Source organism: Melospiza melodia, chromosome 22 (assembly GCF_035770615.1).
Source record: "Melospiza melodia melodia isolate bMelMel2 chromosome 22, bMelMel2.pri, whole genome shotgun sequence".
In the NCBI taxonomy this organism is placed as follows: Eukaryota; Metazoa; Chordata; class Aves; order Passeriformes; family Passerellidae; genus Melospiza; species Melospiza melodia.
The window spans coordinates 10,158,369-10,298,868 of NC_086215.1; the positions used below are offsets into that span (position 1 = coordinate 10,158,369).

General features: G+C 48.1%; 4 protein-coding genes, 4 long non-coding RNA genes and 1 other non-coding gene across 9 annotated transcripts; 4 read left to right on the plus strand and 5 right to left on the minus strand.

Moving 5' to 3' along the window:
* Window positions 1-3,180: 3,180 nt before the first annotated feature.
* BRD3OS (BRD3 opposite strand) lies at window positions 3,181-6,638 on the plus strand. Its single transcript, XM_063174719.1, has 2 exons — window positions 3,181-3,248; window positions 3,441-6,638. The coding sequence occupies exon 2, from the start codon at window positions 3,985-3,987 to the stop codon at window positions 4,252-4,254; it is 270 nt and encodes an 89-aa protein (XP_063030789.1). The 5' UTR covers window positions 3,181-3,248; window positions 3,441-3,984; the 3' UTR covers window positions 4,255-6,638.
* Window positions 6,460-7,702, minus strand: LOC134428220 (uncharacterized). Its single transcript, XR_010030342.1, has 2 exons — window positions 7,325-7,702; window positions 6,460-6,824 (listed from the first exon to the last, which is right to left on the minus strand). It is a non-coding gene; the product is annotated as an uncharacterized LOC134428220 (long non-coding RNA).
* A 341-nt stretch (window positions 7,703-8,043) lies between these two features.
* BRD3 (bromodomain containing 3) lies at window positions 8,044-46,176 on the minus strand. Its single transcript, XM_063174718.1, has 12 exons — window positions 46,044-46,176; window positions 29,375-29,701; window positions 28,115-28,252; window positions 27,029-27,176; window positions 25,436-25,650; window positions 22,768-23,139; window positions 18,507-18,635; window positions 17,979-18,170; window positions 17,406-17,641; window positions 16,607-16,899; window positions 14,699-14,827; window positions 8,044-12,760 (listed from the first exon to the last, which is right to left on the minus strand). The coding sequence occupies exons 2-12, from the start codon at window positions 29,573-29,575 to the stop codon at window positions 12,645-12,647; spliced, it is 2,169 nt and encodes a 722-aa protein (XP_063030788.1). The 5' UTR covers window positions 29,576-29,701; window positions 46,044-46,176; the 3' UTR covers window positions 8,044-12,644.
* Window positions 25,586-27,311, plus strand: LOC134428219 (uncharacterized). The gene is made up of 2 exons (XR_010030341.1): window positions 25,586-25,677; window positions 26,936-27,311. It is a non-coding gene; the product is annotated as an uncharacterized LOC134428219 (long non-coding RNA).
* A 2,349-nt stretch (window positions 46,177-48,525) lies between the features above and the next one.
* Window positions 48,526-54,717, minus strand: LOC134428120 (uncharacterized). Its single transcript, XR_010030325.1, has 3 exons — window positions 54,631-54,717; window positions 51,935-52,076; window positions 48,526-48,601 (listed from the first exon to the last, which is right to left on the minus strand). It is a non-coding gene; the product is annotated as an uncharacterized LOC134428120 (long non-coding RNA).
* WDR5 (WD repeat domain 5) lies at window positions 54,602-65,879 on the plus strand. The gene is made up of 14 exons (XM_063174522.1): window positions 54,602-54,621; window positions 56,099-56,289; window positions 57,134-57,242; window positions 58,503-58,576; window positions 59,489-59,578; window positions 60,147-60,236; window positions 60,976-61,059; window positions 61,939-61,994; window positions 62,131-62,177; window positions 62,335-62,410; window positions 62,724-62,757; window positions 63,415-63,489; window positions 63,733-63,820; window positions 64,746-65,879. The coding sequence occupies exons 2-14, from the start codon at window positions 56,209-56,211 to the stop codon at window positions 64,844-64,846; spliced, it is 1,005 nt and encodes a 334-aa protein (XP_063030592.1). The 5' UTR covers window positions 54,602-54,621; window positions 56,099-56,208; the 3' UTR covers window positions 64,847-65,879.
* A 1,306-nt stretch (window positions 65,880-67,185) lies between these two features.
* LOC134428378 (U6atac minor spliceosomal RNA) lies at window positions 67,186-67,313 on the minus strand. The gene has a single exon (XR_010030380.1). It is a non-coding gene; the product is annotated as a U6atac minor spliceosomal RNA (small nuclear RNA).
* A 2,655-nt stretch (window positions 67,314-69,968) lies between these two features.
* Window positions 69,969-73,705, plus strand: LOC134428333 (urokinase plasminogen activator surface receptor-like). The gene is made up of 3 exons (XM_063175007.1): window positions 69,969-70,053; window positions 72,176-72,316; window positions 73,521-73,705. The coding sequence occupies exons 1-3, from the start codon at window positions 69,969-69,971 to the stop codon at window positions 73,703-73,705; spliced, it is 411 nt and encodes a 136-aa protein (XP_063031077.1).
* A 15,960-nt stretch (window positions 73,706-89,665) lies between these two features.
* On the minus strand, window positions 89,666-90,407 carry LOC134428270 (uncharacterized). The gene is made up of 3 exons (XR_010030360.1): window positions 90,342-90,407; window positions 89,812-89,873; window positions 89,666-89,692 (listed from the first exon to the last, which is right to left on the minus strand). It is a non-coding gene; the product is annotated as an uncharacterized LOC134428270 (long non-coding RNA).
* Window positions 90,408-140,500: the final 50,093 nt, after the last annotated feature.

Here is a 140,500-nt window from a genome sequence, read left to right on the forward strand (position 1 = left end):
GGAAAAGGAAATGCACTAACATGTATGAGGACACCATACCTTACAAATCAACCCCAAAATACCCGGGACGTGACTACATTTCCAAGAAAAGTGTATTTTCTGCAATGTTAGGTGTCACTCCAGAGTTCTCCACAGCAGCCACAGTGCAGCCCCTCCGAAAACACCCCTTAAACACCAAACCCACACCAGCAGGAAATGCTCTTTTCCCCGTTTTCCCAGGCAGGCAGCGTGTGTGGATTGCCATTGCCACCTCCTGGACGAGCCCGGGCGTGCAGCCGCGTGTCCCGGAGCCCAGCTGGCCGCCAGGGCCGTGTCCCCAGCCGGAGCCAGGGTCCCCCGAGCCGGGGCTGCTGGCAGGGCAGCTGTCACACAGCCTACGTGCCATTTGCTGCATGCCCTCCCGTTCTGCCGTCTCCTTTTCCCCCGGCTATTTTAGGGAAGCTGTGCAAGCCCCAGCTCGGCAAAGCCACTGCTGGATGATCACCAGCCAGGGGGGAAAACCACAGGGCCACCAAAGCGTTCAGCTGCTGGGCACAGACAGTGATCCTCTGTCTGCCTCACCACACACCCGATCGACCTGCCCAGACAAGGTGCACCCTGCAGTTTCCCTGCTGGAGCTGCCCCTGGAGGTGGCCGTGGAAAGGAGCAGGAAAATTCACCTGGCACAGCTCCATGCAAGGCAGGAGGGATGAACTGGATTCTCCTCTTGTACCTGAGCACTCAGCTCAGGAGCTCTTTGTTTAGCCTGAGTGCATCTCTAATGGTAAAGGGTTCTGGCACCAGGCAGGTGGAGCTGGCACTTCCCTGGGCTTTTCTCTGTGGAAAATGCTGATTTTGGGATGTCCCAGCTGGGCTGAATACCTTTTTTGCTCTTTGTTTAACCTGAGTGCATCTCTAATGGTAAAGGGTTCTGGCACCAGGCAGGTGGAGCTGGCACTTCCCTGGGCTTTTCTCTGTTCAAAAAGCTCATTTTGGGATGTCCCAGCTGGGCTGAATACCAGCTCAGGTGCTCTTTGTTTAGCCTAGTACAGCTCCACCAGTAAAAGGTTCTGAGCCCAGGCACCAAGCAGGTGGAGCTGGAACTTCCCTGGGCCTTTCTCTATGGAAAAATACTCATTTTGGGATGTCCCAGCTGGGCTGGATACCACCAGCTCATGAGCTCTTTGTTTAGCCTGGTACAACTCCAATGATAAAGGGTTCTGGCCCCAGGCAGCAAGCAGGTGGAGCTGGAACTTCCCTGGGCCTTTCCCTGTGGAAAATGCTGATTTTGGGATGTCCCAGTGGGATGAATGCCAGCAAGCACCAGTGAACAGCTCCCGGCACTGCTGGGATGCCCTCACTAATTAAGGATCCTCCATCCCAATAGGATTCCCATCAAAACCAGGGTCAGAGCAGTTGGTGGCAGGTTCCAACCCTCCTCCCTGCCCCTCTCACAGGTTCCAACCCTCCCCCTTGCCCCTCTCACACTGCACCCACCCCCTTACCAACCTCTGTCAGTTTGGTGACAACAGAGCCAGGAATTTCACAGACAACACCAAAAGAGCCTTTAAAAAAAACCCCTAAATCTTGCCCACTAAAGGATTTCCCACCTTTTTCTGCAGCTTCCACGAGGGCTGGCTTCCCTGCACTAGCAGGGAGCAGACTAAGCAGCAGAGTCAGGATATTTCTGATAATAAACATTTAAAGAGTGTGGTCATTCCTTTCGTTTGTTTGTTTTTTTCTTTGCTTGCCTCCTCTTTGTGTTTGGCCTGGATCTCCTGGGAGCAGGGAACTGCAGCATGCCTTCCCTGTGACGGCAGCAAACCACAGCCCCTTGTTTGTGTCCCTGAGGGCGCAGAGGAACAACCAGGAGTAGCTCTGGAGTAGCTCTGGAGTAGCTCTGGTGAATGCAGGAGATTAGATGGCGCTGCCTTCACAGCAGATAAGAAGATTGAGAGCTTAAATTTAGCATCATCAGGAAAAGAATAAGCCCTGCAGCTCTCTTCAAAACACATTTGGGGCTGTGCTGGCCAGGGGCAGGCGGGATAAGGAGAGGGGCTGGGGCAGAGGGAGGAGCTCAGGGTGACAGTGGCACGGGGCTGGCAGCACACAGGGGTGTCCCAGCCTGTCCTCACCCTCACTGGGGAGCCCCGAGGGTACAAAGGGGGCCTGCACCCGCCAGAAAGGAGAGTGGGCTGGAAATCCCACGGACAGCACTTGGGAGGAGTCCCCCAGTTCAGCGCCAGTGCTCCCAGTATGGGCTCAGCACAGCTGGACTGGGTGTCCCTGTGCATCCACGGCTGGGTGACAGCCCTGGGACTCTCACACCCACTGGGGGGGCTTCAGTGCCATCCCTGGACCCACAAATCCACCTTGGGGTACCCCACTGCCATTCCCAGCCCCACACATCCAAAGTGGGGAGCCCAATATCATATCCCAGATGCCCGCACCCACTCGGGTACCTCACTGCCATCCCCAGACCCACAAACCCATCTTGGGGTATCCCATTCCATCTCCGGACCCGCAAACCCACCTTGGGGTACCCCACCGCCATCCCCGGGCCCACACACCCCACTGGGATACCCCACTGTTATCTCCGGACCCACAAATCCACCTTGGGGTACCCCACTGCCATCCCCAGCCCCACACATCCAAAGTGGGGTTCCCAATATCACCCCCCATATCCCCGCACCCACTCGGGTACCCCACTGCCATCCGTGAACCCACAAATCCACCCTGGGGGGCCCCACTGCTATCCCGGACCCACACACCCCACTCGGGTACCCCACTGTTATCTCTGAACCCACACACCCCACTCGGGTACCCCACTGCTATCCCGGACCCACACACCCCACTCGGATACCCCACTGTTATCTCTGAACCCACAAACCCCACTGGGGTACCCCACTGCTATCCCTGGCCCCACTCACCCCACTGGGGTACCCCATTCCCTCTCCGGACCACAAGCCCACCTTGGGGAGCCCCACTGCCATCTCCAGACCCACACCCCGCACTCGGGTACCCCGCTGCCATCCCGGAGCCCCGTATCCAAACTGGGGCTCCCAACATCACCGCCCACATCCCCGCACCCACCTCGGGGTACCCTCTGCCTTCCCCCGCCCCCCTCGGGCTGTGCCGCCCCCCGCTCCCTCCCCGCTGCCCCCGCCCCGGCCGTGGCTCCTCCCGAGCGCATCACGGCGGGCGGAGCCTGCGCCGGCCGGGCCGAGCCGAGCCGAGCCGAGCCGGGCCGAGGCGGGCAGCGCAGCACGGTGGGGCCGGGGCAGGGCCGGGGGGCGCGGGGAGCCCTCGGGGGGCGGTGCGGGACCCCCGGCTGGGGGCGGGCAGGGCCGGGGGGTGCGGGACACCCGCGGGGGCGCTGGGAGATGGGGGGCACGGAACGGGAGGGTGGCAGGGCGGGGACCCCCGGGGCAGCCCCTTGGGTGACGCTCTGTGCCCCGCAGGTGCCGTCCGGAGGTGCCGGCACTGCCCCGCTCCTTCCCAGCTTGGGTACCGCAAGCGGGGCCGAGCATCTTCTCCTGCATCTCCTGCATCCCTGCATCTCGTGACGTGCGGGCTCCGTCCATCCGCGGGGAGAGGCCGAACACAGGCCTGGGAATCTCGGACCTCCGACAGCTCTGGGAGCCGTTCTCCAGGGAATTCAGCTCATCCGGGCCTGGCCGCTCGCACCTATGGAGGAGCTGCACGGACTGACAACAAACAGCACGTGTGGGCCCTGCCCAGCATGGAGCGCCCTGCCGTAGCAGCGCTGGGTGAGCTCTCAGAAGCCCTGGAGGGGTTTTTAAGCAAGGCCAGGCTGCCTGCTGGGATTTTAAGGCCTTGTTCTGTCTCCTGAGCGGTGCCAGCAGCTCGTGGGTCCCGAGAGCTGCGCCCTGGGATGTTCTGCCTTGAGAACACCTCCCTCCAAGCAGCAGCCATCGCCCTGGACCGACCCCGCGGGGATCGTTTCGGGAAGGAGCCCCTGCAGGTGGAGCTCTGCTGGGGCAGATGAGCGAGCCGGTGATGAACGGGAGGGTTCCCCTGCCCGAGAAAGCCCTGTCCGAGGGCTACGCCCGCCTCAGGTACAGGGACACGTCCCTGCTCATCTGGCAGCAGCAGCAGCAGAAGCTGGAGTCGGCTCCCCCCAACACGTACCTGAGCCGCAGCAGGAGCATGTGGTACTCGCAGTACGGCAACGAGGCCATCCTGGTGCGGGACAAAAACAAGCTGGATGTGCCCAGGGACACGGGCCAGTCCAAGTTCTGTGCTATTATGTAATTCCCCCCGGGAATCCACACGTGGAGAGGAAGCGGAGCTGGGGGAGGTGGGTGTGCACCACCCTCTCACGGCCCTGCGCAGGAAGCAGCGCTGCAGGAAGGCTGAATTTGATTGTTTGTGTTTGGTTTTGCTGTTTATGGACTCCCATTCTGCGTGTGTACAGCAAACTCGGCCTTGCTGGGGAGCTCTCAAGGCTGTTGCTGCCCAGCATCTTGGCAGGGGCTGTGCTGGACCATGTGTTGTTTCTAAGTGGCTCGTGTGCCCTGAGAAACACCCGCTGGCGCTTGGGCACCATCCCCAGCCACCCTTCCTGGCCAGTCCTGGGGCATTTCCAGAGTTCTGGGAATGCTGGTGGGACACAGGAGCACTGATCTGTTCCCATCAAGGCTGGGGTTTTAAGAAGTTGATCTCCAAAACCATCTGGCCATTACTTGTTCTGTTTGCCCTGTCTGTCTTTAATTGCTGCCCTGAAGTGGTCTCTCCCAGCCAGGGAATGGAGTGGTTCACTGTGGGAACAGAGAGGGAATGTGTTGAGAATTTAATTCAAGCCTTCAAAACACCTGGTAGGAAATGTGTGCTGGAGTTTTCATGCAAAGCCAAGGGCCCTCTCTGATTTCCCTCATGCAAATAACAGGAGCTGTGGAGTCAGGGGAGCTGACTCCTTTCAGACCCACCTGAAAGGGAGGGACAGGCCCAGGAAATCAACAGCAGGAAACCCCTGTAAATACACACATGTCCTAAGGGACGTGAGGAAACTCCTGCAGAGCCCAGAGCCACTCCTGGGATGGGCTGCAGGAGGAAAGAGGCCACTGGAGTTTGCTTTGCCTTCGAGTTTTAATGCATGCAGTAGCTTGGAAGGGTTTAACTTCTAGTTCAGGTTGGATTGTAGGTTTGGTGCATGTATTGTAGAAGTTGTGTCTGGGATTGTTACAATTAACTGGAGGATTTTAGGAGGGAGAAGCACTGCCCTGCTTGGGCACAGAGGCTGCTGCTTTCAGGTTTAAGTTTCTGCTGAATCCTGACTTGCTCAAGGCAAGATCACGCTGAGGAACTCAGCCCAGCAAGCACCTGAATCTTTGTTAAACACAGAACTACCACTTCCAGGGGTGTGAATTATGTACCCAGGGTTCAGCATGGAAATTCTTCAGGGTTCTGCCCTTTCTGTCCTGCCTAGGCCATGTGTGCAACCCAGCAGTGCCTGGGCACAGGCTTAGCTCCAGGCAAATCAGCATTTGATGTCAGCTTCAGGATGGATTATTTACCTGCCTATTATTAGGCACACTCATTAATTCTGTTCTATTTATCTAAAACCTCCTTTGTGTTGTTTTCAAGCACTTTATTTAATTTATTTTTTTTAATACAATGAAGAATCTCTTCCACCTCTCCCGTGTGGGTGAAATGCTACAAACAAACACACAGACACTCAACCTTGCTGAACTCAATGTCCTGAGCAGAACACACCTGTCCTAGAGTGAAATCATAGAGGTTTGGTGTACTCAGCCCTGCTCCATAGCACTGCAAACAATAGGCAGCTGGTTGTTTTTTTAAAGCACTATTTTGCATGTGTTGGTGTTTGATACCTTGTGTGTGTGTGCTCATAGATTTAAACCTCGCTGCTTTGCAGACCTGTGCATTGCTCTGCACACAAATAACCCTCTTGCTTTTATCAGGACTAGCTCTGCAGGAGAAACAACCCAGTGAATAAATGTTTTTTCAAGCGAGTGCAATGAGATCCACAAAGCCAGCGAGGCTTGGCAGGGTGCTGGGGGAGCAGTGCCAGGGATGTGTGACCCACCTGGGCCTCCAGCTCCTGGCTGAGTGAACAGGGAGATTATTCACTCCAGCAAGCCGGGAGCTGGGCCCTGAGCTCCCCTGGGAACTGCAGGTGGATTCACCTGGAGAGGGAGGTGGGTTCCAGGCCAGCCCTGGGGAGCACGTGAACTCTGGGAGTTTTAAGGAACAGCACATCCCCCAAACCAGCTGTTCATTTTTCTTTTCTTATAGAAAAAGAAATGCAACACTTTATTTTCTTTTTAATTTTAGTGAGGAAGATGCTTATTTTGGGTATAATCAGTCTCTTTTTGTTAACGTGGCTGGTAAACCAAAATTCAGTTATTTTACAGAACAAGACTAAACCCGTAAGAATGTGCATAAATTCTTCCAGGATGGAGGCTGGATGTGACAGTGCAGGAAGAAGAGGATGAGTTGTCCTTCCATCTCTGTGAATGTGACTGTAGTTTTCCATTTCTGTGTGTCACTGGTCACAGCAGGGCTGTGGATGGCTGCTGTGGCTGTTCTGTGAGCCAGCTGTGTGGTGGTGATGCACTTGTTTCAAACACTGTTGTAGCCTCTTTGATAAAGTGCATTAAAATGATTTGAATGCAGCTTTGGGAGTGGCTCTTTTCCCCCCCGGCACAGGTGACAGCTTTTGGCATTTTCTTTTTGGGAGGGAGGAATCCCCTCAGTCACTGGTGGGGTTCCCAAGCCACACCACTGGGCTGGGAGCTGTGGGAGGCTCCTCCAGCTCCCCAAGGCCAGCAGCACTGTCAGGATAAGCTCTGGATGTCACACTGAGTGAGGGAATTATGGAAAAGACCTCAGAGATTGTCACATCCAGCCTGTGCCCAATCCCCACCTTGTCCCTGAGTGCCACATCCAGCCCTTCCTTGGGCACCTCCAGGGATGGGGACCCCAAACCTCCCTGAGCACCCTTTCCTCAAAGGAATTGCTGCTGCTGTCCAACCTGAACCTGCCCTGATGCAGCTTGAGCTGTTCCCTCTTGTCCTGGCAGTGACCAAACCCCACGTCACAACCTTGGTTTAGGCAGCTGTGGAGAGCAAGGGGATCTCCCCTGAGCCCCCTTTTCCTCCAGGATCTCTCACCTGCTCCTCACAGGACACTTTCCAGAGCCTTCCCCTGCTCTGGACTCATTGCAGCCCCTCAATGTCCCTCTGGCAGCCCCAGGATTCAAGGCATGAGCAGTGAGAGTTGAACTTTGTGTCCTGTGTGTCCTCAGCCTCCTCCCAGCCTGAAGAAACAGCTCTGCTGGCTGCCCCCAGAAACAACTCACCTGCAAATGCCTCAGGAACATCCTCACCTGCCTCACAGGAGACTGTTTAGGGGACAGATGGACAAACAGCCCCTGGGAGTGTCCCTGCTACAGGAGCAGAGTGGAAGAGCTTTGCTGAAGCCTTGGAGGGGCAGTGAGCAGGAACAGGGTTAGACAAAGATTAACCTTGGGGCAGCCTGGCTGTGCTAACCCCACCTCACACACAAAAAGCAAACAGCAAAACCAACCCCAGCCCTCTGTGGTGACCAAAATAGCTCCTGGCCCCCACACAGCAATGCCAGGACTGTGCTGGCACTGGCACAGCTGCTCCAGGCCCCCCTTCCAGGTCACCCTGAGCTCACAAAGTCCCTCTGCTTCCTGCAGCTCCTGGAGCCTTCCAAGAAGTGAAATTTGATTTCTTTTCAGTCCAACTTACCTCAATCAGGAGCAATTCTCACAGAATTTAAGACCCTGTAGGCTGCAGGGAAGAGCTCAAGCCCTTCCTTGGCTGCTCTGGGACATGGGAGCAGCTGAGTTTCCCTCACCAAAAAAAGGGGATTTAAAGGAGTTTTATTGCAGGTACTGAGCTGTGATTCAGACACCGCAGAGCTGCCCCACTCTGACATTCCCCAAAACAACTCCCAAATTACTCCAGGACTCAACACCCTGGGGTTTGGCTCCTGGCACTGCCCAGTCCACACCTGGAAAAGATGAGGAGAGGGGAAAAGATGGGATCAAACTGCACACACCAAACAATTTTTCTTTTTATTATGAAAACAAAACGAATGCCCCAGGACCAGGGTCCGTGATTACCAATAACATCAAAGATTACTTTCTAACTCTTTTTTTTTTAATTCTGTTTTGTTTGAGGCCAGCAATTTGCAATAAACAAGCTAAACTACTTACATTGACTCATTTCTTTTCAATAACTGACATTTACAGGAATATACTAGAAATGGCACTAAAAAGTTTTAAGAAAAAGAGTTACGGTAAATTTGCATGCACATCATACAGAAAAGTAACAATTTCTTTTTTATTTTTAAATATTAAAAAAACCCCAAAATAACAAAACAAAAAAATACAACAACAAATCTTTCTGGATTGGTTATGCCAGTATCAGGGCTGTGTTCTAAGTGGCCTGTGTCAAATCCTAGCTGGTGGTTTAATTTATTTTTTAAAAATGACATTTTAGAAAGATATGCAAATACCATTTTCTTTACAAAATGCAGCTCAAAGCAAGATAACGCTGCTGTGTAAGGAATCCTAAATTTCTCTTTACTGATGCAGAGCCTGCCCACAGTTAGCCCTAGTGGTAACTGCTCAGGGTTGAGAAGAGACTGAGAATTTAAAATCCAGTACTAAAAAGGTTGTGGTTTGTCTTTGTCATGCCCCGATCCCTTCCCCTCAGCTCCAACCCCGGCTTTTAAAAAAAAAAATCATTCCTTTCAAAACAAGGAAAAAAACCAGAATTAAAAACTGCTCTAAAAGTCCCCAAAGCAGAGAAAGAACTAGATTAGGTAACTGCAGTCTGCTTCTACCACACAGAGAAGAGGGAAGAGAGCTCAGGGGGAACTCAGCTGTGGATTTCCACACACAGAAATGTCTGTGTGTGTTTGGGGGTCACCACCCTGCCAGCAGTGACACAGCCCTGAAACATCACTCCCACACTCACCAACCCTGGGGTAGGCAAGGTTCAAACCACACCAGTACAAGAACTGCAATGGTTTTGTTGTGTGGATGACACAATTGGTGTGCAGAGAGCCGAGACTCCTTCGCTCGCTGGGATGGGATCTCCCTCTGGTCCCACTGAGCCACGAGACAGGCTGAGTTTACAATCAGAGAAAAGGTTCACAAAGTTTTTTGTTTTTTTTTTTTTAAAGGTGCAGTAATGCTGGTTGATTGAGAAAGGTCTGGTCAGATATTTTGTCAAAACAGGAATTAGTCCGAAAAAAGCAGTTTCAATAAAACTCTGTGTGTATGCATACATATGAAATCATACTGATTTCAGTGAAGTTTCCCCTGGAAAACAAAGTTAAACTTTGTTCATTCAAGAAAAATTCTACCATAAAAATTTTAATTTTTTTTTTTCCTTTTTTTTTTTTTTCTTTTTTATTCTTAAGTTTAAAAATGTCCTTCAAACGTCGCGTGTTTGATGGTTTCCAAGTTATTTTGTGACATCTGGACTGAAGTGTCATGCAATAAAACCCAGTTAAATAAATGCTCTGGTGCTTCAGTTCCCAACTCATTGAGGACTGCTGCTACTTACTCTGGACTGGAAACATCTTTTCTTTCCTGGAGAAACTCAGGATGTACAAGAGGCACCCCCATGGACATGGTGGGGATAAAGAGCACTACAAACAAGCTGGGAATGGAAAAGTGTGAGGACAGCATTTGGAAGGGAGGAGTCACCAAATTCTTCCCTCAGTCATGCCAAAATGGATTTCTCCTTGCTCCATTTGGTTGGGAACACCTCATTTCCGTGCAAAGTTTCCCAAGAAGTGGAAGCCCAAGTTGCAGCTGGTGGAGCAGAGATGTGCAGCACATTGTTCCCATTCCGTGGTGGCCTTGGCAGATTTTCCAGGGATCCTCCTGCAGGATGGAGGATCCTCCACGCCTTCTCCCATCACATCCCACCTGGTTCTCAACCCTCAGGCTCCAGCTTTCCAAGGAATTCTGGTGGGGCAGCCCCCTGAGGGATGTCTGTGTGTCCCAGGGGCTGTTCCAGGTGAGATTCCAGAGCTGAAACTCCCAGGATTTTCTGTGTCGCCTCCAGTTTGTCCTCCCCACCACAGCTCAGGGTCAAGCAGGCAGGAAAAGGTCCCAGGAAGGGAAAATTGGGAGTTTGTTTATCCAAAAGCCATGGCAGTGAATTGGTTGCAATTATTCCTTAAAATATTCCTTGGTTTTGATCATTCAAGTTGCAGGCAACAGGAGAAACACAGGTGAAACCCAACCCCGGTGAAAAGAAACCCAAGCTCTTAATTAGGTGAATATTACATTTCCTCATAGTAAATTCTGAAAATATATTACCAGGGATCTGGCTGGGGGGAGGTTTTGTAAGGGCAGAACTTAAAAAAAATAAAATCAGAACTGAACTCCATTGTTAATGGAAAAGAAAAATCATTAATAAAAAGCAGAACTCCATTGTTAATGGAAAAGAAAAATAATGGATTTCAGTAAAAATCAGAACATTTTTCTTTCAATTGCTGTGAAAGGAAATCTGGGCTGGCCTTGAGGGGCCTCCAGGACCACTCACCTGCAGGGAAAGTAAAATCTGGAGCAATTTGCACCACTGGGAGAGCACATAAGGTGAATTTTAGGGCTACCCCACAGGGGAGAGGCAGTTTTAGGGGCTGGTGCTGGAGATGGAAAGGCAGAACTTTCTGTTAAATTCTGTGTATTTTTTTTTTCTTTACAATAAAAAGAATTTACAATAAAACTTCTGCCCCTCAGAGTACAAATTGGATGTAATTATAGAATTGGTGTTTTCCTAAAATTGAATTAGAAAAGGATAAAACCCCCATTGTTCTACCAAAACAAAGAGGGGAGGAAAAAAGACCACTGAGAAAATAAAATTGTATTGAAGTGTATGTCTCCAAAATCTGTACAAAACAGGAAAAAAGGGAGCTGGGGTGAGAAGAAGAGGAAAAAAATCTAAAAATAAACACATCAAACATGACAGAGCACCAGACACACGAGAGACTGGACTGTAGCACCTGTAGGTAGAAAGTCCAAGGTATATAAATAAAGTTGTGGATTTTTATTTGCTTTGTTGTTTGTTTGTTTGTTTTAATCTGGTTCAAACCTCATTAAAAAACTTCCTGTCTGCTGGCCTGCAAAACCTCAGCTTTGCTTTTGTTAGATTTTATTGTATTTTAAACGACCAATAGTGTTTAATAAATAAAATCATGGTATATACATGAAATTAGGGACACTGAAACCAGGGTGTATTTGCAGCAGTGCAGGTCAAAACGTTAGGCTGGGCTGAAAAAAAAATAGCAAGCTTTAAAAAAACAGCAAGCTTTAAAAAAATTAGCTTTTTTTTTTTCTCCTCCCTCCCCTCTTTCTCGTTTTCATTGAGGTAAAACATTTCAGTGCCTGGAACTTGAACCCTGCCTGACACAGGAGGAGCACTCCCCCTTTCTAGGAGCTCACACCTATGAGGAGAAGGGAGAAAAGCAAAGCAAACTCAAAAGCAAAAAGCCCAAGCACACACAGAATAATCCCTCTCCACTTCCCCTGCCAGCTCAGCCTCAGCTGGAGCTCAAGTGCTGCTTTATTTTAAGCCCAGCCTGAGGTGTTTGTCATGGAGAAAATGCCCAAGATGTGCCCAGCAATGGGCACATGACTCGTGCTGGGCACTGCAGGGATCACTCCAGGCTCCAGCTGACAACTCCCAGCCAAAAACACCTCCTGACAATTCCATGGAAACTTTCATAGAGAGCGCCCCATTTCCTGGAAATGATCTGTTTAATGGTAAAAATAACATTCCCAAGAAACTTGAGTGTGTCCCTTGCTCCCTTCTTCCCAATGAACCCCCAGGAAAAGTGAAGCTTTTGAGTGGAAAACCAAGAAATGCAACCAATTTCTATTGCTTGTGTGCTTATAAGTTAAATTCATGCTTCAAGACCTTCCTGAACAGGTGCCTATGCCTCTAGCAAGATTTAAAAAAAAAGCATGTTAGCAATCCACAGTACATGAGAATTTTTTTGAATTTTTTTTTGTTGTTTTTATGTAAAAAGATGATAGCATCTGACATTTTCATCACACTGTAGACTTGGAGATTAAGAATACTAGTGCTAATAACAAATACACCAACTAGTTCAAAAGCTAACATCTTTCAGATACAGTACCATTTTACAGAGATTTCTTTAAAAAAAGATGGTTTTTACCTTGTGTGAGCCAGGCAGGCTTATTAAAAGAGAATATTCTGGGGAGAGGGAAGGGCTGGGAGGGAAATGTACTACAAACCTTGCAGAATTTTCTATTTATCTCCTGCTAAGAGCTCAAAGTTCTTCCATTTTCGACCAATTTTCTCCAGATAAATGGAAATTTTAGAGACTTTATGCAAAGGGAACTATTTGTCATAAAGTCTAGTCACACACACACACTCAAAGATCTTTGACCTATTAAAAGAGAGCCCCCCCCCCCCCCAAAAAAAAAAAAAAAAGGAAAATACCTTTTGTAACACTGAGTTAAAAAATAAAATAAAAAACAAGTCAGAGAAAAGAGAGAGGGGATAAAACCTGACCACCGCGGCCCGAGAGCAGGGGTAAGGAGGGGAGGAGGGGACACTGCAGAGCAGGGGTGTCCGTTTGGGGGTGTGTCCGTGTGTCCCTGCTCATTCCGAGTCGCTGCTGTCCGAGCTGGAGCCGCTGGAGCTGCTGCTCCCGGACTCGGAGGAGGAGCTGCTGCTGAGCCGGGAGGGGCCTCCGGAGGGAGTGGAGCCGGATTTCTCTGCGGGGACAGGCACGGATGGGTTACTCACAGGGAGGGACAGGCACGGATGGGTTACTCACAGGGAGCTGGGGGACACGAGGGTTGTTCCCCTTTGAGCCCAGTCTGACCCACGGGGCGGCAGCGCTGCTGCCCAGTGTCACAGACATTTTATGGAAAATCCTTTCCTTAGGATTTTTCCTCCTGAGAAGCTGGGAGGCCTCAGGAACAAAATGTAAACAATGGTTATCTGCTGCTGTGGAATGCAACAGGGGCATCTGGGATTGGTCTCATGTGGTTGTCTGTAATTAATGGCCAGTCACAGTCAGCTGGCTCTGACTCTGAGAGTCACAAGCTTTTGTTATCATTCCTTCCTATTCCTTGCTAGCCTTCTGATGAAATACTTTCTTCTATCCTTTTAGTATAGTTTTAATATAATATATATATCATAAAATAATAAATCAGCCTTTATTTTAATAGAATATATATCATAAATCAGCCTTCTGAAACATGGATTCAGATCCTCGTCCCTTCCCTCATCCTCAGACCCCTGTGAACACCACCACAGCCCTGAGCTGGCTGAACAATGCTGGTAATCCCCAGTTGTTCTCTTCATGCTGTATAACAAGTTTTGCACCTTTAAGGCTGGTTCTGAGAGCAAAGTGGGAGAGAAATGCAGTGTGGAGTTTGTTTTCAGACACTGCACTCACTCCTCCACATTCCTGCTGCTGGACTGCGCTGTCTGCAGACAGACAGATGTCACAGACATATTTTATGGAAAATCCTTTCCTTAGGATTTTTCCTCCTGAGAAGCTGAGAGGCCTCAGGAACAAAATGTAAGCAATGGTTATCTGCTGCTGTGGAATGCAACAGGTGCATCTGGGATTGGTCCATGTTGTATGTTTCTAATTAATGGCCAATCACAGTGAGCTGGCTCAGACTCTTGGTCAGACATGATTTTATTATCATTCCATTCCTTTCCTAACTAGCCTTCTGATTAAATCCTTCATTCTATTCTTTTAGTACAGTTTTAGTATAATACATATCATAAAATAATAAATCAGCCTTCTGAAACATGGAGTCAGATCCTTGTCTCTTCCCTCTTCCTGGGACCCCTGTGAACACCACCACAGACAGACAGACAGCAAGACAGAGCTCTCCTTTGCTTTTAGTTAGTTTTTAGCTAGCTGAAGCAGAGAAGTTCCCTAAACTGTAGATTTTATTTTTCTTTAGACCTGTTTAAACCTACTCTAAACTGAACACCCAAAAGAGCACCTACAGCTCACACCTGTAGCCCACCAAGCCAAGCCTAAGCCACAGCATTTTCAACGCCAAAAAGATTGATAAGAGATTAAGTCCAGCTACAGCCCACAAAAGAGACTTTCTGAATTTATAATCTTTTTTAAAATAGCAAAAAGTTTTATTGCTTAATAATATTTTTTGTACTAGTAAATGCTTTGCTTATTAAATAAATAGGTTTTTTCCACTTTTCTCCAAATAAATATTCTCCTGAATCAGCTTAAAAAAAAAAAGCTGATTAAATTTACTTTTTAGAAGAACTCCTTCAAAAGTTTTCTCGCAAATTTACCCTAAACTGTGGAAGTTTGGGATGCACAGAGGAGCTCTGCTGTGGGGCAGTGTCACCTCTGAGCACTGGTGAAAGCTTTATTTGCACCAGGGGAACCTTTTGGAGCATCCTGAGCAATGTGGGGGTTTGGGATTGTTTTAACCCCATGTGTCAGAAGCTCTGTGGTGTGGGCTGCACACCAGGCTAACACAGGGAAGAGTTCCCTCTGGAGGAGGAATTGGCCCCCAGACCTGGCAGCCCCACACAGCAGCTCAGAGGGAACTCCCTGAGGGTTCCTGTCACAGGGACCAACCCAAGACAGAGGTTTTGACCCTGTGACAAAATCTGTTCACTTTTGGGGTGCTGTTTTCCCATAAAGCCAAAGCCATTACCTTTCTTTGCAGGCTTCTTGTTGTTGTTTAGCTGCCCACTGACGTCCTGTAACCGTTTTTCTAGTTCTTTCTTCTTTTCCTGAGCTAACTCTTCTTTTGACTTTGCTGCTTGCTTTTTGCCACTGGCAGCTGTGGGGGAGGAAGGCAGAGTTTCTGAAAGTGCAAGGGATGCAGGGGGAAAGAGTGGACATCACTATTTTACAGGGCATGTACATCTGTGTGCACACTCTGCAGTGACACTGCCAACATCCAGTGCTCACACAGCAACTACACATCCCAGAGAGAAGACAACACCTGAAGTTGCCTTGCTCATCAAATCACCACCATCCTGTTAACATGCAATTTTTTTTTTTTAAGAGAGATCTTCTGGAAAGTATTTTAGAAGATAGAAATATCCATTTAATAACCTTGTCATTACAGGTTACTTACCAGCCAGTTATATGGTCAATAATTACAGATTTGTAATTACAGAATTGTTACATGGGTTTTCTGCCCTGTAAAATAAAGTGTCCCATTAAAGGTTGTCAGGAGAAAAGCATCTGCCATTAAAACTTCCGATCCCCTCACGCAAGAATCTACTGTGGTTTATGTTGCTCTAAATAGAAAACAAAACAAACAAAGGCAAATTAAAAACCAACTGAGGCAAAGGCTGGCAGACAACAGGAATGTAACTGCATCAGGATGGAAAGGGTGAGAAGGACCAGCAACACTCACATTGGCAAGGAAAGGAAATATTCCTCCAAAGGAGGAGTAATTGAACACAGGTGTTGGCCAGGATTGGAAGCACAAGACAGGAGCCAGATATTTTGCCTGATCCAGCAAGGAAATACCTACATTTCTGTGAGCTGTTTAAAAAAAAAAAAAAAAAAAACACACCACAAAAAAAGAAAACTGGAAAGCACAGTCCTAAGAGGGAACACTCAGCACAGGAGTCCAGCCAGGCTCAGGCATGCCAGGCTCACAGAGTGGATATCTGAGGTTATCTGTGTTACTCTGTGCCCTGGTTCCAAAACTGAAAGATGCTTCCTGTTCTGAAAAATCCTTTCCTGAGCTAGGCCAACACTGAAGGATTCAGGGAGAAAAAATAAAGCAAAAAGAAAGGTCAAAGTCTGTGCTTTGCTTAGCCCTTCCTGAAAATCCTGAGGAAGGAATGGAGATGCTCTGCAAGAGCAAGGAGTAGCTTTTGTGTCATAATCTTAAAAGCAAAACTCCCTTAACCAAGAGGGTCAGGAGCACTTCAGGTAAGTGATCCTACTGCTGTCCAGCTGGAGCTAAACTCTCCAGGGGCTGCAGGAATTCCCTTTGTGGACAAATTAAAGTCTGTCCCACACTGAACCACACACTCAGCAGCAGATTGACATTCACCCTCTGGACTGACAGAGGGTGAGGCCAATGTGGTGATCAGGACACACAGCAAGAGCAGTTTTGGGGTGAATACACAACTCAGACACACCCAGAATCCAGAGGTAACCAGGTAACCTTGTGCAAATCATTTATTGCCTTGGTGGTTTGGATCCCAGCCACGTTTTTTGTTTCCTTCCTAATTAGATGCTAAACTATTCAGGATAAGAAACTGATCCTTCCAGATGTATGCATGTAACACCTGACACAATGAGACTGAAACCTTTACAGGGCCTTCCAGAGCCTGGGTAAGTAATAAAGGCATCCCACAGGTCTCGCAGAGGAACACATTGGCTCTCCAGGTCTCTGCAGCAGGACACCATGGGAAAAAAGAACAGAGAAAAACAGGAAGTTTCTGTACATTTCCTTGGGAGAAAAGAATCTCTAAAAATTCCTGCCACCACATACCCACCAGGTGGATAAGAGAATCTCAATACACATGCCCTGACTCCAGAGCTGAGCCCAAGAGCTGCTGGGGGGAACACGTGCCCCAGGAGGTTGACTTACAAAATGGTTTCCTTTGTTTTTTCTGTAAACAAGATTTCACGTATCTCTCCAGTTCTCGTAACGTTGTGGGCTTCAAGGTTTCAAAATCTATTTCAATCTCGTCGGGATTGGAGTCTCTGAGGGAGGGTTCTCTGGACTGGATGATGTGAACCACCCTGCCCAGCTTCTCCCCAGGCAGGCGGTTGATGTCCAGGCTGAGCTGTCGCTTCTCGTCGTAGGTCATGGGCAGCCCTTCCTCCTCCTCATCCGAGTCGTAGGTTGCAGATGCCTGTTTGCCTCCTTTCTTGGGCTGCCTGGGGAGGTTGTCAAGCATGAAAACATTCATGGGGACACAGCAATGAATTCTTTTTTTTTTTTTTTTTTTGCCCCCCGACTCCCTCGTAACAAACATCCCCATGCTCTTGGCTTTGAAGCTCTTGTCAGATGGCTGGAACAGCAGCACAAGTGCTGAAAAAGTTCAGCAGCCTGAGATCAGCTGTTGTGTTCCTATTATATTTTAGCCCTGTGAAGTGTGACAATGAGCCCAAGTAGCAGCAGGGGAGCAGCCATGAAATGGCAAGTTCTTGGTGGTTGCACAAAAGGCAACCCCCCCAAAACCTTATCTGAGAGCAATCAGGCAGGGATTCAAAGAGCTGGACAGTGAAAACACAGTGGTTCCACTGCCAGCTCCCAGTTAAAGACTCCCTGGAGTTGTCTGGGAATGGGAACAGTATTCAGCAGCAAATTAACAACTACTGAGCTTCCCCAGGAATTAGGGGCAGAGCTGGAAGCTCTTTGGCTCTCCCCTCAAGGCTCTCACCTGTTAGCTGTGGTTGTGCTGTTCGCTTTCTTAGCTGGGGCTTTCTTCTGTTGGGCTTGTTTTGGTGGTTGAGCCACCTTGGGTTTCTTCTCCTCCTCAGCTTTGACTTTGTGCTTTTCTTTTTCCTTCTCTTTATCTTTCTTTTTCTTCTCTTTCTCCTTCTTCTCTTTTTTTTTCTTTGGTTTGTTCACTGGCGCTTGGGACAGTGCAGCCAGCTGCTCATGGACGGCTTTCAGCTGGGGGGAAACATGGGAAAAACCATCAAGGCAAGGTAACTGCTGCCTCCACAAAGCCTTCCCTCTACATCCCAAGGTGTAAGTATAGCCTAAAGCCAAAAATCAAGCAGCTCATACTCTGGGATCCCAGAAGGAAGGAGAGCATCAGCACTGAGAAAAATCATCCTGAAGAAAATCACTGTTACATCCAACATGCACTGACTGCACAGCTGAATGCTTTTCCCCTTAGGCTGGGGATGCTTCCCTGCATGCCAGCCTAGGTGGGATTTTTCAGGACACAATTCCTGCTGCTGTGCTCTGTCTAATGCAAGGACACACAGCTGGGATGGTGCAGTACCTGCTCCTGGAGCTCGGCCAGCCGAGTCGCCCGCTCCTCCTCGGAGTCGGAGCTGTCGGAGTCTGAGGAGCTCTCCTCGCTGCTGTGGCTGCTCTCTGTGCTTTTGCTCACCACTGGGGCTGTTGGGGGAGGTGGAGGGGGGGCCTCTGCAGGCTCATCGGGCATTTTTGCAAACCTCATCTCAAAGACATCCTGCAAAAAGGAGGAAAATTGGTGACCAAAGGAGTCTCGGCCACAAACAGCTCACTGTGGTCTCAAACACATCGGGGCAGGTGTACTACAAGTAAATAATAATATACAAAATATGGTTGCCCATCTGAAAAGCCCAAGAAAATCCTCCAATTACTTTAAATGCAATATTTTAGGAGCTGAACATGGCACTGGGTCCATGCCATGTGAAGAGCACGAGGCTCTTTCCAAGGGCTGCAAGAATCTCCCTTGTTGGTACCAAGAGCAGATCCACACCTGGATCTCACCTTGTAGCTGAACTAAGAACACTCTGGAAGATGCATTTGGCAACACCTTTACCTGGAGCTTCCTGGCCATGGCCACCACCTCGTGGTCTGGAGGATTGTACTTGTAACAATTAGAGAACATTAACCGAATATCTGCTGCGAAACCTTGTGCATCCTGGTATTCCCGACTGTCCATCTTTTTCTGCAAACAAACAAGCCAAAGGGGAAAGAAAAAAGAAAAGCCATAAGCAAAAGGAATTTGTAGCAACTGCATGGAGGACACAAGAAGCTCAGAAGAGCCTCAAAAATCCCATCTAAGAGAATGGAAGTTTAATATGGGTTATTTGTTCCTAAATAACATTCAGAGTTTCTGCTTTATAAAACAAGCAAACACCAGGCAACTAAAGTTGTTGATATCTCATAGCAGTTTAAACACTAAGATTCTAAATTGGCCTTGTTTTCTAAGTAGTAGAATATAAATCTGTCAGGGTCCACATTCTACAAGAAAACATTTAGAAATTACTAGAAAAATAGTTTAGAAAAATGGATCAGGAACTAAGAGAAACAAGGATCATGGATGGAAAGGGCAAGAGTCAGCAAGCAAGTTCCAATTACAGGAGTACCTAAGTGTGTATTTCTACATATGCTTGGATATATTTGCCTTGTAAACCTGAAAGGGCAGAAAAGATCATGAAAATCTAACTGATTTCCTGCTAGCAGAGGGCAGGAGGTTTGCTCTGCAGTTCCTACAGCAAAATAGGCATTTACAGTGAAACTACAACTCCCACGCTTCATTTAAAGTCCAACTGATAGAAATGGATACAGGCTTCACCCTTTATGAACCTACTCATTATGTAATCTCCTAGAGTAGTGAGGATAAATGTCAAATATTTGTACCTTGTTCCTTTCTCTTATTTTTCAGCTCTCACTTCCAGCCATTTCTCTTGCTGTTTGGGACTCAATGACTTGGGTTTGGAGAGCAGTTTATAGCATTTCTAGCACTTAATTGATTTGATGCATATATTACTACTATGTATAAAACCTTAGCTCCAATTACTCCTGCTGAAAGGAACCAGAAGCTAACACTAGGTTTCATTTGCATTTAAAAGACCTGGGTTTAAAGAAATTCTCTATTTGCCAAGTGCCTACAGGCTTCCCTTTTGTATGTCTTGGGCACCTGTGTGCCCAGAGAAGGGAAGGGGTGACTGACAGACAGGCTGGGGACATGATGGGGACAGACATCCCCATCCCAACAGCAAGTAGGGGTGCTCAGGGTCTGTCACCCACTCTTAACTCAAACAAAATTCCCATTTTTCACACAACTACAGAAATTTCACAGCTGTGATAGACCTTCTAACTGTCTTAAAACACTGCAATGACTCCTGGAGCTGTTTTTGTTGTGAGAAGGGCAGAATTTCACCTCCAGGAGTTCAGCTTCTGAGGGACCTGGTGCAGGGTGGTGACATCCCTGCAGCCTTGCTCCCTGCTGTGCTGCAGCCAGACATCTGTCAAACTTTTGTCAGGAGACCTCATTTTCCTGGTGAATAAACCAGGAGACAGCCTGGAAGGCACAGCACAAAAAAGCAGAAAGGGAAATAGGTTTGTGGTGCTCCTGTCTGAAAAGGCTCTCAGACCAATTCCAAAGCAAAACATATGTTCAAACCAAAGGGCCCATTTATTTTAAAATACATCTTACTGCATGAAAGGCCTTTTTATATTTGTTTGGCATACTCAGGGCCTGATTATTGCCTATGAAATACATTCCAGTGTCTGAGGCTTTGCTTTTCATCCAAACTCAACAGTTTTCTAGCCCTACAGTTTTTAATCTGTGGATTTTTGTTTTGTTTTCTTATAAAGAATAATTAGCTTAACAAAAGAAAGGAAAGCACTTTAAATAGGTGGGTTGGAATATCTTGTTATAAATACACTTGGAGATGTCCAGCTGCTTACAAATAAAAAAAAGTGGTTATATGTACAACTGGAAATCAGGAGTCAGGCAGGGCAGCTCACCCACCCTCTGTGCCACAGACAATCTCATTTTTCCCCTCAATCGTTTTAATCATCTTTACTGTTCATAAATTTGTTTCCTTATGTCTCATGTGTCCCTTGCTCTAAGTTTTGTCCTGCCCACAGAGGACACAAAGAATGTCTCCTCACTTTTAAGACCTTGAACTCAGCTGCTCTGAAACTGCAGGAAAAAAAAGGGGTGAGCAGAGTTACATCGCAGGAGGAAGGGCTTTATTGCAAAAGTGGAATTTCCTTATGGAAATCCTGCACAGCAAGGCTTGCTGCTTGCTCACCACTGAGTAAAGCAAAGGCAGAGACATCCATGGCACTGCTGGGACCTGGCAGCCAGAGGATGGAGCACAAGAGGTGCTCCAGGTCCCCCAGCCCCACAGAGGGGGACAGGGATGTTCTGCAATGGTCCCTGCCTGCCTGGGGACAGGGCAGCAGCTGCAGCCTCAGTGCATCCCCCTCCTCACAGGGAATTACAGCTGCTGCCTCTCTCTCCTCACACTTCCACCCTTCCCTACTCCAAGCAGTTCTGCCCTTTCCTTCTCTGATAAAGAGAATTGAGGTGGAGATGAGCTCACAGATCCTGTCCCTGCAGCTGTTCCCATTACAGCACAAAATTCCAGCACATCACTCTGCCCCTGGCACAGTCACAACAGCCAACCTGCCTCCTGCACCACACACAGAGCAAGCAACCTCCAAATCCTCCTGGAGACACTTCTGCCAGGAAAAAAAAATGCTCCTGGACATGAAGGATGTTCTCTGAGGAAAATCAAACCTAACAGCCACAGAAATAAGAGACAAGATGTGTTACAGCTGCAGCAATGCTTGTGTTTTACTTTCTCTCATAATTCCTCCCAGGTTAGTTTGGAGGCCCTCAGATGTGCTCCTTTATCACAGCCACTGTCACTTGGGCAGAATTAAATCTAAAAACCTCTCAGAGCCACAGAAAGAGTCCCTGACACTGGAAAATGACAGTGCCTGCAAATGGCAGGTTTCTGTTCCACACAGTGAACAGATTATGAGCTGCATCTCTGAGAAGTCACACCATGATCTGCAGGCCAAGAGCAATGACAATAAAACACTCCATAAAAAACCAATACCAGACAGCACTTCAAACAACTTAATTAAGAAAAATACTACCATGTGGAATGAGAAACCCAGAGTGTTGAGGTGTAAAAGACTCCACTGGGTTTGCCATCAGCCTGTCTCCAATTTTCTACCCCACCCCAGTCAGGTGCAGAGGGAGGATATCACCTGCACTTGCCAGAGAGGGGCAGAGGTGTACAATTTTAAAAGAATGAAGTCAGGACCTTGAAGAGACTTAAGCATGAAGAAATCATCAAGCCAAGAAATCACAACTTTGCACTTTGATTTTTCACAACACAGCACAATAATCTCTTGCAGTAAGAAATCACCTAAGCACACATGGAAATATTTGAGAGGGTCAGGATTTCACTCTGTCCATCTCTAATCTTCCTGCAATCACCTGGGGCTTCAACTAGCAGGCTGCAGGTATGTGTGGAGACCCAGAGGACCCCTGGGATGGATGCATGGCACATCAGAGTGTGACAGGCTGCTCCTGGGTACCACACAGGATCTACCAAGGAATATGACAGGAATCACAACCACAGCTGCCCTTCTGTCACCTGGGCATTCAGACAATCCCAGGCTGTCTCAGTGGAAGTAAAACCCTTCTGGCAATGCCAGTAAAAGCCAGAAACATCTTCACCTCCTGCCACCATGGAAGTCTCCCCTCCATCAACACAAAATGCAGTGTCTGGCTGACAAGAAGATGGGAACTACAAAGACATGGCTTTGCTTCATGGAGGGATTCAGCAAACCTCCAAACCTAGTGGGAAAACAAGAATATTGGAGCATGAACCACAAAACCTGCACACATCTCCCTGAGTACCATCCCATCCCAGCTGGAATTGCTCAGTGTAAGCCTATCTGCCACCACCAAGTAGGCAGGCAGCAGCTTCTGGAAATGGGATACCATCAATTGAATCCTATGAAATAAAGCACCTCCTCTTCTCAGAGTGCAACACAATCCTAAGAACACCAGTTAAATGCCTGGACTATCCACAAAGAGGAGAGGGGATTTTGTGGACATCATTTGCTTTGCAGGGCAGAAAAAAAAAAGCTGTCCCAGGTTAGGGCAAAAAAGGGAGAAGGGAAGGAAACAAAATATAAAAATATCCAGCTGGTATCCAAACAGGTTCAGTTTCCACCCTTTCCCCTTCCCCCTCCCACAAAGGAGCCAGTCCTCTGCAAGCAGAGGGACCCCCTGCCAAAAGAGGTGGTAAATGAGGACGTACTTTCACAGTACTGAGATCCATGGGGTGTTTGATTATATCGTGATAGTCATGTAATTCCAAAGCCTCTGCATCCACGGGCTTGTAAAAGGGCCATGCATAGGCTGCATGCTTCTTGGAGAGCATCTCCTTGAGGATGCTGTCACAGTACTTGAGGTGCTCAGAGAGTTTGCCCTTCTTCCCTGCGTGCTGAGGGACCTCTCCATCCTCCAGGTCCTTCTTTGGTGGTTTGATGGGGCGGCCGCCGCTCTCCCTGCGCGCGATGATTTTGGCCTGTTTGGGGTCCGACAGCGGCGTGGGGGACTCGCTCCTGCTGGCAGTGATGGCAGACGTGGTGGGCGTGGTGGTGTCTGCTTTCCTCTTCACTCCCTTTTTCTGAAACGGCACAGGGACAGGCTCCATGAGGACATGGCCTGCAGAAACCCTAGCACAGCTCATCTACGGGAATGCGTCACTCTGGAGACAGAGTGACAAAAGTATCCTCTGTCCCCTTAAAAAGGAAATAAGCCCACAAGTTTCTCTCATCAGTTAGGTGAAAAGACATCTCATAGGACTTGGGGGGGCTTCACCTCAAAATTAAGGATAGCTAATAGGCAGGACTTTTTGCCTTCTGTCCAAAGCAATTTACTAGAAAAAGAATAGAACAAAGAAACTAATTGCTTTTGTGAGGTGTTTACCAGGGGCAAGGATCTCTTGCACTTGGCTCAGTTTTTCTCTGTAAAGAGTTTTGTTATTTTGCTTTTTAATAAAAGCTTTTTGTTTCCAACACTACCATTGAAGCCATCCTGCTCATTTTATTCCTTCTAAGGTAGCTGAGCTACCTTGGGTGTGAAAGAGATCTCCAAGAGATTATGAGACCTGGCTTGAGGAGACCCATATTTCACTCATCCTTAGTTTTGCCTGTCCTCTGACAGAAAAAAGCTCCAGTTATTTCATTGGGACAAATGGGATTTGTGACTAGAGGCTCCAACACTGCACATCACCTGAGCCACAGTAACCAACCATTTGCATGGCTCCAACCCAAGCCCAACCATGCTGTAAAATGTGTTATTTCCCTGAGAGGGAACCAGGACTCTTACCTGGTGTTTGCCAAGGGAAAGGAGGGCACCCAGTCAATTACTGCAGCTCAGCTGATGCATAGGGCCTGAGCAAGTGTCAGTAAGTTAAACACATGTCTCAGTCCCCAGTGGCAGGATCAGGCTGTAAGTTCTGAACCAAAGCATATTAATCACCAAAGACTCATGAATCCTCACTCCCCTGTATTTAGTGGCTGTGCTAAGGTAGATTTTGCCTTAAGCAAATAAACCCTCTCACATAAATTCAAGCTGGGACTGTCCATTCAGCTCTCTCGTGCTCCTATCAAGGATTTATTTCTCTGGAGAGGAAGATAGGGAGGAAGAAGTTCCTTAGAGAAATCTAAGGGAAATCTTAAGTAAATCCCAAGCAGAATTAATTTTGCAGTGTGTATTTGGCAAACTCACTTCTGGGTTCATCCTTGAGTTTTAAAATAAAATTGATTCTCAGAAGCAAGTTATTTGGACAGAAACTGAAATGTGAGACAGGAGGAGAGCCTAGCTGCAAGATCTGCCAATTTCTCTAGGAATTCCCAAACTATTGGGTTAAAAACCAAAAGAATTCTGTGCCTCTGCTGGTCCAAGCAACCTCACAACCAAAACTGTTGCAGTTAATTCCACAGTTTAGATAAAAAGATCCTCAGCTTTCTCTGAGCTATGCTTTCATCATTTTTAAAGCAATTCACAGCTTGCTAAGAGAATTTCAATTATTTAGGTAATGTCTTCATTTACCCATAAATTAACATAATAAATAGCAAAACACCAGTGACAACTCCCAAAAGATTACTCAGTAAGGAAGACAGAACTAATGCACCCAAAAGCTGCAGGCAACATCAGTCTCCTCCAACTGGAGTGACAGGCTTGTCTTGAACTGGCTGAAAGCAGAGAGGAACATTCCTAATGCTGGAGCCTGCAAACCTTAAAGGAACAGCCTCAGTAAAATCAGGAGCTCAGGCACAGAGGGAAGAGATGCTTTGGGCTGCAAATGTTAAAGGAGCAGCCCCAGTAAAATCAGGAGCTTTGTTACAGAGGGAAAAGGTGCTTTGAGATACAAGCCTTAAAGGAAGAGCCCCAGTAAAATCAGGTGCTCAGTTAGAGAGAGAAAAGATGCTTTGGGATACAAATCTTCAAGGAACAGCCCCAGTAAAATCAGGAGCTCAGTAAGTTTGAGATCCAAACCTTAAAGGAGCAGCCCCAGTAAAATCAGGAGCTCAGTCAAAGTGGGAAGAGATGCTTTGAGATACAAACCTTAAATGAACAGCCCCAGTAAAATCAGCTCAGTAGCAGAGGGAAGAGATGCTTTGGGCAGCAAACCTTAAAGAAGCAGCCCCAGTAAATTCAGGAGCTCAATTACAGAGGGAAGAGATGCTTTAGCTATTTGGTGTAAAATGGGGAGAATTCCAAGAGCCCTGGAGCAGCAGCACAGGGGAAGGCTGTGAAAGGAGAGGCTGGAACTGAGCGGGAGCACGCACGGGTGCCATCACCTCGCCTGGACTGTGTGAAAAGTGGCAGAACCGTTCTCACCCCTCTCCACCCCAACACCCAGCATGAAAGCAGGGCAGCAGTGACCCAGCAGCGAGGGCTGGCAGCGCATTTACCTTGACGACCGGGGGCGTGGGAGGCACCACGGGCATGATCGGAGCGGCGGGCGGGGGCGGGGCGGCGGCGGCAGGGGCGGCGACAGGCGGGACATTGGCGGTGATGGTTGGCACGGGGGTGGCAGCGATGACGGGCGTCTGAGACACGGCTGGAGGGACGCTCTGGAACGGCGCCGGCGGGGACACGGAGGACACGGCCACGGCTTGCTGCGCTCCTGTCGGACCAGAGGGGAAAGGCGCTGGTGGGTACAGATGGGAGGGTACTGGAGCAAACTGGACTCGGCAGAGAGATCCGGGAGAGCACAGAGGACACGGTGGGATTTGCTCGGTGCTGTTACACCGGTTGGCCACACGAAAAATAATCGCAGCTTTTCACATTGAGTGTTGCTCTGGGACAGCTTTCACCCCTTGGATGCTCCCAGAGCCGCACTGAGCTCAGGAGAACAGCAGGAGATGGAACAGTGGGAGGTGTTCACACCCTGCAAATGGCAACAACCACTGCCCTGAGCCACCTGAGCAGCCAGGAGTGCAAAGCACTTCAGATTTGCCACAGTGCACAGGGTGGGATTCTTGGGGCTGTGCAGGAACAGGAGATGGGCTCAGTGATTCCTGTGGGTACCTTCCAACTCTGTATTTTATGATTCTCAGTAGAGCTTAAGCATCCTGACATCCCTGATGCTGCACCTGCACTGCCAAAACCCTGCCTAGTGGTTTAACATAAAGGGGGACAAACCTACTATCAAATAACCAAAACAGCAATCCTCCTTCTATGTTTCAACATCCTTTGATAAAAAGATACATCATCATTAATTTCTCTGAGCTTGGATAGATTTATAGCTCCATTTAGCACCTGAAATGTGGGAAAACAGAGGAACAATTGACTTTCCCAGAGCAACAATTAGACCTTGTTTAGAGGAAAAAAAAAATTACTCTCATCATTTAACTCAGCCCACACAAGGTCCTTTATGAACTGTTTTACCACGCTTGGACATTTTAGTCCTAAATTCATTTAAAATCAATTTTAGGTAAGCTGAACTAAACTTAATTTCCACTGATATGCAATGGTGTATGTAGCCTTTTGCAATGGTTTAATAAATCCTTTAATTTTATGATGTTGCAACCATGTGTGCAAAAGGAAAACATACAGAGTTTAGGGAATTAGCAGAATTTGAGTCCAAGTCTCTGCTGTGCCAGAATTCTGCCAGGACCCACAGGGAGCTGTGTAAACCCAAGTCTCTAAAGACTTTCCATGCCATGCTCTGGCACTGCCAGCAAACTGGCATTTATGAACATCTTGGGTTGTTTTTTTGCATAGAGAAGCAACAGCAATGCCTTCCCTCCCTGAAGTGCTGCCTGGATGGGCAAATCACAGATGGCAAGATTGGTGTGACAAATGCAGGGTGGCCTTGACGAGCCCTGAAACCCTGAGTGAGCATCTCCAGACATCTCCCACCTTCCTCCCCACTGGTTTAACTGGGAGACCACGCTCTCCCTTCCCAGCCTCTCCACCATCTGCAGAGTCCAGCAGCTCAGGAAGTGTCCCAGGCCTCAGGAACAGCTCCCAACATCCCCTGTCCCTGCATGGATCCCTACCTGTGCTCTGTGTGCCCGCTGAGGGCTTGCGACCTTTGCCTTTGGGAACTGGGGGTAGCAACTCCACCTCCTCCTGAGGCATCTGGGCAACCTTCTGCAGAAATATCTTCTCCAGGGCTTGGGCCATGAGGACAATGTCATCTGTGGGCTGAACAAAGAAGAATATGAGCCTTTGTTGTATCATTCACATATCTGAGAAGACCGGGCTTAGAAAACACTGAGGCCCTTCAAATAAATTATGGTATTCAAACGCTGACAATAAACAGATTAGCTCTTCTCCCTCCTCCTGCCACTCTCCTGCTCTTCTATTCTGCTCTAGCATGCAATAATTACAGCCCCTAAGTGTGCTGCATCCAGAGAATGAGCAGGAGTTCAGAAGGAGCCTGATAAACCAGTATCCAGTGCAGCAGTGTGGAAGCAGCAAACTGGAACAGATGAGCTGTCCTTCCCTGCTTGCCAGCAGGTCCAAGGGAAGAGGCTAAATACACATTCTGTGGCTCAAACTAATTAATTTGTTTGTTTCAGCTGTTCTCCAGTCTGGGTCTATGATGACAAATGACTGGAGAAAACAGAACACAAAGAATTTTAACAACCTAACAAAACAGCAAATGAGCCAAACCCAAAATAATAATAATAATAATGCAATTTAAATCTGTGTAAGTATGAACATATTTATGGAGACAGTCAAAGAAGAGTTATGATTCTTGAACTCCTTTCTGCTGCTAACAGATAGTATTTAGTGTCAGTCTAACACACAGCATTAAAGCACCTCAAAACACCTGCAGAGCACTGCATTAAGTGCAGCTCATCCCAGAAAACTCCTAACTGACAATAAAAGGAATAAAAACTTGCTGCATAACCCCAAAACAGAAATCTACCTATAATTAAAAAGCATATTTGCCATTGTAACTAGTCTGGGGGAAGAAAGAGGCAGCACAAAGACAGCTTTGTGCATTTCAAGTAACATGGTTGCAATTAGTGGCATTTCAAATCCTTGCAAGGAGGGCCCAGAGCCGGCCCTGCTCAAAACCTGCACAATAATGGGGTAGGTGGGTGTTTTCTAAAGGCTTTTCTGGGTTTTTTTACCTTGTTATAAATGTAACAGTTTGTAAACATGGTGTTGAAATCCTGCATACATTCACTGGCACTCCAGTAATAGTTGTGTTCCAGGCGCTTCTTGATCGTCCCCATGTCCATGGGGTTTTTAATTATTTTGTGATAATCCTGTTGGAAAACCAGGGAAGATGTTACATCTTCTGATTCAGTTTTGCTCACATCTCCCTCTAACCCCTGATTTCTTCTCATCCCCCCTCCTAAAAAATACCCCATCAAATTTTGTGGAAATTGTAAATGTAAATATATATTAATTTATTTTCTAATTTGTATCTTTTTAGTCTTAGCATTATTATGAACCTGTCTCCAAAACACACAGCCTCCAGTCTGGGAATCAGCATTTCTGCCTCCCTTTTTAAAAGGCTGCCTCTGGCACTCACAGAAGTTTATCAGGGCTGCCTAAAACTATGCTCAAAGTTTCAGTCTCTAATTTTAAGAGCACTTTGGCCTTTAAAAGATTTCTACCTGTTAACCCAGTTTCTCCATGGGCTGGTCTGGAGCACCTGCAGAGGCTGTGATTAGGGGATGCTGCAGGGCTGTGCAGTGTCATTTTCTTGTTCTGGATTAGAGCACCAAAACCTCTCTTGCTGCTCATGAAGCCACTGGCTGAGCCCATCAGGCTGATATTTCCCCTCTAAGCAATCCCAAAACTGGTATTTCCCCTCTAAGCAACCCCAGGCACTGATATTTCTCCTCTAGCCAATCCCAGGCACTGATATTTCCCCTCTTAGCAATCCCAGCACTGATATTTCCCCTCTTAGCAATCCCAGCACTGATATTCCCCCTCTAAGCAATCCCAGGCACTGATATTCCCCCTCTAAGCAACCCCAGGGCACCGATATTTCACCTCTAAGCAATCCCAGCACTGATATTCCCCCTCTAAGCAACCCCAGGGCACTGATATTTCACCTCTAAGCAATCCCAACACTGATATTTCACCTCTAAGCAACCCCAGGGCACTGATATTTCCCCTCTAAGCAATCCCAGGGCACTGATATTTCACCTCTAAGCAACCCCAGGGCACTGATATTTCACCTCTAAGCAATCCCAGGGCACTGATAGTTCCCCTCTAAGCAACCCCAGGGCACTGATATTTCACCTCTAAGCAACCCCAGGGCACTGATAGTTCCCTTCTAAGCAACCCCAGGGCACTGACATTTCCCCTCTAAGCAATCCCAAAACCGACCTGACCACCACAAAGCTTTCTATGGTGAGAAGACAACAGAAACGTACCGGCAAATTGAGTTTAATTGCATCAACAGGCTGGTAGAAAGGCCAAGCAAACTGATGCTTCCACAAGGTCTTCACCACAACATTTTGCATATATTGCAGCTGGTTGGTTTTCCTGCCAGGTTTGTTGGGATTTGTCACCTCTGGAGGCGGGGGATTGACGGGGCCCTGAGGAGCCTGGATGGCTGAGGCGACTGCCGACATCTTCCTGCTCGGGCTCTCACTCGCTGTCACTGTGGCAGCAACGGGGAGATTTTCTTTCTTCCTTTATGCTCCCTGAATGGGACTGACATCCCATTTCCAGGGTGCAACCATACAACCTAGAGCAAACTACAGAGAGAAAGAGGGAAGGGTGTAAATAGAGGTTTTTGAAGCAGGCAGGTTGTGACATTTCTTCTGTGGATAGTATTTAAACTTAGGCTCTTCACCCTCTTTACCCCATTGGCTTTGTTCCTGTGGCACAGTTTATCTTGGAGATGGGAACAGTTCAAGATCCAAGAGACAGTGGAACTCCCAAATTCAAAGCCTGCAGACACAGCAAGCTCCATGGGACTAGTTCTTGCTTTAGCTGGCTCAGAGAGCATCTTCATGTCAAGAAAACACTTAGGGCAACCCAAGAATTCACTCAGGGAGCACAATTAGGATGCAATGCAGATTCCATGAATGCACTGATGCAAGGTGCTAAATCCATAGCCTCCCTCTCCATGTCAACTGAACTGCATTGTCTCTAAACCCATGCTGCCTGGCCCCCAGTCAGCTCACAGGGCTCTGCTGAAATCCCACAATGAAGCAGACAGCAGCTGCCAGAGGATCTCAGTCCAGGGAAATGAAAGAAGGGGCAAAGGGAGATGCTGTGAACTGCTGAGAGTGAAAGGTGTCACCAAAACCAACACAATTTGAAGTGATCTGCACTTTGAATCTCATAAATGTCTTATTATGCCTCTTCCTGCATGCACCTGACTGGTTTTGACCCCAGTTTTATATTAAAGTTTAGAGACCCAGGCTCAGATAATAACTGGTGTTACACTGATATCCCGTGACCTGGCTCAGACAGTGCTGTCATGTTCTCTCTCAAAGACACATTTGAAAAAGAGGAGAATACATAAATTGCATTATTGTATTCTGGTTTTCTCTCTGCAAACTGCAGAGGTAAAAATAGCCCAGTATCACTGAGCCTTGTGTAGCATATGGTAAACAGCTTTGCTATGTCATCTTCCATAAACATTGGATATTTCAGCTCACATCAGGACTGCAGCTACTCTTCTCATGGCAAACAGACCACAATCACTTTCCAGAGGCAAATTATTTTAAATATGCTTAGAAATCCATACAAATATACTTTTTGGTTGAACAGAGAAGCATGAGTAAGGACAGAAGGAATGTAAAAGCAGAGAGACATCCTAGGAAAAACCCAAAAACCTCTGCATTAATACAGCCCTAATCATCTCTACTGAATATCTGCACTAAATATAGAACATCAACTTACCCTGTGAGCTGCTGATTAGATGAAGGCAAAAAGTAAACACATACCTAACTTGGGGAAATTTTACCAAAATAGCTGTGTACAAACAAACAGATCTGCAGCAGAGAGGGAGGGAACTGCTGAAAACCTAAACCAAACCCCTGTGTGAATACATGTGATTATCTGTGCAGGAAACAGCCAAGTCCAGTTCTGATGCTGCCACCATTTGTTCAACACCCACTACATTCCAAGGATGGAGAAAAATGCCAGCAGGACTCTCTTGTATAGCTCCAGAATCATGGTCCCTGTTTTTTGATAACTCAGGAGCCCAGTTTAGCTCCAAAAGGATTGGTTTTTCATGTGCTCATGCTGCTGGTGATCAGCAAGCAGACAAAAGGGGTGCTGGCATCCCCTGGACATGCAATTTCATAACTAGAATGTTATTTGGGATTTCAGATTTGGGGAAGGATTTTCTCCCAGTGTTCCATCAAGTCAAAGCAGCAGCAGAAATATTGCAAAATTCAATCTTCAGATCGAGGGGGGTAAATAGAGAAAGAATTAAAAGCAACAAAAAAAGATAATTAGGAAGTTTCACTCAGTCTCCTCCTGGGGAGCTCCCTGCATGGATTCAGGTTTCTGAGCAACATCCATCATCCCAGAGAATGCAAGGCTGCCTGCAGGTCCCTGGTGACCACCACTGAAACATTTTGTTTGCTGTCTACTTGATTAACAAACTGAATCCAGTGCAAGGATTGAGGGGAAATAAAACACCCACAGAGAGCAATTCCTACTGCTAGAGAGCATTTGGGTCACAAGTTTCAAACTATGAAGTGTAACTTAAGTCTTCCCTTTAAATAACCTGAGGCTAAATATGAGTCTCTTTTCCTTTCAATTTCCTCATGTCCTACCTCTCAAACTCCAATTTGATAAGGATTTTTAATTAATTTGTATTAAATCCCAGAACTGTCATTCAACAAACCATAGATCCATAGCTCCTATCTCTCTCAGACTTTTTCTCCCTGACCTTAGCCAAGGCTTTCAATATCTTCACCCCACAGCTCCTCACCTGTGCCATGGAGATAGTGGCAGCTCCTTTCTGTCCCCACCCAGCAGAGAAAACTCCCTGGCACAGGCACTGCCTCCCCACAGAGCCATTTTGATCCTCAAGCTTAAACAAGGCTTGTACAGTCCACATAAAAGCATGGAACAGTCATCAGTGACACAACTCAGAAAGGATTTTAATTAAGAACATTACCAAAACAAGGAGGGGCAGAACCATGACAGCCAACTTGGTCGGTTCCCTGCTCCAACACACTGAATTTTACACCCAAAAGTGGCTCAAACCTCCCAGCAGCACTGGCACAGAACTGCTGGATCCTGCAGAAGACAGAAATAGCTACCTGGACTATCTGGCAGTGCTGGAAGTACTGTCCTGCCATAAATAAAGCTTTAATGTGTCTCACTGTACCTTTAACCCTTGGTCCAGCATCTTCCTCACTATTTGCTGGGGAAGCTGCTTTGATATTGGATCACTTTGTAAATTTTAAAACTAAGAATTTGCTTCTACAGCCATTCTTTTACCTTTAAAAACTCAAAATGGTATCATTTTTATGAATGCAAAAAGCAAGACTACAAGGAATCTGGAAGATGAGGGTAAAAATGCTTTGGAAATGTCTAAAAGGCACTGACTTTGAATTAAAGATAAATTAATGCCTGATAAATCTAGCCCATGTGAAACATCATTTATTAAGAGAGGGAAGTGAGAGCTCTGACCATCTGACATCCCAAATTAGCACACAAATCACCCAAGAGGACACTTTAGTAGAGCCACAGACAAAAATTAAGCAAGCTTCTACAAACTGTCCCATAATTACAGGTAGAATTGAACTACACAGCTCTTGTCTAAGCGCTCCAGCACCCTCTGAAACTGCACTAGTATCAATAAATATTTCAGCTATTAGGGACAGTGACTCAGGACATCACTGTACAAGCCTGGAGTGCAGACTGTCAAAACCAGACACAACGTGCACCTTTCAGTGAGGGGCTAATGTGAGATTTCTTTTATCCCTGCAGTAATATCTTCTTAAATTTTAATTTTTAAATCACTACTTATCCTGCTCCTCAGGCCTATAATGTTCAAGTAGCAGGAGTTATTCTTGATTTTTCTGTCTGCAGAAGTGGTTTTGATATTGCAAGTTTAGAATACACCCTGAAGTGCTGTCATACACAAGGAGTGAACACTGCTTTTCCTTCTTATTCAATTTGAGATAGTAATTAAAAACAAAACCTAAAACCTCAAAGAAGGGAGGTTTTAAGTCTTGGAGTTTATGCTCAGTGCAGCAAACCAGGCATCAAAAAACCCAGCTAGGTTGGATGGATTTTTTCTTTTAAAAAAAACTTTTCTTCCATTGAATCCCTCACACAGGGTCAGTCAGCAGAGAGACAGCAGGCATGGAGAAAACATGTCAATAATTCCCTGCACTAGCAGGAGAACATTTTCCTGTCTGCAGAGGTGGGGACTGTTTTAAAGCAGCTCTGAAGCCCACGAAGAGTGCAGTGTGCCAGCTCTCCTGCTGCTCCAGCCAAGGCTCTGCCACTTCCTTTGGCAGTGCCCAGCATTTAATGGATGCTTTGCTCCTGTGCAGGACCCGATGGGGTTTGTTTTGATTGCAAACTTACACAAGCTTTATGGCAGTCTGATAAATAAGTATGATTCGTGCTAATAAAAATTAAAACAGTAATCAATATTGATACAATAATTAATATTTAAAAATAATAAAACAGTTAAAGGTTGTAATACCAAAAAAAAAAAAAGAGAGAAGCTCCACACCCCCCTTCCCAGCAGATATTCTCAAAGACCACAAAAAAGAAGCTAAATATACAGTTGCTAAAAATGACCAAAAACCTAATTAAGTCCCAGAAAATACTAATTATAAGAAATTTATTACCTAATATGTAAATGCAGCAGTACGTTAGTTTTAACTTACATTATATTAGCTTAGTGCACATGTGCAACCCAGAAGTAAATCAAAAAACAAAAAAAAAGAGAAATCTTCATCCCAAACAAGCCCCAAAGACTTGTGCAACCACCAAACCAAGTAGTAACGCATGCATAATAAAAGTAATAATAAAAACAAAAATAAAAATATAACAAACCAAAAACGAGAAAAAATAACATTAACGTATAGCATATAAAAATAATCTTCACTTAATAAACTTGTATGTAAAGTAACAAAAATCCCAAAACTCTGCCCTCCATACCCCGCAGTATCTTTTGCTTATGTGCTATTATTAAAATCTAATTATCCCTTATTTATATATTTTCTAAACTATTCAATTCAAATTACTACTACCTTAAATATTATTTAATTTCTTTTGAATAAAATAATTAAACAAACATAACAGCAGCCTGGCAGTCCCACAACTCCTTGGTTTTCCCCTCTCCTTGGTATAGTATTTCTGCGTGGTTACTTGGACATTGATCAAAATCTGCCAGAACTCCAGCTCGGCAAAGAAGCAGCCACATAAATCTTCCCATCAGGGAAAATTATCGAGTTTGAGAGATGTTCCTTGACCTCGTTGTTATCTGCACATTTTTATTTACATTACAGTAGCACACAGAGGCTGGGCAGAGACCAAGGTCCCTCAGCAGCTCACACTCTGCACACACACAAAGACCCTGCTCAATCCTCACAGGGCTGCTGCTCACAACTCACACTTCACACCATGGTGAGGTGACTTGCTCACAGCGCCCCAGTCAGCAGCCAGACCCAAAATTTGCCAGCAGGGCAGCCAGAGCAGTGTCCTCCAAGCTGCTCCAAGCATTGCTCCTTGCAGCCTCCAAAGCAGAGTCTCAGTCTCTTTTTTCCCAAAAATTGGAAGTTTGTTCAGATTAGCCGCCATGTGAGAGAAGTAGCCCAGCCTTGGTCATCTTACTTTCTCTGCAGGAGAGGTTTAGCACTACTGAACCTCAATACAAAGTCAGGTAAGGTTATTAATAAGGGTTGTACCCATTTCATTCCATGGCTGTGGAAATCAAGGGTTACATCAATCTCCTCAGAAGGAAACAAAACTCATGGATGCCTTCTTTTCCTCCTCCTTTGCATTCCCTTCCCACCCCACAGAGGAACTGAATTTCAGGCAGCTTTCAGTACCTACTAACATGTCAGCAGGGATGGTGTCTTCAAACACAAGGGATGTGCAATTTGAGAGCAAGACTTGAGGACAGACGAGCTGCTTTATCAGCCAACCCTGCCCTGGCAGACAGACACACTACACACAACATGCCACCCCCTCAAGACACTGGGATTTACACTTTGCTTCCCTGCAGGAGTGGGAATTTGGCTTGCAGTGCTCCTATGGCACACTGCAGCACTCTGAAAGTCCACTCAGCCATCCTTGCTGTCTCCCAAATCATTAATTCCACACATCACAGATTTGCTTTTCATGCATATTATTTTGAGCACTGCCTTAATAACATCCTGAGACTGGGAGATGCAACTGTGTCCTGAGCTCACCTCTGCACAAGGGAGGGGAAAAGATCACAGCAGATTAAGTCAGTTCCTTGGCTTTTGACTTGGTTGGTTTAATGCTCATTAGATTATGCAGATGGCTTTCCTACCCTTGCTCTCTCCTTGGCTATTATAAGAGCAGGTGTTTCCTCAGTAAGGAGCCTAACCAGTAGGCAGAAATCAGCCAGGAGTAACTGGGAATTTATGGGGTCTTTAGTTTTGATGCCTACTCAGTGCTCCCTGCAATTCACGCTGCTGTAAAATCTCTGATGAGATGCCTTCAAACCCAGGGGTAGCCAAAAGTCACTCTAATAAAAGCATTAGAGACTTACAAACACTGTTAGGCACCTCAAAGAAAGTGACAGACTTTCTGATAATTTGAGGCCAGAGTATTTCTCTCCCCCAAGTCACTAATGCCACAGGAAGCACTTTCTGATCAGGTCTGAGCAGGAATTTAGCTGCATGTCACACATAAATCAAATGGGGCTCAACTGATTTCTAAAGGCTGCGGTTTCAAATGCAGGGAGTGATGCTTAACACTAAACCAAGTTCATTCTCATAGCTTTGAATTTGCCTTTGAGAACAGTTTTAAGTGACCAATGTCAGTAATGAATTAGGCATGGTTGACCCTCCTTTGCACTGGGGAGGACAGAATGACCTCTGGACAGCTCTTCCTGCCCTGCTTTTTGTGGAAAACACAGAGACAAATTTCAACTCAGACTATGTTGGTTTTGTGCAAGCTCCTGAGTTACAGGGGTTTGTTAAAAAGGCGGCAGGAGGAAGGAAAAGTGAGTGGTTACTCAGCTCACTCTGTGTTGGATTCCTGACTGAAGGAGCTCAGCCAGCCTTGAGACCTGACTGCAGTAAGGTCTGGACTCAGATAAGCTGAACTGCATTTGTAAAAAATCAGCCAGGAGGTATTTCAGCAAATTAACTGGGTGGCCTATCATGGAAAAGTTAACTTAATGCTCAGCTGTAATAAATGAGATCTATGAACAGGTTCCAGAGTACTTGGAGTAGCTGGTGGCTCACACATCCAAATCAGCAGGATGGGAATGGGGAGGTGCTTAACAGGAAAATGCTGGTGGTTGTGCCTCTCACAAGACACACAAATTACACCTTTATGGCAATGGAAAATAAAACTGTTGGGCTTTTACATAAGAGATTTGGCATAGCTAGTGAAGTGTTTGGGATAACCACATGTCTGGGCAGACTCTGCTCGTGCCATTTTTCCCCCAGAGGGGAAAGGTGGAGACGCAATGGAATTGAATTATCTTGTGTGACCCACAGGGCTGAACCCACAGCACCTAACGGGGGGCAGAGCCAGGGAGAAACCAGACAGCCAAAAGATCCTGCTTGGAGCAAATTTTCCCTCCTATCCAGTGCACTGCACACTTATTTGGCAACTCCTAGCATCTGTAGGGGTGACTGCAGCCCCCATGGAGCAGCAGCCCTGCAGCCTGGGACATCAGGCAAAAAGGAAGCACTGGGAAGGTGCTGGCACACAGCCACACACCATCCATGCTCTCAACGTGTCAGGAGCAGGACGAGGGGCAGGAGAGCTCAGGGAGGCAGGAATGTGGCTGAGGGCACACTGGAAGTGCAGTGCAAACCACAACACAGGCAGCAGCCCAGGCCTCTGGGATTCAGGAACCACTTCAAGCCTGATCCTGCAAAGTGCTCAGCAGCTTTCCCCTCTCACCCAGCTGCAAGGTCTCTGTGGCTCAGCACCTCACCACAGAGGGTTCTGCAGACTTATCCCCTGCAAGATACAACTAATTGGTCAATCAAGATAAATCTCTTTCTAAGGAAGATTTAAGCACAGGCAGGAACAAAGTTAAGCTCTGCACACTTTGTGGTTTCTCCACCTGAGTCAATTCCTTTTCCAGCTGTTAGAGAGAGGTAAAGTGATAAGGGAGGTTCAGTGCTGCACATCTGGAGCTGGAGACTCCTCTCAGGCTGATCAGAAGTGTGGGTGCTGGCACTGCCTCAGTCACAACAGCTGGGAGAGCTGAGGGTGTCAGTGCCACCCAGAGCTGCAGAAGAACAGGATCCCAGCAAGGGAAATCCCACTGCACAAGGAGATCCTGATCTCTGCCATCACATTTCCTATAAAAGCACAGAAAGAAACTGCAACCTGATCAAGAAGAGAGATCTCCATGTTTATATGAAAAATGCCCAAGGAGTGGAAAACTTCTGGTGACCCTCAAATTCAAGGCTTGCTGAAGGGCACAGCAAAAAGACTCCACAGACTCAGTCACAACTTCTGCAGGCTGGGCAGTTCTGCAAACTCAGAATTGGCACAAATTGCTGGATGCCTTCTTTGTTATTCCACCCCTCTCTGTTTCTGGAATTACTATCACTTTAAGCTTCACAGAGGGACAGAATCCACTCTTCCACTTCGACTCACCTCTGGTTTTGCATTCAAATCCACACTTCAAGGACAATCAGAAATACAAATCCATTTTCTCACCTGGGTTTGAACCACAATCACCCTTTCTAAGATCCTTCACATCAGCATCACCAACTGCTTTGAAAGTGGGAGACAAACTGTGTGACAAACTGATGTTCCTTCAGCTTGAACTTGCATGTAACAGGGAATCTCTGAATTCCTGCTTGCCCAGCCATCAGAAAATGCACATGGAGCAAAAGAAAAATCACTTGCTGAGAGCTGTTAAGAAGAAACCAGCCAGCTAAAAGTGCAGGAGCAACAGGTCCATCCTGGACACACCACCCCAGTGACAAGCAGCAGGCTGAGGCTGTTCATCATTTCAGAACTGGATGATAATGCTGAATAGTCTTAACCTGATACTCAGGGGCTCCAGCAGAAGTCAGCCTGGGGCTGCCTCTGCTTGTATTCCTTCAGGAAACAAAACTGGTGGATAGAAACAGATATAAACACTACCAAGCAGATAAACTGCAAGAGGAAGCAGGCAGCTAACCTACTCCCTCTGGGAGAAAACAAAACATAGAGAAAGGCAAGAGAAAGGAGGGATGAACAGAGTGAGGAGACAGAAGTGAAAGCTCCCTGTTTCATTCAGTTTTAAAATGTGATTGACCACAGGCTGCTGTTAAATGCTGGATCACACCCAGAATACTTGTCTGAACTACAGGCTAAAAGCATCACAACCCATCTCCTTCAGGGCTCTGCCTCCATATCTGATTTCCCACATTTCCCCTATTCCTTTACAGCCGCCCTTCTCCAACAGTGACACTCCTGAGCACTCATCCTGTGACTCCAGCAAACCATTCTGCCAATTTCAGGTCAGCACACTGTATTTCAGATAAACTATTAAAAACAAACCAAACTAACTGAAATGAGAACAAAAAAACCCACACACACTCTGGCCCTGTCCCAAGTTTCAGCCAATGCATGCACAGCAGCAGCATTTAGGTGCAGCCAGTAAAGCAGAACGTGGCAACACCCATACAGGGTCCAGAACTCCTGATGGGATTATTTTACATCTACACCCTCATTTTTTGCATTTTAAAAGGATGTGATGTGCACAGTTAAACATCTGAGTCCTGAAAAAGTCAGCCCTTCCTCTTTTCAATCAGCCTATGGTGCTCTGTGTACTTTTAGAGCACAAGGAAAAGCCTCAAACTCGCTCTGTTTGATTCAGCATGCAGTGAATAAAGGACACAGAGCCTCTCCACAACAGGTTTTGTCATGATTGTTTCTTTCTCTGCACTTTGATTTCCAAAAAGAGAGATTATTGGACAGAAAGCTTTTTGAAGAAAAGTCTAAAAAAAGGAAAAAAAAAAAGCCACAAGAGCTCAACTACTTCCCTGCTGGGCAGAGCATCTCTGAGCATCTGCTGTACCTGCACAGAATTACAAAACCTCCTGCTACAAGCCAGCCTGCTGACAGGTCTGACACCCCAGGCTGCAGGCTGGTTATCCCCCACTTGGAAAATGGGGATATCAATATTTCCACTGCCATCTGCAATTAAAGTCATTAGCCTTTTCGCACACATTTACAGATTAACTCCTTCTCAGTGTTATGGTTGCACCAATTTTAAAGAAAGGGGAAAAAAGAATCAAGAACACAAAGGAACTTGTATTTACAGAGTGTTCAAATACTATCACTGGGGTTTTTGGAAACAAATTCCTGACTAAGTACAACACTCCTTGTCATTGGAAGAAAGCGCAAAGCTAAAACTGCCATCTGCTTTATCCCTTTGCCCACACTGCAGCACTCTTTAAAAACATTTCTAAAAGATAAACCACAACACCCAAAAGGTCTTTAGTGGCACCTGCTAGGGAGGGGGGGTTAGATACAGTCAAATTCCACTTCCAGCTGAGTTTAAGAGGCTACAGAAGCAGGAAGATCACCTCCTCTTTACAAAACTAAGTACAGAAAGTACTCTGAGCAAAGTATAAAATACAGAGCCCTTGCAAATAGCATTTAATTCCTCTGTATTAGCTATTTAAAGAGTTGTTTCCTGCTCTGTGGAGCCAAGAACCTCCACTGCAGTTCTCCCTTACACCACCAGTTCTGCAAGGCCATATATCAGCGTTATTAATATGATTTACAAGTGCTACAGATGTTCTCCTTAGGGGCAGCTCCATGCAAACATAGACAGACTTCTAATAAACAGACCCAGATCCATCTGTTAACTTGTTTGAAGCATTTCACTGTACAGAGCAGAACCAAAGTGATTTATTAGAGAAAATATCTTCATCAACAAGCTCCCTTATACACTTCTTGTGCTCCAACACTTTCTCCTACTTAACTTTTAAATTTGTTTTTATGTATTTAAATGATTAAAGTTACTATTTTTAAAAAGAACAATTAATTTCAGGACAAAAAGCATTACAAGTGTAGTAAAAATGGATGAGCTGCCACTGGTTTAAATCATGCTCTGGGTTTACAACTACAGCACTGCACCTTTCCCATGCAAAGTCCACCTAAAATCAATACACAACAATCAAGTCAGTTTAAGGGGATGAAGGATGAAATGGAAGGGATTGAATTACCATGACATAAATATACTGCTTGTTATCTGAGCCACAGTAACGTTAGAGCTGCTAATGGGGCAGGGTAAGAGCCCCACACACCAAGGAATTACTGCAGCTCTGCAGGCAGAGCAGCCACTTGTCACAGCAGTCACCCTCCCATTGAAGACCACCACTCATCCCCCGTGCACACTCCCACCAGCTTGGCTTTATCTGTTTCCAAAGCAATTGAAGTGCCCTGTGTTTGAACAAGCACATTGTCCCGGAATAACTCCGTGTGTTAACTTAAAGCAAACACAGCCACACAAGCACAAAAGGCTCTATGGGCTCTGCTACTTCCGATGAAAAGTGATTTTGCTAAGGTTGGGTAGATCCATAAACTTGCTCAGCTATGCAAGGAAGTTCCAGGTCAGCTGAGGTGTGAACAAACTGTGGTACTTAAGCTCCTGTCGCTCCCTTAGAGAGCATCAAAGCAGTTTCTGAGCTTGAATTAAATCCCCAAACGGTCTGCAAAAAAGGGAAAAATTTGGATCTTAAAGTTACCCCTCCCTATGCAGGGAGCAGAGGCTGCTGATCCAGGAAAAGGGGGGAAGGTGCTCCCTACTGCCTCAGACCCCCAGGGAACAGTGCTGAGGACAGATGGACAGAAGGACACAGCCTCCCCAGCACAGCTCCTGCTGACAGCACCCACGGCTTAGAGCACACAAGCCCTAAGCTGCTCAGAGCTCCTGCATATGGATGAAGCTCAAGTCCAAGGAAATATGACCATGGCACTGTGGACACAAGTATCCCAATGGATTCCCTTGTGGCTTGTTCCTGCCCAGGAAAGGAAGACACTGATCCAGACACTCCCACTCACTCAGGTAAGCACTTACCCCAGGGGAAACTCAGAGGAACATTCCCTCTCTCTTCACTGAAGTGCTGCACTTCAACATTATTTCACAGACCCTGAGCACGACTGTAGTAGCAAGAGAAAAGCTGTAAAAAGCAGTGCTTTCCAGAAGGAACAGCAAAAAGCAATGCTTTCCAGGAAGGAACAGCATTCTCCACTAAACTCAGACAATTCTTACACATGTGCTCCATTTACCACTTTCACTACAGCTCACAGCACAACACAGTTCCTAAACCAGCCTTGGTAAGCAAAAAGGCAGCTACATCCTACAGCCCCTCCCAGCAAAAAGCTCTGGACTGCAAACTCTGCACTTGCTTATAGGCAAACCAATGGACCAGGGCAGTTTTAGAAAACAGATTAATCCCAGCATGGCCATATCGATGGGTTTTGAGAAAGGGAGATCCCCAACCAGGCACCCTCTGTGAGGTTACACAAGGCTGAGCCAAGCAGTTGAAAAGACAAAGTACCAGAAGAAGAAATGTGCATTCTCTTCAATCCAAGCAGGGTTTGGCTCCTGCAGGAGAGTCAGCCACAATGAAGAACATCTCTGCCTGTACCTCTGTGCCAGTGCATGCTCTGCATGGATGGCACTGCAGCTGTGTCAGGAAAGCTCTCCAAGTATAAACCTCACGAGTGGAACAGCAATCCTTTCCTGCCCCTGCTTCTCTCTCTTTAAAGGAAAGGCAGGAGCAAACAGGATTATTCCCAAAGCAGACCAGTGTCAATCACATCCGAGTCTAAATCTCAAGGTTTGACAGTAAATGGGATCAGTGCAGACAGGGAAATTTCTTCCAGATCTTTCCCTCAAGCACAGAAATTTCACCTCAGATTGTTTTTGCTACACCTGTTGCAATGCTGATGGAGAGGAGAAAACCCTGCTCCCAGAAAAGAAGAAAAACTCCTCTGACCAGGTCATCCACACTGCTGAAACCCTTCCAAATGTGACAACATCTGCTGAAAAGAGACCAAGGCCTGGAAAGGTGCATAAGGAACACAAAACAGAGGTGAGTAGTTTCTTCAGTCAGTATCTAATCAAGAAGAAGGGAAAAGGACTGCTAGAAAACACAACACATTACAGAACATTTCTGCACTGCTCTCCAAAAGAATTTACATCCTTCCAACACTGGCTTTAGCAACAAGTGGGTTAAAGAGTTAGTGAAAGAAACAAAGTTTTTCACCTCCAACAAGCACTAATGATTGACAAAACAACCCTGATGTCGCAGTGAGATCCTGTGGAATGAAAAGCTGGAGATGCACAGACCCTTCCAAAATATCCTGACAGCTCACTGAGCAGCACAGCACACAATGGCTCCCTCCCAACTCCCACAAGTCCACTGCCTGCAACACAGTTCTGGGCTACTACTAAAGAAAAACGTGGCAAATTGAAATAAAACAAAACCAAATCAAAAAAACCAACACTACATACAAAACAAAACATATGGCTCATGGTAATGATTGGGAAACCCACTGAGGATTAATGAATTTTGCAAATTAGCAAAGAAGGTGCAACCAGGATTAAAGAGAAACAATCAACAACACTGAGATGCAAAACACTCTCTGTTCATTTATTTAGCAAAGTGTAGCTCTGCCTGTGCTGAAAGCACCTGATAGCTTACCAAAGAAGACAGAGTAATATATTTTGTAAAAGTAATTAAGCCTTTGAAATATGAGACCATAGTACATCACTCAGCTGCTGCCGAGGAGAGGGATTTGACTCCCAAGTTGTTTGTGCTGTCAACAAGAGAGATCAGGCTCCCAGATTACTCCCGGGAGGAGGAGTGAGATTCTAGGAGTGCAGCAGGGCTTGGCTGGAAACCCACACCCCACTGCACAAGTGCCTCCCCTCCACGGGAAAAGGTAAATACTAGACAGCATCATTCAGAACATGCAGCAGGTAAAAGATGTGCCTGGGAAAACTCTGGGAAGCCCCAGCCCAGCGTGTGCACTGCCTTCAGCCTCACAGGGAGAAACCCTCAGCTCAGGCAGGCACCCCTGGCCTGCAAGTGAGGTTTGAGGACACCAAAAACCCCATTGGACTCACTCCACCTTAAGTGGTGAGTTCTAAACACACAGTTCTTAACTCAGCAAAGAGGCCTCTTGCAGGATTATTAAGAACTGTGATTTCTGTCACTGCACACAGCAGTGCAAAGACACAAGCAGCTATGAAGCCCACAGAAACATTTGCATTTGCAGACACTGACTAATAACAAAATCAGCCTTCTTTAAAGACAGGCACTGCAAGGGCAAGGCTGCCCAGCACGCTTACTGAGCCGGAACTCAGCCTTCAACATGCTTCTCCTCTAAATACTTATTAAATGACAAGAACTAAACTTTTTGTAAGCACTTTGGTGCTTCTATGACACCAGTTTTATTTCCAGAAGCCTAGTTTTTATGTGAAGATAACAGAACAAACACTCCAGAGTCAGCTTTAAAAACACCCCTCAGACACTTCACATTGCACGTGCATTCTTTCTTAATTTAAACTCTGCATGCATAGGTCACTACAACTAAAAAGCCTTTCAGTGCAATAGCTACTGTCTCAGCACTGGAGAGACAATATTGCAATCAAGCTTCTGCTGAAGATTGTATAAGACTGTTACCCCCTGCCCAACCCTTTTATTAAACATTGTCTCAAAACACTAAATAAGCACAAGTATTTTTATCCAGCGCAGACTAAAGAGAAAGAAATACACAATCTTAGCATTTCTTCTTTCCAAAAAGGAAGGCTTTGAGGTCTGGAGTTACTCTGTTTCAGCAGGAGCCTCCCGGGGTATTATTAAAAACTCCCCAAACTTCTGTGCTAAAAAAAATGAGGCAGCCAGCAGTCTGCTAGTGCTGTGATCTGCAGATCAGGAGGCAGGACCTGCATTCACAGAACACTCAAGCACTGAGGGAGTTGTAAGCAATACAGATCATGGCTTTTTCTGCTTGTAAAGCAACCAAACTGCTTTGGGGACTTCTTGTTTGTTTTGATCGATGCATATTTATTCTGCACTTGTCACCCAGATCCTGCAGCACATATGGTAGTCACCAAGTCCCCTCTAATACCTTGGCTTAGCACTGTGTGAATTAAAGACAACAGTTTCAGCTTTAAAACTAAACTTCCAGTTTCATGTAGACACACCCCCAGCACACTCACACCGTACACATTAAAAAAATTAATAAGCATATTAAAAATGTGCTTCTCTATTCCCAGCAAGGAACAGCAGGTGTGCTTTGCTAATTATGTCAGCTCCTAACCTGCTATTATTTACCAGTGTCAGGGAACTTAAGATGTAACAAAAAAAAAAAAAAAAAAAAAAAGGCAAACAAACAAAACAAAACAACCCCAAAACCTACATATAAAAGTTCGAAATATTAGTGAAGCCGCACATTTGCTCATCCAAACAAGTTTATTTTAGTAACTTTTGGTTCCTGAAGAAATCAACAGAAAGGAACATCCACACTCTGCGACTGTCACAGAACCTGACAGAACACATTCTCCACGTTGTCAAAAGTCAATTGTGGAGGAAAACACGTTCTGAATTAACACCCTGCGAGACCCAACCACGTAAAGACGCACACAGACCCGCGACCTGAACACTACAGCTTTGTTTGAAAGTGAAACCAAGCAGACTACAAATAATGCTCTATCCCCAGCGCCCAGGGAGGTGCCAAACCCAAACAAGAAGTATAAACGGAGGAGAAGGACGGCTGAGTTTTGAAGTTTTACATTTTATTATCGGTAGCATTATTTATAGCGTGACACTTCTATATATAAATCTGCGATCTGCGTTTCTTTTTACACCTAGAAAGCGTATCAAGTTTAGGCAGCGAACCCTTGGGTTTCCATTTATTTGCAAAAGTTTGGTAAACACCGGATATTTACACGAGCGGAGCAGCTGGGTACACACACACACACATACACAAATAAATGCATGCGGACGCGGACAACACGCGAAAGGCGCACTTTCCAGCCCATCATCCGCTGCCTGCTCAGACCTTTTTCCAGCTCCCGAGCCAGCGGGGAAATGGCCGGAGCAGGCGGGCGCTGGCCCAGGGCTGGGGCCGCCCCGGGCTCCGCTCCGCGCCCGACACAAACGGGAGCCGGGACCCGCGCACCGCCGCCACCGGGGGCTGGAGCCTGCCTAGCACCCCCCTTCCTCCGCGCTATTTTTTAAATTTTCTTTTTTTTTTTTTTCCTTCTCCTCTTCCCTCCCTCTTTTTTTTTTCCCCTCTTTCTTTTTTCCTTGTTTACAAGAGCCCTCCTTTTCTTCGCCCCTAATTTTCCCCTTCAAAAGATGGCGGGCAGAGAGAGCGAGCGAGGGAAAGCGAGCGAGAGAGGGGGAAGAAGAAGAAAAACCAAAAAAAAAAAAAAAAAAAAAAAAAAAAAAAAGAGAGAAGAGAAAGCAAGCAAAGCAAGCCCGTCCTGCGTTGGGGCGCGGGGCTCGGCGGGGCCGCAGCTGCGGCCGGGGCGTCTTCGGGCGCTCGGCGAGAAGGGGAGGGGGAGCAGAAGATGGAGAAGAAGCGGCAGAAGAAGAAGAAGAAAAGGGTGGGCAGGAGCGGCGGGGCCGGGAGGAAATCAATGGCCAGGCTGCAGCCAGCCCCGCCGCGCTTTGTTACAATTGTGGCGGCGCACAAAGGCTGCGGGGCCGCGGGGAGCGACGCGGGGCTCTCGCAACAAGAAGGAGCAGAAGAGAGGAGGGGAAAAAAAAAATAAAAAAAAAATTTCAGCATTGGCCTTTCCCAAGTGGGTTTTGCTTTCCTCCCCCTTCTTCCCCGGCCCCCCTCCCTCCAGAAACCATGGCCCAGTGCTAGCAATGCACACCCAAGCATCTAACAAATAAAGGGAAAGATTAAATAGATTACTTTGCCCCGGCAGCTCCAGCAACGTTTGCCTTACAGTCCCTCCAGTTGCTCTTCTTTTTATCCTCGGCAAGGCAGTATAATAGATGCGCTACAGCGCCCGAGCGCTCATGCGCCGGGGCGCAAGGCCATGTGGGCACCGTAGTCCCGGGCCGGGCCGGGTGAGAAGCGGCGGCCGCAGCCCGCACTACAAATCCCAGAAGCCGGCGGGTCCCCCCCGGCCCCCCTTGGCCTCCCCGGAGCGGCGGGCAGGGGACGGGAACGGCAGGGGTGATGCCCCGGTCAGCGGGCGGCGGGGCCGCCCCACGCCGTGGCTCCGGCGGGGGAAGCGCCCGGCGGGGCTCGGCCCGGGGAAGCCGCGGCGCGGGGCCGCGCGGAGCGGGCGGAGGGCGGGTGTCCCCCGGGCAGACATGGCCGGGGAAAATCCCGGCTTCCCCCGGCCGCCCGCGTCGCGCCTCCCGAGCTGCGAGCAGAGCCTGAAAAGTGCGCCTGGAAACGCGCGTGGGACCCACGCGTGGTGCGGGAGGCCGAGCTGCAATCACAACTGCTCTCGCCCCCTTGTTTTTTTGTTGTGTTGTTTTTGTTTGTATTTTCTTTTTTTTTTTAATCGCGGTTTGCATTGGGTAATGCGCTCTCGCAGGTATTACGCAACAACTAATACGAGCTGCAATAAAAATAGCCCGCCGCCGATGCACGCTGGAGTAGAGAGCGGCCAAAAAAAATCCATCAAGGAAACCCACAGCCCGATGTAGTTTGCACTGGTTGGTTCATTTCATAACATTGTCAACTGCTGAAAACAACAGAAATTAATCTAACGTATACAATAACAACAATGTGAATTTCACCAGCACACCACCGTAAAAGCATCAACAAACATCAGCGCTGTTAAAAACACTTCCAAGTAACAGACACACACAGCCCATGTCCTAAAGCAAATCCACAACTGCAAACAGAAGTTAAAACAAAAAAATTGTTATAAGCCAAAATATGGTTGAATTGCTGCAGAAAAAAAAATATAATAGAGCTGTTGGAAAATAAATGAGGGGAACATTTGAGTGCCAAGATGGAATAAGGCAGAGTGAAGGGATTTCTCTGTGGACACGTGTGCCAGCAGAGGCTGCCACGCTGCTGGTTCAGACAGCCACATGCTGATGCCAATTAATAAGTCAGTTTATTGTAACCATAAGGTGAAGGCAGTTTTACTAAAAGACCTTATTTCCAGAAGATTAGCTTTAGAAAAAAACAACCAATGGGACTGAAATTTCTCCAGAGGTATGATATAATCAGAAAGATTGTACAGGCTTAAGAGAATTCCATTTAGCCAGGCTTGCAGCTGCCTCAGGATGGAACCAATATTGTGCACATGCCTTAGCCAAACTCCCCCAAAAAAGGCTTTTTGGCACTCAACTTCAAGGCTTGTGCAACTTCAGGAACCAGAAACTTGCTCACAACTCTACCACTCTTGGATACATTTACTAAGGCAGCATTTGGTGTATCTGCATCAACACCCAAACCCCACTCTGGGTCAGTGTGTGAGACTTGGGTTTCCTTCCTGCCAGCTGACCCTTTTGACTTGACCACCAGGTACCTCAAAGTCACCTCCTCACCCAGAGCATGTGATCTGCAGGAGCACAAACCATGCAAACAGTAAGAAAAAATTATATTCTGGGTCTACTTAAGGACAACCACCACACTTCACAAGCTAGTGTTCACAAGCCTGATTGCCAAAAAAGAGGAAATCCCTTTAAAACACCACCTGAACTCTGCCCTGCCCACAATGTCCTGAATTCCAGATATCTGTGAGTAAGGGGAAGGACTTTGAGCACTTTTTACCATTGTTCTGCTCTACGCCCATTTTTAAGGCAATGTAAAAGATCACAAGTGTATCAAAGCATTGGAAAGCTGAAGGCAGCCAGGGCAGTTCTTTTGACTGCACTGTCCTGCTCCAGGATGTCCCTGATCCCACAGGGATAACCAGAGTAGGAATTCCTGAATGCCATAACATACACAGACACCAAATCATGAGCATGACCAAAGAGCCCCTAAATGAAAACTGCTGCAGCTCTAGGCATGGGGGCTGGGAAAAGTTGGCAGCTGAAGCTTTCCAAGGGAGGGGGCAGGGAGAAATGGGCTGAGCATTCATTATGAACACTTGGAAAAATGGACTCATGCACTCTAAAGACTCTATTTCAGCTAAATCATAATCTGAAAGCTTGGGGTTTAAAAGTATTTATATTTTAGTTTAAGACAAACTCGTGCAACAAAAGAAGTGTTGGCTGCAATGTGAGACTTGGCAGAGCCACAAGGAGCTGAACAGGGGTCCCCTAATGCAAAAGTGTTCAGCAACCCCAGCAACAGACACAGAGCAGAGAGAAATTGGGGAGTGCAGGCAGAAAGGCAGAGACAAGAGAAGCCAAAGAGCAGAAACTCTGTGAGAGCATTAAACTCTCCAAGCCAGCAGGGCACTCACCTCACAGTGAATGGGCACAAGTTCAATATTGGGGCTTGATCCTCACTGCAAATCCACTGTCAGAGGCACGATGATGAAGGGTGCATCAAAACTGCAACCCAAAAGGAGTCTCCAATTACACCTTATCTGCCTTATCTCACCCAGGGTGGGTGTAAGAGAGTTTCATCCCAAATTGTCATGTTCATTATGCAGCAGGCTGAGCAGGCAAAACAATTCACGTGGGAAAGTGTCCCCAGAGATTTCACCACTATCAGCTTTCAACCTGGAACACAGCAGTCACTCACACACCTACCTGTAGGTCTGCAGACTTGTGCTTGAAGAACCCTGCTGCATCCTCCAAGGGATTAGGAAAGCAAACATATTTTGGGATCCCTAAAGCCTTCTTTATGCAAGGCAGTGAGTTTAGATAATGGTTTAGCCAAACAGGCACAGGCTGACTCAGTTTGAATAAGCCCCTCAGGAGGTACAGTGAAATCAAATCAGAATCATTTAAGCTCAAGTTACCAAAGCCAAAGTAAAAGCACTTCAACCGAGGAAGAGTTGTAATCTTTAAATTAAATTCTGAACTGATTTTGTCACACAGTTTCGTGCACAAGATGTAGCAGGCTGCCTCTTCTGAGACACCTTAATATCAGCTTTTCCATAAAACAGAAACCTACAGAAGCAGCTCTTTATTTCCTCTACTCCCCAAGCTCAGAGGAGCATCCCAGATTCACCCAAAGCTTCGCAATTGGCCTCTGTGGTCTTTTATGCTGCACCTCCAGTTACCCAATTAGTGTCTTGTTAATGAACACCTGCCATGTATTTATTCCTGGCTGTTACAGTACTTTTTAACTTGTAATGCCTAGTGGTATCTACATCCATCTCAGAAGCTTTGTGCACAGGATTCAAAAAGAAAAATGTTATTTGTGCAAAACCAGAGTAGTTTTCAGGGCTGTTAAACATTGGCACTTTTTGCCTCTCTGGTCATGAAGTGTTGAGTGTTTTGAAACCCAGAGGGGATGGAAGCAGACAAGGAGATACTTTGTGGGACAGATGAGTTTTGGGAGGATGGATCACACTCAGTGCCTTGTGTGACTGCACCCAACAGTACTTAGCAGGAATCAGGGGCTGCTGGGAACACCAATTTTTCTGATCTTTGCCACAGGTACTTCCTGCAAGCTTCTGATTTTCACCTGTGCCTGTTCCACTATCACAACCACAGATTCCCACTGCAAGGGGAGATTACATGACTCAGATCACTCCAGTGTCAGGCAGAAGGGTGTTGAACACAAGGGGATAAATGCTCTTATTATAACAGAGACTCATCTTTTCCAATGATCATCTTCAGTGTAGTGGCAAGATTTCCTCGATTGAGTAAGTGTTATTCAGTAAGTTAAGGATGACAGGATTAGGGCAGAGGTTTGAAACAATAATTGCAGTTTGTTCTTCTGTAGTACCTTTCATCTGTGGAATTCACAACAATGCAATAATCCTCCTAACAGCTTTTGTAAGTAAGGAAATATTATGACTCCTGTTTTTCAGCTGAGGAAGCTGAGAGGGAATATGATGATGCAGAGAATCACGGGCAGAGGCAGAATTGGGACTCAGCTCTTCTGACTCATTCTTTGTAGTTCTGAGAGCCTGGACACACCAGTTGGTGAGGCCACCCTGGCTCCTCACTCCCAGGAATGTCAGTGCCTGCAGGGCTTTGGATCTTCAGTGTTCCCTCTTCATCTGGAGAGGGGTGAGCAGAGCCCCCAGACTGGGAAGCCAGGATGTCTACAAGCCCCAAAAGGCACAGGAATGTGCTCTTTGAAGGGAAGACAGGAAAGAATTGAGCAACCCAAGACCTAAAGGATCTTGTATGTGTTCATCTGCAAAGAGGAGTTTTCATTGTGATCTGAATGGCGCTCTCAAGTCAGCCAATATCCAGTGGAGGGTCCAGAGGAGATTTAAAGTTTTTCCAGATTGAGTGTTCTCAATCCAGTGAAGCAGAGTTGAAGTGCTTCCACTGCAATGGACAGGAAGGGCATGAAGAGCCCACAAAATCTCCTGTCTATGATGTGTCTTACCAGGAGGCATCAAAAAGCTTTATTTGGAGGAGCTGGAGACTGGGATACAGTGGGCTAAGATTTATATGTAAGGAAAGAGGCAGAGCAAAGGCCTAAACTGTTGTGAGAGAGAAGAACATGAGCACAGAATTTGGGAATGGAAAAGAAACTGCCCAGAAACTTTGGGCATAGTTTAAAAAGTTCCTTTGGAAATTACCTGCACCTGAATGGTTTTGCTGGACATTCAGTGTGATGTGGAGACCCAGCACCTGCTGGGAACACAGTGTTTGCACAGGTAAGCAAGGCTGTGAATGGTGTGTGTTACTGAGCTGGCAGATTAAGCCAACAGACACTGGAACATGCCAGAGCCCTCGAGGATTCCTCTGAGTTTCCTTACTTTTCCTCCTGCCCCCTCACAGAGACTGGAGAGAATGGCAGAGAGATCCTCTAACAGTAACACCTTCAAACATCTTGATCTGTAAATGACAACGAGTAATAAATAGATTTCACTAAAACTATTTCAGGGGTGTGAGTGGATTGCATTGAACTGTCCCCTCACTGTGGCTGCAGCCAAAGAACAAAGCTCCTGATTCACACAAGTGCTGAGAACCTGCTGCTCCAGTTGAAGTGGCTGGGAGAGGCAGGCTGTCATCACGTCTGGCAGTCAGAGCGTGTGTGACTCAGCCTGGGCTCTCAAAGCAGCAGCCTCAGTGCAGGAGCTTGGCTGGGGCTGCCACTGGGGGGGATTTGTGCTGAATGAATTGCACATTGCAGGACTCCCAACCTGCTCTTCAAAATCATGTTTCTTAGCAGGTCTTTACTAACAAGGGTTTGATACATGCAGTGTTCAATAATCTTACACTGAAATGAGTTCTTCAACTTCTTCCAGGCCCCTCATGCCTGGATTAAGTGTTTGTACACATCCCTCCCAAGGCAGGAAGATTCCAATCCTACCTGCTCTCCACTGGGCTAAGATTTCCTAGCTTTAAATGAACAAATGTTGGCAATGATGCGAGCAAGGCTTAGAGTGTAGTGGGGGAGGTAGAAATATCATCCTGGAAAAGGTTCAGTGTTTGTTTTTAAATCCCAGAAGAAACATATGAATGTGATGTATCTGGGATTTAGGGAAGGAAAAAAGCAGAGCAGAATGTCAGGAACCACCCAGAAACAGCTCTGTGTCAGGGATCAGCTGCTCTTTAGAAGCCTAAAAGATGCAGCAGGTTTCTCCTGAGCTCTTCCTCCCTGTTTCTGGAGCAGAGTGCAACACACAGCGAGTCTGTTCTGCACTTCCTCTGTCTGCTGAGGGGCCCAAGCAAATAAAAACGCGAGCTGAGATTGCTAATTGTGCCAAAACATAAACATGGGCTCACACAGCTTGTGTGATTACTCACCACTACAAACCTCAGCACGAGCTGGTTTGCAGCAGGCAGGTCTAAAGAACAGGTCCAGGCTGTAGTGAAGTTCCTGGGAGCTTTTCCACAAACAATAATGTCCTTTGGGTCAGCTCTGGGTTAGCTCTGGCCTCAGTGCAACCTGGGACAGAATCACACATTGGTCACAGCAGGAGCCACAGCCTGAGCTCCTGACAGCCTGGAAAGCACCCAGAGGAGCCCAGTAACACTGGGAGCAGCCACTTCCTTCCAATCTGAGTAATTTTCCTCTCCTTTTCATCACCATGGGAAGCTGCTCTCCCACCAACACCTGGGACAAGTGTCATTCCCAGTGCACTTGGCACATCCCCAAGCTCAGGCTCTTTGAAGCAAAGGGAATGAAAGATTTGGTGAGGGAGAAGCCTGCCAAGCCCCACGCTTTTCCAGAGGTTGGACAGATGTCACATCCTGCTGATCCCAGCTGTGGAAGCCTGGCCAGGGAGCAAGAAAGACCCACGCAGATTCATAACCATCAAGTGAAATTTAATCCAAATTTTTGTCTGTGCAGAGCCCTGGGGATGTTCTGCAGTCCCACAGAAATGCCCCTGCTCGTGCTGTTTCTGCAAGCTCCATGCTATCAAAAACCCTGCCTGGCATGGAATCAGGTACTTGGCCAAAGGGAGTTTATCATACTTTAAACTAGTTTAAAAAAACATCCAGGACACTTAGAGGCTAAGGGGTTGTTTAGAATTACACTTAATTTGTAGTCAAGGTTACATTTTTCAAGTTCCAGAGAGGTATTATTCACAGCAGATAAGGATTTTTATACATGCAAATATATGTGTTTTCTACACACATACAACCATATTTACATGTATTTTCTACATATAAAAATATAGAAAATATATATTTTAAAAATATATAAAATATATAGAAAAATATCAGGCAAAAATTCCCAAAGCAGACACTGAGAAGCAAAATACAAACTTATCTCCAACATGAAAGAAACAAAAACCACCCTGCCACAAGCAAGTTCTATAAATAGCATTATACTGCTGATTTGCATTCTCCCATTTTATTTCATATTGTTTAAAATACTGAAAACATTAAGCCAAAGCCATCTGGAAGAATCAGCACCAGGGATTTAACTGGATTTGTTCCCTAATATTGTTCAGGGGACTGTGCAGCTCTTCTGTGTTTTACCTCCCTGAGTTTAGAGGGTAGGGCTAATTCTCCAGATTTCTGCTGCAGGATTCCAGGCTGGAGGAGAAGGGCCTTGGCTTTACTACACCACAGTTTTTTTTTCATCCTTTCCCTTTTCAACTGCCACTAGAATTTTTGGAAGCCAAAACTCTTCCTGTGTTAAAGGGCCAGTGAATGACACACGTCTCCTTTGCTTCCCTCTTAAGTGAAAGCAGACTGCAACGTGTGGGTTCAGAAATAACCCACTGCTCTCCAGAGAAGTGCTTAAACACATGTTTAACTGTAACTGGGCTGTTTGGCCTTGATGAATTAAACACTTTTCTGAGTCAGGGCTTTTTGTGTGACGATATACTGAGAAAACCACCTTGCCTCAGATACCCTCTTGGTGTTAAAACGGGTCAAACATCAGCATTTAGAGTCACGGAATCACTTGGGTTGGGAAAGACCTCCAGGATCGTAGAGTCCAACCTTTTGGTTGATCATCACTTTGTCAATTAACAAATTTAACATCAGCATTTAGAGTCACAGAATCACTTGGGTTGGGAAAGACCTCTGGGATGGTTGAGTCCAACCTTTGATTGACCATCACTTGATCAATTAAATCATGGCACTGAGTGCCACATCCAGTCACTCCTTGGACACCCCCGGGGATGGGGACTCTGCATTGGGCAGCTCCAATGTTTAACGTTTCTTCCTGATCCAATGTTTAACACCACTTTCCATGAAGAAATTCCCGCTGATATCCAGCCTGAACCTCCCCTGTTGCAGCTTGAGGATGACTCCCCACTCCCTGCCGTGGAGAAAATCCCGACCCCACCCTTTACAGACTTTATTATGGATATTACAGCCACTATTATATCCATTATTATAGCCATGACTGCCGTGCGAATGGGCCTGCCCTTCTCACAGCCGCTTTTATCGCTGTACATCCAACGGGGCCAGCTGCGGTCGCACCCCAACGACACCTAACCCCCTCCAGCCGAGCTCAACGGCCCCGGGGCGGCGGGAGCAGCGCCGTGGCCGCCGATCCCGGTGTGTACGGGACATCCCCACACGGGAATGCCGCACCGGCAAGGATGCGGCCCGCACGGGCAGGGCGCTCCCCTCAGCGAGCGGGGAGCGCCAGCGGGCGCGGGGAGGGAAGGAGTGAAAGCAACAAGGGGAGGGTAAAGAGAGAAAAGAGCAAAGGGAAGGAAAAGAAGGAGGGGACGGAAAAGGAGGAGGGGAGGGAAGGGGCGGGCAGGACGCCACGGGGATGGGCTCCGCCCGTGCGCGCACTCGCGCCGCTCTTTTGGCTCTCGGGCCGCGCCGTAGCGCTCCCGGGAGAGAGCGGCATTGTGCGGCCTCCGGCCCCCTCCGCGCAGGCGCCGGGCCCCATTCCCCGCCTGGCGGACCCGGACCCGCCGCCGCCGCCGCGTCCCCCCCTCCCCTCCCGCGGCCGCGCTCCTCCCTCGCCGCGGAGGAGGCGGCGGCCGCCCCCCCTTTTTCCCCATCCCCATCCCCCGGTAAGTCACCGAAAGAACCAGAGGGGCGAGGCGGCGGCGGCGGCTCCTCTCCTTTCCTCTCCCCGTCTGCTCCTCCTCGTCTCCCGCACCGCCCGGGGCTCTCCTCCCGCTCCGCCGTTGCCCGCGCGAGCTGCCGCCGCCGCCTCCCCTCAGGCAGCGCGCGCCGAGCCCGCCCGCTCCCCCCCACCCCGGGCCCCTCCGCGCGCGCCCTGCCCGCCCCCCCCCCCCCACCTTCCCCTCACCCCCTCCCCACATTCTCGGGGTCCCCCCCCCCCCCCCATATTCCCGAGCATTCCAGAGCGAGGGAAGGGCCGCTCGGGGCCGGGGGGCTCGGGGAGGTGTTATCGGTACCGCGGGAGGGGATGCGCCCCCCGGGCACGGAGCCCAGGCGGGCCCGGCAGCGATGCTGCTGCTGCGGTGGTTTGGGTTTGGCAGCTGCCGAGTTGCGAGATGAGTTCCAGATGAAAAGGAACGGGAGATCTGCTCTGGGAAAGTTTAATTTGCTCTCGTGGCCCTCAGATTGGCCGGGGAGTGTCCCTGAGTGGGGATGGTCAGGATGCAGGGCTGTGCCATGTGCTCTGGGATGAGCCTGCTGTGCTCCCTTCCAGCCTGGCTCATTCTGGGATCTCCCCACACCCAGCACAGCCGGCAGGCAACTGGTTATCTGGGCAAGGAGATGCTTGGAATGCCGCGGGATCCTGGGAGCAAGCGCTCCCGTTCCCCAGTGTGCTGCCAGCAGCCAAAGGAGCTGCGAGGTGGCGAATGCACTTAGCAGGCAAATCCTGACAGTGTGAGCCGGGGGTGATTGTGTTCCCGAGCTGAAATGTGGCTGAGCTGCAGCGGAGCAGCTCAGTTCCCTCTGCAGCATCAGCCCCGATTACGGAATCCTGGCGCTGCACTCCATCAGGTCTTGTTACAGAAAGCCACTCAGGAGAGGCTGATCCAAGGCTGCTGCCAGTCTGGAGGAGTCTCGGGTGGAGAATGGGGTGGTTTGGTGCTCAGACCTTTCAGCAGGGAAATATGACACCAAAATATTGAAAGGAATCTAGTCAGGTCTTGCAAATACCAGTTATTATTTGTGTTCATCATCATCTCATATTCCCTAATAAATTAAAATAGCAAGGCCTTGCCTGTTCCTTCCATCTTCCGTACAAACTGCTGTATTTGCGCTGTGCTAAGTACTTGTTACAAGTGCTTTGGGGTCTGTGAGATGAAAACCCTGCCACACCTCAAAGCTATTGTGCTGTACGTGTGTTTGGAAAAAGCTTTTCCAAGGAGTGATCAAAAGCTGTGGCTTGAGTTCTTGGTCTTGCACATAAGTAGGTCTGAAGGCCTAAAATCCTGCTCTGTTGCTCAACAGATAATAAATAGGGGTTTTCATGCTGGTTTCTGGCAACCTGCACTTCGACCAATCTCACTCTTGTGCATGCTGAGAATCTTTTTGACAGCTAATGAGAATATTTTGTTTTTCTTCCAGGTTTTCCTTTCAGCGTGGTTCTCCTCTCAGTGGCAGGAGCTGCCTTTTGAAGCAGCACATTCATTCTCCCCTTCAAGCACCCATAAGTCTCATTTGCCAGCTCCAGAACCATGGCAACAGAAGAAAAGAAGCCAGATGCAGAATCCACCAAAACACAATCTACTCCTTCCTCCTCGACCAATCAGAGCAAGGTGTGTGCGGGGCCCCAAAAAATATCCCTGTAAAAAACACCTGGAATTACCTGAACACTCAGCAGCCAGATCAGAATCAGGGATTTGAATTCTCCTGTAAATTGAGATCTTTTCCATGTGGCTGCTTCTGCTGTTGTCTCGTGCTGAGGATTTTATGGGAAAAGTGGATGGAGTGCAGCTCTGCTGTAGTGCTAAGTGTTCTTTTATAGGTTTTGGGGAAATTCTCACTAGTGAAATATTTCTTGTCATTTTGATCATGACAAAGGCTGTTTGTCTGTGTCCTTGGAATGCCTGGAGGGGGCTGGAGAATTGGTGAACCTCTAGTTGTGCAGTGGGGAAACAGTTATTCAGGTTCTTTGAAGCCTGGAGATGCTCAAGGGAGGTGTTATTGTCTAACCATGAAGGTAAAAGTGGGATTTTAGGGGTTTTCAAAAGGTAAAAGTGGGATTTTAGGGGCAGGAGGAATTGGCCTGTGGTTTAATTCATGATCAGGGTGAAGATGCAAACACTTGAAAGCACTGCACAGATCAATACCAAGAGTGTCACTTGGAAGTGCCAGGCACTTTGTGGTTGGGCTGTTGGATTATTCTCACTTGTTTGTTGCTGGCTTGGATGGAATTTACCTCAGGAGGGATTTGGTGTTGTGCTTGGAACAGTGAGGCCCCAGACTGAAAGGGTATTTGGTTTTTTCTGAATTTGGAGGGGAATGGGAATGTAAGTGGGATTTAATGCTGGAATCTGTTGTGGTAAACATCCTCATGGTCCATTCCCCTGTGCTGATCAGAGCTGGCCACTGAGATGCTGAATTTGGGGTTTAACTCATTCATGGGTATTTCTCTTCCAGCCTGCCCCAGTAAAGCCAAACTATGCTCTCAAGTTCACGTTAGCAGGACACACAAAGGCAGTGTCATCAGTCAAGTTTAGTCCTAATGGAGAGTGGCTCGCCAGCTCCTGTAAGTATTGCCTGCTTTTGTCTCATTTCAAACACAAATGTGGGCCTTGAAGAAGGGCTTGTCTGAGCCTCCATCAGGGATGCCATGTCATGACATGGTTTTTCTTAAAAGAGTGATCCCAAAGCTGTCACTCTTTGAGATAATTTCCTTTAAGTTCTGTTACTTTGAGCACTGGGTCCCTGCATTGCCAGGAGAGCCCTCACCTGTTCAGCTTTCCTGACTGAGCAAATGGGCAAAAACCAGCACAGGATTATTTCCTGTGCAGAGAAAACCCTTGTGCTTTTGTGTATCACTAGAAGTGAACATTTAAATTAAACTTTGTGCACAGTATCTGCAGGCAAAACTTTCCTGTGGGAAATAAGGAAGGTGCTGCAGAGTTGATGCTCTGTCCTGTGTGCCTGTGGTGCTTGGCAGTCAGAGGCTCTGATTGCCCCAGTGAAGTGCAGAAGGTTGTTATAAATAGTGTTTCACTGCTTGCTCTCTTAAGTGATAGAAAAGTCTCCTTTCTGTCAGCTCTGGTATTTCCTGAGGGTTTCTTTGGTGTTCAGCACTGCTTGACAGCTTTGCCCTGAAAATGTGCTTCTGTGACTGTCAGTGATGCAGAGAGAATCCATGTGTAAGGAAAGGCCAGTTGGAAATGTTGAATATGACAGTGAGGGTCACTGCAACATCTTCCAGACATGGGAATGGCTTGGGGCTTTGACTTAACTGCAGACAACCTCAATAAAACCAGTGCACTGTGCCATATAAATCATTCTTAGTGTCCCCATCAGAGTTTCCCTCCCCTTTCCCCTGAAAATGTTTTCCAAACTCTATATCTGGCAAATAGCAACTTTTTTCTCTGGCTTGCTTTGCAAGTTACCATGGATAATATGTCTGGGTTTCTGCAGGCATCCATTCAGTCCAGCTTGTGGTGTAATTATTGTTCTTTTTTGGGGCAAAAGCCTTTCAAGCATTCCCCTGAACCAGCACTGCTTTTACCACTGGCAATCTAAAACAAAAGTAGAAACCCAAGTTGTCAGGAGAGAAACTAAAGCTGCTGGAGTGTCTCTGCATTCCAGGCAGCTTATGTAACCTCAGCTGCTGCAGAGGGCTGTGTAGGAAGCTGTTCTTCACCAACTCAAAATCACCTTCGTCCCTGAGGTCTGCCTGGGGAGGGAGAGCTGCCCAGAGACAGAATTAACTTATTTCCTTTCACCTGGGAGGGACAGCTCTGCTAGTGCTCTTAATTAACCTCTGAACTGGCACGTTCTTTTCCAGCTGCTGACAAACTCATTAAAATTTGGGGAGCATATGATGGCAAGTTTGAAAAAACAATATCTGGTCATAAGCTGGTAAGTATCAGGTGGTTTCTGTGGGAATTTACCTGGGAAGCATTTTGCTTTCTTTTCCTCATTCAGAAATTTCCATTCTTGGTTAAGTTCTACCTGTAACCAAGAATTTCCATTCTTGCTTAGTTCTGCCTATGTAGAAGGTTTGTTCCTCAGTTGTTCTTTGTTTATATAGTTCTGGAATTGCTGCATTAATTTTGGGGCAGGCTGGGAATATGGGTGCAGTGCAGGCTGCATTCCCAGTGCCCAGCCAGCTTCTTGTGTCCCTGAATTGCAGGAGAAGCCACCTCAGACACAGGGCAGAGCATTCCTGGGTGAAAATCCCTGTGAATTCTGACACTGTGTCCTGTTCCATCTTTCCTTTGTATAAGGAACAAAACACTTGCCTTTTAAGGAGATTGAATTTTTCTTGTGGGTTTGCCTACATAAACACAACACTTACTCATTCTGCAAAGTTCTTAAGAAAACACAAAACTTCCAAGCTCTTTTTTTTTTTTTTTTAAGTTTTTACATGCTGAAGTTTCATGAGCAAAAATGAAGATTTATCAAAAGAAAAACCACAGGAGTCTTCTCCAGCCTCTGGGGACTTGGACTGTAAACAGCAGCCATTTGTCATGAAGAAAAGCCATTTACTCAGATTAATTTATGAGCATTCTATTTAGGAATTCCAACAAAGGGTTTTGGTGGCCACAGTGAGAACTCTGTGAAGGAGCTACTGATGTTCTCAGAGTTGGTGGCTCAGCTTAAAATTGTGCCAGAGGAGCTCTTAACCCAGCAAAATCACAGAATTCCTGACTCTCAGTGCTGAATTTTCATTCAAGCTTCAGCTGGGAATGTGATCTGCAGTCTGTTTTCCACTTTTCTGTGTGGCTGAACAAACAGAGCTGAGAACAGAATTGTTTTCCTTTGTTTTAGGGGATCTCTGATGTTGCTTGGTCATCAGATTCCAACCTCCTTGTCTCTGCCTCTGATGACAAAACTCTCAAAATATGGGATGTAAGCTCGGTAAGGGCAGGAATTATTATTTATTTACCTTCATTTCTCTCCAGCATTGGCTTCTCCACTTGTGTTGCTGCTTGTAACAAGCTGGTGGATGGGCTGTGAGGATGAATGAATTGTGCTGTGTGCTCTTGGAAAGAGTGGGATGCTTGTGGGTACCATGAGGAGCCTGTTATGCTCTGAGAGAGCTCTAAAGCCTGATGATGGAGACAGAGACAGAACCACAGCAAAAAGCCTCTCAGATGAAACCTTTTTGTAACTTTTATTTCTGCTTTTTCCTCCCCATTCTCTCGTGACAGAACTGGATAATTTGGTTGAGTTTTGATTAGAAATATTAAATGGTTTGGATCGTCCTGAGCTGCATAAAGAGTTTGCACCTCATCTGCAGTCATTATGATTGTTTTATATTTTTTTCTGCCCTGTTTTGTTGCAGCTGGCCCTTTGCCCAGCTAAATCTGGGGTTAGAGATGTTTCTTTCTGTGCTGCACAGTGATTAACCTTAATGTGCTCTCTCTGGGTGCTTTTATGGTGCTGGGTGATGCTGTGTATTTAACTCTGCTGAATTTTATTTCAGGGTAAGTGCTTAAAGACATTGAAAGGGCACAGTAACTATGTTTTCTGCTGCAATTTCAACCCTCAGTCAAACCTCATCGTTTCTGGCTCAGTGAGTGGTTTTTAATTTTTTTTTCCTTTGTGGGAAGCAAGTACTGCACACTCTGTCACTTGTCACTAAAGGGACAGACAGGTTCTTTAGGGATCCTTGGCAGAATGATGATGGTATTAAATCATAGTTACAATTACAGCTTTATTTTCTTAACAGATTATTATGATTAGTGTAGCACACTAATTTATGATTGGAATGGCACAGGATTTCTGCAGGCAGGATTGATGTAGTACAATTTATAATTAGTGAATACAGAATTTCTAGTACAACTTCTGGTTTCTAATCACCTGGATTCTGACTTACCTAAAGGATGACTTCTAATCACCTCTCCCTCTGCAGATTGGGTCAGATCATGGTTTGAAAACAATATTAAATAAAAGAATATGAATCACACAGCTCATTTTAATTGTGTTTTCCCTCACAAACACAGCTTGTGGGCAGGTGAGCTGTGCATTGCCCCTGCTGTGTTTGCTTGGGGAAAAGCCCTTAGTCCATCCTCAGTGTCCTGCATGGATGGGAGTGGAATGGGGATGTAAATGTGATTTAATGCTGGGATCTGTTACAGTGAACATCCACAGGGTCCATTCCCTGTGGGGACATGGACACAGGGCATTCAGGGAGGTGTTCCCAGCCTGTTGGTTGTGTCCTGGGCTTTCTGACCCAGCTGGGCTGAGGTTGATGCTGTGAGTGCCTCAGTCAGGTGTTGATTAAACCCCTGGTGCCTCTCTTGCCTCTCCAGTTCGATGAAAGCGTGAGGATATGGGATGTAAAAACAGGGAAGTGCCTCAAGACGTTGCCTGCTCACTCTGACCCAGTTTCAGCTGTAAGTCCCTCCTGATCAGTGAAAATCACAAAAATGCTTGTTGTGTTAGCAGAGCTCCTCTCCTGCCCTGTGGAGGGTGAGTTTGTGCTGTCACCAAGCCCTCACACAGCACCCAGGCTGGGCTGTGGTTGTTGCCAGGGGCCATTGCTCAGTGGGAATGAACTGAGTGGTGTTTTCTCTAAGATCAGTGTGGATTTTGGTCCTGGCTGTAAATGTGGATAGTGCAGACATGTGCCAGGCATGCCTGGGTGTCATTCTGGGACACTGATTTGTGGCATTTGATGCTCAGAGAACAATCAATCTGTATTTCTCTTGCTTTTGTGTTGTTCCAAGTCATTACTGAAGTTATTCCACACAACACTCCTGTTTTAAATCTCATTAATTTCCTAGGAGAAATGAGCTTGGAATGCAGCAATATCCATTGGAATTAAGGAAAAACAGAAGGTGTTCAACTCTTAAAGTCACTGAAATGAAAAACACTGAAAAAAATCTGAGCCTCAGATGTGTTGCACTGTGGCTGTTCTAACATGGTCATTCTGCAATGTGTAAAAGATATTTCACACTTACAAATGTCTTTTAATAGCAATAATTCTAAAGAATCATTCTTTAGATATAAATAGCAGAAAATTCACCTTAAAACATCCAAATAGCAGAAAATTCACCTTAAGTAGCTACATGAGAGGTTCTATTCCATGCCCTTAAAATAATCAGTTTCTACCTACATGTTTTATTCTGATATGTTCCATGTCAGAAATGGAAAATAAGGAGCTTAAACATTTGATCTTTATGAACATTGAGTTGTTATTTTTAAGAAGTTATTAGTTATTAATAAAAGTTCTTAGTTCTTAGTTTTAATAATTAGTAATTATAATATTCCAGGTGCATTTTAATCGTGATGGATCCCTGATAGTGTCAAGTAGCTATGATGGACTCTGGTAAGTTGTCTGCATCACTCTGAACCTTTTGCATTTTAAAAATACTTAAAAAATCAAAACCTTGTATTTGTGATGTTAAAATTGTAATAAAAGACTTCAAGCCCAATAATAATTATTTTTTCTGTGTTTTTACCAGTCGTATCTGGGATACAGCATCAGGCCAGTGCTTGAAAACACTGATTGGTAAGTAGAAATATTTCTTGTCTGGGCTGTATTTTTCACACAGATTTTCTGTGTTTCAGTGAAACTATTAAAAACAAATGCATGTCAAAAGAAACCTCTCTGTCAGTGAGACAACACAGCTGTGCTCTTTGTAACCCTGCTTTTCATTTTGCTGTAGATGATGATAACCCTCCTGTGTCTTTTGTGAAATTCTCACCAAATGGCAAATACATATTAGCTGCAACTTTGGACAAGTAAGTATTAGAAAAAAAAGGAGAATAACACACAGATTTGAAATTTGGAGTATCAAATCATGCTTTAATTTGCTTTTTGGCTGCTATAGTAATGATAATGCATGATTCATATATAGTGTTTTCTGTGGAGGAGAATATGAATGGCATGGCAAAATTGATATTTTGGGGTTAACTAACCCTGCATTCCAAAGCCAGGCTAAAATGAGCCATGAAAACTTTTAACTCTGGTATGGAGAAACATTTTCCAGCTGCTAGGAACTTTTCAGATTTAAAAAAAAACCCAAGAACTAAAATCTTTGTTTTTGTTTTCCAGCACTCTTAAACTTTGGGACTACAGCAAAGGAAAGGTAATTCTTTCTATTTAGGTAGACTTAACTAAGCTTTTAGGAAAATTGGATTTTACATGTGATTTTTAAACAGTACCTCTTCAGTGGAGAGGATGAACTTTCAGCAGAGCCAGTTGCAACAGGACAAGGGGTAATGGTTTTGAACTAAAAGAGGATTCAGGTTAGAAAGTTTCCTGTGAGGGTGAAAAGGCCCTGGCAGCTGAGGCTGCCCCTGGGTCCCTGGAAGGGTCCAAGGCCAGGTTGGAGGGGCTTGGAGCACCCTGGGATAGTGGAAGGTGTCCCTGCCCATGTCAGACCTTTAAAGATCCCTTCAAACTCAAACTGTTCTGATTCTGACTAAAAATGTCTTTGAAAAGAAAAAAAAATGAAAATACTTGCCTTCTGCATAGCCCTGAGACATTGAGTACAGCAATATTTCTGCATTTTTCTCTGCATGAAAAATAAATTGCCTTTGATCTCTTTCACTGTTGTAATGGGACAAATTTAGGGCTTGTTTTGTGTTTTAGAGCAGAGCTGCACTTGCATCCTCTAGATCTCCCTTTTTGGCAGGGTGAGGATCACAGTTTGATGTATTCAGTCTTTTTTTCCTAGAGAGTTTGTCCTTGACTGAGAAAACTCTCCCAGCTGCATTAATGTCCTGTGGCTCTTCCCTTCCAGTGCCTGAAGACCTACACAGGACACAAAAATGAGAAGTACTGCATATTTGCCAATTTCTCTGTCACTGGTGGAAAGGTTGGTGTTGATCTGATTATTTATTGTTATCTGTGTGCAGTTTTACTGTTCCTCTGTAGATAAAAGAGGATTTTGGGGCTGAAAACCTCCTTTAGTGGGTGCTGGTTTCTATGTCTCTAGGTGGGCTCACTGTCAGGTTTTCTGAATTTTCCTCTTTCTCCCTTTCACATGCCAACAATGAAATCTTTATTGGATATGGATCAGAAAGATTCAGATAACTTTGTTTTCTCTCTGCCCCTGCAGTGGATTGTGTCTGGTTCAGAAGACAACCTGGTTTACATCTGGAACCTTCAGACAAAAGAGATTGTACAGAAACTACAAGGACACACAGGTGAGGGAGAGAATTCTGGTTTTATTGACAAAATATCCCTCATACCATCAGTGCTGAGCATTTTCTATCTTACATCAATTTTTACTCTCAGACCCATGAATTCTTGACTGGCTGAAGCTTAATTGAATCCTGGGAGTTTTGCTTCTTTTTATGGGCATTGAAAATGTTTTATTCTTCACCTGTGAAGAACTTTGACATCAACTTGCAAAGGAGATTTGCTTGAGCACAGAACTGGTCAAGATATTTAAATGTCTCATAAATTAATGACTGTGAATGCTGTGTTTTGGGGCTGAATCCCAGTGGATTTTTGGGCTGGATCCCAGTGATTTTTTGGGGGGCTGGATCCCAGTGGATTTTGGGGGCTGGATCCCAGTGGATTTTGGGGCTGGATCCCAGTGAATTCAGGCTGTATTCCAGTGGATTTTTGGGCTGGATCTCAGGGAATTCAGGCTGTATCCCAGTGGATTTTTGGGCTGGATCTCAGGGAATTCAGGCTGTATCCCAGTGTTTTTTGGGGCAGGATCCCAGTGATTTGCACTGTAAGGAAAGCAGTGGCAGCAGATTTTAATTTTCAGGCTCTGGAGATGAAATGGTACCTGAGGATTGCCTGGGATATTGGAAATACCTTCCGTGACAAAAAACTGAGCTGGGTTTTGATTCTGCTGTGTCTGACATGATCTGGTAGAAGTAAGAACTGGAATCTAGAGAGTTCTCACCTTTTGAAACCTGTCAGACACTTCCCCACTGCCCTCAATTCTTTCCTGCTTGTATTTCCTTTCACAGAGTAGCAAAAGTTGTAAGAAATTTACAAATAACACATTAAATCCTGCTACAAGGAAATAAAACACAGTTGCTAATTTTCAGAAATGCCTGTTATGAACAAGACTGAAATAATTCAATTTTTTTATCTTTTCTTTTTGCTCAGATGTTGTCATCTCCACAGCTTGTCACCCAACAGAAAACATCATCGCGTCAGCGGCGCTAGAAAACGACAAAACAATTAAACTGTGGAAGAGTGACTGTTAAACGTTCCAGGATTGCTTTAGAGACTGTCAGGAAAAAAAAAAAATTCAACATGTTTTTAAAAAAATGATTCAAAAATAAAAACACCCATAAATCCAGTTTGGCAGGAAACCTGAAGAATATTTGCTAAAGTGGTTTCTGTTAGTCTTGGCCCAAAGAAAACATCTTAGCTCTGCTAGAGCTGGGCAACGTGGTGGAAAAAAAAAAGAAACAAAAAAAGATGCAGTGTCTCCTTTTCTTGCCTGATGTTTTGGCAGACAAATGGATGATTCTGATGTCGGGTCAGAAGTGTTGGACACCCCAAAGATACTGTATTTTCTGATGGCATTGCTTCTGGGCACTGTTGCTGCTTAAGGAAGAGCTGCCAGTCTACTTTGTACCAGTAAGTTAAGTCACAGGCCTAGAGATGTGTGGAATTTTTTTTAATATGTCTACTTTTTTTTTTTTTTAATTTTTTAAATTTTTTTTTTCCCAGAATGTAGTTTCTAGTCTCTTGGGAAATTTCTGTATTGTTTTAAATAGGAGTACTGCATTTTTAAGGGTGCTTCATTTTAAAACACTCAGCTCAAAACTTTGTGACCAAATAAAACCATGCAGTTCCAGATTTCCCTCTTCCTGCCCCTGACTTGACTCCTGTGGTGGAATCTCTTACCTTCTGTATAGTTGCTTACCTCTTGTTATGTGTGTTTAATAGATGCTGTTCTAGAGCAAAGTTACAGTTCTTCTGTTAACCATTAAAATGAATCCTGCTTGTAGTTGTTCTCAGCATATTTTAATTTTTTTTTTAATTTTATTTTGCCTCTTCTGGTTCTAAAGCCAACTCACAGAACACTGTAAAGTTATTTCAATGTAAAAAGAAACAAACCCAGACTTTTTGTATCTTGGCAATCCATGGTATGAAGCTGTATTGCAAATGGCATGACTCTGTATCTATCTCAGCATTGGTATTTCTTTCCCTTTTTGTCATATCCATGTGGTATTTACACATCCAGAAAAATACCATGTGCCATAATAAAAAGGTGGGATTTTATGTGTATGTTTGTGGTGAAGAGTGTGCTCATGTGAAGTGTCTGTGCCCATGGGAGCTTCTCTTAAAATACATTTTGAAGGGGAGATGTTTTCTATAGAAACTCCAGTGAGGGAGGATGAGGAGCAGTAGCGTGGAGAGAAAAATAGGAGCAAACACAAATCCAAATTGATTTAATGAAGGGAAAAGGATTGAGCTGCAGAGACAACATTGCTACAACCCCTCACAGAAAGCTTGAGCCAAAGGAAATGATTCCTGCTGCTCTCCTTGCAGGGATCCAGGATTTACCTTGTGCTGGATCCACAAGTTTTACTGCACCCAAAGGACTCTGCTGCAAAGGGATGTTTTGCTCCTGGTGAAGCAAAATCTCATTTTTTTTCCTGTATTTACCTCGTGTGCTTGGTAATAACAAAAAAATCAATTACAGCCCAGACCTCTGGGGTGCTGCTCTGAGGCTGCCTTGCTTTGAAACCCTTGGAGAGAAAGAGCTGCAAGACATGAGGCATAGGTTTTCTTTTAAAGTATAAAAATAGAGTTCATGTTGAGCTGCTAAAATGGCTGTTAATAATATCCCTGCCTTTGGAGGGTTTTCATTACCCCCAGGAAGGGACACTGTGTCTAGACTTGGTGTCACTGCTAAAATGATCAACTCAGGATTTTTTTCAGCCTTATTCTTGAGGGCCAGTGCAACTCTTCAATGCAAGATGTGGCTGTGCTGCTTTGCAGCATGGAGGAGGTGGAATTTCACTCCAGCAAAGCATTTTAATGTTGATTCAGAAATATTTCCTGGCATGGTGCTTCTCCTGTCCCTGTGTGTGAGTGGCTTTGCTTGCCCAGCTGTGCTGCCACACAGAGCTGAGGAGGACAGAGATGAATTTTCTGCTGAAATCTCACGAACAGGGCTAGAAAAGTCCCTAATGTAAAGGATCTGCTGTAAAGCTGCTCTTCATAAAGGTTGTGTTTAAATCCTTAATATCCCACCTGGGATTAATGCTGGGGCCCGTTGGCATGAGCTCTGCTTACCTCTAATTCTGTGCAGCCTGGCATGGCTGGGGTGGTTGGAGGGCCAGGATTAGCTCGGGCACAGCTCTGGAAACGAGGATTCTGTGCTGGCTGGAGCAGGGGAGGTGTAACTTTATTTTATGAGAGTGGCTGGGGTGTGTTACATCATGCTGAGGGAGGGTGAATTACTGCTGTGAGCTATCTCTGCTGCGCCGGCGGCTTTTGAGGGAAAAGGCGAGCCGGGGGACTAAAAAAGTGCCCGCTGCGCTTTGTTTAGGGTCTCCCGGAAAGAAAACAAGAGTGAAAAAACAGAAAAAAAACATGGTTAGATGCCACGAAGTAGGTGGCAGTGCCTTAACCGTATGTGTGTTGTACAGGCCACTGGGGCCTCTTCCATCCTTATCAAGGGGAGTGCTAACCTTCTCTCCTTTCATACAACACAACTGCGCGTTTTCACCCGATGCTTTATAAACCTCCAGTATCCTCCATCTCTGTAGAACAGAGTGAGCCGACGCTGCTATTCTTTTTCCCCTCAATTCGACATCTGTATCTAATCCCCATAAGAAATATTTCACTCTGCGCCTCAAATTTTACCTAAAACTCATAAAAATATCGGTTAAATCGCTAAAACGCGCACTTTCCTCTACCCTCTTAATATATTCATCACATTCAACCAATCAGCGCGCAGAAGGCGGAGCTTCTTCCCCTGCCCCGTGACGCGCGGGGCGTGGTTTCGCTTTAGCCTCGCTGATGGAGGCGGGCGCGCCCGGGGGTCGCCGGTTCGAGTCCCGCCCCCGGCGGGGCGGTGCCGCGGGGATGAGCTCAGCGCGGGGTTGCGCTGTCCCGCGTAACCTGCGCGGGGTTTGAGCTTTCCCGCTGGATAGATATCCCGAGGGTCTGGGCTTTCTCTCCGCGTATCCCTCGGGTCTGAGCATCTCCCGCAGCCGGAGCAGCGGTGCAGGAGGGAGCCCATTCCCATTCCCGAGGCGTTCCCGCTGCCACGGAGCTCGTAAATCGCTCCGAGTTCCGCCAGCGCTACTGACGAGTTCTAAGTTCCACATACGAGAGCGGTGAAAAAGGTTGTGTGGGTTTTTTTCCCTTTTCTTAAGGCTTTTCTCTTCGGTATCCCAATGGAATCAAACCAGACGAACACTTCTCTAAGTGAGCGCTGCAATCCCTCAAACCAGGATGACTCTCCCATCATCCCGCTGCAGGTGCCACCGATGCCGCCTCCATCCCCCGACCCCCGCGACCCTCCCGGACCTTCCCGCTGTGTTCCCGGTGGGAAGGAGCAGCGGAGGAGCCGCTTTGCGGATGAGGCTGCGGATCCAGGTGCAGCGCCCAGGGGTTTGCGCAGCCCTGCCAGCTGTGCACAGCTGCTGCATCACAGACTCACAGAACGGCTCGGGGTGGAAGGGACCTCACAGCTCACCCCGTTCCCACCCCTGACAAGGGCAGGGACACCTTCCACGCTCCCAGGTTGCTCCAAGCCTGGCTTTGGACCCTTCCAGGGATGCTGCATCGCTGCCACAGAGCCCAGGCTGCTCCTGGCTGCCCCTTCCAGATAACCGATGAGTTTATTAGGGGATTAAAAGTTTTCCCTCCTTATTGAACGCTCTGATTTATGCACGCGTTTAAATCAATCCCATTTCCTGCCTTTTATCCCTTCTCCCCCAGGCTTTCAGGCTTTACTGTGCCAGACATTTGTTACAATCACATTGTTTCGAGGCAAGCGAGACACCCTGGGTGGTTTAAGGGATTTAAATCCATGAGCTGCATTTCTTGGGCACTTCTCCCAGGTGCCAACTGCCCCTCCCGAGCTGTAGATGCCCCTCCTTGGGCCAGTTTGTGCTGCCTCTTGGTGAAATATGAACCAGCATCCCTGCTCAAAATGCTGCTGGAGATAATTCTGAGCCTGCCTGGCTGGCACAGGAGGTGCCCGGTGGGCTGGGGGTGCCCAGGGTGGGGGACTTCAGGTGCTGCTAGCAGGCAGTTGCTGGATGAGCTACATAAGCTGCTTATTTTGTCATTTTAATTTTTTAATCCCGCGCATTCGGTCGCGCTCTCTTATTAGTAAGCATTATCTCCCCAAGTCCCATTAGCTCCGCTCAGAGCCGGGGCTTTGCTTGTGGGGACAGCTCTGGAGGGGCGCACAGGGGGCTGGGGGCCTGCTCCTGCAGCTGGGGACATCCCTGGTGTCCCATGAGGGTGTGACCCTGGCCCTGCAGAGCCATCGCTGCTCAGTCCCTCCCTCTGCTGTCCCTCTGTCCCCTCCCCAAGCCCCACCAGCCCCAGCTCCCTCCAGAGCTGATCCAAGCCCTACGATCAGCTCTAACCCCCCCCGCCCTGCTTTATTAAGGCAGCTATTTTCTGGTATGAAAACACAAATATTCCATTCAAACCCTCTTCCCTCTCCTTCAGGTTTCCCCCTTCACCCCAGGGCCATCCCCAGAGCTGTGCTTTGTTAGAGGATCTCAAGTCTGGGATTTAAAATTAGTTTAGACTGCTTTCTCTTTAATAAAATTATTCCTTTCCTCTTTAAATAGCACAATATGTCACAGAAAGCCGGTGGGTCCGTTCATGAAGATGAGACAGCTCAGAGAGGAAAGAGACAGGCAAAAAAAAAAAAAAGAAAAAAAAATAAAGTAAAACCATACATCTCCCCAAACCCCTTCTGCCTAATCCAACTGAATTAGAGGATTTCGAAGTGGATTTAAAACTAAATCTTGATTAGGGAGAATTTCTCTCCAAGAGCTGCTGCACGGTGGTATTAATGGGAAGTGATCGTGGACAGAGGAAATAGGACAGAAATAACCGAGGGTAGCACATACGCACTCAGGTCTGTGCACGGACTGAGAGGGTCGGGGAATTTCTCCAGAGGAACAGGGAGAAATTCAACACCCACAGCAGGAGCCTGGGTGCCAGGGGCTGGCTGGGCAGCCAGGTCTGGTCCCTGCTGCACCCCGGGCAGGGCTGGCAGGTGAGGAGGCAGCACCGAGGATCAGAACGGCCTGGGTGAGGAGCTGGGAGGAGAGGGGGTGTCAGCCCGCTCCCCCAGAGCTCACAGGGTGAACGGGGCTCTGGGGGACCCCCAAGATGCCCCCCCTGCTCTGCAGACACATGGCTGGAGGTGCCCATGGGATCCTGTCGCTGCTGACCGTGGTGTTCGTCCTGCCGGAGGGTGAGTGCTGGTGTGGCCCTGCCCTGGAGTCACGGTTTGTATCCTCCCTAAACCCGACCTGCCCAGGTGAGATTTATCCTTTTCCATCCTCCCTAAACCCAGCCTGCCCAGGTGGGATTTACCCTTTCCATTCTCCCTAAACCCAGCCTGCCCAGGTGAGATTTACCCTTTCCATTCTCCCTAAACCCGACCTGCCCAGGTGGGATTTACCCTTTGATATCCTCCCTAAACCCCACTTGCCCAGGTGGGATTTGCCCTTTCCATTCTCCCTAAACCCAACCTGCCCAGGTGGGATTTACCCTTTGATATCCTCCCTAAACCCCACTTGCCCAGGTGGGATTTACCCTTTGATATCCTCCCTAAACCCGACCTGCCCAGGTGGGATTTGTCCTTTTCCATCCTCCTTAAACCCCACTTGCCCAGGTGGGATTTGCCCTTTCCATTCTCCCTAAACCCAACCTGCCCAGGTGGGATTTACCCTTTGATATCTTCCCTAAACCCGGCCTGCCCAGGTGGGATTTGTCCTTTTCCATCCTCCCTAAACCCCACTTGCCCAGGTGGGATTTGCCCTTTCCATTCTCCCTAAACTCAACCTGCCCAGGTGGGATTTACCCTTTGATATCCTCCCTAAACCCGGCCTGCCCAGGTGGGATTTGTCCTTTTCCATCCTCCCTAAACCCCACTTGCCCAGGTGAGGTTTATCCTTTTCCGTCTTCCCTAAACCTGACCTGCCCAGGTGGGATTTACCCTTTCCCACCCTCCTTAAACCTGACCTACCCATGTGGGATTTGTTGTTTTCCATTGTCCCTAAACCCAACTTGCCAAGGTGGGATTTATCCTCTTACATCATCCCTAAACCCGACCTATACTCTATTCTTTTAGTATAGTTTTATTATATATCCCCAGGTGGGATTTGTCCTTTTCCATCCTTCCTAAACCCTACTTGCCCAGGTGGGATTTATTCTTTTCCATCTTCCCTAAACCCAGCTTGCCCAGGTGGGATTTACCCTTTTATATCCTCCTTAAACCCGACCTGCCCAGGTGAGATTTACCCTTTTCCATCCTTCCTAAACCCAACTTGCCCAGGTGGGATTTATCCTCAGGGTGAATTTAGGAGCACTCCCGAGCGGTGCAGCTGCGTGCTGGTGATTTTAGGATGGAGTGGTGTCACTGTGTTTTGTACAAAAGGGCAGCGTGCCAGGATTTGTGATCCTTTGGGCTCCTATTCCCTGGTTTGGCCGGGGCAGGGACTCCCCTCGCTGTGCCTGGCTGTGTGAGGATGCTCCAAACCTGTGGGAGCAGATTTTGAGCCCCCCAAAAACCCTGTGGGAACAGATTTTGAGCCCCCAAAACCCCCTGTGGGAACACAGGAGGTCACAGGCACCACGGTGGCTCTGAAGGAGGATTTCCCTTTTATTTCCAAGCAGGTTTGCCTTCCTGACAGACCCTGTGTGATAACATCAGGGGGAAAACCAAGCCACGCTGATAAACCCATCCCTATGGAGCAAATAGTGCCAAAACAGGCACAGCTAAACTGGAGAAAAATGGTGCAAAAAAGAAAAGCTGTTTCTAGCAGGCACAGCTAAACTGGAGAAATTTGGTGAAAAAGGGAAAAAGCTGTTTATAGCAAGGACAGCTAAACTGGAGAAATTTGGAGAAAAAGGGAAAAGCTGTTTCTAGCAAGCACAGCTAAATTGGAGAAATTTGGTGAAAAAGGGAAAAGCTGTTTATAGCAAGCACAGCTAAACTGGAGACATTTGGTGAAAATTTGGTGTTTCTGAGCCTGCCTTGAGCCCCGACTCGGTGGTGTCTGTGGTTGTGAGGTTTCACCTGCTCTTTCCACCCCCTGTTTCAGAGCTCGCACAGTTTGATCCCAGCTCAAATCTGCGGCTAATCTCTGATTTCGCACTGACCTCTAGTGGGAGATGATTCTGTATTTTCGGGCCCACCGGGTAAACAGTGACGGGCAGCTCCTGGCTCGGGCTTAATGCGACTTGGCAAGGCAGGGAGCGCTGCGAAGCCGTCGGTAGAGAGCGGCTCGGAACGAGATGAAGCCTTTTCCCCCCTGGAAAAAACAAAATAAAATAAAAATCCGGCCGTGTTCCCTCTGGTTCTTGTTTAGTGTCTGGACTGCAGTGCTATGGCTGCAACATCGTGGTTGGCACCAAAAACGTGGACATGGGGTGCTCCAAGCCTGAGGTGATCACCTGCTCCCAGAGCCACCAGGGCTTCAAGCACCGGTTCTGCATTAAAACAGAGAGCGGTGAGTGCAGCCCCTCTTCAGCCCCAAACCTGTCACCCCTGATTTTTTTAAAAAATTAGAAATTTAAAATTTTCTAAGCCTTCTCGTCACTGACATGTTTTATGAAAAATTCTTTTGCTGGGATTTTTATCCTGAGAAGCTGAGAGGCCTCAGGAACGAAATGTAAACATTGATTATCTGCTGCAGGTGCATCTTTGATTGGTCTCATGTGGTTGTTTCTAATTAATGGCCAATAGCAGTCCAGCTGTCTCAGATTCTCTGGTCAGTCACAAGGTTTTATTATCATCCCATTCCTTTCCTTTCAAGCCTTCTGATTAAATCCTTTCTTCTATCCTTTTAGTACAGTTTTAGTATATAATTTTCTTTTAATATAACATACATAATAAAATAATGAATCAGCCTTCTGAAACATGGAGTCGATTCTCATCTCTTCCCTCATCCTGGGACCCCTGTGAGCACCACCACACCTTCTGATGTTTACATTCTTGTAGTGAACTTTCTTACATGTTTTCTGTAAATAACTCATTGTTTTGCATTCTTTTATGTGGAGGAGGAGAAACTCGATGGACTGTTGGTTTGTCCAGTGTCATCAGAGAGGTGGCACTGTCGCCCTCAAATCCGCTGTCACTTTGGGAAGTCTATAAATGCTGGAGTCAGGAAATAAAGGTCTCTTTTTGTGGTGGTGTTTGCAGTGGTCCCAAGATGAAAGAAGGGATGAGAATCTGGACTCCATGTTTCAGAAGGATGATTTATTATTTTATGATATATATTATATTAAAAGAAAATAATGTATTAAAATAAATTATATATTAAAATAAATTATATATTAAAACTATACTAAAAGAATAGAAGAAGGGTTTAATCAGAAGGCTTGAAAGGAATAGAAAGGAATGATAATAAAATCTTGTGATTGATCAGAGAGTCTGAGCCAGCTGACTATGATTGGCCATTAATTAGAAACAACCACATGAGACCAATCACAGAAGCACCTGTCGCATTCCACAGCAGCAGATAATTATTACTTACATTTCGTTTCTGAGGCCTCTCAGCTTCTCAGGAGAAAAAAATCCTATCAAAAGGATTTTTCATTAAACACGTCTGCGACACATTTTTTCCCTGGGAAGGAGCAGCGAATTCCCGTGGTGTTGTTCCATGTCCTACAGTGACATTTTCCCTGACGTCCCTCCCTGTGCTTGCCTTGCAGTGGTCCTGGGCATCCTCCTGGCCAGCGGCTGTGCCACCTCCCGGCACTGCCAGCAGCAGGAGCTGCCGGGGGTGCGCATCCACTGCTGCGACACCGACCTGTGCAACGCCTCCCCCGGAGCCCCCCGGCCTGGGCCCGGGCCCCTGCTGCTGCCCTGCGTCCTGGCTGCCCTGCTCCTCTCCTGAGCACCCATTCTGGGGCTGGGGGATGTGGGGTGCGATCCTGGGCTGGGTGCTGGCAGCTGGGGTACCCCCATCGCTGCGCCTGCATGCCCACCCTCCTGGCCCCTCTCTGTCACGGAGGTATTGTATGAAAAATCCTTTCATTAGGATCTTTTCTGCTGAGAGGCCTCAGAAATTAAATGTAAACAATGGTTATCTGCTGCTGTGGAATGCAACAGGTGCATCTGGGATTGGTCTCATGTGGTTGTTTTTAATTAATGGCCAATCACAGTCCGGCTGTCTTGGACTCTCTGGTCAGTCACAAGACTTTATTATCATTCCATTCCCTTCCTTTGCCAGCCTTCTGATGAAATCCTTTCTTCTCTTCTTTAGCATAGATTTAATATACAATTTTCTTATAATATATATCATGAAATAATAAATCAGCCTTCTGAAACATGGAGTCAAGATTCTCATCTCTCCTCTCGTCCTGGGATTCCGGCGAACGCCGCTGTGAAAAACGCCAATCACTTGTTTTTAAAATTGTAAAAGTTTAATAGTAATAAAATGGTTATAAAAATAGTAATGCAGTTAGAGTAATAATAATTTGGACAATTTGAATTGGGACAATATGAGACAATAGAAACAAAGAGTTACAGATGTCCGGGTACCTTTTCTGGGCAGCACGAGCCTGAAAAAGAACCCACGTTAACAAAGGATTAACCCTTAAAAGCAATAACCTGTTGCATATTCATACACTTCATACATGATGCATAAATTCCATTCAAACACAGGATTCTGTCTGGGCAGTGTCAGCTTCTTCCTCTGAATCCTGACAGCACCTTCAGGGCGGGAAGAAGTTCATTTCTCCTGATAATGGAGCAATAAATTCCCTTTCTCTGAAAGATTCAGGTGTCCTGTGGCTGCTATCTTAGTGCCAGTGTTTCTTTAAAAAAAGTACTCTACATAGCACAGTTTCCATTTTAACATTTTGTTATAACCTAAAACTACATTTAACACACTGCTTAAGAGAATTAATACAGCGTCACTTTCTAACACACAACACATATAATATTCATTTGAATATTTGCAAAAAGCCAACCATAAAATATGAATTTAACACACTAATTTAGACAATTAATACAGCATTTCTTTCTAACACACGACACATATAATATTCATTTGAATATTTGTGAAAAGCCAAACATAAAATATACATTTTTCACAACCACCATACCTCTCAATAAAAGGTATTGAATGCTGTGGAGGTATCAGTGATGCCCCCATGGGGAGGACGGGGATGCTCCCCGAGATTTGGGGGTACCCGCAGCATCCCGGGGAAGGGGGAACGCAGGGTTGGGGGTCTCCCCATGCCCCCGAGGGGATCGGGAACTCGGCTGAGCCCCGCTCTTCCCACGAGAGGGCATCCTCCACCCTCGCTCTGCATCCCGGCTCGGGGATGGATGGATGGATGGACGGATGGAGCAGCAGCATCCCGGCTCGGGGATGGATGGATGGATGGGGCATCCCCAGCACCAGGGGTAGTTTGTGGGATGAGGGACGGGGTGAAAACAACGGGGCAGAATTTTCAGACTTTTTCCCCCAGCCAAACAGGAGCTTTAAGAGCAAAATCCCACGCCATGCATCCCCAAGGTCATGGCGGGGGTTTGTGGCAGAGCTGGGAGTTATTAAACGCATCTGTCTCAAGAGCCAGCCCTGTGTCTTTATCACCAGGGAAACAGCACAAACCTCCCGATGAGAAAGGGGAAAAAATAGTTTTATTCTATTTTTTTTTTCTTCAGATGAAAAAAAAAATAATGCAAAAGACCTTTTCCATGCAAAACATCGGCTTTTGATGACATTTCTCAGATGTGTGTCAGAAAACAAGCCAAAACTCTACTAAAAATATTATCTGAGGCGCCTTCCCAAGAGAAACACCTTGGGACTGATACAAAACACCCTCAGACTCTGAAGATTCAAAATGAAAGGAAATCAGAAAACAAATCCTAGAAGAAAAGCTACAAGAGCAGCAGCAGTACCCAATTCCCCCTCTTTCCCCTCAAAACATTCCTTATGATTTTCAGGGGAGCAGAAAACATTTTCTTGGCAGCTGGAGTTGTTCTGGCTACTGGTTTTTCATCTGCCTGTGCTGAGCTCTTTGCAAAAGCCCTCTCCAGTATAAATTCCCATTGATCTGGGATGGGGCAGAGCTGATGGCCCCAGGATTGGGATGGGGCAGAGCTGATGGCCCAAGGATGGGGATAGGGCAGAGCTCATGGACTGAGGATCGGAATGGGACAGAGTTTAGGGCCTGAGGATCAGGATGGGGCAGACTCTTTTGAGTGTGCAAAATAATCCCTGTGCTTCATGCTGCCGGCCCCAGGATCAGGATGGGGCAGAATTTAGGGCACCAGGATTGGCATGGGGCAGTTTATGGCCTGAGGATGGGGATGGGGCAGAGCAGATGGCCTGAAGATGGGGATGGGGCATAGTTTATGGCTGGAGGATCAGGATGGGGCAGAGTTTATGGCCCCAGGATCCGGATGGGGCAGACTTTGTGGCCCAAGAATCAGGATGGGGTAGAGCTGATGGCTCCAAAATTGGGATGGGGCAGAGCTGATGGCCGCAGGATCGGGACAGGGCAGAGTTCATGGCCTGAGGATGAGCATGGGGCAGAGGATGGGGATGGGGCAGAGTTTATGGCCCAAGAATGGGGATGGGGCAGAGTTGATGGCTGGAGGAGAAGAATGGGGCAGAGTTTAGGGCCTGAGGCTCGGGATGGGGCAGAGTTTAGGGCCTGAGGATCAGGATGGGGCAGACTCTTTTGAGTGTGCAAAATAATCCCTGTGCTTCATGCTGCCGGCCCCAGGATCAGGATGGGGCATAATTTAGGGCCCCAGGATTGGCATGGGGCAGTTTATGGCCTGAGGATGGGGATAAGGCAGCGCTCATGGCCTGAGGATCAGGATGGGGCAGAGGTGATGGCTGGAGAATCATGATGGGGCAGAGTTTAGGGCCTCAGGATCAGGATGGGGCAGAGCTGATGGCCCCACGATTGGGATGGGGCAGAGTTTAGGGCACCAGGATTGGGATGGGGCAGTTTATGGCCCAAGAATGGGAATGGGGCAGAGTTTATGGCCTGAGGATTGGGATGGGGCAGAGGATGGGGATGGGGCAGAGTTCGTGGCCTGAGGATCAGGATGGGACAGATCTGATGGCTGGAGGATTGGGATGGGGCAGAGCTCATGGCCCAAGGATAGGGATGGGGCAGAGTTCATGGCCTGAGGATCAGGATGGGGCAAAGTTTATGGCCCCAGGATCTGGAGGGGGCAGAGCTGATGGCCTGAAGATGGGGATAGGGCAGCGCTCATGGCCTGAGGCTCGGGATGGGGTAGAGTTTAGGGCCTGAGGATCAGGATGAGGCAAGGCTGATGGCTGAAGGATACAGATGGGACAGAGCTGATGGCCAGAGGGTTTGCTGTCACAGCTCTGACCCCCAGCAGCGTTCCGGGGAGATGTGAGGGGTGAGCAGCAGCCGCGGGGCCTCCATGGCTCCATGGCTCCATCCCTCTCCTCTCCCGGCCCTGCCGCCGCTCCGGGGCGGGCGATGCTGCCGGCCCCGCTGTGCCCCCCTCGGCCGGCCCGGGCCATCCATCTTACACCGTGTAAGAGGCCTGTTGCAATTAAGTAGGCTGAAGTGCTCCTGAACTCTTTGACCTTTGCCCTGGGATTGCTCCTTTTGCCCCGGGGCTGTGGATCAGCTCCATTGCACTCTCCAAACAGCGCCTGCTACTTAGCTGACATTTCTTTCTCCTGCTGGATCCTATTAGCACCCTGAGGTTGAAAATGCTACTTTGGAGTGTTGTAAGGAATGTGATTTATACTGGAAAGCAGCGACAATCTATCTTTCCCTATACACACAGCGCACATGAGGCTGGAGAGCTAAACCCACACGGCCTGAACAAACAGCAGCAGGATAATTGGGGAGGAGGCTCCAGGCAGGGAGAGGAGCCTGGGAGGGATGCACTGGGGCCAGGGGATGCAGAGCTTGGGGCTGGGCAGGAAAACTGCTGCCCAGTGGGATCCCATCCCCACACCAGGGCAAACTGGTGCTGGAGGCTGCTGGTTTCCAGGCAAGGATTGGGGTGTCTGGGCTGTTTTCAGGGGTTCTGGTTTGGGAAGTGCCCAGGCTGTTTTCAGGGGTTCTGGTTTGGGAGCTGTTTCAGGGGTTCTGGTTTGGGAAGTGCCCAGGCTATTTTTAAGGGTTCTAGTTTGGAGCTGCCTGGGCTTTTTTCAAGGGTTCTGGTTTGCACAGGAACTGTCTGGGCTGTTTTCAGGGGTTCTGCTTTGGGAACTGCTTTCAAGGGTTCTGTTTGGGAGCTGCCTGGGCTGTTTGGAAGGGTTCTGTTTTGGGAAGTGCCTGGGCTGTTTTCAAAGGTTCTGATTTGGGAGGTACCTGGGCTGTTTTCAAGGGTTCTGGTTTTGGAGTTCCCTGAGCTGTTTTCAGGGGTTCTGCTTTGCACAGGAGCTGTCTGGGCTGTTTTCAAGAGTTCTGTTTTGGGAGCTGCCTGGGCTGTTTTCAAGGGTTCTCCTTTGGGAAGTACCTCGGCTCTTTTCAGGGGTTCTGGTTTGGGAGCTGCCTGGGCTGTTTTCAGGGGTTCTGGTTTGCACAGGAGCTGTCTGGGTTGTTTTTAGGGGTTCTGGATTGGGAAGTGCCTGAGTTGTTTTCAGGGGTTCTGATTTGGGACGTGCTTTCAAGGATTCTGTTTTGGAGCTGTCTGGGCTGTTTTCAGGGGTTCTGTTTTTGGAGCTGCCTGGGTTGTTTTCAAAGGTTCTGGTTTGGGAGGTACCTGGGTTGTTTTCAGGGGTTCTGTTTTACACAGGAGCTGCCTGGGCTGTTTTCAAGGGTTCTGGTTTGGGAAGTTCCTGGGCTGTTTTCAGAGGTTCTGCTTTGGGATCCATAGTGTCCTTCTCCACTGCTGACCCTCTGATTCCTGAGCAGGACCTGCAGTGGTTTCCCTGCCTGTGAGTCCATATCATGGACAGCACAATCTGCATGAGGAGCAGATGGAAATAAGAATGGAATGGTGCCTGAAGGAGGGCTGATTAGCCTTTATCAGATATGACACGCTAACCACCGAGGCTCCTCGCCGCAACACCGGGTTAAAATCTCTGCAGTGTCAAATTTCATCCTCCCTGAGCAAAGAGACACTTTCCATAGTGTTTGTGTGAATCTTCTGGATAAGCCCTGGAGACTGAAACCATCTCAGCTTCATCTGGGCATTAAAAGTCCCACCCACGTGTTTAAAAAAAGCCCCAAACCCAGAAACGCAAAAGCTGACATTTACTCTAAAATGTCTTTTTCTTCCTGCATCGCTGCCTGGATCCCGTGTGAGCTGCCTCCTCCTCCTCACTGGAGCAGGGCTGGAGGCATCTCCTGGGCATTCCCACCTTTGGCCCCCCCTGGAAGCACAGGGATTATTTTGCACACTCAGAAGTGTGTGCATGAGCACACACAGGACACTAGCACAGTGTTTTCTGGGAGAAAAACCAACTAAAAAAAAAAAAAGAAAGAAAAAAAACCCCAACCCTAAGCAGCCTCTGTGTCAAAAGCCCTTTTATAAAAGCCTCAGTAGCTGAAGAATTGCCATTGTTTCAGTCTCCAGTGAGTGCTAGTCTTAAAATATTTCCAGCTCAGAGCAGGCTTTGACATTCTGCCCAGACCCAGGAGAGGGAACAAACACGAGTTCAGAAATGTTTCTACAAGGCACAGATCCTTCTTTTGGGAGAGTCACATTCAGCATCTCCCATCCTGTGGCTGCATCCCCCCAAAGTGGAGGAAACACCACAAAACACCCCTGGAAGCAGGGAGGGGAGAGAAGGCAAAGGCAGCTGGGTTGGTTTTCACACTTCTTTCATTAAGCTTTTCCCTCCTGAGCAGAAAAAAAGTATTTTTTCCCCCAGAAATGCTGCACTCCAGGCTGCTCTTCCTGCTTGGATGCTGGTGGCTGTGCAGCCCTGAGTCCCCATCCCACTGGATGCCAGCAGATGGTCCAAAAGCACAAGGCTGTGCAGGCTCTGGAAGTGGAAGCAGACAGAAAGTCTGCAGTGAAATTCACCCCTTTTCAGCCTTTTTGTGTTTGTGTGTGTGTGTGTGCTCACAGTGATGCTGGGAGGGACAGAGGGAGGGCTGGGATGGAGGAAGCTCTCCAAGCTCCACTATTTCCACTTTGGAAGGGCAGGAGGAGGATGGACAGTGGCAAATGGAACCATGGAATGGTTTAGGCTGGAAATCACCTCATTCCAACCCCCTGCTCCATGTGGTACTGCTCCTGGGACAGTTTATCACCAATTTTTCATGGTTTGTCCCCTTCTCTCTTTCCCAAATAAAGAGAGGAGCTGAGATAAAAGTTGCTCCACTTCTCACAAAAAACTTTTTTGGCATAAAAATGCAGAAAGCTGCCGGAGGTTTGGAGGCTGTTGGGAATGATGTGGATGCCCTGGGGTCTGTGGGAAGCTGGTTCCAAGAGGCTGAAAGCTCCAGAGAGCAGAGCCAACCTGAGCTTATCTCAGCTCTGAGCACTCCTGAGGCTGGACAAAGGACATTGTTTACCCAGGAACAATGTGGGGTTAAAATTTAGTAAGTCCTTGTGCAACTCTTCATGGAGAGGCAGCAAGGACAAATAAACATCTCTGAAACACAGTCAGCACTCAGGCTCAGTGTTTAATTCATCCTCTGGAAATGCATTTTGTTTATAGCCATTCATTGCAGGGGCTTGCAACAGCAGGGGTCTGATCCACTCCAAATTTCAGGCAAAATAATATGATCCTCATTCTTGTTTGTTCCTAGGAGAGAACACAAGGTCAGATCTTCAACTAGTACAAAGTTTGCTCTGAACAACTAAGTGGGGCTTTTTTTGTTTGTTTGTGTTTTAGGGTTTTTTTGCCTTTTTTTTGTTATTGATTTTTTTTTTTTTTTGTTTGACAAAGCTTTTCCTCTGCTCTCTCCATTTCCATGCCTCCCTCTCCTTCCAGCCCAGGGTGCCAGAGGATTTGGGTTTCCTCCCTGGGTGATAAAGGCTTCTAGAAGGAATTAAGGCTGGGTGGCCCAAACCAGCAGCTCCAAGGCTGAAATTTGGGATTTCTCCTCTCTATTCCACCCCATGGAGACTGAGTGGGGGGTTTTTTGTTTGTTTATGTTTTAGGGTTTTTTTTGGTGCTTTGTTTTGTTTTGTTTTGTTTTATTTTCTGTTTGTTTGACAAAATTTTTCCTCCTCCTTCTCCCTTTCCATGCCTCCCTCTCCTTCCAGCACAGGAGGAGCCCAGGGTACCAGAGGATTTGTGTTTCTTCCTTGAATAAAGGCTTCTAGAAGGCGATAAAGGCTTCTACAAGGAATTAAGGCTGGGTGGCCCAAACCAGCAGCTCCAAGGTTGAAATTTGGGATTTCTCCTCTCTATTCCACCCCATGGAGACGAGCAGGGGAGCAGCCACACGAGGGAGGTGCAGCTCCCTCCTCCCAGGGGATGCTGCACTGAGAAATTCCCTTCTCTGGGAGCTGCTCCAGGCCCATCATTTCACAAAGCTCAGAGGGAGCAGTGCCAGCCTTATTGACAGAAACCCACATAAATTGGGTCATGCTGCCCATTCCCCCTCCCAGCTGAGCTCTCCTCGTGCTCTGGGGGATATTTGGGGGCAGGACACACACTGGCTGTGCTCACACTGCCCCAGGGCATTGCTCTTCTCCTCTAGGATGGCAGCCAAGGCTGCCCTGTGCCAAGGGCTGGGCGTGGAGAAGGGGGGATCCTGTTCCATTGAACAGCTCCGTGGCACTGTGGGAGCCAGCCATGGGTCTGACCCACATGCAGCCCTCCTGTTGGGGCTCAGGAAATTCCTCAAGACCCTGTCAGGGGGCTCGGAGACCTTGGCACAGAGCCCCAGACCCCTGTGATTGAGCCCTTGGAAAAAACAATTACCAACTTTATATGAAGAATTCTGAGCCACGAAAGTTTAAGTAGAATGATAGTGAATTTATCACAGGGTGAAAAATGGATTTTTGGGGTTTTTAGAATGGGGGTTCAGGGGGAAAGATGGAGGGAACTGGGCGTGTCCAGCCTTTGTCCTTCTTCTTCTTCTTGTTCTCCATCTTCTGCTGTGATGGTGGCACTTTTGGATTGGTTTGGAGTAGAAGCTCACTGTCTAACATAGGTGATGGTATTGGAGAGTAATTGTAAATATTGTACACCCTGGGGACAGCCAGTGAGCGAGGCAGAGCAAACTGCAGGAATCACCGACCCCTCCCAGCCTGCAAACTCGGAAGAGCAGCAAAAGAAATGAAAATCTGACTCAATGATGGCCAGCAGGGCTCTCCCAGGGCTTATCAAAGCCCAGGGACCTGGCTGAGGGTCTTAAACCTGTCCCCAAGGCCCCTCACATGAGGCTTTTCCTGAACATTCCTCACTGCACCCCCTCCGCTGATTTCAACACCATTAAAATGTTTTCCACCACCACCACCTCTCTCAATTATCAATGTTTTTAAAAAGCCATTCAAGAGAATTCCCCATGAAATTATTTTGATTTCCCGCCCCTCCATCTATTTCCAAACTAATGAGATGAATTGAGAGCTACAAACATTTTCCAAGGGCCCAAGGCAAGAGCGATGGCAAACACATGTAACTGTTCCCAAGGATTGCATCCATCCTTCCCAGCTCAGAGCATCCCTCCCGACATGGGGCTGCATTCTGCACTCTCAGAAGGTGCTCAGGTTTGGAAACCTTTGATATTTTTTCCCCCTCCTCCTTTGAGGAAAGAAAAAGAAAGTGCCTGAGGAATGAGAGCTGTCAGAGGCAATAATGTGAGATCTCACTCGTGGCTGGGGGGATTTTGAGGGGTTTTTTTTCTCTCTGGTCTGGTGTTAACTAGGGAACTTCAAACAGAGAAACGAGCAGGAATTTAGGAAAGTTTTACCTCTTTCTCTCAGCCTCCAGGTAGGAAAAGAAAAACGAAATCTTCCAAACCCAATAAGCTGCAAAGCAAAGCTGACAATTGCCCTGTTCCCCTCGCGGGCGTTTGTCTGCTCCTGGTGTTGGATTCCTCCCATGCCGGGGTAATCAATAGGACAAATCTCAGGTGTCACTGCTCTCCTGGCCCCCACGGGCTCCTCCAGGATTGATGGCAGCAAACAGCCCTTCAGAGGGGGCTGGCAGGCTCTGAGTAAGGATAAATAAAGGGAGAGATTTGTTACGTTGTGGTGGAGCAGCCTCTCAGCATCACCTTCCCTCAGGTGCTGCTTTAAAACAGGGTGAAAGAAAACCTTAAAAAAAAAACCAGTAAAGCCCCAAACCCTGCAGAATTCAACGTATAAACACACACAGCAGTGAGGAAGGTGGTTTTGGAACTGCTGAAAACATTTATTAGCATGGAACTCCTCCATCTCCAAAGCCCAGTTTGTGCAAACTCAGGGACTGATGAGGGCAGAGTTAATTAAGGTGAAGAACGGATTTGCTCCTGTGCCATGAGGGTTTTAGCCTCACTCCCCATGGAATCATGGAATTTGGGGTGGAAAAGACCTTAAAAGTTTTCTCCCACCCCTCTCTCATGGACAGGGACACCTTCTGCTGGACCAGGTTGCTCCAAGCCCCATCCAGCCTGGATGAGGATGAGTCCCATCCAGCCTGGTAAGGCTGAAATCCATGAGGATTTTTAGCCTCACTCACCATGGAATAATGAAATTTGGGGTGGAAAGGACCTTAAAGGTCTTCTCCTACCCCTATCTCATGGACAGGGACACTTCTGCGGGACCAGGTTGCTCCAAGCCCCATCCAGCCTGGCTTGGACACTTCCAGGGGCTCAGAGGTGCTTCCAAGCCCTCTCCTCACAGGACAAGGATGGATTTCCATGGGAGCAGAGGGAAGATGGTGTGAGATGCCCATGGAGGTGAATCACGCCCTTGGAAGGGTGCCCAGGAGAGGAGGATCCTCCCAGCAGCACGGTCAGGGAACCTGGGTGGCCAAGGAACAGCCAGCACAACAGCCTGGCCAAAATGACCCATCCTGTGGTGGATCCCCTCCCCAGCAGCCTCTGACAAGCTAAAACCCTCCAGTTTATTAAAGATCCATTCCTACCCTCATAAAAGCTGCCTTGTCTGGTGGCTGGAGGCTGCAGGATGTTATGGTTGGAATGTTCCTTAGCCCTTGTGTCATTTAGAGCCCCAGCAGCTGTGCAAGGAGCTGCTTTCCCCCACCCCAGACAGGCAGAGGTGATGTTTTCTGTGATCTCCATGATGTCACCAGCTCCCCTTTGATGTGTGCAAGGCAGGGACTTTCAAGGCTCATTGGTCTGGGGGTAAATTTGTCTGAGCACTGCTTGGGACATGGCCCAGGAGGATGGAGGGGAAGAGGCTGATCCCTGTGTCCTTATTCATTAGGGCTGTGGTGAGGCAAAAATGAAATTAAATAAAAATAACATAAAATAAAATGAAATAAAATAAAATAAAACAAAACAAAATAACTAAAAATACCAATAAAATAAAATAACAATAAAATAACAATAAAATAAAATAACAATAAAAATAATAATGAGAAGAAGGAGAAGGAGAAGGAGAAAAAGAAGAAGAAAAAGAAGGAGAAGAAGGAGAAGAAGAAGGAGAAGAAGGAGAAGAAGAAGGAGAAGAAGAAGGAGAAGAAGAAGGAGAAGAAGAAAAAGGAGAAGAAGGAGGAGAAGAAGAAGAAGAAAAAGAAGAAGAAAACGAAGAAGAAAAAGGAGAAGAAGGAGAAGAAGAAAAAGAAGAAGGAGGAGAAGAAAAAGGAGAAGAAGGAGAAGGAGAAGGAGAAGGAGAAGGAGAAGGAGAAGGAGAAGGAGAAGGAGAAGGAGAAGGAGAAGGAGAAGGAGAAGGAGAAGGAGAAGGAGTCACTTCCATGAGGAAGTGCCCAGCAGAGGCTGTAGGAACAGTGTGTCCCCACCACTCCCACCCTGGCCACTTGCTGGGACAAATCCCTGTCCCAGACCTCCTCAGGAACAGGAATTTCTGCAGGTATTTATCCTGCAAGCAGCCCAGAACTGGATTAAGATAAGGTGACATGTGGAAATGCCTGTCAGGCCCACAAACCTGCAGGGCAAATTAAGCAATCGTGTTCCCAGGACATACATAAAAATAAGTAAAAAAACACTATTAATCCATAGCAACAAAAGGAGATGGCATGGCAACAGCAGCAACTGCAAAACAAAACAGCAACGAGAGGAGGGCACAGAGGGGAGAGGGAAAATCAAGCCCTGCTCTGGCTTTTTGGAGGTTTTTAAGGACCCCCAAAGGGGATTTTTTGGGAGATGTTGCATCACAGGTGGGGGAGGCAGAGCATGATCTGGGTCCCAGATCCTCAGGGTTGGCAGCAGAGCAGGGCAGGGAGCTGAGGATCCCAAATCCAATTTGTTTTGTATTTTTTTTCTAAATTAAACCAAAACATCAACAGCAGCTCTTAATTACCTCACAAAGATGAGCTGCGGAGGAAAAAAGAACCTTTTACTCCTTAGGGCTGAAGTTCTGTGGATTTGCTGGATGAAACAACCCAGCCCAGGAGTGAGCAGCTCCTCAGGGGCAGCTGCTTTGCTCCCACCCCAAAAACAACGATGCTTTCAGCTCTCTGGAGGGCAACATCCCTCTAGGAAACAAACCTGGGCTAAACCCAGCCTGCAAACACAGCTCCATGGCTGTTTTTGAACCCAGGCAGAGCTGTGGCTGCGTGGGAGGAGCGTGATGGAAATAAGCCCTAATGGGTGTTAATTTGGAGTGGGAAGTTTGTGAGTCAGGCAGGGGTGCAGGGGAGGAGTGGGCAGCAGCAGCCACGATGCCAAGCAGTGCTGAGCTGAGCTCCTGCTGCTTGCTGAGAAGGTTTTTTTTTGTGTGCTGGGAGCACCCCAGTGGGGCTGGGAGGGTTTGGAAGGAGAAGGGGAACTGCTGGGAGAAGGGATTGCATCCAGGCAGTTTGGCTGGATCAGAACCCCACGCTCAAGGGATGGCTGTTAACGGGAGATTTTCCATGCTGTGAGAGCCAAAGCAAACACAGTGAAACTTAATTAAATGCCTGCCTGCTAAAATAATAATTTTCTTATGAATTGAGGAAGGTAAAATAAAATGAGAGATGGACCTGATAAAGGAACTATAATTCTCCAGGAGAAGCACATGGGTGAAGAGCACAGAAAAGGGGGTTTGCTGGTGGGGAAGGTCCTTCTCTTTTCCCTGCTGCAGATCCAGGGCTGTGCCAGCTGCTGAAGCCCTCACAGACTGCCTGTCTCCATCCCAAAGCATGGACACCAACCCAGTGCTGCTCCAGGAATGGTGCTGTCTGAATTCCCGACAGCAAGTGGAAATATTAATGCTTGTCTGGAGGAAAGAGCGAAAAAAAACCACCCTGTGAATGGCTGGGATTTTCATTCTGCTCTTGGGAAGAGGGGAGGCACCTCCTCTGAGGGGGAACAAGGAACTTCTGCATGCTGAGAACTTGCTCGGTGTGGCTTTGGACAGGGAAAAAAATCAGCTGGAAGAAAGCCCTCCCAAGAAAGGGGTGACTGGTAAAAACATCATCATCCAGACAACCCAGGAGAATCATTTCAGGAGGTAAAGCTGGGTTTAAAAAAAAATAAAAAAATAAAAAAATAAAAGGGGTCTTGAACCATGCACCTGCAGGATGGGGTGCCCCAGAACAGGAGTGAGTGCAATGTGTGCTCCTGCTCCCAGCTCTGCAAACTGCAGACACAAAAACCAGACAGAGATTCCTGCTCAAAGTGTCTCTCTGAATGTTATTTCCATTTAGAAAGGGGAAAAAAAAGCTTAGGATGGAGGAGTGAATTTAATCTTTAAAGGGCTGGGAGTCTGCTGCCACTGCTGCTCCGAGCCCAGGGTGTTCAGCATCTCCAGGATCTCAGAAAGAAAAGGTTTCCATCCCTCCCTGGTCTGGGATAGCACTAATAAAATGTAGTAAAATTGAAAGAATAAGAAGAAATTTGGAGTTTTTCCTCTATTTTTGGGGGTTGGCTTCACCCCAGCACTGCTGGCTCCAGCCAGTGCATTTGGCTGCTTAGGTTTGACTCCGGGTTTGTGGGTTCAGTACTTTCATATACCTCAAACCCATAGGGGAAGGGTTAGGCCAAACCCCTGTTTTTTCATTAGTTTAATAAATGTGATCATCTCCAAAAAGTTCAGTTTTCTAACTTACTCCAAATGCAGATATTCCTTCCTTCCCCATAAAAAAAGCCAAACCCAGGGACTGAAAGACAGGATTTGGACCCTACTTTATTTGGCATTTACTCTTGTAGATACACTGAACATTACTTCATAGCTGAAATTAGAGAAATAAACCCACTAATAAAATAAACTTATAACTTTTACCCCTCTTTGTCTTTCTCTGGGAATCAGGAATGGCTTAGCCTGTACAATAATTATACTGTAAGCACAGCAAAAAAAATGAATAGTTCTTGACTCCTGCCATTCCCAGCCCTTCCCACCAAAGGGGGAGAAAAAACTCTTGGCAATAAATTAAAAACAGTTTTATTTACCTTGAACTACTCAGCCAAGAATGCACATTATTTAGGGACTGGAATAAAAAGCCATTCACTCTAGTTCAATTGGCCATTTAGTTCAATTTGTGTGTGTTACTGCAGGTAATTACTATGGTAATAATGTACTGTAATCTGTGCTGATTTGGAACTTGTCCTGTTTCTGTATTAATAATAAGTGCCATATATGTACTAATTACCAGTTTGTTACCATGGTTATTTGCGTAGATGCCATGTTAATGATACCCTGGAAACATAAAGCAATCACATTTTTGAATTAAATCTTTGTGGCCTCTTTAGTGCTAAAAGCCCAATTCACATAAAATAATGATGAAGAAAATGAGCTCATCGGGGCTGCCTCGCCAGCCAGCTGATTAGCCGAGCTGCATAAATATATGGCTTTGCCATACTGAAAAATTAGAGCCTCCAAAACATTTTCCATGGTTGCTAAGTAACTCCCCAAAGATGACATCACTTACAGGAACACGCGCTGCCAGATCTGTCATGCACACGTATTTATAGAGCCCGGCCCCGCCAGAGGTGTCAGGGGCTGGCTGCCAGCCAGGGACAGGGGGCAAAAAATGGGCACATCCCTCCTTTCCCTCCTCAGACTCACCCACAGGCAGGCCTGGCTCCGTGCAGGCAATGCAGAGCTTTTATTTTTGGGGATTATTTAAAGCCGGGAGGGACCCGCGCGATCCCCGCTCGGCAGTAATTTCACACTGCGAGGCCCGGGCTGGTTTGTGTCTTTTCTTTCTCTTCCAATTGAGCTGAGCAGCACATTTTGGGGATGATTTGTTGGGGATGTGGACTGGAAGGGACAGGCTACTGCTGCTTCCCAGGCTGAGGGAACGCTCCTGCGTGTCACTGGCTGCTGGGCAGAACCCTCGAGGTTTTCCATGAGGTGATGACCAGCTCTTATCCTTACAGCCTTCCATCCCACTTTTCCTGCTATTCCCACACTGCAGCCGCCTCTCTGGCCATGCTGGATGCACATCACAATTAAAAATAGTTCCTTGGCAACAAAACCGTTCCCTTTTCCCCGAGCTTGGAGTAAACAATGGGTCCTTCCTACCCTGCAATTAATGGCAATTCCTTAAGCAGATGACACTGGGAAAAGGGCTGGGGAGAGCTGCAGCAGGGAGACTCTGCGAGCCTGCAGACAGCCTGTGGGTCCCAGCCTGACCCCTGCTGCTGTGGGTGAAGCTTGGTGTGTCTGGAGCTGTTTCAGATCCTTTGGGAGCAGCAAGACCCAGAGCTGCAGGAGGGAGAGGGGTTTGGGTGCCCCAGATTGGAGCTGGGGGTCTCCTCTCTCACTGGCAAGGTCTGTCCAGGAGAAATCAAGGAGGTGGGAAGGAACATCCTGATGAGTGTGCTTGGGGGAAAATCCCTGTCCTGGGAGGACAAACAGCCCCGGGAATCCTGGCCAAAAGCCCTGGGGAAATCACAATACCCATTGGTGAAGTGTCCTGCCTCTCAGCAAGTCAGGGATGAGGCATCCACTGGAGGGTGTCCCAAGCTTTCACCCATGTAGGAAGCCCTGGCCCGGGGCTGTGGTTTTCCTCCCGTTATCCTCTGTTTTCCTCCCTCTGCTTTGGCCCCAGGCCATCCTAGCGTTTCCCTCCCCGCTCCTGCAGAGCCCAGTCCCACAGCGGATGCCATGTCACTTGAAAAGCTACTTAGTGCTCTTTATTATCTGGTCATTATTTTTCCACTGAAGCCTGAGATAAGCAAAGCATAAATCAAACCAGAACAGGAGCCACTTGGAGCAGGTAAAGCATGGAAAAGATTTTAATCAGCGATTCTGGGCAAGAAAAGCAAAAAGAGGGAGAGGAAGGGAGGAAAGGGGGAGGGAAGAGGGGGGAGAGAAACAAAGAAAGGGAAAGAAACACCACTTGTTGTTTGTGGGATGAAGACAAATGTTTCCAAAGCCACATTTTACACATGACGCCCAGTAAAAGCTCTTGGTTTGATTATTAATCACAGGGCAGCCTCCATCCATCACTCCATCCCTCCCTAGCTGTTTGATGTGCCACCCTCCCCTCCCACAGCCCCCGCACTGGGCAGCTGTGACAGGGGACAGCATAGCTCGGGAACTTCTTCCAGTAAAGAAAACGCCATCAAATGTGCAATTTTCCAAATAAATAGAGGAGGAAATAAATAAGAGAGCATCAGGGAAGCTGCTGCCGTGCCGGTTGGATCCCTCTGCCTCTCGAGACTTCTGGAGAGCTGCTGACACTGGGAGCGTCTTCTGAAATGGATGGACTTTGCCTCTTGCCTCATACATCTGTTTAATGACCTCTCCTCGCAGGCACTTGACATGTGATTTATGGGATATAAATTTTACCTCTCCGCTGCTCGGGGTGTCGCAATCCCCGCGCTCCGCAAGGTGAGAGCACCTCGCCCCGCCGGGATGGCTCCCTCAGCTTCCTGCTCCAGCAACTTTCTTCCTCAGGCCTTTCCTTTAAAAACCAAAAATAATAACAATAATAATAAGAACAACCCCCCAAAAGCCCAACCCCTAACAGATCTTAAGAAAAAAAATGTGTTTTTTCCTCTCTGAAAGAAAACTGCTGCTGACACAGCGTTCAAGGCTGGCGGTGCTTTGCAGAAAAAGCAAACAGCAGCATCCCGGCCGATTTCCTGCAAATAATAATAATAATAATAAATACGTATATAAATAAATAAGTCCTTAATTCTTTTACTGGCATCCGTAGCCTCTAATTCATAAATTCATCAGGACTTTCCCAGGATGTCAGTTTTGGCAAATGAGCCCTGAGTTGCTTCATGCTAATGGAGCGGTGGGCTGCCTGACCTCAGGAAATAGAGAGGCCAAACATGAAAAAACAGAGCCGGGTTCAAGGCTGGGGCTGTGAACCCCAGATTTGAGGGTGAGGTCGGCGAAGGGTCAGGCAAGCATTGTGTGCAGCGCGCGGGAGAAACGCTGGTTTCTATTTAAAGCCTTTCATGCGGCTGCCAGAGCGCTCTGGGCATTGTGTGCGGGAGCAGCCCGGCGATTGAGAAATGCGCCTTGGATGGGGATGCTGACTGCAGGAATGGGGAAAAAGATTGGAAACAGCCACGCTCACGTGTTGCCAAAGCCTCCCCTACCTTGGGAAGAAAGGGAGGGCGAGATCCGCCTGGCTCTTTTCAGCGGCTAACGCAGATGGATTTGCTCTGGCGTTTAAGGGTGATGGATGTGCCAGGTACTATTCATTAGCAATGATTTGTTGGGGCCAGCGTAGCTCGCCTGCCCATTAGGACGCATTTACTTCGCAGGTTAGTAATGATGGGTGCGCTTAATAGTTCCTAAGTATGGGAGGGCATTAAAAAGCCCTGCAAGAGAAGGCTATCGATATTTACAGCTTCAATTTGTTGGGGGAGGAAACCAGTGCGTGTGCCTGGAAGGGGTGTCCGCCCCAGTTCCTGCTCCTAGAGGTGGGTATTGGTATGGAGAAGGCTGGAGCAAGGGGGAATAGCTCTGAATCAGGTTGTGTTTTGACCCCAACACAACCCAGTGATGTGGTAGTGGTTGATTTTTGGCTCCTTCTGAGGGAAACTGAGGCCCAAACCCAAATTTGAGCACATAGACTCAGGTGGGTCAGAGCCCTGTTGGGTTTGCCTCTCCAGCAGCACCATGGGCCACGATCAGAGGAGCAGGAGGTCATTGACTGAGGGATGATTATGGCTATTACATCCCAATTCCCTTCCCTTTCCCTCCCCCCGGCTCAGAGCAGGCTCAGCTCGGAGTGAGACCCTGCTAACAGCCCTCAGCCATTTAGTTAAGCCCCGATTTTTCATTAAAATAGCACATATGGCTATCAAGCATCACAAGGTCACGGGGCTGCATTGTCTCAGCTTAATACGATGCCATTAAGGCTGGACCATCACGTCTCCCATACAGCAGGTTCAGCAGCACAAGATCAAGCATTGGGCAAGACTGCAATTTCCTCCTGTCCTCCTGCTATGATCTTATCAAAGCCTGACTGATCTCCGCGTACCAAATCGTGCTGGAGAGCATTAAATATCGAGAGAGGCCTCCGTGGGGAGGGTGGGTCACACCCGGCTCCCTTTGTGTAACACCATCCCTCTCCTGCCTTAAGAAATCTCACAGAAATCTCAAGAAAACTCACAGAAATCTCTGTGAGTTCATATTTTATCTTTACCATTGGTGGTGGGTTGTATTTTGAAGCCTGATCTCTAATCAAGCCTACATGGGCCTAATTTTGCTGTCCTCATATCCATGGTGCTGGCCTGAGACCCTTGGCATGGTGGCCATTCCTGCTCTCTGCAACGTCCAGCAACTCTTTTATTTGTCTCTCAAACAACCAGACAAGAATAATTCATTTCTTCCAGCTTTTATCTTCCTGGCTGAGCTACAAGTGCCTGCATGGAGTCCCTTTATTTCACCCTGCAGAGTTCCTGGCCTAGCAGGGCCCTGCTCTCCGTACTCCACGAGATGCAGGAAGGCTGGAGAACAATTATGGAGCAGAGGTAGGAAAAGGCAAGATTGGGAGCTGCCTGGTGGCTTTATGGAGCCATGCAAAGAGGTGGCACTCACTGAGTCCCTGGCACTGGCACAGGTGTGTACGTGTGCCCAGCTGGGAGGTTTCGTGCTGAGATGAAAGCGTGTAAATAAAGGCAGGGTTGTGTGAGCCCTGCCAAGGAGGAAGCATCTCACAAGATCTCCAGCAGAAGGGTTTGCAGAGCAAACACAAGTGTTGTTTCATCTCAGAGGATGCCAAGCCCCCCCTGAGAGGGGGGAAGGACCCCATGAAAGGGACATGGTGGTTTTTTTGGTGAGCACACACGGCTGTGCTGGGTCACTGAGGGCAGACAGGGACCAGAGGGTGGCAGTGGGAAGGGGCTTCCTTGTAAAACAGACTCACCAACTCCCTCAAAAATAGATAAAAATGCAAAACCCAAGCTTTTCTGCCACCATTTGAGCCAGAAGAGCTTACAAGATAGAGTTAATTGAGGAATGGAGGCCATCTCCCCATAGCTATGTGTCAGCTCCTATTAAATCTGCTCCAGAACATTCACTGAGAGTACACAGCCCCTCTCTGGAGGTATTGATCATTTATTTTCCAGGCCCTGTGCTGCCCCTTCCCTTGGGCAGGCAGGGATGGAGGCTGAGGGTGGCTTCCCCCACAGACAGCCCATCAGCTGCAATTGTTTTCTAGTGAAAATAGATGTTCAGTATTGATCCCTCTCCCTCCGTGGAGTCCGGGGGCCTTCTCCTTAGTTACTCTAATAAAACACAACTAATTAAATTTGTGCCTTGCTTTTTCAATATTGCATTATCCTAATTACTAATTAAGGGGGACCACGTGTAAGGGGGAGGCATTATTCCCTGCAAAAGATCCCCCTAATGGCCTAAATGACATCTCGGGGAAGGAGGAAATCTTTCAGCAAAGGCCAAGACTGAGGCTGGGGAAAGGATCCCTGGGGGCAACTTGACGAGGAGAGGCTCTTTAACCCTTCAGCTGCTGCCCTGGAATTTGCTGAATCACGGGAAAATAGCAGTGCAAAGCAGGCAGGAAAAGGGAAAATTGGGTTGGAATTGGAAGGAATGGGGGGATCTCTGTGTGGAAAGCATGGCAGGGGAGAGTTGAGGGAGAGGATTTTCAGGAGGAGTGTGTTGCCCACTCCCACATTGTGATGGCGTTCACAGGGGTTGTCGGATGAGGGAAGAGATGAGGATCTGACTCCATGTTTCAGAAGGCTTGATTTATTATTTTATTATATATATTACATTAAAACTATACTAAAATAATAGAATAAAGGATTTCATCAGAAGGCTGGCTAAGAAAAGAAAAAGAAGGAATGATAGGAAAGGCTTGCGGCTTGGACAGCGAGTCCGACCCAGCTGACTGTGATTGGCCATTAATTACGAACTACCAACATGGGCCAATCACAGATGCACCTGTTGCATTCCACAGCAGCAGATAATCATTGTTTACATTTTGTTCCTGAGGCCTCTCAGCTTCTCAGAAGGAAAAGCTTCTCAAAAGGAAAGGATTTTTCATAAAAGATGTCTGTGACGCCACATGTCCTCCCACACGTCTTGGCCTTTCTGGCCAGTCTGGGGACATACCAGAGCTGGGCCTTGGCAGGGAGGAACGAGGCCTTTCAAGCTTGTACTCGACACCCTGCCCTCGTCAGGGCTGTGCCAGAAGGGCTTTGTTCTGCTCCAAGTGGAAATAAACACACAGAATCACAGAGGGCATTCTCTGGGGCACTGCTGGCAGAGGGGAAATCTCAATGCTCTGCACTTCAGGGGGTCCCAGGGGCTCCAGGTAATGCAGCACTGGGACTTGTGCTGAGCAAGGGACACTGTCGCAGATGTCTTTTATGAAAAATCCTTTCTTTAGGATTTTTTCCTCCTGAGAAGCTGAGAGGCCTCAGGAACAAAATGTAAACAATGATTATCTGCTGCTGTGGAATGCAACAGGTGCATCTGGGATTGGCCCATGTTGGTTGTTTCTAATTAATGGCCAATCACAGTCAGCTGGCTTGGACACAGAGCCCAAACCACAAACCTTTGTTATCACTCTTTCTTATTCTATTCTTAGCTAGCCTTCTGATGAAACCTTTTCTGATGAAACCTTTTCTTCTATTCTTTTAGTATAGTTTTAATGTAATATATATCATAAAATAATAAATCAGCCTTCTGAAACACGGAGTCAGATCCTCGTCTCTTCTCTCATCTGAAAACCCCTGTGAACACGGTCACAGGACACCAGATTAAAGCCAGGCTTAAACCAGACTGCTGGCAGAGCAGACTAAGCTGGTCTCTGCACAAAGATCTTTGAATAAATCCCAAACTTCCTTTAACACTCCCCAGGGACTGAAGCCTGTGCTGGGCTCGCTGACCCCCTCCCAGCTGGAGTTCACCAATATTTTAATTTCATTTTCCACGTGAGTCATGGCTGTTCTGGCTCTGTAAGTCCTCAGTTCATTTCTCACATGGCTCTTTTTAGAAACAGACTTTTCCCCCCTTAAATACGTGGCTTGGAAGTGTGAGCTGAGATTTATGCTGGAAGGAATTGGGGAAGACTAGAAAATAGGTATTTGTGGGAGGAAAAAATAATATTTTGGGCATTGTAGAGAATTCCACAATGCTGGGACTCAGGAAAAGCAGCTTTGCCACAGATTTTGGCATTTACTGGAGCTTCCCAGGGCAATAATGACCCTTCACCTTTGGGATGAAGTTTTCAGGTCTCCACTTAGGAGGAGTCACCAGCATTTGACATCTAGGGAAAGTGAAGCATCAAAACAGGGATTATTACAGCATGAGCACCTTCCAAACCCTCCCCATTTCCCTTTCCATGGTGGTTTGTGTGTTGCTTTATGGAGCACTGCTACAGACAGAAATTGGCCAAGGAATCATTAATGGAAATTTCAGAAGACTCCAAACAATGTCAATGTCTACGATTTGGCATCCTGTTGGTTTCCATTCTGCCCACAAATGAAACTGATCACGGCTCTGTTTTGGCTTATTTTATCTCTCCCTTCCTCAGAGTGATTGAAATCTTAATAATCAAGGATAATATCCACGCCAAAGTTTTAAGCAATAAACATATAAACAGAATGAAGAGAAGCAGAATGCTCACGTCTCTCAACAGTGCAAATGGTTCAGTTTTATTTTGCTGTAGCAGATGTTAAGTTTCCAATAATAAAATAAAATAAAAAATCTAAGGGAGACATTTAGCAAAGTATAGCTTTACACTGCAGAGTTATCACTCCAATTTCAACTGGGACTATAAAGTTTTATGAGCTATTAAATTGCCCTAAACCTCCTTTAACACACCAGCTCTAATGCTGGAGATTAACCATTTAGGAAAAGGAGGTTACCTTGGCTGGGATGGGGTTTTCCTGCACTCTGATTCAGTCCATAACACTTTGCTGTGGCAGAGCCCTTTGCTGCCTGTGTGGTTGGTGATTTGCCCTCGTGCCCTGCAGGTGATGCAGCTGCAGGAGCTGCCACAGCACCAGGAGCACCCAGGACTGGGATGGATGCTCAGAGAGCAGAGGGAGCAGCTCAGCTCCTTGGCTGGCTGCATTTTGCTTCTCCCCATCCCTTCACCCATTCAAAAGGGATGCTCAGGGTTTCTTCTCCCTCCATTTCACAGAATTCCAGGCTGCATTGGGTGAGAGAGGGTTTAAAGCTCATCCACTCCCATGGGCAGGGACACCTTCCACTGTCCCAGGGTGCTCCAAGCCCCATCCCAGCTGGCCTTGGTCACTTCCATGGATCCAGAGGCAGCCACAGCTGCTCTGGGCACCCTGTCAGGGCCTCAGCATCCTCACAGAGAAGAATTCCTTCCCAATATCCCATCTGACCCTGCCCTCCTTGTCAAAATCTCTCTCCAGGCTTCTTGTAAGCCCCTCTATGTACAGGAAGGCGCTTCATGAAACCTTCTCCTCTCCAGGCTGAACAATTTCCAGCTTCCTTTTTGTTTGGGTGACAAATCCACCTGCACATGGCCTTTGACTGTGTTCTATCACCTTGCAGAAGAGATCTTTGGTTCTGGCTGGAATGCCCTGGGTGCTGGAGCTGCCTGAAGTGAAGCTCCCTGACCCAGGAAAAGGTGAAGTGTCAGCTCCAGTGGCACTTGCAGAGCTCTCTCCAGAGAGGGGACTTAAAAACACTCCAGCCACATCCACAGAGTGTCACAGCACCTTCCAGAAGCCCAGGGCTGTTTGATTGATTTTTAAACAGCCACAAACCCAGGAGCAGAGGTGGCCTGGATCCGTGGGATGATCCTCAGCCTGTCCAGGGGCATCTGTGGGGCTTTGCCACCTGCAATCTGCCAAATCACCCCCCTTCACCCCTTCTGGGCACCAAACCTCTGGCCAAGTCATCATTTTGCCTGTAAGGTAGTCCAGCTGCTGGGCCACATCTGGGAACATCTGTCCTGAGAGACATGGGGCTGTCTCACGTTGATGACTTGCAGGGATCTGGCGTTTCTCCTAAAATTTCTGCTCTAGCTCCTCTTCTGCCATAAGCTCTGGAAAGCCTCTCCTGCCTGGCTGGCCTGCAGCCCTGCTGAGGGCTGGGGTGCAGGAGAGGGCCCTGCCATGAAATCAGAGAATCCCAGAAATCACAGAATGTTTTGGGTTGGAAGGAACCTTAAAGATCTGTCGCAGACATCTTTTCATGAAAAAATCTTTCCTTAGGATTTTTCCTCCTGAGAAGCTGGGAGGCCTCAGGAGCAAAATGTAAACAATGGTTATCTGCTGCTGTGGAATGCAACAGGTGCATCTGGGATTGGCTCATGTTGGTAGTTTGTAATTAACGCCTAATCACAGTCAGCTGGGTCAGACTCTGTCTGAGAAGCTTTATCATTCCTTTCTATTCTTAGCTTAGCCAGCCTTCTGATGAAACCTTTTCTTCTATTCTTTTAGTATAGTTTTAATGTAATATATATCATAAAATAATAAATCAGCCTTCTGAAACGTGGAGTCAGATCCTCCTCTCTTCCCTGATCCAAGAAGCCCTGTGAACACCATCACAAAAATCATCGGGTTCCAACACATTTCCACCTTTCCCTGCTGTTCCCTTGGACTTTTTGGGACCTTGTGGGAAGCCACCAGCAGGAGAGGTGGGAGCTGCTCCCCAGGAATGAGCAGGGACACAGAGGGCAGGGAAGAGAGAGGCTGGGCCATCATGGCTTGGGGTTAACGTGCACAGAGCCAGGGGACGGAGAGGCGCTGGGAGAGGGCGGCTCCTTCCCGGGAGGAGTTTGGAAAGAAAGGGTAACCCCTGCTCTATTTTTGAAAGAAAAGTCTCAGAGGCCTTCTCCTGCATCCTGAAAAGGCCAGGGATCTGCAGCAGCACGGGGGGGCTGGCAGCCCCAGGGGTGGGAAATGCCTCCTCCCAAAAGCCTGATCCCATTTCCCCTGAGATAAGATCTGCCAGGACTGGCTTTTTCCCCCCTAAATTTTTTGAAGGTATTTCCTATTTGGAGCCTTTATGGATGGTTTCCCCTGGCTGAGGGCTGAGCAGTCACCTCCCCCAGCCAGGCAGGGTGGCTTCCCCACACCCACACTGCCCTTAAGAACCTTGGGGAGATGCTTCAAAGCCTCTGGTACCTGTGAGGGGAACCAGCCAGGCCCCATCATCAGTCTCCTACATCACAGCACAGCCCACATTCCAGGTGGGGCTGCTCTGGAGAGCCTTTGCTTTCTTCCCAACCTTTCTTCCCCATCTGCTGTGGTTAGAATCCTGCCTGGGACTTGAATTCATGTACAGGTTGGTGCAAGAGCCCAGCCTGTTCTGGGGAGCAGGAGGAGGTCTTCCCACTTTGATCCTTCCTGCACTTTGAGGACATGGTTCACCAGCTCTGTGCACACTGCAGCCTTTTTCTTCCTGATTAAAAAGATGCATTTTGCTGTCTGAGGTGCCTCAGACATCAGCAGAAACTGCATTAAGAACAGCAGAGTTTTCCCTTTGAGTTCTCTTTAACTGCATTACAGTGCCAGGAAGTTAAACATTACATAGGAACATAAATAGGGTTGGACTCAATAATCTTAAAGGTCTGTTCCAACCTAAATGATTCTGTGATTCAATCCAGCAAGCCCCAGGCTTCAGAGAGGCTCTGACTAAGCCAATCTTCAGCGGTGCAGATGTGTCCCATGTCCTGTGTGACAGAAAAACAAGGTTTAACTGATGTAAGCTTGGAGAATAACAGGGCAGTCCATCTAAAATTAGCTGGAGGTTGAAACTTTTCAAGCCATTCCTTCTCCTGCAACTGGGGAAGAAATCCCTCAGCTGTAGCACCCTGCTTTGCTGTAGATATTTCAGTTGAGCAACTTGTGAGGCTGACTCAGAGAGATTTCCTAACACCTCTTCCCTGCCTGCACTCCCCAGACAGCAAACAGCAGCTCTGGGAGACACAGAACCACTGTTCTCACTCATCCCAGCTGGGCTGGCCAGCCTGGAGCCACATGGAGATCCACTGGTTCCCTTCCCAAGGCTGAGAGTTTCTCTCTGCCATTTTAATTACCCTCAACGGGATGAGGAGCACCCTAAAAACTCCACATATCTTAATAATGCTTGAGCTCTCTGTTGTCTTCTTCCCAATGTTGGGTTGAGGCAGCCCTGGTAGAGCAGCCCAATTCTTTAGTGGTTCCTACAAGAGGAATTTCCTGGGACGCAGATCCCAGCTGGAGCAGGGAATGGTCTCATGTGGCAGCCACAATGTCCCAGCTTGCTCTGCTGGGTGTCCCCACTCGTGTGTTGTCCTCTGTGACCGTGGTGCTCACAGGGGTTTTCAGATGAGGGAAGAGACGAGGATCTGACTCCATGTTTCAGAAGGCTTGATTTATTATTTTATGATATATATTACATTAAAACTATACTAAAAGAATAGAAGAAAAGGTTTCATCAGAAGGCTGGCTAAGAATAGAATAGAATCAGAAAGAATGATAACAAATGTTTGTGGCTCGGGCCCTGTGTCCAAGCCAGCTGACTGTGATTGGGCATTAATTACAAACATCCAACATGGGACCAATCCCAGATGCACCTGTTGCATTCCACAGCAGCAGATAACCATTGTTTACATTTTGTTCCTGAGGCCTCTCAGCTTCTCAGGAGAAAAAAATCCCAAGGAAAGGATTTTTCATGAAAAGATGTCTGTGATAGTCCTCACTCTTCTCTTGGTCAGAGAGAGCAGCAGACCCAACATCCCACCAGGCGCTCTGTTATGAAACCTTCAGGGTTAAAATAATGGCAGGAAATGCAAGGTCCTGTCCAAACCATGGACAGGCAGCATTTCCAGCCCCTTCACCTGCCTCCTGCAGCTCCTCTGCTCTGCTCCTGCTGTGTGAGGATGGAGAATGCAAATAGCATGGTGAGAGATGTGACCTTTTGGCTGAATGTCACCAAGTCCTGCAGCACTGGGAGTGTTTGCACTCAGCAGTTAGCTTTAGCCTCTCCAGTTATTTATACAGATCCCTAAAACTCCATGGGATGACTCAAGGATGGCTTTGACCTTGGTTGTGCTGGTGGTTTGATGGGCTGCAGCCCTTAAATGTTGTGTTTCTACCAACAGTGTTGGCCTCTCAATTTAGCAACGCCTAACATGGACCTGGGTCTGCCCCTGCCCTGAAAATGCCATTGTGGAAAGGTTGGGAGAACCAGCCACAGGCTGGAATGGAGCCCTCCAAACCCCTGGTGCGATGTTTGGTGTTGGAAACACAAAATCTACGGGATTGAGATTGAAATTCTTGAGGGATGCTTTAATTAATTGTGGGATTATAGAGTCACAGAATGGTTTAGGTTGGGAGGGACCTTAAAGTTTATCCAGTTTCACCTTCCACTATTCCAGGGTGCTCCAAGCTGGCCTTGGACACTCCCAGGGATGGGGCAGCCACAGCTTCTCTGGGCACCCTGTGCCAGGGCCTCTCCACCCTCATAGGGAACAATTCCTTCCAATATCCCTAACCCTACTTTCTTTCAATTCAAAGGCATTATTTTCCAGTTTTATGCCATTAATTGATGAATCAACTTCAAAGGCACCTCACAGCATCCCTCTGAGTGTGTGAGCAACTGGGAATGACCACACCACGTGCTGCCAGTGCTCCTCCAGAGTGACAAACATTAGAAACCAAGCCCAAAACTGAGCTTTGAGGGTGCTGCAGAAAACCCTGTCCACACTGCAGGAACCTCAGCGCTCCCTCAGCCCTCACCTCCCTGGGAGGGGGTTCCCAGGCTGAGTTGGTCACAAACTTTTTTCCTGTATGGATTTCATGCTGTTTGAGGAAAAAATCTGCTGTCTGGAGCTCCCTCCTGCCTGGCTGCTGGGCTGCCCCTCTCCAGTACCATCGTGTGGCTTTTCTGCTCTGCTCTGGCTGGAGCTGTGCTGAGCCTCATCCCAGCAGACAGGCTGACACTGCTGCCTCCAGACCATGTCCAAATCCATCTCTGCTGTTCTGCAAGCAGCTGAGCCACGAGCACAGAGACTCCCAGCCCTGGGAGGGGGTCTGGGCTGAGATTTGGAAGGGCAGGGATGGAGCAGGGTGGGATTTGAAAGGGGTTCCAGCAGCTCAGCCATCCCTGTCTCTGTCCATGCTGTCAGGCTCCATCCTGCCACCGTCACTTTGACATCCAAACCCTTCCCTCCTCCTTTTCATCCCTTATTTTGCATGCCACAGCCATCCTGTCGCCTGCCTCTCAGCGATGTTGCTCAGAAAAATTAGGGCAACTGCTGCACTGGGTTTTTATTAGTATTGCCAAACTCTTTCAGCATTTTTAGAAAGGGCTTGAAAAGGAGCCAAGTCGTTTCTCCTTCTCCTGTTTCTTTTCCTCCGCCTCCTCCCTCACCACCGCCCCCCTCCCCTCCTCCGTCTGCGGATGCTTTGGGATGAATTAATTCAGACGTGCGGTTTTGAATGTTTTTGGCTCCTGGTTATCGAGCCATTCAGCAGCTCGGGGAGCCTCCCCCATGGGCTGTTATTGAAGCAGACAGAGAGGGGCGGAGGAGATGGCAGCGCCCTGATTTGTTGGCTCTGTTCGTTCTGCTCCTGCAAGCCGCCCATGGGCTCAGGTTTCCCCATCCCGACTGACATGGACAGGCAGCAGCCAGAACGCTCCTCCAGGAGCCAAACCCTGCTCGGCATTGCTGTCAGCGCCACTTCGGAGTGCCTGCTCCAAAAGAAGGTGTCCCGTGCTGGGAAGGTTGGGATGAAATGGTCTTAAAGGTCCCAGCCAGCCCAAAGCATTCTGTGAGTTCAGAAACAAAAATGGAAGTGTGGAAACAAAAATGAGATGTTTGTCGAGCCATCCATGGGCTCAGGTTTCCCCATCCCAGCTGACACGGACAGGCAGCAGCCAGAACGCTCCTCCTGGAGCCAAAACCCACTCGGCATCACTGCTGCTGCCACCTTGGAGCAGCCTGGTCTAGAGAAAGTGTCCCACGCTGGGAAGGTTGGGATGAGATGGTCTTTAAGGTCCCATCCAGCCCAAAGCATTCTGTGAGCTCAGTGGGAACAAAAATGGAAATGTGGAAACAAAAATGGAAAAGTGGAAATAAAAATGAGATGTTTGTCGAGCCGTCCATGGGCTCAGGTTTCCCCATCCCGGCTGACATGGACAGAATGCTCCTCCCGGAGCCAAACCCCGCTCAGCATTGCTGCCAGTGACACCTCTGAGTGCCTGCTCCAGAGGAGGGTGTCCCATGATGGGATGAGATTGTCTTTAAGGTCTCATCCAGCCCAAAGCATTCTGTGATCTCAGAAACAAAAATGGAAAAGTGGAAACAAAAATGAGATGTTTGTCCCTGTTTTGCCTTCGCCTGCCCCACTCCCCTGTCCCCAAGCCAGGCTCTGCACCACTGTCAAGTGTCCCCAAAAGGTATTTTTAGCCCCAAGGGGAGGCAGAGCTCACTCAGCAATGAGCACCTTCTGTCAGATCCTTGGGCTGGAGTAGATTTCTCCTCCTTGTGCCCCAAAGCCCCTGGTCCAAGGGCAGCCCTGCTGCTCCCCCAGCCCCACGGTGACCCCGTGCCAGGGCAGGGTTGGTGGGCACTGAGCCATGGGCACAGCCCAGCTCACCTCTGCCAAAGGATGGATCAGCTCTGGATCTCCTAGGAGCCTCCCAGAATACAGAAAGAAGCAGAAATAACCACAAAATCCTCCTGAAAAGCACTTCCTACCTCTGCCACTCTGGGGGGGAGCACTGAGACTCTTTAATCATTGGGAGGATGGTTAGAATTCATTCTTTTCTCAGCTTTCTAGTAAAATTTTAAAAACCCACCTGAAAATCTCATTACTCCCTGTCAAGGCTTTCTTTGAGTATTCTTCTGCTCTGATTTCATACTGGGCTAATACCTAAGAAAAATATTATCTCTCTGCTTGGCTTCCTGCCACCCCAGCCATGTTTGTGTTTCAGTGGTGGACAAACCCACTCCAGTTTATTTATGTAGCTGCTCAATCCACCCCTCCAGCACTCCCCTTGCTCTGAACTCGAGGCCCAAGTACAGTAGGGCCCACTGGAAATCCCTGGAAATGGCTTTAAAGCATCCCCATGTGCAAGGCATGGCCCTGCACCAGGCAGAGCTCTCATCCTGGAGCTCTGCTCAGGCATCTGGGCTTTAAACAGCAGGGGAAAAGTGCAAAACTCTTTTTTGGTCAAGGTTGCTGCCTGGGCTGTCCACAGCCAGGCTGACACTGGCAGTGCCACAGTTGTTCCTGGCAGAGCTCTGGCTGCTGTCACAGGACAAGGTGAGAAAGTTAACTCCAGGTAACCAAGGCTGTGGATTTACGGTGCAGCAGCTGCTCCCTGCCCCTTGAGGGACACATTTACTCCTTGGAGGATGCCAAGAGCTCCCTGATCCATCCTGTAGGGAAGGGAATGAGCTGGCAGCAGGGAGGAGCAGGGACACAGACAGTGCTGAGCCAATCTCCCAACCCCTCAGCGCAGGGAGGGCTTGCGCAGGGAATTATCATGAAATGCTGCGCTGAGAGCTCTGCTGGCAACTTCCCTCGGCTGTCAGGGCTGCAGTAGCTGGGCTGGAGGATGCTTTAATGCACTCATCTCACACAGAGCACTTGATGCCTCTTCTCCATTCGAGAGGGGAAGAATAGAGAGGAATGTGGGAGGGCAGCAGAGCGGTGCTGCCGCATTGAGTGTCTGAGGTGGGCAGCAGGCACTCTGCGAGCAGCCTTCCTCCAGCTGGGCTCCTCTTTTGCAATTCCAGTGTCTTGTTTGTCAGTAATTTATATTGACAGAGTCTTTCAAAACACTTTAGGCTTGTTTACAACATCGAGCAAGAACATTTTGTCTCATGTCCTTTCCATTCTTGAAGACGATCCTCTCGTCCGTCCATCGCCCCCTCTGCTGCTCCAGAAGCTGCTCTCTGGTTCTCTGCAAACCTGATGGGCTGGAAAAGAACCTGCACATCTACTTGATGGGATGCTCTTTCCTGTTTAATTGCTAATTAGGTTTTCCAATCAGAGGCAAAGCACTTTTTCCATGGTACAACCCTCCCTGTTCACTCTCGTGTGGTGTTGTTGCGTGTGGAGTTGGTTGTGAGGTGCTGGGAGCCAACATGACAGAAACTTGGGCACATTTGGGACCTGCTCCAGCATCCAATGGCATCATCTGAGCTGGAAGTACAGGATACCTCCTACCATGTTGGCTCTGCTGTTTTCTCTTCAATCACAGGAGCAAATCCATTCCTCTCCTCTCCATCCCTCCTGATTTCCGCAGCTTTTTGCAATGGTGTGGCTCATCTAGATGCCATGGTCCCTTTTTCCCTGCACATCATCCTAACAGCATTGGGAAGACAATTCTTTTGGTGTCCACCCACAAGCAACGACCAGTTTAAAACTTTCCTAGAGTCTCCTTCAGCCTTGCAGGCAGAGATTTTTGAAACACATGAGGGAAATGAACTAAAAGATTTGAACTCTCCAGGCAGACAAATCCCCTCTGCAAAAGCAGCTGCTCCTGGGGCTGGCAAGGCAAGAGCTGGCCAAGCCTGGCATCCCTGCCCCTGCCAGCTTTAATGCAGCCAGCTTGAGGGAACAGCACAATCCTGGGAGCAGAGACACCATTGGATTGTCTGGCAATCCCTGTGCAGGGTGTGCTCAGCCTGCAGTGCCCTGCTCCCTCTGCCTGTGCCCTGTTCCAGCCAGGATAAAGCCTGGACACGTTTGACTGCCCAAGCCACAATAATCCCCTCTTTTTGCACTTACCTAAGGAGGCCACGGTGCCCAATTATTTTAGAGTCTGCTGTTTAACGTGCTCTCAGCCTTGATTAAGACTTTTCATCTTCCAGGCAGAGATCAAAGTGAAAGCTTGAGTTTTGCAGTGCTGCGCCATGGGTTGGGGCTGGTCTTGCTGCTTCCTTGTGATTATGGAGCTGTCTGGATGGCAGAGCAGCAGGGAGGGAGTGCCATGTCCCAGTGGGCAGAGGAACAGGATTAAAGACATTTCATCAGCCTCCATCCTCCTTTTTTCTGTCCTTCCCACCTCCTTCCTTCCTACCCTGCTCTGCCTGGATGGATGAGCAGGCCCACTAATCCTGTTAACATTGAGCAGCATTTCCAGGAGGGGATACATTTATTGAGCTCAGGAATAAAGCACTGAACAGTGCTTTGGCTTTCTAATCCTGGCCTTTGGCACGGCTTTTAGCCACTTGGTGCAATCAGGAGCCTTATACCAAAATCAGTAAAGCAATGGAGGTCTTGGCAAGCTGAAGTTCTGGCCTTGGTCGAGTTTTCCCCATCCATGAATGTCCCATGTTCCTCCCTGGAGCAATCACAGCAGCATTCTCCCAAATATATCCCTTACAGAGAGGGACTCACCTGGAGGGACCATTTCCAAGATTATTTACGGCCGTGTCCCCATTAATTTCTCTGCAGGGCTAATCAGCCATAAAGCTGCTGGGAGACTGATTTAAATACAATAAGAGGGGGGAAAACGGGGTGTGAGGCTCCAGGAGGCTCCCCCACACACGGCATCGGGCTGATGAGAGAGCCTGTCAGGAGCTGCCTGCGTGCTGGATGCTCCCTGCCACCATAACTGCTCCGAGTGGATGAGCTCTCTGTCAACAGCTCAATAATCCTCGCTGCAGTGTCAGCCAACACTCCTGCAACCAAGGGCTGATAACGAGGGGGTTAGAGCAGGAAAATGGGCTGTTTTGTCAGCACAACGCTCTTGTCATCAAAAAGATTCTGCAAAATTTTGCTGGCTGCTTCAGAGCTCCCCCCGACGATTGGCCAGCCCCGTTTGTCCCACGGCCTTTCTGCAGAGGCAGCAGCAGTGACAGGAGCCCCTGCAGGAAGCAGATGTGGATGAGTCTCCTCTAAACTCAAGGAATTTGCCTGGTTTTCATCCAGAAGATTTTCTATCTCTTCCCCTGCTTTTTAAACTCTTGCTCTTGCGTGTGTACAACTTCAAATTCTTCCTTGTGAGCTCAGGAATTCTGCTGCAGTGAGGAGTCCCGCAGCTGAGTGGAAAAGCCTCCTGTCTTGCCCTCAGAACTGGTGGGAGTACCAGCAGTGAGGATCCAGGATGTGGAGCATGTCCCCCAGAGCAGCTCCCAGCTCTGCCTCTGGATGGGTTGATGCAAATTTGTCTGGTTTTCATACAGAAGCTTTTCTATCTCTTTCCCCCGTTTTTTAAACTCTTGCTCTTGCATGTGTACAACTTCAAACAATTCTTTGTGAGCTCAGTCCAGACAGGAATTCTGCTGCAGTGAGGAGTCCTGTGCTGAGTGGAGAATCCTGTCTTTTCCTCAGAACTTGTGGGAGTACTGGCAGTACTTGTGAAAGGGTTAACACCCCTAAAAATAGAGACTTTTGGTCTCTATCTGGACTTGAAGATCATAGAGAACTTTCCCACCTTTCTGGATTCTACGATTCTGAAGCACACCCAGTGTGTGGGTGTGAGCTCTTGTCCCCATCAGTGTCCCCAAAGCCCACAGGGAGTTTTCACCCCTGTACCTGCAGCAGAACAGTTTGGGTGGATCAGGATGTGGGGCACATCCCTCAGAGCAGCTCCCAGCTCTGCCTCTGGATGGGCTGATGCAAAGCTGGATACCCCTGGAGTGGAAGGGGTGGAGGAGGCTGCTGTCCTTCACAATGCCCAGTTCTTCACCCTGGGCTTGTCCCAGTCCCAGCATGGACCATGCTGGTCCCATCACCCACCTCACGTGCCAGAGCTGGATGAGGTGACCAAGCCCAAGCCCGGATCTGGGGCTTGGCAGGACACCAGCCCACCCTCATTGCACAACAGGAGCCATCCCAGGGGATCCTTCTGGGGAAGGAGAAGGCATTAATGCTTGGGGAGCAAATTCCTCTGGCCTGCTTGAGGCCGGGACTCAGCACTCTGGAATTCCAGAGCGATAACACGGCACGAGAATGTTTAGAGAGGCTGCGGATGCAAACAGCAACCCCAGGCTGCAGCCCAAAACTCACAGCTTCGAGCTGCTGTTGCAACAGGGAGTGGAAGGACAGACTCCTGGGGCTTATCCCCTGGTCTGGAAAGAGCTGCTGCCCACTCCATGGTGCTCCCTGTGCTTTGAAGGAGCCCAGGATCTGCCCCACTGTGTGCAAAATTAGCCCCTCATTAGCAGTGCCTGCAATCCCTCACTGCAGGGGGAAATGGAAGCAGATGCCAAATTGCCACCTGGAGCAAAATTTTATTTTAATTTTTACAATTAAATTACAATTGGCTGGAGACAGTGGCAGCTTTTCCTTCACATTAGCTGGGAATGGAAGCACTGGGAGTGCTGCAGCACTGGTCCCAAACTCTGGTCCAGCACAACTCCCTGCATGGAGCATCTCCTTCAAACTTCATCATCCTTCACCCACAGGAACCTTGCCTTTCATATCATAGAACATAAATAAATATAAAATTGAAATGTAAAGTAAAATGCAATTTAAAGTTCTTATTTTAAAGTAGGAAAACACTCCAGATTTAACTTAGATTTCTTCCCCCACTATTGCAAAGGAATTCGGAATATTTTCCCAACTCATATTTTAACATTTGGGGATCTCGAAGAATTTTCCCTAGAGTACATGAAAATGTTCAAAGTGGCATCAACATGGCCTTCCAGGGAACTCCAGCCCCTCAGGCATGGATTCATAATAAATAATAAAATTATTTTGGCTGGAAGGGACCTAAAAGATCATCTTATTCTAACCCCCATGGACACCCTGATCATGAAACTTGCCCTGGGTCTCTCACAGCTTTGCTCAAGCAGTGATGCAGTTTGGATCAGAGTTAATTAGCTGAAAACCAGCCTGATTGTGTGTGTATATGATGCAATTCCATTTCTGACTGCAGAGAGATACATTCTGTCACTTCTTGCTGGGAAGTTTTTGAGGTGTTTAAGACAGAAAACATTTGTGGGCAGATTTTGAAATGTACGCCCACAAAACCCAAACTCTGTGAAACTTTCTATTTGTGGGGAACACACTGGTGTTAATTCTTTTTTACTTGTGTAAACTCTTGGTTTTATGGAGAACAGTCCTGGGATATTGATTTGAAACAGAATTTTTATAAATATATGTGACTCTACAGCTTCCATCTTGTTGGGTAAATTCCCCATAAATCCATACCCACTTGTACACTCAGTCAGAACATTCTGCTAGAGCAGCAGGGAAAACCAAAGTCACTTTTGCCTGGCTCAGAAAGAGAAACCTTGAGGACTGCCAACATCTGCTTTCATCTTGGAAGGGCTGAGGAGAGTGGGGAAAGGGCTGGGAGGATGAGGATGTGATATGGGAGCAATCACAGCCATGGATCCCTGTGAAAAAACATGATCAGCTCTAAATTATTCAGGTTTATCCTCAGTGAGACTGAGTCATCCTCCCAGGGCAATATCCATGGTCACCCCATGGATCAGGGCTGTCAGACCAGGCAGTGACAAGAAATGGCACCAGCAGGATTTTAGAAGCTCCTGCCCCATTTCCCAGGACAAATGGTTGAAGGATGGCAGCAATAAGAAGCGAACAATCCCAATTTCCTGATTTAATCTGGCCTCACCACGGGCACGCCCCAGCTCTGTGGCACAGCTGGGTTTCTCAACGTGCTGGTTTCTGCACCAAGCCCATGCCCTGCTTTCTTCCCTTCTGTCTCCCCATCACAATGTCTTGCCTGGCTGATTTCATGCTCAGCAGCAGCAGCACTGCTGGTTTAAATGCTGGCAGCTGGCAACATTTTCCCTTGGAGCCAAAAAACAAAGTGTCTGCTCTCCCAAGCCAGCCTGGGAACGTTGGCTTTGCTGTCCAAGCACAAATTTTTCTGGCAGGGGCAAGCTCACTGCAAGTTTGGAGCTGATCTCACTCGTTTCCTCAGAGCTAAGGAAATGCAAAGGGATTTGCAGTGAATTCTCCACAGCCTCATTTTTAAGGTGAGGATTGTTTAAGCAGAAGAGAACTGGAGTTCTCAAAAGCTTTGCAAAATCACAAGGAGCTTCTGATGGCACAGTGGCACCAGGAGCTGTTCCATCATTGTCAGGGATGAGCCACTGACACAAAAGGGGTAGACACTGTCCCTTTTTACATGGCTTCAACATTTGTGGAAGTCTGGAGTAATTAATTTCCCTTTAATGGAAAACATGATGTTTTGGGAAAGACGAGCTGGACTTAAAACCCTCTAAGTCTTTATCCAGGTGAAGTAACCTCATCTTCATGTCTCATTTTTGGAAAAGGTGTAGGGATTGAGGTATATCCAAGGAGCTGAATGCTTAACCCAATTAGACTCCACTGGAAAACCTGATTTAACCCCACACCTCACTTCAGATGTGTCCTTTGGCCTCACAGGAGCCAACAGGACTTCTGGACATTGCTTAAACTTTAACTGATTGCTGCATGTGAGGCCAAATCAAAAATCCAAACATTCAGCTGCAGTTTTTGGGCCAAGCTGAGCCCAAGCTCTGCGTTCAACATCTGCCTTTGCACCAGCACTGGGCAGTTTGTAGATCTCCAAGCACTTTGCAAAAACTTTAAACATTGACATGGGCTTCTTGTGGGAGGGAAAAATGAGCTGCAAAAGGTTCCCTGGAATGGTCTTAGCAGAGAAGAAGATTCAGCAGGTTTCAGAATGGTTCTTGGCATTGCTGGGGTGGGGTTTTGTGTCCAAATATCTCTTAGCCCTGCATGACCTCTTAGGTCAACCCCTGCATTTTGGGTTGTAGGTCTGAACATTGAATTGGAGAGGCCACAAACCTCTTGGGAGCCAGTGGTGGATCTGATGCCAGGAGCAAAAGCTGATCCCATTTCTGGGCTGGCAGTGGGTTATTAATAGCCAGCAGAATCCCAATCCACTGCTTTAGTCCTGAGGTCATGCCAGTCTCAGGTACAGCAGGTGGGAAGGGGCCTTGGGAATGTGTTTCACAGGTGTGGGTGGTTGAAGGACCAGAATTTGGGAACTGATGCTGAAACAGGCGGGTGTGTTCTGGAAATTGCCTGCTCTGGATTCCCATGAAGAGATGCCACACTTTGGAGCTGTTCCTGCAGGCTGGCACTGAGCTGAGCCAGCCCTGGATGTGGCTGTGCTTGTGCTCCTGCTCTGTGCAGGCAGGTGGAGGTGGAAATCTCTGGCACAGCTGGAGATGGAGGTGGCAGGGTCAAGAAGGGCCTCAACACAGACTCTGTGTGAGTGTGGGGACACAATCCTGCACCTAACTGACCTGCAAAGGCACAGAAAACAGGAATAGAAACCATCCCGTGACTCAGGATGTGTCTGTGGGCTAAAGCTGCCAAGCTGCAGTGCCTGGGCTCAGTCTCTGTGTCTCTGTTGCTGCATTTAGAGAAGAAAAAGCCTTTGACAGCAGCAGGTGGGAGATGTTTCTCCATTCAGCACCGTTTGTTGTGATGCTCCTGTATGGTCTCCCTGTGGGAGCTCTGTCTTGGTATTATGGCCATAAACATCATGTAGTATAACACTAATGAGGGCTTTCATGGCGTATCCACGGCTGTCCAAATCCGTGTGCCAGATCTCCTCATTTCCTCAAGGCTCCTGAGGCATTTTGTGCTTATCTTCAGCCTCTGCTCTCTCTGCAGTCTCTGGACATTTCAGTTATAATTACAGAACTGCTTAAAAGGCCTCCTGGCCTCCTCAGTTATGAATAAACCTGACCCTCTGGGAAGACTAAGTCCAGAATTTCAGAAGAAGGTCTTGAGGACAAGAGCTTGGAAAAAAAGAATAAAACCTCTCTGTCCCATGAGAAATGCTGAGGCAGGGCAATCTCAAACCAGGATGAAATTTGCAGTCTTGGGAATTCTTTCCCTGAAGGGAAAATTCAACATTTCCTTTGCTTCAGTCTGATCAAAACGTCTTGTTTTGACACGGCACAGCAGCCTGGGAGCACGACAGTCAGATCAATATGCTTCCATGCCATCTAAGGGAGTGTGATCTTTTCCAGCTCCAAATTAATCTGGATTTAGTCCTTCCCCACATCTTATTTCCATAGGGAGCTGCCTGGCCGTGCAGGGTTTTTGATCAGCAGTTCCATCCCCAGCAGCATCCCCAGGAACATTCCCCGAGCTCTTCTCACCCCGTTACCTGTGTCCTCACGGGTCAGCCTGTCCTCACATCCAAATTACAGGGAGCTGAGTAATTTTCTTACCCTCAGCTCCCCTGCTAATTGCTCCTGGGAGGATTCTGGTCTTTGTGAAGACCAAACCTGTTCTGCTTGCCCAGCCTTCCTCAGCCCCGTTACAAAGAGCCATTGTGGGCACTGTCTGTCCCATGCCTCACACCCCTGGCTCTCATCAGCCTCAGGAGAGGCACCTCTTGCCCACTGAGCCAGGAGATAAGGGCTGATTTGTGTGGAGTGGGAGGGAAGCATCACCTGTGCCCTTGCCAGGTTTTGTGGTACTGCTCCTGGCTGGGCAGGGAAGTTTCCTGAACTCCATGGGATGGAGGAGGCTGAAAAGAGGGGAGCTCTGCTCTCCTCTGCTGCCTTGTGAGGGGGATGAGGGTGAGCTCTCAGGGATGAGGCCAGCCCCCCCAGAGGATGGTGGATCCAGAGGAAAATATTCCTCCTCCCTGGGCTGGTAGATCCAGAGGAAAACATTCTTCCTCCCTGCCTTACCTCACCTGGGCATGAAAACAAGGACCCCTCCCCTCCCTCCCTCCCAGCTCTGTTTGTGTTTTGGATTTTTGGACTCCCCCAGCCCCCCTTGGCTGTTTTCCCCACACTGTGATGCTGTAAGTGGGTTCACAAACATCCCCTCCAGCTGGGCAAGCCCCAGCAGCTCCAAACTCCTGATTTGTCCGGGAGCTTTGGCTGTGGGGTGGGTATGGGCATCACAGAGCCAAAAAATACAGTGGGGGCTGCTCCAGGTGGGTCCTTTCTTATCAGCCCTGCATTCAGCAGGGATCAACACCTCAGTGTGAATACAGCAGGGAAAATCAAGCTGGTGTATGGCTGCAAAGAGCCTTTCTGCTCTCCAGAGTGGCTTTTGGTGCCTGTACCTGCCTAGTGTGAGCTTCCCACCTGTTACCTTGTCCAGTTACACCACCTTTGGGACTGGAGGGGACCAGATGTTGGATCCGGGTTCATTTTCTGTCTTCTGTGCCTTTCTTCTTCCACCAGAGGAGGAAGGTTGTGCATGGCTGGGTACCAAAATCACTGAGAGCTCTGGCAACCCGGCGGCTCCCAGTGTCACAGGGGACAGGCTGGTCGGGGTGAATCTGTCACTGGGGACACAGGATTTGCGTGCTAGGGGACAGCAGCTTTCATGCCTGGCATCTCAGCTGCCTCCTCCAGCTCCTGCCATCAGCTGGGGGCACTGGGAGGGAAGGAAAACCAAGAAAGCTCAGGCCCGGGCGCTCACGCATCACTGGCCAAGTCACATCTGGCTGATGGGGACAGCGGGGGCCCAGCCTCTCCTGGGTGACACAAGGCCAATTCCAGCAGAGCTGGGCCAGCCCTTGCTCTCTACTCCAGTCATATGGGAGCTGCCAGACAGAAATACACAGAAATGCACAGAAATGCAGCCTTCCAGGGGGGACCCAGCAGATGCTGAGCTCCTGAGGGATTGCTGCTGTGGCGCCAGAGGTTCTGAGGGTAAGTGACTCCAAGGAGCTGAGCAGAGCAATAACCCTGCAGAAAGGCAGAGCCTGCAGGGCTGCACTCCTGCCTCGCCAATGCAGAGCTCAGAGTGAAGAGGAGAGGAGGGATGGCAGGCGGGACCTTTCCCAGGACCCCAAATAATGTTTGCAGATTGCTGTAATCCGTGTTGTGATCCCTGAGGGGAGCCTGGCCCAGCCTGGGCTGGGTGCTGAGCAAAGGAGCACATTCAAGCAAGAAATCAATTGAAATTGGGCACAAAAAGAGCCAGGGTGTCAGAGAGGAGGGGATGAAGAGCTTGTGGTGGGTGGGAAGCCTCGAAAGTCACACTGAGCAGTCAGGGCTGTGTGGGGGCTGATGCACAGCAAGCTGGGCTTGTTCATGGTGCCTCAGCCCTGCCTTGACCACAGCCACAGGTCCTGGCTTGAGGCCAGGGCTGGTTTGAGCCTGAACAGAGTTTCTGCTTGCAAAATACCCAGCGGAGACACCCAAGAGGGAAGTTGGAGCAGCCTTGCAGCCAGCCCTGAGCACTGCTGCACTGGAGAGTTCCTCAGGACACTGCCTGTGCCCAGGACATGAAATTCTTTCTCACTCTGGCTTTGTAATTGTGTCCTCTGTGGACATTTGTCCCTTTGATCTTCTGGCTGCTTACAGATCTCCACAGTGGCCGTGTCCTTTGCACACTGACAGCGTAGCACTGGACTTCACCCCCGGGATGCTGCTGCCAGCACCAGGGCAAAGCTGGCCTTGTGCAAACAGCCAGAGGCACAGAGCTTGCCATGTTCCCTTCCTGTGCTGGCACTTCCAGGCTGTCCCTGGGCTGGTCACTCCCAGCCTGCCCAACGCCATCGATGGCATTGCCATGGCCAGGGAAGGGGTGTGGGAAGACATCGCCAGGCTGTGGAAAATAATTGGATTGTGGCTAATGTGGAACAGTCCCTACAATTGTTTCCTGATGTTGAGTTGCTCCTGGCTGGGTTCAGAGGGAGAGAAAGCTCCAAGGTTGGTGGGGGATCTGGAGCTCATCTCAGAAGGGCAACGCTGAGTTCTTTTGATCAAGAAATTGAAGGTAGCTCTCGTGCCCCCATGTCCTGGGGGAACAGAGACTCTGTGTTATTTTGCCATGGAGAGCTGGAGCAAACTTCTTCCAGTCCTGACTGGGTGGGAACAAAAATAAGTGGCAATGTGGGTCTTCCAAATAAACATTGCACATGTGCTGCCATAGCGGAGGGAGCATGTGTCTCTGATTTACATGCAGTCTGGGAAGTGCCACATCCGCCTTATGTTTGGAATATTTCAGCTCTCCAAGGGCTGAATTTAACCCCTGCCCTCTCCTCTCCCAGCAGAGCCTGCAGCATCTCTGCTGTTCTTTCTCTTGGAGTGAGCTTGCAAGAAGAGCTCGATGCTGGAGGGAGCACAGTGAGGCTGACAGAGTTTGTGCAGGTCTTGTCACGCTGTCCAGGCATGTCACGACAGAGATCCAAGGGAAGAGAAAACCACAGGAGCCAGGAAAGGCTTTCAAACCATCCCTGCTCTGCTCTGAGCTCTCCGGGTCACTGAATTTAAGGGCTGCTCCCACATACCAAGAGACCTCACTGTTTGCTGGGTAAACCAGAGGAGCAGCCATGTGTAGACATGATTTAAGAGCCATTCCTTCTTCCAGCATGGAGTAGAACCCCTGGATAGAGGGACATTGAAGGATATAGCCCAGGAGGGGGAAGTAAAGGCAGATATTGTTCTGAGCTTTTCCTCTGCGTGCTTCCAGAAAGGGCTTTGGCCTGGAAAAGGATGTCAGGACAGGAAGGATATTAAGCTGGCCTCAGCTCTCACACAAACAGCTGGAGTGACCTTTCTCTAGCAAAACACCAACTCTTGCAGGATGGATTTGTTCTGAAGGGTGTCAGCATTGGAAGAGCGGGGCCATTCCGTGTGCAGGGGGTGGATACATAAATAGAGAATTACTAGATTAACAGATAGGTTGGTTGGTTAGTTAGTTGGTTAGTTAATGTGGGGGGTACAGAAACAGACACAGACCGATACAGCCTTCCCAGGGCCTTTAGCTGCCCTCGTTCACAGCGCAGGTTTTGTAGGTTTGGGTGCCTCTGGAAGGGGACTCTGTGTATCTTCACCCCGCTCCTGAGTGTGGCAGTGTTTGCACAGTGTTATTGGCTCACAACTGCTCCTGGCCTCCCTCCCTCCATGCCCAGCTCCCACACGCACGGGGAAACTGAGGCACACAGCAGCAAAGCATCTTCTGAAGGTGGCAGAACACACCGAGAGCAAAGCCAGGCCTGGCAGAGCCAGGGGCCCAGCCCTCCACTGTCCCCCTGAGTGCTGCCCCTTGCTGCCTTGCCAGTTAGAGTCTCTGTCACACTTCTAGGAAGATGTCACCGCCTCTAAAGGGCGTCAAACGCCCACCTTGGGGAGCCGGCATGGTGTGAGTCACGCAGGAAGAGCTGCGAGGTGGGAGCTGGGCACTTTCCAGGAAAAGCTGGGTTCCAACCACAGAAGCCATTTCCTTGCAGGCTCGAGCCATTTTTCCCCTCCCTGCCAGAAACAACTGCTTTGCACATGCTGGGCCCTCCTGAGGAGGCGATTTGCTCCTTCATGTCCCCTCAGCAGAGCTGTCCCTTTCCCACCCTCTGGGCTGCTCCCTGAAGGAGCTTGAGGACAATCACAGCACCATCTCTGCCTGATGGTTCATTTCTCCTCCTGCATCTTTTCTGGTTTAACAACCTCTCTCTGCATCACTAATCTGATCTTTTTGGTTGGTTTTAACCCAAACCAGGCACCATCCACTAGGAAAAATCTCCAGGCTGCACTTGGAGAGGTTTCCTGCAGGCTGAAATCTCTGAGGTGAAAAATCCATGGCTTCAGGCTCTTCCCACCAAAGAACTCTTTCTTTTTCAGTGCTCTTCCCACCCATTGCTCTAAGTGCAATTTTTGGGATGTTATTCTCACTTCTGGACTGAATTTATACTCAGAACATCACAAGATTTGTAGGAAAATGCTGTTGGAAGAAGACGGTTTGAGGCCGCTCTTGAGGGAGGTTGTATTTCCTTGTAGCTGAGATCTGTGGGGGTACAAATGTTAATTTGGATAATTCCTCATCCCTCATGTCCAAGGGAGGTGAAACAAGTGAAGAACCCAGCTCAGTTCTTGGAACAGTATTAGATTGCATTGTTTTTCCTAGCTGGGCCTGTATGTGTAGGCCTAACTCAAAGAACAGTCGTGTTAATCTGAGTTTAGCTGAGATTAATTCTCAGAAATATTGTCAGAAATTGTCAGAAATACTCTGCAAACACCAAAATCCAAGGAATATTCCCCAGCTGCATCTCGCTGGCCCAGCCCAGCTTTCTGTGAGAGACCCCCTTTGTTCCCAGGCCTCCCGACAGCCGTTGTGTGTGCTCCATAAACATCAAATGGAAGAGACGCTTTTAATGTAATTATAATTTAAGCATAAAATATGTCACTTCTGTAGGATTTTGTTGTCTGGTGTGTAATTACTTTATGGCACTATAAAAAAATATTGCATTATGATGCCTTGCTGTGCTCTGCTCGAATAATTTATAGCACAGTAATAGTGTGGAACAATATTCCAGACCATTGTATCCAATCTTGCATATAAATAAAACTGTGGAAAATAATGATCTTGGTTAAACGTTCATTTAATTATTTTGCAGGCTTGGCTAAGGGTTTTTATCCCTGTTTCATTCCCACATCCTCACCAGATTATATTCAAACTATCTAGAGGGAGAGCTTTTAAAGCTCACACAGAAAATAGAGCTATATATGGAATTTTTTATATGTACTGCCATTTCCAAACAACTGGGGAAAAGAAGCGTTTGCTGCAGGGTGACTGGAATTGCAAAAAATTTCCAAAATTTCTTCCCAAGCAATATGTTGGAAACTTTTTCAGTCCAAATCCACTGAAACATTTTGGTGGCTTAAAAAAAACAACCACCTTCCTTCTGCTTTTGAGGTTCTCAATATTTTCATGCCCTTGAGACAGAACTTTAGTGACTTTTTGAAGCAAGATGTTGATTTAAAAAACCCAACCCCCTTCTTGCCTTAAAAACAAGGAACTGAAACTTTACTCTCTCTTCTCAGCATCCCTTCTTGGGCATCTACTTCGACCACAAGTGGCAAAATGTTTCCCACCTGCCCATCCTCATCCTATTCCTGAGCTCCTGCCCAGATTATTCTCCCAGGAATCCCATCCCGTTCTGGATCATTGCTTGTTTTGGGGCCCTCACTCAGATTTGCTTAGTGGAGGATACTGAGGGTCACATCCACTAAAATAATTTTATTCATATTTTGATGTTATATTTAGCAATCAAACTGTGGTTGGAGTGGGGAGAAATGTCAGGCAGGAGAATTCCAGGCAAAGCAAGACTCACTGGCAGGGGGTAAAACTGAATTTACAGCTCATGAAGGACTGGGAGAACTCACTGGTACCACAGGGCCTCACTGGAAGAAAGCACTGATAATTTTCCTTTTAATCTCCATGTTTTCCTCCTATGTGAAGCCACATGGAGATGCCTTCCCTCATCCATCAGGATCTTCCCCACGAGGTCTCTCCCTTTCCTTCTCCATCCTCTTCCTCCTGGAGCTGGGGCAAGGATCTAAAAATAGTGGTGAGCCCCGTATATGCATCTTCAGCAAAGAGAGTCATAAATGCAGCCAGGACTGAAAATCAATTCTTTAAAGCTGAAATCAATAACAATAACTAATATTAATAGTGATTATCCTTTCTTTATTGCACTTTGCGGTTGGAAATGAATTGTTTTTAAGGATTAGCGGCAGCTGAACTCTGTAATGCAATGTAAGACTGAAGATTTACTATGAAAACAGAGCTTATGAGGAAAGACCCATTACTGCTGATGGAATACACTTTGGAAAAAAATCCTGGCTGCTGCTGAGCACAAGGAGCCTCAACCTGCAGTCGGCAGTGGGTTGAGATTCCTGGCAGGAGACAGGGATTTTTGGGCTCTAACCCTGTCTGGTTTTCTCTAAGTCTGACTTCTTCAGTTCCCAGACATCCCAAATGCATTTTCATTTTTGAGTATCTTTTATCTGAAACAGCTTCAGACATGCAAAACTTGGGGGGAGAGAGGAGGAAGAAAGGGAAGTGTGTTAAGCCACTCACACATATATTTATATATTTATCTGAGTCAGCCATACCTATATGAGACAGCAGTGTCTAGAGCTATCTGCTCTGCCTGTCAGACTTTCCAAAAAGCTCAGCAGATCAGGTGAGCACTTCAGGAAAGTCTGGTCTCGAGCATCCCCATGGGAGCCCCCCCTGTACAGGAGCACTTCTGCAAACTCCCCTCTCTGACAATCTGGTTTCAGGTCTGTGTGAAACTCCTCTCTCAGAGGAAGGGCAGGCACCAGGCTCCATTCTCACGTCTCTTCCTCTGCTGTGGGTCAGCCCTAACCCTGCTCCTTCCTTCTTCTCCTTCCTCTACAACTGATGGATATTTCAGATGCTGAGAGTAGATTTTGATTTATTTGAATTTCTGTGCCTGAAGAGCAGGAGCCCTTTTCAGAAATAAGGTCCATGGTGTTCAAATTATGCTCAACCCTAATTTCTCCTTGGATAAGGCAATGTCTGCTGTGGGGCCATGGGACAACTGGAGCTGGGTGGGGAGATGGGGCTTCACCCAGGTTGTGGCACTGGGGACGGAGTGTGGCACCTGCCAGGGTGGGAATAATCCATGCACAGCATTCCTGTCATCCCAGCCTGGAGAAGATGGAAGAATCCATCCCAGTCCTGAAGGTGGAGGAATCCACCCATCACCCTGACGTGGATTTTCACAAGGGGATATTTGTGCTTACTAAATGTGGACCTAAAGATTTCCTACAACTGCCTTGCTCCAGGCCTAGCGTTAGCTCAACCACAAACTCCAGAGGGATGGAGCTGAGGATGACACAGAAGTTCAGAAAAACACAGTGAATAATTCCTGCCTCTGTTGGAGTTGATGGCAAGGCTCCCGTGTTTCTCAGGTACAGTGGGATTTTCCCACTTGGGCTGACACCTCCTCCTCCACCACACATGATCTTGAGGCCATTTGGATGAGAAGCTCCTAGACCTTTGATTTGGGGTTGTTTACTTGCTTTTCTTTGAACACTGTAAAGTTTTTTACTCTGAGCTCCATGGGCAGAGTGAAAGCCTTTTGCAAACAGCCACAGGTCAGCTGGCCTGAGCTCCTGATCCTGTGGAGTTATTGATCTCTGCTGAAGGGGATGGACAATTTTCACCTGGCAAGGTTCTTCTGTTTTTATTTTAAAAACAACCTTTTCTCCAGAAATAAAATTGGACTCTCACCTCCATTTTTCTCTGCTGTTTCAGTTCATGATTGCCTTCCAATTTTAGAAAGGTTTTCTTTAGATTTGGCCAAATGATTTTGGGTTTCAATCAGAAATAGACTTCAGTGGTCACCTCATTCTGGAAACCGGAGCAATAACCACATCCAAAATGAAGGTAAATGTGGGTTGGCTCTTGTGGTTACCCAGAGAAGCTGTGGCTGCCCCTGGATCCCTGGAAGTGTCCAAGGTCAGGTTGGACAGGGCTTGGAGCAATCTGGGATAATGAGAAGTGTCCCTGCTCCTGGCAGGGGGTTGGAATGAGATCTTCCAGGTCCCTTCCAACCCAAACCAGTCTGGGATTCTATGAACATGGGTAGCTCAACATTTTCCCCAAAAATTGTTATTCTTCTCTGACTTCTCTCATCCCTCTCCTTTCCACTGAGTCCCTTCAGGCACCTCAGAACAGAAGCACTGGGAGCTTCCCCAGTTGGGTTGAGCAGCTGAAGCTTCCTTCCCTCAGTGCCATCCTGCAAGGATTTATTGGTGCTCCACTGCTCCTGGCATGTGGTGTGCAGATGTCTCCAGACTGGCTCAGCTTTGAACTTGCTCGAACAATTTGATTTTTTTTTTTCAGTGGTGCATCATTGCTAATTTCCTCCGACTCATCCTCTGAGGGCGGGAGTCTGGAAAACATCTTCTTTTTCCCAGCTCAGAGTAGAAAACCCTCCCAGGATTTTGGCAAAGCAGGATGGTGGCTGTACTGACCACCTCAAAAAAGACCTAAAAACTGTGGCCTGTGCAGATGGCAGCAGCAGCAAGGCTGGAGGATCATCATTCTTGAGGGAACAGTGATTCCAGCTGGGAGGAAAGACTTATTCCTGCTGGGATGGGTCATAAAGCAGGAGGATGTGCTGAGCAGTGCAGCTGGGACTGTCCCCTTTCAGTGTGACATCTGCTGGGTACCAGCATCATATTTTCCCCCTGAGTGTGTGGCACAGCAGCACATGAGTCATGTTGAAAGGCTTGGTAAACTCTCTTTCAGCACATGTTGGACCAGATATTTCACAGATCTCAAACCCATGGACCATCTCACTTCTGCCTGGCATAATGGGGTTTACAAGCAGGAACCATGGCCAGAGTTTTTAACCCAGGATTTTTAAACTGCTGTACCCTGAGGGTGTCAATCCTGCTACAGATGGAACCTTCTGAGATCTGGGATGCAGAGCAGGAAGCAAGAGCCCCAGGTTTCAGAAAGGAAGTGGTTGGTGATTTATTTTTTTCACAGGTCTGGGTCTTCCTCCCCTGCTTCAAGCTCCCTGCTCACCTGGCTGCTGTGCCCTGCTGTCCCTGGAGCCAGGAGAAGCAGAGAACAAGACATGGGGACAGAGAGAAACAAGGGAAAAATGAAATAACACGGGGATTGATCCGTGCAAAGGTTAAGAAGCTGAACTTACTTAACTTCTGTTCGTTTATTTATTGTCCCTGAGTTATATTTGGGACTGAGACTGAGCAGATTAACACAGGATTGCTGGGTAGATTTAGAGCTGCAGCGTTTTTCTGGCTCAGTGTGCACTGGCCATGTGTCCCTGTGCCTGCACATGTGTGCCTTGCTCCCACTTCTCACCCAGCCATCCCTTCCCTCTCCTGTGCTGGATAAATGTGAGCACTCATCTCCACAGTCCAGGGCAGAAAAGGGGAAAAATCTCCTTGCTCATCAGCTCAGGAGTTAATTTATGCAAGGTACAACCCAAGCTCTTTATTACACCGTGAAAGCAGCAGGTAATCATTCCTCTGTCCTCAGGAACGGGGCCACCATGCAGTAAAAATACATATATATATTAAAAATGTCCCCTCCCACACGTGAGTCATGGGGATGGATGGGAGCTGGAGCTGGGGAGGGCTGGCTGGGGATGACTCAGGAGCTCTGGCCTTGCTGGCTGCCCAGCACTCCCAGTAGCACAGGGGAAGGACAGGCTGGTGGCAAAGGGCCCAGCAGAGAGCCAAGGTCCCTTCCAAGCCTGGTGGGGCTCCCCAGCTCCCTCTGCTTCCCCTGTGGGGTGGGTTCAGAGCCTGATTTTGGGGTGGCTCTTGCAGACCCACCCAAAGATTGGGGTCCAGCCCCATCCATGCCCCATCAGGCAGCAGGAGCAGAGCCCAGGCTGGGGCAGGCAGCAGAAGTTCCAAGCAGGCTGGATGTGGTGGATGGGGAGTGAGGTGCCTTAGTCAGATGTCTTGGCTAATATCTCCTATTACATCAGTTTCTTTTCTTTCTCTGTCTCTGTAAAAGAGCCACAAAAAACAATGAGTAATTTCTCTGCGGAATATTCATCTTTAAAAAGCCAGGCCCAGGGCTCCGGCGCTTCCAGCGTGTTATTTTTCTGCCCTTGACTTTGAGAGTGTGTCTGGCCTGCAAACCCAGCTGGGAAAAGCTCTAACCTGGGAAGGGAAGAGTGCAGGAGAAGTGGGATGGGAATTTTCCCTGAGTATGTCAGGTTTGGAGAGGGTGGAAGAAGGAGAAGAGAATTTTAAAAAGGCCACAATGAGGAGGACACGATGAACAGGAACTTGTCCTGTTCATCTGACAACCACAGTGGGGTCTCACCATCACCCAGGGCAGCAGACATAAAATCCCAGGATGGTTTGGGTTGGAAGAGACCTTAAAGCTCATCCCATCCCGTTCCACACCTCTCAGTGTCCCAGGTTGCTCCAAGCCCTGTCCAGCCTGGCCTGGGACACTCCCAGGAGCAGCCACAGCTTCTCTGGGCAGTAACTTGTCCAAGAGCAGCCCCATAACTGTGAGTGTTTACAAGAATGGAAACACACCTCAGAGCAGCATAAAGGCAGCAGTGTGAAGGGCCGTGGTTGAATTTCAGCTTGAAAGAAAAGTCCAAACCACAGTGCTGGAGCCAGGCATTAAACTCCCTGGAAAAATCTGTTTGCCTCCTCCTAGCACAGTGCCACCAGCTTTTCTGCAAACACAGAGGGAGAATGACTTTTTATGGGGACAACAAAAGCCACCAGCCGTTTGTTTTATTTATGGAGGGGATGGATAATGGACGGGTGGCTGTCTGAGGGAGATGAAGCCCTCCAGCTAAACACTGACACTCCAGCAAGGCTGCAAGCAGCAGAGAAATGGCTCCAGAGGTGACAGAATTGTTACTTTTAAGGCTGTAAGATATATAAGAGAACAGGGCTGATCGGCACTTCAGAACAATCGTACCTGAGCAGCGAGCTAAATAAAACTGGTGATTTCACACCTGTGTCTGCAGCAGCTTCCACTGAGCTGAAATTAATGAGGGCTGGTGCCTCTTAAAGGCTCTTGCAAGGCCAGAGGATTCAGGTCCCCATTTTAGGGACAGCAGTGGGAAGAGGGGCACACTGGGCTGTCCAGGGATTCTGGTGGGGATCCTGTCAGTGCTGGTGTTTGTCCTTCAGCAAAGCAAACTTTCCCAGAATCACAGAACAGCCCGAGTGGGAAGGGACCTACAAGGAGCATCAAAGTCCTGTTTTGTGGTTGCTGGAGAGGCAAGAAGAGAGAGGGACATCTTTTCTGGGACCTGTGTGCTGGTCTGGGTGCTTCTCTCATGTCCCACAAGTTGCAGATATCAACTTTTGCTTTTTTTGGGTGCTTTGTTTTCTTCTTTTTTTAATATTTTTCCTCTTTTGGAACCAGCCTCCCTAGGACTTTGAAGCCAACAAATCTCTTCCAGGCCTGGCCCTTGTGCCCCTAGATGGATCTGTGCCTATTTCTGAGATATTCAGCACTATCTGCTCCTGACTTTTATTAAAAAAACCAGAAACTTAAACATTAACACCACCACAACCATTTGCTACTCCTTTCTCACACCAGAAATTTCCTTGTGTTTCTTAATTTACCACCAACATTTTTTTCCCCTTATTTTATTTTTCCTTTTTTCTTTTTTTTTTTTTTTTCCCTGTTTCCTCGAGTTTCCCCCCTCAGGGCAGGGGAACATTTACGATGTGGAATTACCGAGGCTGTTCCTGCTCTGGTGATTCAGTGTCAGGCTGGAAGTGAGGGAAGCAGAGCCTGTTACCCGTATCCCTCAGCTTTTCCCACCTCCACACGGCTCTGCAGCAAATCAAAGTGCAACAAAACAGCTTTGCATCATTTCTTCGAGGAGTCCTGGGCCCTGCATGTTATCTCCAGGGCAGGGTATGTGCTCTAATAAAAGATGGCTTTATTGCCAGCTGCAACAAAGCCAAGGATTCAGGCACATATTGCCTGGTGGGTTCATTGTAAACTCCCTTTTATGACCCTTCCAGTTTATTGCTAATAGAGATTTACAGTGGGAAGAAGGGGCTGTGTGTGTAATTAATGCTGTTATTAGCCTGGGTGGGTTCCTTGCAATGAGCGTTTGGTGTTTGCCCTTCGTTACCAGCCCTGCAAATGGTGTGGGGACAGGCTGCAGGGCTGGTCTTACTGGTGTTACTGGTGCTACTGGTGTTACTGGTGCCTGGCTGGACCAAAGTCCTGCACTGAAAGAGTCCACCTCAGCCATCACGAGACACCACCTCAGCTTTCCTCACTGATGGAAAACCGTTCCTGTTTCTGCTGATTTTCACTCCCAAACAATTATTTTTTTCACATGGAGGGGGAAAGGGAAGGAGGAGGATTCTTTCCAATAGTTTCAGGTATTCCTGGGCAGAAGTCACCAAGCTCCCCATGGTCCCTTTTTGATGGGATTTGTTTTAATCCCTCAAATGCTCTTGTTCTGACAAGAACATCAGACACAGTGGTGGGATTGTGCCAAAAGTACCCCACACCTGCTTTGTGCTGAGCAGAGGCCATTCGCCAAATGCTGTTGTTGCTCCCTGACCATCTCCAGCTTCTGGAAATCTTCTGAGCCAAACTCCAGAGCTGTCACCACTGCAGACACTGGAAGTGGCTCTGTTAATATCAACCTGGTTTCTATCACTCGCTGCTCCACTGGAACCAAACCTCAAACGAGGCAAATTTCATGTGGTTGCAGCTTTTTGCAGTAAATGTCTCTTGTCACTGTGCCTGGCAATTAAAAAGCCAAGAACCAGGGTGAGAACAGTCCTGCTAATGATTTGCAGTCAGCTCCTTCCAGCCCTGGTGCCTTTGCAAAGCCAAAATTGTATCAGTCTCCAGAAGCCGGGGCAGAAGTTAAACATTAAGTGCTTGGAGGTGCTGGAAACTTCCGTGGTTTCTGACTGATCAGAGGTCAAGGATAAAGTCATTGAGAGCGTCCTTCATCTCAGGGAACTGCCATGAACGTGGCCAAGCCCAGAGAGACACCAGCACCATGAACCCTACTCCACGTGAGTGCTCATGGCCAGGCCCCTCTCATCCTCACAGAAACAGGGAAAATGTTGTGAGGGATGGTCACAAACACTCACAAACACAGGAGGGATCTAGGGGATTGCCTGCCAGGCCAGGTGGGAGGGAACATCCAGCTCATGATGCTGAAGAGCCACCCTTGCCTTTAAAAACCTCCTCCAGGCACCCAGGCAGCGCCAGCGATCTCAGTCCTGAGCACAAGCCCAGTGTTCTGTGATTATTTGCTCAAATTCCCACTGCAGGAATTTCCTGCAAAAGGATAAAAAATACAGACATTGAGGGGTGATAAAATTTGGGGGGATTCATTGGGAATTGGGTACCAAGCTGCCTTTGGGGGTCTGAGCAAGGACAGGGTTCTGCTGGGGGCCTCACTCAGCAAGGTTTGTGGTTGAGCTCCTGGGGTTTTTAGAGAAGGAGCTAAAAGATACCAGGCTCCTTCTCACCAATTCTATTAATATTCAAGCTAATTAACTTCACTGAGAGCTGGAGGAAATTGAATCTCAAGAAGAACTTAAGCTCTGCTTTAGGTTTTAAGCCGTTTGGATCTTTTGATTCGAAGCTTGTGCTTTTATTATTATTGTTTTTAAATCTCCTTTCATTTTATTATTTTTCTCTGCAAACACCTGGCTCGTTTTAGGGGTGATAGAACAGTAATAAATGATTCTTATTAATTGGCCTTCAGCAGCCAGAGAGCAGCAGGCTCCCAGCTGAACAGAGCACATTTATGGGGGAATTTGAGACAGGTTTGGGGGTGCCAGCAATGTGGGGGCCTCTTGGCTGGGCACTGAGATTGGGGTCAGCCCAAATAGGTGAGGTAAGGGAGCTTTTGGGAGGTTAAATGAAAAAAAAAAGCTGAAAAAAAGAGGAAGCTTTTACAAGCCAGAGCTTAAAGACGTGCCCTCCCTCTCTGCCCGTTTATTAAGTAATAATGAAACACTTTTGTCAAAGCTTAGGCACCAAATTTCTGACACCAGATGAGCTCTAAAGCTAATCAGGGGCTGGAAAAATGGGAATATAATTAAGGCTGCTGACAGCCCTGTGTCATTAACCTCCCAGCTCTCAGGTGCCACACTGAACCACAGCTGCAGCAGATTCTGTATTACGGGCAGTTGGTTTCAGCTGTGGAAATGAATTTGGCTTTTAATGGCCCTGTGATGGCTCTGGGGCTGTGGCAGAGGGGAGGGGGTGATGGTCTGAGCTGGGTCCAGCTCTTCTCCCCCTCCTGTTCCTCAGTGGTAAACAAGGCAGGCTCTTCTCATCCAGAGAAAATGAGGTTTTTCTGGGTAAAGGTTCAGGCTGGGGCAGTTCTGCTTTGTCCTTGTAATTAATTATAATCATTATTAGCAGCGTGGGTGTCTGCTTTGCCCTAGCAAAGGGATTCCTGCCTGTGTCCTGCTGTGGATCTGATCCTCTGCAGGGCTGATACCCAAACCACCTCCCTGCTCTGTGACTCAGCTCCCCACCACATGAGGAGTTGATAATCTTGGGATCTTTGGGAGGAGATTTAGAGTTTGTCAATACAACCATGTCCATTCCTCTTATAATTGTATCACTGTGACAGGGTTATGAATTGCTCCCTCGAATCCATTTAGAGCACAGCTCTGCCATGGGCAGCACTGGTGATGCAGCCAGGCTTTGCTTCATTTTAGGATTATGTAAGTTTTCATTTTTATTTTTTTCCTCCCCAGGATTTTACCGCTCTGAAGGTTAAAAAGAGGGAAGCAGCTGTTCCCACGCCTCAGCAGCACAAACACCTCGAGCCTTCAAACGCTCCTGAGAGGAATCAGTGGGACAGCAGCGAGCGAGGGAGCGCTTGGGCCGCCGCCAAAAGCAGCGAGCCTCGAACGGAGCCGCCTCTTATCTGGGCAATCTCAGCCGTTTCGCAAGGCATGTGTCACAGACAGGTACCCTGGGACACGGAAAGGGGAAAAGCATTTGCCTGGGCAGGAAGGCGGCTGCGTCACTGCCACGAATAGCGCCCGGCATCCCGTGACCCAAAAATGAGATAGTGCTGGCTGAGCAGCCCGGGGACAGCAGTGCACAGAGTGCTGCCTCTGGGCTAGCGATGTGCTCCAGTGTTGCTCTGATTTTTTTAATATTTTCTAAGCTTTCTGATGTTTATGTTCTTGTGTTGGTGTTCACAGGGGTTTTCAGGTGAGGGAAGAGAGGAGAATGTTGACTCCGTGTTCAGAAGGCTTGATTTATTATTTTATGATATACATTACATTAAAACTATACTAAAAAGAATAGAAGGAAAAGTTTCATCTCAGGCTAGCTAAGCTAAGACTAGAATAGGAAAGAATGATAACGAAGGCAGCTGCCTCAGACTGTCCGAGTCAGCTCTGCTGAGATTGGCCATTAATTACAAACAAACTAACATGAGACCAATCCCAGATGCACCTGTTCCATTCCACAGCAGCAGATAACCATTGTTTACATTTTGTTCCTGAGGCCTCTCAGCTTCTCAGGAAGAAAAAATCCCAAGAAAAGGATTTTCATAAAAAGATGTCTGTGACATTCTTGTAACAAACTTTCTCGCGCGCTTTCTGTAAATAACTTCTTGTTTTGTGTTCTTTTATGGAAAAAGAAAAAATTGATAGACTGTTATTTTGTCCAGTGTCATTAGAGAGGTGGTACTTTCACCCTGCAATCCACTGTCACTTTTGGAAATCTATAAATGTTTGCATGTATATACCTAGCAAAAACTAACAGTAAGGTCAGGACTAAGTCTTTTCTCCTTGGGTGTGTGTGGCAGCCATCTTGTCATGCTTTTTATAAATTTAAAATTTACAAGAATATAAAATTTGGAGGATGATTGGTTGATGATTCATGATCATGGTTTGTATTTTTGTTTGGGTTTTTTGGGGGGGTTAAGAAGCTGACCCCCAAAATTTGGTGGGTGATTGGTTGATGATTCATGATCATGCTTTGTATTTTTGTTTGGTTTTTTTTTTGGGGGGTGGATTTAGTTCTGGGGTTAATTCTATGTTTGTTTGGAGGTGGTTATGGAGTGATGATGACGATTATTGTTTTTGATATTAGGAAATATAGAGGAAGGTTAATTCAAAGTGTGTTGATGACAAACGATTGGGATAATGTAGGAATATATGGTTTAATTATTTGATTTAAAAAAAAAGTCAAGATAAAAATAATGTGTAAAATGGAATTTAAATATTAAATGTTAGAGTTAGGAAATAAACTTCCCCTTTTTGTTCACCTTGAAAACAGCAGTGTGTGTTGTTTCATGTCCTATGGTGACACTCCAGCACGGAGCTCAGCTCTCCCTCGATGTGAAAAGCACCCATTGGAGCTGAAGAAGAGAATAATCCCAGAGCTGCTGGAGCTGGATTTGCTGTTCATTCACTCATTCATTCATTCATGCTCTGCTGGCCCCGTGGTGGCAGCTGCCTCCCCACACTCTGGGTGCGTCTCACACTTTCCCCACAGCCTTGTCGGGTGTAACGCTTGGAGCCTTGGACAACAGCAAAACCAGTCAATTATGTTTGCACCCTGCCTGCCTTGAGAGCCCCAGAGTGTGCCTGGTGTGAGCACAGCCAGGGGAATGCAGGAGCTCATGATAAATTCCAAACAAAAGCACCATTATCCATATGGGACCTCGTGAGTGCTTCACGTACTCCAGCAATTCCAAGCACTCCGTGTATGGTTCTTACTCGGTTTTAACTCCATTTCTTTGAGATGCAAATCAGAGGGATTATATTCAGAAGCTGCATCAGAAAGTCTTTAATCCAAATGGGCTATAAGATTTATTTAGAAGAGCCAAATGTCTTGTCTGGGACAGAAGCAACTGAGCTGAACTGAAACAGATGGACATAAAGGAAATTAAGCAACTCTAATGGTCTTATCCAGAGTTTGAAAGTATTTGGTTTTCCTAAAGCTCGAGCTCCTGGAAGCACGTGATGAGACGGGAAGCTCAGGTTTCACTTAAAAACAGGCTTTGCAGTTCACTGAGAAAAACAATAACCATGTTTTTATTCCTCCTGTGGACAGAACGAGGGCTGCCTTCCAAATCCTGACTCCTTGGGCTTATGTCATCAGAGGAAAAGATATTGAATGGGAGTTTTGGAGTCCGCATTTTTACAGCAGTGTCACCATTTCAGCAGCCTGGATTTGAGATTTTGGGAAATCTGATGCTGGCAATAGAGATCCCGGGTAGTTTGTTTACTAAAATAGACAAAACCCATCCCTTGGGTCTGCTGAGGGTTTGTTCTTTGAAAATTCTGCTGTTTCTGGTGGTGATTTTTTAGGTCTCACCTAAGGCTGGGGTTTAACCAAGACACCAGCACTGCCAAGGTCACCTCCAGCAGTGCTGGATGCGGCAAACCCAGCGTGCACATCTTGCATGCTGATAAACCACTGGGCTGGAAACCTGGAGAGCTCAGGCTGTCCCCCAGGATCAGGCGTGTCTCCACCTCTGCTGAGGTCAGGAGATTCTCAGCTGGCAGAAAAAGCTTCCCTGGAATGTTTGGCTGTGTTTGGCCCTGGACAGTCTGCACAGACAGCAGGACAGATATGAGGACACGCTCCCTGCCATCCCACCGGGGCATTTCTGGTGGTAAAGATGGTTTCTCTTGGGGAGAAAAGTTGAGGTTTGAGTTGCTTCTACCACCTGCAGCTTTCAGGTGCTAAATAATGACAAGGCTGAATTCTTTAGGCTTCCTGAGGCTCTTGACCACTACTGAGTGGTCAAGGAGATCCCAGAGACAGTCTCAACCAAAGAAATGCTTTTGCAGCTGAAACTCCTGATAAAAACTGGGAGAAATCTTTCTACTTTCAACCCAAAGCCATCCCCTGCTTAGCTCTCCCAGGGAAGCATCCAAAGCAGGGACATTTCATGTGGTTGTGCATTTGCAAGTGGATTAAATAAAAGGTGAGAGAATTGGGGACAAGGGGAGGGAGGGAGTGTGAGAAGGAGCTCATCCATTACCATGCCGTGCACAATGCAGGAGGTCTTGGCCTCCTGGTTTGAGTGCTTATTCCCCATAAAATACATCTGAGAGAAATCAATACAAGAGGCATGCCAGAACTTAAATCAAAGCACAAGGAAGCAGCGCTTGGTGGATGGAATGACCTTGCAGGGAGCTGTCAAAACTGAAGCCCCAGCCCTGTTGAGCACAGGACCTGCCAGGAAAAAACCCTGGAGTGAGGACTTGAGGCTGGCATGTGCTGCCTTGGCATGGCTTTCACTGTGATCTCTGCAGTGGAAAGCACATGGGTGAGAGAGGCTGGATCAGTGGCAGGAGGGCAGAGTGCCAGGAGGCTCCTGGGGCAGCTGGGAGAGCTGGTGTGCTCTGTGCTGCCCCTTTGGGCTCCTCAAGTACCTCAGAGATAACGAGGCAGGGGTGGAAGGCAGCTTGGAGGTACAGAAAATGCTCCCCACACCCTTGGCCGTGTGTGCCCTCAGTCCCTGGGGTCCCAGAGCAGGCGTCCAGCCCCACCAGCTCCATGTCCTGCCCAGCTCAGCAGAGGATGGAGAGCTGTGTGCACCATCCAGGACCCCTCCTGCCTCCTGTTGGGCTCAGCCACCTCCCCAGGCAGGTGCCTGACCTTGGTGGCAGGTCACAGCGCCGTGCCACAGACATCATAAATCTGCAGAGCTTTGCTGCAGCCAGGCTCCACCTCTGCAGACTGCAGGGCACATGTTCCCATGCTGGGAAATCTGACCCCTCGGTAGCCTGAGAGACAGGAGAAGCCTGGCTTTGGTGTTTTGAATAAGTGGCTTTTTATCTGAAATCCCTTTGGGAGCATGAGCTCAGTAACCAATGAAATTATATCTGTTGTTTCAAGCAGTGAAGAAAACTTGGCTTGATGTTTATTGAGATTTATGGCTTCCCTTGAGCTTAATTGTCTTTGGGAGCCCTGGATCTTTTTAACGGTTCAGCTAAGTGGTACTAAGAAGGATGGTAATGGTTTGAGCAGTCTGCCCCCTTAGCATATCTCTTTCTCTCACACAATTTGCTGATATTTGGGAAATAGAGCTGATACCCTCCCCTCCTGAGGTCACAGCTCTTCACTGGTGTGAAACTCCAAGAGGCTGAACCAGGTGTGAAAAGCTCCCAGTGAGTGTTTGCTGGCTGAGGTGCTGACTTCCATCAGCAGGGCTGTGCTGCAGGGAACAGGGGAGGAGAGCAGGTCTGTGCCCCCACTGGGGAGGGTCACCTGGTCCCCCTGCTTTGTCACCCCCTCCTGGATGCTGGGATTTGTCTTCTTTGATCAGTCTGCTCTCCAACAACCGGGTGGTTTGGTGTAGGTGCTTCTCTGGTGCTCAGCCGTGCTGGCTTTTCCATTCCCTCTGCTGGGGGCTCTGGGCTGACTGGAGTTTAAGCTGCTCCTACCCAAGCCCAGCCCAGCATCATTTCCTGAGCATCCCAGAGCTCATCCACAGGTGGGGCTGGGTGTTGGGATCAACCTGTGCAATTGCCATAAGGAGAACGCCCTCCATTCTGCTCCTTGCGCTGGTTTGAACTGGGAAGGGACCATCTGGGCTGCAGGGAAGGATTCTCCTGCCCAGTGCTCACCCCACAGAGACACATCTCAGTGATTGGTCCCTCAGGGGAGCACCCTCAGCTCTGGAGGGCTCTGCTGAGGAGCTTGTCACTGGGAGGTGGACATCACCCTCCACATGTAATCATTCCTCACCTCTGGAGCTTTCCCATCCCTTATGGGGTGACCCTGATGGTTTGTTATCTCTCCCCAGCCACCCACCAGAGCCTGGCAGTGTGGGCAATAACCTTCACCTATTTCCTCACCTCTCTGAGATGCTGTGGTCATTCGTGGTGCTGCTGTCCAGCCGAGGTAATTACACCAGCTCGTTATGGTTCAGCAGGCACCTTCATTAATGAACCTCAGGTTTCAGAGGTGCCTAACTCTGAGCCATTGGAAGCCGCATCTGGCTGGAGCTCTGCAGCGTGTCTAAACTTTCAGCTCATCTCCCCCTGCCTAAGCGGTTTAGGAGGGGCAGTAAACAAAGTCTGTTTTGTTGGGGTTTGCGTGCTTTAAGGCAAAGAAAGCAAACACAGCCTGGCTGGGCTAATCTCCTCTGCACAGAGCTGGGGCTGACAGCTCCTTCCTGGCTCATGCCAGTGGGATTTTTATCTCTGCTGTGGCTCAGACAAGGAGTGTGGGGATGTTCTCCCTCCCCTGTGTGTGGTGCTGGTTCATGGCACTTGTCAGGGTGTTGTTACTCTCTTGTGGCACCTCGAAATTAAGTGAAATTTAGATGATCATGCTGGATGTGGGGATATCTTGGACTGTGTTTTCTCTCCTAATAACTTTTAGAGCCATGAACTTCCTGCTTTTTTAGGACAAAGTCCCTAAAGAAGTTGCACTCTGAGGGAGCAGAAGAGCCATGAGTGACATTAACCATGTGGCCCTTGCAGAGATTAAGGATTTAGGCCGTGTGTTGCTCTGCCCACACATCTTTAAAGCCTGGCTCAGCACCTGGGATGGGCTCTCCAGGCTTTGGCTGTGGGGTTTGGAGCTCCTTCCGTGCACCTGGGTGACCAAGCCACCTCCAGCCCATGACACCTTTCAGGGCTGGATCATTTTCCATAGGCCAGGCCTGGTGTGTGGGAGGATGAAGTGCCACAGAGGAGGGGAAAGATGGGGCTGAGCTCCACGGGGGTGTAAGGAGATGAGTGGGGGGATCAAAGGGCGTGGGGAGACAAATCCCCAACCGGGCACACCCATCAATAAAACATCCCCTCAAACAACCACGTCCTGCCAGAGCTGGAGACGAGTGAGCAGGGCATGGAGTGAGCAGGGCCCACCTGTGCATTTCCCAGGTGCTGAGGGTGCTTTCCCACCCTGAGGACTTGAGGAGGAGCTGGCAGCTCTGGCTGGGGGTTGCTGGTGGATTGCCCACGGGGTTTGTGAGAGCCCTGAACAAAGACCACACACGGGAGGCTCAGGAGAGCGATGTGTCTCAGACCTTGAGGGTACAGAGGCAAGAATGCCTCTGTGCCTGACTCACCCCCTGTGTGCTAACACTGACTCATAATTACTGATCTTGATTCAGACAAAAGATTTATCTGCACTGGAACATATGGAAAATGCTAATGGAGCCTCGTAGTGGAAAGAGGAGGCTGGGCTGCTGCCTGGCCCCGTGTAAGGCTTGGCCACTGCCTGATGGACTGGGACCAGCTTCCCCACCCCAGTTTATGTGTGGCTGGGATGAGTCCCCAAAGCTGGAGAGAGTTTGATCACCCTCATCCCTGCCCGCTCTGCAGGGAATCGTGCTTGCAAAAGGTGAATTTTGCAGCAAGGACCATTTTTCTGTGTCCCAGCTCAGTTTCCCTCAGCTCTGGGGATACCCTGCAGTCCCAGGAGCTGAGTCTGGCCCTTTTTCCTTTTCCCAGCTGTGGGGATGAAGATGTCTGGCAGGCAGCAGCACACTGGCAGTGTGTCTGCACGGTACCTGCACCCCAGCACAATGCAGGCAGCACAGCGCGCCCGTCACGGCCAGCAGGCTCCTAAAGCCTCTCACAGAGAGCCACTCTCGGGTTTTGGTTGTTCATTGCTGCCCTGAGATGTGCAGGATGTCTCTGTTTTGGTGAAGAACGAGTCTGGACTCTTCACTTTTCACTCTTGAGGTTGTTTATTAATTCTTATCTATAAAATTTTCTTTCTTCCCAGATGAGATCTGCTCAGCAGGGCAGCCACGAGCACTCTGTGTTGTCTTTTTGTACTACAAACTATGTATAACATATTTACACTTCATTCCCAATACCTATCACCTGTGTTAGACAGTGCACTTCTACTCTAAACCAATCCCAAAGTGCCAACAGCACTGCAGGAAATGGAGAACAAGAAGAAGAAAGTCTGGACACACCCAAGTTCGTCCATCTTGTCCCCATAACCCCCACACCAAAAATCCTAAAATCTACATTTTCACCCTGTGATAATTTTATTGTTATACTATTCAAACTTCTGTGACTATCATGTCCTCATACAAAGCTGGTATCTTGCTCCAGGGGTCAGAATCAAACCCCCAGGTGCTCTGGGCTGTGTGCCAGGGTCTCTGAGCCCCCCGGCAGGGTCCTCAGCAACTCTGGACACCCAGAGGGATGCACTGAGTACTGAGCAGCCACAACCCCCAGGAGAGGGCTGGATTAAACCCAGAACAGAGCCAGGGCTGCGTCCCAGGGCTGTGAGGCCCCAGTGTGATGGCAGAGCCCACAAACCCCTCAGCTGCTGCCTGCTGTGGTCCCAGCAGGGCAAGGCTGGCTGCCCAGGGCTGTGCCACCTCCTGCCCTGCCTGTGCCACCTTTCCCTCCCTGCTGCTCGGCTCTGCTGGATGCTAAGTGGAAATTTCCCCCTGTGCCAAGTGTTAAATACTTATCAAGCTAATGCAGCGTCTTTGGAGGTGTGTACAAGAGACAACATGTTACCCTAATTAACGAGCAGCTGGGCTTGGCACCCGGCTCTGCTGCAGCTGCTCCCGGCGCCTTTCCCAGGCTCTGCCTCCTCCACACCGTGGCAGGGGCACAACCTGCAGTGGGGTCAGCGCCTCACTGGCTCCTCTCTTGCTTTAGAGGGCAGGGTTTGGTTCCCAGCCCGGGGTCTGGAGATCTGGGGGCTGTTTCTGGTGCCCTGGATCAGTGGGTCTGTTTGTAGCAGCTTGGATGGGGGTGAGGAGTTTTGGGGTGCGCTGATTTGGAGAATTTTAGGGGAATTGCTGCTGGAGAAAGATGAACCATCAGGTTTGAGTGCTGGTTTGTCCCTCCCTGGTGGTGTGGCAGCAGCAGCTCCCTTGGTTGGCTTTGCTGTGGGAATTGTGCTTGGGCAGGGGTGGCCAAGTGTCACTGGGGTGAGTGTGACAGCTCCAGGGAATGGGGCACGTCTGGTGGGATTAATTCTGGAAAGAGAGAGGGGCTGGCATGGGTTTGCAGAGCCAGCCTTGGGGACAAGGCTGCAGAGCAGGTGTGGGGTGCTGGGAACCATTTGCAGAGTTTGACTGCGCCTTGCCAGGGCCCAGCCCCTTTTATCTGGACCACTATGGACCAGTTCACTCCTCCATCTCCCCAGCCATCCCCAGGCAGAGCTGCTGCACAAACCCTCCCCATCCTTTTACATTGCCTTGAGCTCCCTCACTCTCCAACCCCAGAGAAGTCATCTCAGCAGTAGATGTTTGTATCATGACCTACATTGCTATTGGGTTTTAAATATAAATTTTTTTTTCCCTGTGCCATATACCAGCTTCCCACATGCAAATTGCTCTGAGTGAACCATTTATCTGGAAAATAAAGGTTATGTTCTCAAAAGGCATTTAGTTCCCTTTCTGAATGATTGAACGAGTTTTCTGCTGAGAAAACAAAGGTCTTTAGCACAGTCCAAGCCAATGACAGGGAAAAAGGTTCAGGTAAAACCCCTCCATTTATTTAACAGCTCCCCCTCCCTCATTCATATTTACAAGATAAAAGGGGCTCCATCAACCCATTAAAGTTAAAATATGTGTCCTGTCTTCAAGGAAAGCAAATCCCATCTGGCATCCCTGGAGGAATATAACCTTAACTTCAGCTTAATGCCACATTAGGGTATCTTACAGATTCTGCCTGAGATTTACCTGCCTTAAAGGGAGATTTATTTCTGGAGCAAACAGGCTCATGTGACAAATCTCCTTCCACGAGCAACTTTGCAGAGAAGGTGAATTTTGGACTCTCTGGTTCCCTGCTGGTGAAAGGGGTTGGTGACACTGAGGGATCTCTGGTCCTTGATGGGGGATCCATTGCAAGGCTCCATCCCCTCTCTTGGGAGATGTGGGATGGGTGCCTGGGGGGCTCCAGGTGCTTTCACTTGCCTGGAAAATCAGAGTTTTCTGCAGCCCCATGCCAATGCTGAACCTCGTGTTGGATATACCCAGGCGATTTCCTCACAGATATTAACCAAAAGTGGCTTGGGATGGAAATCACAGCCTCCTCTGGTCTTTCAAAGGGATTTCAAGGCTGTGGGGTCATGGGGATCAGAGAGCTGTACTGCTTATCCGAGTGGAAATTATTCAGAGTTACCTGGAGGCACACTTTGGTAGCCATCAGTTCATTATTATTGCTACTTTTACTGATATTCATAAAAATTATGAAGGCTTTTCTAAATGCCAAATGGATCAGAAATCCTTTTAAGTGTATAATATTCTTTTTAAAAGCCATGGGTTTAAAATAAGAAGAGTCTGTGTGGGGTTTCCCCTTTACCTACACCTTGGATTGCAGTTTTAACCCTTCCATCAGAATTTGCTTCTGAATAAACACAAAAATATGAGGGGTACCCTGATAAAAGGGTGGATTTTGAACAGATGCTGCTCCTGAGTGGGGGTTTGGGGCGAGGTGACGTCCCCTGTCACCAACCTTGGATCCTCAGGTGTTGATGTGCACATTCTCAGCCTGAGAATGTGAGGACAAGTCAGCTGCACTTGGGTGCAACCTATCTCTCCTCTCTACTCAACTGGCCTGCCTGACTGGTTTTTTTATGATTATTTTTTATTCTGTCTCCAGTTAGGCAATACAGTTGCCTGTTAGAAATATTGCCCTGGGCTGCCAGCTCAGCCGAGGAGAAAAGCGGGTGTGTGTTACCCAGGGAGGATGGGCACCATCACCCCTCACCCTCCCTGGGGTGGGCACCCCTCTCCTTCCCCTCTGCCATTCAACAGGAGCATCCTTTGGAGGGAATTTTCTTAATTTTTCTTATTTTTTCTTAATTTTCTTTCATTTTTCTGACCCCTCCCTCTGCAGCTCTCCCACACCCTCACTGGAGGTTGTTTGACCAGAGTGGGTGAATTTAAGCCCAGGCTGTAGTTTGGGATCATTAACCATCAAGGTGCCCCTGGGAAGAAGGAAAAAAGTATTTGGGAAAATTTGCTAACAGACTCTAATGACTTCATAATCCCTGTTGGAGGCAGCCTGGCAGGTTATGTGAATGTCAGGTTTCCTTGCTCTGCCCAGAGCTGGCTCCTGGTTATGTAATGGGGGGGTGTGACCTCCAACAAGGGGGGAAAAGGGAAGACAAAGGAAAGCACGGACCCATTTCCATGCTGGGATGGAGAGGGAGCACAGGGAAAGGAGTTACATCAGCCTGGGCACAGCTGGGCTTGAGGGGCCAGAGCAGCTCCCACACTCAGCTCCAGGCATGGATCAGGGTCCAGCCAGCATTCCTGGATGTGCCAGGTCCAGCAAAAGCATCTGAGACCCCAGGGGACAAAACTTTGATTTTCCAGGCAAGTGCAGGCACCTGGAGGGGGTGATGCTGGTCAGCCCTGCTGTGCTGGGGAGGAAGGGAGGACACAGGGCAGACACATCCCTGAGCGGGCTCTGACACAGCACCAGCCCTGATCCCTCCGTCAGTGAGGGCCCTGGATGCTGCCCCAGCTGGCCAGGCTGTCACTCCTGATGTAGCTCCTGATTTGGGGACACAGGACACACAGCTGGCCAGGCTGTCACTCCTGATGTAGCTCCTGATTTGGGGACACAGGACACACAGCTGGCCAGGCTCTCATTCCTGATGTAGCTCCTGATTTGGGGACACAGGACACACAGCTGGCCAGGCTGCCATTCCTGATGTAGCCCCTGATCTGGGGACACAGGACACACAGCTGCTCAGGAATCTGCTCGGTGCTCCTCAGAGGTGGTGACTCGAGCTCTGAGCATCCATCTCAGCTTGCAGCAAGAATTGGACAGGGAATGTGGTCCCTAAAAGCTTTGCCTACTTTCAGCCAAGGCTGGCTGGAGTGGGAATGCTGTCCCATTTTTGGGGGGGCTGTCACGAATGCCCCCCTTTGCCTGGCTGAGGTCTGAGCGAGGCTCATCGTTTGTGGGGTCTTTCCTTGAAGAACAAGGAAATCCCGAGCTGCTGAGCTGTGCCATGGTTTAAAACACTCTTTGCACTACCTGGCACACCCACGGCAGCGGGATGGCCTGTCCTGGAGGTGCCATCCTGCTGGGAAGCTGCAGCAAAGCAGGGAGGAGCTGCACCCACATCCCGCAGCGGAGACGGGCGCGGGGACATCGCCGCCTCCTTCCCCGTGGAAGCGAGCAGCAAACCCTCCCGGGGCTCCCGCCGCTCAAGCTGCGGCTTGCCTGCCACCAGCACTGTTCAAACAAGCCCCATGGCAGACGTAGCTCGGGGCCAAGTCGCGGGGCAGGCGGCGGGGAGCAGCCCGGCCCGGCCCGGCTCCAGCCGGGGCTGCTGCGGGAGCTGCGGGCGGACGCGTGGGTGCACCGTGTGCCAGCCGGGCTCTGCCAGCCGGGCTCTGCCAGCCCGCGGCTTTTCCTCCGCTCCTGCGGCCACTTTGAACCCTGGAGATGCCGGAGATGCGGGAGAGCCGAGCAGCCGCTCCCCAGCCCGTGCTTTTGTTGCTCATCCCGCGGGAGATGCTCCTCCTCGCTATAGGAGCATCCCGGCATCTAAACTTCATTTCCAGGCTGCTTGTGCTACTCTCTTCCTCCCTTCTGCTTTTTTTTTTTTTTTTTTTTTTTTTCTTTTTTTGTCGAATTCCCCACAAGAAATGTGGGGAGGATGCTCCCTGCAAGGCACCCATGCAGAGCACCCAGTTTTCCTGCTGGGAAGCCACCGTGGCTCCGAGGGAGAATGCAGAATGCAGGCAGCTCCACACGCTCCTCCAGGGGAAAAAAAAAAAATTAAAAAAATAAAAAGGCAGACAGAGAAAAAAAAAGAAAAAAGGAAAAGGCTTCTGAAGCTCAGAGCTGGATATTTATACACTTGACATAAAGGATATTTCTGCATTGAAGTAATAAGCGTGACTCAGTAAACCAATGGGGAAAGGGTGTTCCCTTTGCAGCAAAACCTCAAAAGATCAAAGGAACTCCATGAACAGTTTAACATTTCGAATGTTAAAGGAATTGGGTTCCCCTCCCTCTCCCCTTCACCCCTCCTTCGAGTTTTGCAAAATAAATGGTTTGATCTTAGCTGGGAAGGGAATGTTTCAGCAGCTCTGGGGGTGTCTGTGCTGGCTGGGCTGGAGCACCAAGGTCATGGCATGTGTGTCCAGGGTCTGGCTCCCTGCTCGGGGACATCCAGCCCTGCCTGGGACAGGGACAGGCCTTGGGGCTTCCCATTCCACAGCTGAGCTCATGCTGCTTTATGGAAACTGCCTTTTCCCAGATTTCACTGTGCTCCTCCCTTGGCAAAACCAATCCTGCTATTTTTGTGGCTCTGTCCAGCAGTGGGGAGACCTCAGGGCTGTTCCTGCCCTCTGCCTGCAGCCAGCAGCAGGAACTGGTGCTCCAGTGGGAATTCCATGCTGGATATTCCCCAGGGAGGGACCCAGCCTGGCCAGTGGCTCTCACACACACGTGCTTCCCCGGGATCGATAGGCTGGAGTAATATATTGTGCCGAGATAACAAATCACTCAGCTTATTGGGTCTTAATTAAGCCTCTTTTATCTCCCTGACAGCCCCACACCTGGGCTATGGCCCCGGCCGGCCGTGGTGGCCGTGGGGACGCCGCGCCGGAGCCGGGGGATTGATGAGGCTCTGCTGGGTGGAATTACCTCATTGTGCTCGTGCCACTCGGGGCCATCCATCTCCTCCTGGCTGCCCCTTTCCCCACCCCACGGCCAGAGCAGCGGGCACTGCCCTCCGTGCCAGAGTCTCACGGGTGGCACTGCCCTCCTTGCCAGAGCCTGGTGGGTGGCACAGGGCCAGGGGACGTCCCCAGAGGTGCAGGAGCTGGGGGAAGTGGCCAGTTTGGACTAAGCTGGTGGGTTGTGGATGCAGTTGTTGTGCCCTGACAGCAGAAATGAAGACCTCCATCACCATAATGCATTGTCAGGCTGCGAGCTCGGCCTCCCCCCGAGATGAATGAATGCAATATCTCCGCCTGCCAGGGGGAAGGAAGGAGGAAGAGAAGGGAAGGAGGATCTGCCTCTGGGCTCCAGGCAGACCTGCTGCTTTGTGAGGAGAATAAAAGGCATTTTTTATCCGCCAGGCAGGGGCTGAGGGTGCCTGATCCCCGTGGAGCCCGTGACAGACACGCTCACCCTGAACCAAGGGCTGCAACGCTGCTGGGATGAGTTCATCTGCCACTGCAGCAATCTCACCCCAACACTGCTGCCAGCTGAGGCACCAGGGCAATTTATTGTGACAGATCAACCCCAATTTCAGCTGATGTAACCCAAGGATGGAGGGGAACCATCTAACCTGGGAGGGCCACACCACTGGCAGCGTGTGTTCACAGCCACAGGAGTCGGAGGCACGGCTGCATTCAGTCATTGGAAAGTAGGACAAGTTTCACTCTGAAGTCTGACTGCTGCTGCACTGACTTGGAGTGAAATAATGAGGGCTGGGAGTTGCAGGAGACTCACAGCTGAGCTGCCAGCTCCTGCAGGACACTGTCTTTCTGCAGCATCACCCTTAGGTGGATTCCTAAATCCTTTTCCACCTTGGACTCGTCCTTCCTGGCAGGCAGGCAGGCATCCCTGCTGTGCACTATGGCACTGGAGCAGGCTGGAAAAGGCATTTCCAGCACCAAAACCAGCTGGAAATGACACAGATATTCCCGATATTCAGGTCACACTGTGGTCATAGGTTAATTTTGTGACCATGGGAAAAATTGCTTTGGATTTCTCCCTTTCCCAGCATATGATGTGCCACTGGAACAGGGAAGTGCTCACAGCACAGCTCAGTGAGCACCCAGGTGATGCTCTTGGTCATATGGAGCAGTCCTGGAGTTGGGCTTGATGCTCCTTTTGGATCCTTTCCAACCTGAGATGCTCTGTGAAACAGCAGTGCCCATATCCAGCCTCTCCTAATAATTTCTGACACTTCCAAGAGCAGTTGCAAGGTGCAGAGTGGGAGCTGTGCTCTGACAGGGCAGACATCACATGTTTGCAAATAGTCACTTAAAGCAAGAAAAGAAGGCTGTGAGCTGAAGGACAAGGAGCCAATAATTCATCTGAGTGCTAAACAAAGTCCAAAGTGCTCACATTTCACCAAATCCAACCCAAGGGCAACACCCTTCTCCTGTTCCTGAGTTTTCATGGCTATTTACAGGTTTTTTGGATGAACATGAGAAAGTTGATCTAGGAATAGCCAAATCCCATAAACTGTGGGTAAAACCTTCCCCTGCAGGCTGGTTCAGTGATGTTATTAAAGCCATTCACAATGGGGTTTCCCCATGATGGAAGGTTGCTCCTGATCTCTGACAGAATTCCTCAGCAAGGACAGAACTCCCCTCCATGCTGTGGGATTTTGGAGCCTGGGCTCTGCTCAGCTTTTGGCTTCCCCTTCCCCACAGCTTTAACCAGAGCTGCTCTGGGGGGTGGTGGGGTGTGATGGGCAGGGCTCAGGGGGGGATCAGAGCAGCCCCACCAGCTCAAACAGCAGGATTTGACACTCATGCCCAAAGTGATGCCAGGATCAGACACTCATGCCCAAAGTGATGCCAGGATTAACCACTCGTGCCCAAAGTGATGCCACTGGGCCCAGGAAAAAGCCCCTCACACCATGGCACAGGTATCTCTTATCTCTGCACACATTTCCCAGCCTCCTATCACTGATAACTGAGCTGTCACATCACCACTAGGTCATTCTTGGCCTCTCCTTCTTCCCACCAAGCTCCCTGGCTCTCCCCAAGCACAGGATGCTGCCAGAGACCCCAATCCCGTTTTTCCTCTTTTCTGGGGCTGTTTCTCTGAGTTTTTCCCCTGGAAGGTTGGGCCAGCCCTGTTCAGAGCCCGTCCCCATGGCTGATCTACGATGCCCCCGTAATCTCCAGTGACATGAATTTCCCTCCTGTTTGTCTCCCCGTGTCACATCCTTCTTGTGCCGTGTCTGTTATGGTGTCAGGCCTTGCCTGGTGTTTCAGCATTTTCCCTTGTTTGTCTTCTTCACCTGAGGAACTCCATTATGGGATGTAACAGCTTTAATAGCTTGTAAATGGGAGACTGGAGATTTTATGCTTCAGGGAGTACAAGCCATGGCAGCTACTACTCAGGAGGGGCTTTTGCCAGTGTTTAGTACCTAAATTGGTATTTTCATCCAACTTTCTTTCAAAAAAAGGAGAAAAATAGCTTGTTTAAAGCTGTCAATCCTTATCAGAGGTGAGGTGGGATTTGGAGATGGAAACTGGGGCA

Excerpts from the sequence above, each read along its gene's own strand:
- BRD3 (XM_063174718.1), bottom strand. The coding sequence starts at position 29,575 with ATGTCGGCAGTCGCCTCAGCCATCCAGGCTCCTCAGGGCCCCGTCAAT. Across the intron at positions 23,140-25,435 it reads CCACGCCCCCGGTCGTCAAG|AAAAAGGGAGTGAAGAGGAA; the intron begins GTAAATGCGCTG and ends GTGCCGTTTCAG. Across the intron at positions 14,828-16,606 it reads AAAACAAAGGAAACCATTTT|CTGCCAGTGGCAAAAAGCAA; the intron begins GTAAGTCAACCT and ends CCTCCCCCACAG.
- BRD3OS (XM_063174719.1), top strand. The coding sequence starts at position 3,985 with ATGAGCGAGCCGGTGATGAACGGGAGGGTTCCCCTGCCCGAGAAAGCC.
- LOC134428333 (XM_063175007.1), top strand. The coding sequence starts at position 69,969 with ATGCCCCCCCTGCTCTGCAGACACATGGCTGGAGGTGCCCATGGGATC. Across the intron at positions 70,054-72,175 it reads GGTGTTCGTCCTGCCGGAGG|TGTCTGGACTGCAGTGCTAT; the intron begins GTGAGTGCTGGT and ends GTTCTTGTTTAG. Across the intron at positions 72,317-73,520 it reads CTGCATTAAAACAGAGAGCG|TGGTCCTGGGCATCCTCCTG; the intron begins GTGAGTGCAGCC and ends CTTGCCTTGCAG.
- WDR5 (XM_063174522.1), top strand. The coding sequence starts at position 56,209 with ATGGCAACAGAAGAAAAGAAGCCAGATGCAGAATCCACCAAAACACAA. Across the intron at positions 60,237-60,975 it reads ACCTCATCGTTTCTGGCTCA|TTCGATGAAAGCGTGAGGAT; the intron begins GTGAGTGGTTTT and ends TTGCCTCTCCAG. Across the intron at positions 62,178-62,334 it reads GTGCTTGAAAACACTGATTG|ATGATGATAACCCTCCTGTG; the intron begins GTAAGTAGAAAT and ends ATTTTGCTGTAG.